Source organism: Canis lupus, chromosome 23, assembly GCF_048164855.1.
Source record: "Canis lupus baileyi chromosome 23, mCanLup2.hap1, whole genome shotgun sequence".
Lineage (NCBI taxonomy): Eukaryota > Metazoa > Chordata > Mammalia > Carnivora > Canidae > Canis > Canis lupus.
Window position 1 is genome coordinate 30,808,830 of NC_132860.1, and position 144,179 is coordinate 30,953,008.

Genomic DNA, 144,179 nt, shown 5'->3' on the forward strand with positions numbered 1-144,179 from the left:
GCTGAGGATACGACACGGATGTTCTTACCGCGCAGGTACTCCAGAGTAGTTGAAAGAAATGGACATGAGAACATACAGTGATGGTAATGACTTGGCAAACTGGCACCAATCTACCTAGAGACCTGTTTTGTCTCAGAGTAATTTTAACATTTATCATTTATTTTTTAATTAGGGTTTTTTTTTTTTACATGAAAATGCAGATTTCTGGCTCCTCTGGAAGAACTGGATCTCTTACCACCAGGCCCATACTTAGAAACCACTGAGCAGAGCTGAATAGCAACTACATTCTGACAGAGGATATGTTCTCTGATTGAAAAGAATGAAAGTCTCTATTACTTTTCCTCCAGGCTGCTTGACTCCCTTTTTCCCGCCTACCTTTTTAGAGGCTTCCATTTGTGAACCTGCAAAAAATACCTAAATAAATATGCTTTAAGAACATACAGGAGGCTGTTGGAACACAGAAGCAATGCACCAAGCCCACAGGAGACACAAGATACATTCCAGAATGAGGCTCAGTCCTGGAGAATGAGGAGGAGCCATAGGAGACAATCTGAAGAACATATTCCAGGCTCAGTAGGTCCAAAGGTCTGAGACAAGACAGCATGGTGAGCGTTGGGTACAACTACAGGAATTGTTACCAGAGAATTACACAGCATGTGTGGCACTGGCAGGATGAGGCTGGAGATGACCCAGGCAGGAAGAGCCTTCAAGAATAGGCCTTTAAACTTTCCTGGGATCAGCAGTAGGCTCCTTCAAAGGGATGTAAGCAGGGGAATGGCATTATTAGCAGGTCTGGATTTTACAAAGATCACTCTGCTGGCTGTGTGAAGAATGGACTGAAGGTAGCAAGGTTTGAGGCAGTATCTTTAGGAAGCTAATGTCACATTTCAGGAGAGATGATGATGGCCTGCACTAGGATAGAAACTGAGTATAAGAGGACTGGAATCAAGAAACATCTAAGGAAGCAGAATCTAAAGGACCTGACAGCTATGTTTATGTGACAGGTGCAAAAGGAGTCCAGTGTGACACACAGGTTTCTGGCTTTGACTGCTGGGTGCACGGGAGACCGCTTACAAAGAACAATAGATCTATTATGGAAACCATGTTGGACTAAGAATCAGGAGGCCTGGGTTCCAGCCTTGGCTTTACCATGAATTCAGTCTCATATTTCATAGAATCTAACAATTCAGGGTCAAAGGAATTTAGAAGGTTGAGCCCAATCTCTCATACAATACTTGAATTTCTTTGCAAGAAATGTGTCAAGAGCTTGTTCAACCTCTGCTTGAACACATCCAATGTGGAAAATTTATCTCCTAATGCAGCCCACTCAATTCTTACATAGCTTTTTTTTTTTTTAAGATTTTATTTATTTATTCATGAGAGAGGTAGAGACACAGGCAGAGGGAGAAGTAGTCTCCCTGCAAGGAGCCCGATGTGGGTCTTGATCCCAGGACCCCGGGATCACGCCCTGAGCTAAAGGCAGACGCTCAACCATTGAGCCACCCAGGCATCCCTCTTACATAGCTTTTAAAAACTTGATCTTAAAGCCAAAATCTGCCCCTTAGTGTATCCCCACCTGTGGTGGAAAAAAATACTATATTTGGGACGTTGAAACCTAGAATAAAGTCCTGACTTTTCCCCTTAGGAGAAAAACATTACCTCAAAACCTGTTTCCCCACCAGTAAAATGGGGAATAACTGAGAAGAATTTTGATAGCAGGATACTGGATCTGAAAAGGATACACCATAGCCTTCACCTAGAAGGCTTTCTATGGCTAGAACATGAGGGACTCAGTGGACAGCCATGGGTCTCAATGTTTTCAGCCTAGATCCCAGATTCATTTTATCACCATGGCACGCACTTTTGTCAGGGTTATCTTTTGACATATGAGAGTCCACTGATGTCACATTCCTGAGATACACAAAACAAGCAAGCACACTAGAAAAGCAAGCTAGCTCCCTGAAGATCTTTCTTCCTTTATCCCATTCTAGCAGGGATGGCCTTCTGGAGCCAGACTGCCTGGGTTCAAATCCCAGCTCTATCATTTACTAGTTGTATAAGTAAGGCCAAATTACTTCATTCTCTCAACTCTAACTACCCTGCTTATGAAACAATGACAATAGTATCCACTTCATAGGGTAGCTGTGAGGATTAAATGAGTTACTTCATGGAAAAGGCTTATATCACTGCTGGGCACAAATCAAGTACATTAAACCAAAAGCCAAACATGCTTGACTTCAAATTCCAGTGCCACCTGAGTAATTCTGTACTCTTGCTATTATTTTTATAAGCTTCCCAAGTACCACACATGATCGAGACTGGCTAGATTCAGATTCTACCAAGCATTATTAGATTAAACCCATTCAGGAACACTTAAGGTATCTCTCTTTTATAGTTGAGGATGTCCAGGCATAGAGAACCGAAGCTCTGAAGGCTTTTTCCAGATACTTTTCCTAGAGGTAGTAGAGCGCAGGCCTCAGGAACCATCTTGGATTTGAATGAAAACAGGCTGTACTACTTAATGTACAGGATTCCTCCCAGACTCCTCACTCTGAAGTCTCTGGAAGACTCAGTTGGCTGTAGCAAGGATTAAATGGCAGGTAAAGTAGCATGATTCCTCAGAGAGTTAATGTCTCTTGAGCATTTACCATTTTTACACCCCAACTATACCTTTAACTCACATGCAGCTCCAACATTGAAGTCATCGAAGATGTAATGGGAAATGCTTTTATTTCTTACACTGGATCTCTCTTTTCCATAATCCTTGTTTCTCCTAAAATATGGCCTTTGTGTATTATTTTGGTTCTAAAGGTAATGACAGGCAAGATCAAGAATCTCCCTCAGGGATGAAAATGATTCATTCTCCAGCTATTCATCCAGTCCTTGATGCAGCTACTGCCGGAATTAGGGAAAGAGCTTCTCAGCAAGACGGCAATGTCTAAGGCCACTCAGAAACTGTCAGTGGTGAGAAAGTACAGCTATGAAAGGAGTGGGCCCTGGCAAACAGACTATTGATTTAAGAAACAAGATTATGCTCCAATAAACCATTCTTTAGAGGTGGCTAGAAAACTGGATCTTTGTTTCCCACCTGAGGAATGTAACCATATGATATAAATGTTGAACCTATAGCCACATAATTTTTTTAAGGACCAGGAACTAGAACAGCTAGTTGTTTTCTCAACTTTATTGAGGTGGTGGGGGGAGTCAGGGAAGGAAGAGGTGTAGACTTGAAGGTTTTTGTTTTTTTAATGCAAAATAATTTATTTTGTGTTTGATACCAGATGAGACTATAAGGGTGATGGTGCTCATGCCCATACGCCGGCTCCAGGTGAAGTGCTCTAGGCTTCGGGCTCACTCTGCTACCTAAGAAGGTCCTTCTCAGCATCAGCTCTACACAATGCTTGTGACTCAGCGCCTTGCGGGTTTGGGCATTATGTAAACTTTCACAGACTTGCTGAAGGGGATGGTGCCCTCGATGCTGGTTTCCACCTGGGGTGACACTTCGCCACCTTCAATCCAGGGGGATTTTGGAATGCGGGAATTGGAGTTGTAGGCCAGTAGCAGCCTCACTTCCACCTGGCATGGTTCTGGAAAAAAAGACAAAAGATATCCTCTAGCAACCGCTAGGAATTGGGATGAAATAGCAAATAAAAGCAACATTAAAGATGGAAGCAGAAGGGTTTTTAAACATTTCTTCATCTGTCTTCCTCCCTTCCCCCTCACCAAACAAAGACACTGTCCCAGCCTGAACACTGTAAGGCCAAGCCTGAGCCAGCAGATGTGCTGCTTCTCTGCTACCTCCTCCTCAGGTCTTGTGTGGGCTCCCTGCAGCTCAGATCCATGGCTGATCAGACAAGAGCTAACACGTCTGCTACAGAGGCCTTCTGGCCTCGAGAGTGGGCCACATGGGCCTGCATATGGCTGTTTCTCATACCCAGATAACCATGCTCTTCCTGTGTGGCTGAGCTCAGGCATCAGGGCTGCGCACTCCATCTTAGTGGAGAAGCAGCCTTGATTAGGAAACAGTTCTGACAAAAAGTTCCTACTAGTGAACAGGAACACATTTCAGGGACCTAAAGTCATATTGCTATCTTTCATTCTTTCATGCACATGGGCAGGCCCTAGTCAGCAAAGGAGCCCTCTCTCAAGTTGCTGACCATTTGTTGGAGACAAACACAGTAACAAATGGAGCACAACACTCTAATCAAATCTGGAAGAGTGAGGAGGGAGTCCAAGAAGGCTTTGGAATAGAATATCTGCTCCATGGCAAGCACAGAACCCCAAGATTTCTTACCCTGCCACACCATGAGACTGTCACAACCCCCCAAAAGTCCCAAGGCTCTGAGAGGTTCTAAGTGCACAAATTCACACTGGTGACAATTTAAACCCACTTCATAAACAGAAGCAATTAATCTCTTAACCATGTGGCTTCTACAAAGGAGGGGGAGAGAATTTCAGAAAAGCCCAATGGTAAGCGCAAAGGGCCAGGAACAGAGTAAGCTTGGGATATCCTCTTTAATTTCATGTGACTGGAGCAAAATATGCAAGTGTTAAAGATTAGCCCAAAGCTAAGAAGTACTGAGGACAAGAATGAGAGCTGGATGGATCGAAATGAACAAGGACAGAGGTCCCAGGATCTCTCAATGCCTCCACAGACCTCTTCATAGTAACTTCCAGTACTCTCTCTAGGGAGGAACGCAGAGACTGAATTGCTGCCTCCGAGGAAGGGAAAGGCACCCAGGCAGCCAGAGGAACCTAACTAACCTAACTGGCCCCAGAGAGCAGCCTTGGCGTCACCATCTACCAGCCACGTGGCAAGAACACAACCACGTAATATGGGGCCTGACAGCTGACCAAGTAGATCTGTAATGAAACCAGTGCTGTTCTCTGGCATCAGCTCCAGTATCAACTCTCCACTATGCTCCCTTTTTTGTCCCAGATGGCTCTTGCCAACCCCCAACCACAACCCAGCCCCAGCTCTCACAGCACTTTCAGCCAAACCTGGTGAGGTCAGAGGACTCAACCCCATCTGTTCCTATGCCCTCCCTCACCTGCATGTGTTAAGAATGGCAGGTCCAAACACTGCCATCAGAGGAAAGGACGGGAGAGAGCAAACAAGAAGAGACAGCAGGAGAAAACACAAAAGATTATGTGGGACAAATCATGTGACCTATTCATCATGCCTGTAAGAATAGCTCTCTTATGAGATATATATTCTTGCTTCCACCTTACAGACAAAGAAAATAAGACAGAAGTAAAATCACTTTTTCAGGATGACACAGCAAGGGAAGCAGAATCTGGAACCTGGTCGATGGGACTCAAAGCTTCTGACACGGCAGCATCCTGCCTCCCAGGGGAGAGGCGCCTGGTAAGGAGCTACTGAAGGACTGCAAGGAAGAATGACCCCCAGCACCAGGCCCCATCTCCTGGATTAGGAGAAGGCAGAGGTACATCTGGAATGAGAACACGTTTCACTTCAGTGTCCCAGGTAAAAAGGGGGTGTGGTATCATGAACATAAGGGATTTGGGAGTCAGGAAATCGGAGTGCCAGCCTTAGCACCACGCATGATCAGCTATGTGGGCCTTCATTTATGCATCTGTAAAATGAAAAACAGAACACTAATTCCTACCACCAATTTGGTCTAAGGATTAAACAAATTCTTTTTTTTAAGATTTTATTTATTCATGAGAGACACACACAGAGGTGGGGGGGCAGAGACACAGGCAGAGGGAGAAGCAGGCTCCCTGCAGGGAGCCTGATGTGGGACTCAATCCTGGAACTCCAGGATCACACCCTGGGGCTGAAGGCAGTGCTAAACCGCTAAGCCACCCAGGGATCCCCGGATTAAATGAATTTTAATTGCACATTTAAAATCCTGTAGTTAACTGTCATTATTTGTTGAGCACTTCCTATATTTCAGGCTCTAAGACACAAGAAACAAGGCCCTGGAGATACAGAGGTAAAGCTGATAACCAAGTTCCCTGCTCTTGTGGAGACTTCACTCTCATGGGAAAGTCAGTAAATAGTTAAATGAGAAAACTTCTGATACTAAAAAGTGCTATGCTGAGATTAAGAGAGATTTGTAGTAGCAATCTCTCAGAGGAAGTGATCTTGAATGAATCAGAATTCTTCAGGCTCACAGCCTAGGCAGTAGCCCTTCCTCAGGCAATGAGCTGCTGTATGACCAGGGCAAAATGAGAGACCCTTCTAAGACCTTTGAGGCTCTTCTGAGATCTAATATGCTGTGATCTGCCTCTAGAGGCTTGGGCCTTCCACAACAATGCTGTCCCACAGCATATCTTTCTGAAAGTATTTCATGTCCATGTCTAGGATCCCTTTATCAGAGCAGATTAGAACAAGAAATTCTACCTTCCTGTGATAGTGGAGAACATCCCAGGCAGCAAAGATATGAAATGAGGGATGCTCATGGAGGAAAATCCTGGGTAAAAGCATTGCTGGATGCTCCCTCAATTGTGCCAGGCCCAGGGTCACTGACTAGACCCCCAAAGGGGCTGCCTCTTGTGAAAACTATGTCATTTATACCCACCTAAAACCTTGTTAGAGGGAAACCATTAATAATGGCATTAGTTACTCATGTATTTAAAAATTCAGTGAAAGAAAATTCCAGAAGGCATCCACCTATTTCTAAAATAAGCCAAATTTGGTGGCATGAAACAGTCTCTAGTAACAATCATGCTTCTGGGTCATCTTCAATGATTTAGGAAATACCAGTGAGGCTAGTTCTCCCCCACATTTTAGGTTCTGTAGACTAAGTCTCTTTCTCAAGTTTCTAAAGCCTTACATGCTTGAAATGTAATGTCTTACACACTGTATCCTCCCATTTTATTGTTAAGAATTTTTAGAAATACTTATGTAACCTCCCTCTCTTTTCACAAATTATTAAATTATCATTAAATCAGCCCATGTGGGAGGGCAGGGCAGTAATAGTTGTCATTTTACTTGTTTGGGAGGAATGAACTGAATGGTTCATATACAATATACAATTGTTCAGAACAATTTTAATTTGGAGTAAGAAATATAAAACTGCTTCATTTCCAGACAAAGCAAGCCTTAGAACTAACTCCTAGGTTGAGAGCTATCATCTTCATTTTGAAGGTGAGGAAACAAACAGTTTCAGAAAGGAAAGTGGCTTGTCCAAGGCTATGGAGCAAGTCAATGGCAGAGTTAGGACAAGAAGATAGTGTGGCTGGCATCCAGCCGAGGGCTCTTTCCATGAGATTCCATTCTATTATAATCTCCTGTATATCTCACGACAAAATCTTGCCTTTAGCAATCAAAGCAATGCAGCAAATGAGTCTAAATGCAGCCAGTTTGGGCTTTTAAACTTCTTAAGAAATCAAGTACAGTGGTCAGCAGACCTGACTGAACTTTATTTTTCAAAGTGCAAAAAAACCAAATGCCTACAGGTAAGTGTGATACCCAGGAACACGTTTTCCTGTCGACCCTGGTCCGCTGACCCCTTACCTGTCCAGGCAGTATGGGAGAGGTACACCTGAGTGATAAGCCGGTGGCGCCCTGGGCCAGGATTCCGGAAGTCTGCCGGCTTAGGATGAATCATCTGAGCCTGGCCATCTGGATATAAGACCTAAGAAGTGAGAGAAATGAGAAAAAGGGACAGAAGAGCCATGAGTTTTCAATAAAGCTGCGCTGTCTGTTCTGAACCTCAAAACAGAAGGAAAAGAAGACACTAGCCTTCATTAAACCCTGTTCCTGGAGTGGGGACTAACACTGTTGACACCTCTGCATTCCCTGCCCCAAACAAAGTAACATTTGATCAAGGTTTCCTAAATTTTTGCTGAAGAAGTGATAGGAATAAAGTCCCTTTATTAAGTATAAGAATAGATAAAAATACTAATCCTGATGTGAAGAGCCTTCTTAGCACCCCATCAGGATGACTTTCTCTCTTCTTGGCTCTCCATCATACATCATGGACTAGCACCCACCACCCAGTATTAAGAATAATTTTGTGACTTCATTCTTTCCATTAGATTATAAGTAGCTAAGAAGCTCTTTCTACTGCTCTGTCAATGAGGGGTCTACTCTGTTAAAAAACAGAATTCCAACCAAGTAAATTTGAAGATCTAATTGGCTTTAATAAGTATCTAGCAAGTAAATGCACCAAGGAGCTGTACAAAATGGGAAGGATACATTCCTGGAATAGGTTGAAACTGTAATTAAGTCTTGGTTTCCTGTCATAGGGAAAAATGACTCCAATTTGGACTTGTTTGTTTGTTTGTTTGAACAGCTGGCAGTTCTCATATCTCACGCACTGCCAAAGTACTTTCCTCACCATCCTAGGGAAGCCTCACTGCTATTTGTGCAGACAGCCTCTTGCACTATACAGTATAGAAATGAACTAAACCAACAAATGCAGCTTATCCGAGAACCACATGGCCTTGACAAGAGAAATATACCGCTAAGGACAAAGTTGGGAACTACACAGGCCTTTCAACTTTGAAACTATGGAGAGGCCTGTCTCAGCCCACCTGCCCCATAATGAGAGAGAACTTCTATTGCCTCCATGTTGATCTCAAACTTCCTAAATGATTATATTTTTCTTTCCAGTTTATCTCTTAACTCAGGCAAAAGACCCAGAAGGCAAAACATCTCCTGATGGTACCAAAACTATCCCCTCAAGCAATAACAATGCCCTGAGCTGGCAAGATCCCTTGTAGTTGACTCCAAGACAATGAGTGACTTGATTTTACTGCCCGCCTGCAAGTACCCACCGACTTTTGTACCATGTTTTCCTCATATAAACCTGGAAGTATTTTCAGAACTTTGGAAACCATCTTGGAGACACTAGTCTACTGTCTTCCCAGGGCTGGCCTCACTAAAAGGAATTCTTGTCTTGCTCACCACAGCTCCTTTCTGTCTTTGGATTTTGTCAGTGGCAAGTGGTCAAATCTGGTCTATTTGGGACCCTCGGGGCCAGATGCTCTTGAACTCCTGCATCCTGGCTACAATAATCACCTTTCATTTGCCCAGAACAGAAGAAGTGCTGGACTAGACAGCACTTTCCTACCATTAAAGCTGTCCCACAAGGGGCAGTGAGTTTCCCACCTCCCTACCTCCCCACCTGTAGGGGCATCAGAACAGTTTAGCCATGCACTGAACCGCCTTGGGAGATTTTTCAGTAGAATCTAATAATCTGCCTGCAATTTCATTTATGCTCAGTTGGTCACTGAGCTTTTTCTCAGGGATGAATGTGAACCAGTAGTTCTCCCCGCTACCTGCACATTAGAATCACATAAGAGTTCTCAAAAAAAAAAAAAAAGTACTGATACATATGGGCCCTACTCTCAGAATTCCAACTTAATTGGTGTAAGCTGAGGCCCGTGCATCATTACTTTTTAATGCTTTCCTCATGAGTATTCTAAAGTGCAGGTAGGGTAGAGAACCATTAACGTATAAAAAAGAAAACTATAGTACAACTTCACAGCCAACTCAGAATTAGTTCTTTGTGGGTCTTCTGATTTGTAATAAAGAATTCCTTTTTACAAAAAAAGGAATTCCTGCTGGGAAGTCAGAGGTTTTCTTTCCCTCTACTGTCACCATAGGCAAACCTTCAGATCCTGACTCATTCTTACCTCTTCCAGAAAGCCTTCCCTTCCTGTTCCTGGCTATTCTGTCCTCAGATTGTACTTACTATCTGTGCTTGCATCCCTACTTTTATTGGCAGTCCTTCTGCCTAAAATACCTCCCCTAGCTCCTATCCTTCGCTCTTACTCATCCTCTTAGACCTCTCCATGCATCAATGTCTCCATAAAGCCTTTCTTTTCCTCAGCCTCCAACCACACTCTCTAAATTAAATTCTCTCCATTGCATGTATGTGTATTTTAACCATATTACAGAATTTTTTTTATGGTAGCCAAAAAATGGAAATACACCTGTAGGGGAAGAAAATTAATTTTCTCTCTACTCTTCTAGATTCTTAGCTAAGATCACTCTTATAATGAAAGACAGATAAACAGGAAAAAAAACAAACACAAGTTTAATAACATGTATACACTGTATACATGGGAAATACCCGGGAAAACTGATTAACTCCCTGAAATGGCTCAAGCCATCACCTTAAATACCATCTTCCACTAAAGACAAAAGAAAAGCATTGTGGAGGGAGGGGGCCAGTTTTGGCTCAATGAACAAGCATAGTAAGCAAGGGTAAGACTATTATATTAAAAAAAAATTTTTTTAAAGGTAATCTCTACACCCAATCTGGGGCTCATACTCACGACCCCCAAGATCAAGAGTTGCATTCTCTACCAACCGAGCCAGCAAGGTATCCCTGTTATGCACATTTAAACTGGTGTCTGCCCCAGTGTTAAGAGTTTCTAGAGATTTAGTCATCCTTCTCTTCCTAGTACAGAGCAAGACACCTTTACAAATGGTGATCTTCCTTATAAATGAAAATTTACCTCACAAAAGGGCAATTTCTCTGTTTTCAGAGATTCCCCAGTGTCTTCAGCCTCTCAAAAATAATTATCCCAAAATAATCCTTAGCCGGAGGCATATTTAGGGTGGCATATTGTGCTCCCTTTCATTCCTGTCTTTGAAACTTCCAAAGTAGTTTCACACTCCGGAAGCTGAGTCAGTACAATGCTCCATTATTTCACTGCACCAGTCAGTCTCTTACTCTTTAGAGTAAGTCAGCTCCATTTAAACAGCTGTGTCTTATTTCAGAAGGCAGTGTTGCAGATGGGTTCCCAAAGTTTGGCCTATATAGTATGAGAGCAATCAGGTATTTAGAAAGAGGCCACAGGATCCTTATCCTGTGCACATCTGAATGATGAGTAAACTTCCGTTTTATAAGTGCATGCCCATTCATCTTTCACTGAAAATGCAAATCCCGAGGGCAGGAATTCTGACACCTTTGCAACCCTAGCACTTATCATGTGCAACAGAGTAAGTACTGCTACGTGGATGGATGGATGAGTGGGTGGATGGGTGAGTTGGCAGTACTCTTGGTGGGGCTTAACTGCAGGCTGGTCCAAATTGATTAGTGTCTCCAGTGCATGTGGCATGTGTCTCTAATATATCTAACTTAGGAAAAAATACTCCCTAGTGATTGCTTTCTTCAACCCTTAAATTTTGCTCACCAAGCTGACCCACCCACAGCCTGAAAAGGACTTATTATAGTTTGCTTGTAGCCCTGAAAATACCAAGTCTTAACCTCACATTACAAAACTAGAAAGGCCCCTGTCATGTAGTAAAACCTTACTGAGTATCAGGGGCTTTATATACTTCATCTCCTTTCAATGTCAATTGTTCCTATTTGTTAGTTGTAGAATGTGAGGTACAGAGTTTAAAGTAACTTGCTCCAAACCACAATCAGCAAAAGAGATGGGATTCACACCCAGATTCTTTCTCAAAAGACTCATCTCTTCTTCCGCATTTTCTGTCCTCAGGTAGAAATTACAGGGCTGCTGAAGTTAAATCTTTCAACAGTCAGTGTGGAAGCTCCAAGGGAACCAAAACCTGACAGACCTGGACCTTCACAGTGCTCTGAGGGTCCTGCACATGTTCCAGGGTCGCATCGACATCCAGGGCCACAACCAATCCAGATGTAAACCGCAAAGGGTTGTCTGACTCGCCTGCTGGCTCAATGATGGTGGCTGAAGCTTTGTGGATCTGTAAGCAAGAAGAATACACAATGATTCTAAAGCCAGGTCATCCCCGGGCAACAAAACATGACCCGCGCACCCTTCTGTCTCCTTATCAGCAGGCGGACATGTGTGAGCCAATCAGAAGAAAGGCCCCAGACCAGATGCTCAATTGGTTAAAGAAGATTACCAAGGTGAACACTTTTGACTGACTGAACAGATGTGGCCTGACCTGCTCTGGAAGGGGGAGGTGCAAGAAGGTACTCTGCCTCAGCATGGTCTGTAGAATTTTGACCACTTCCACAGGTTTGGATGTCATGAGTCGGGGCATAAGGTCAAGAAGTTTGTCCACAAAGCTGTCCTGTAGGTGGGGCAAATCAGCAATAAAACACCTGGAGAACAAACAGAAGCAAATGACTAGGCATTCATTTATACAGGCTGAACTCCATATATATGCCAAACACTGATGTAGAAGACGAGATGAACTGAAGAAGCCCTTGGCTCCTGACTGAGAGAGCCAGGCACCTAGATAACTAAGTCTGGTGATACGATTATCCCAATAGCCTTGTTTATTGAACACCGATATGTGCCAGACATACTCTGTGTTTTATTTTTATTTAGTTAGTTGTTGTTTTTTTTTTTAATTTTTTATTTATTTATGATAGTCACAGAGAGAGAGAGAGAGAAAGGGAGGCAGAGACACAGGCGGAGGGAGAAGCAGGCTCCATGCACCGGGAGCCCAATGTGGGATTTGATCCCGGGTCTCCAGGATCACGCCCTGGGCCAAAGGCAGGCGCTAAACCGCTGCGCCACCCAGAGATCCCTATTTAGTTAGTTTTTAAAGATTTTATTTATTTGACAAAGAGACAGAACAAAAGAGTGCAAACAAGCACCGCACACAAACGAGGGAAGGGGCAGGGAGAGGGAGAAACAGACTCCCTGCAGAGCAGGGAGCCCGATAAGGGCCTTAATTTCAGGACCCTGGGACCATGACTCAAGCTGAAGGCAGACACTTCATCGACTGAGCCACCCAGGAGCCCCTGTGTTTTATATGATCTTATTTAATCCTCCCAGAAAGCCTGTGCATTGGTGGAATTATTATTTTCATATTATAGATTCATTGATTTAACAAATATGCCTTTAAGACTTAGCAAGTGCCAAGTACCATCACAGGCACCAGGAACGTAACAGTGAGCAAAAGAGAAGAAAATGCCTATCATAATGAGGCTTTTTTTTTTTAAGATTTTCTTAAGAAAAAAAAAATATTTTTATTTATTATTCACGAGACAGAGAAAGAGAGAGAGAGAGAGAGAGGCAGAGACATAAACAGAGGGAGAAGCAGGCTCCTCGCAGGGAGCCGGATACGGGACTCAATCTTGGGACCAGAATCCCGCCCTGAGCCAAAAGCAGACTCTCAACTGCTGAGCTACCCAGGCATCCCATTGAGGCTTGTATTTATTGATGGGAACACTGAGATTCAGAGAAAATGATGTTGCAATGAGGCTTTAAATATTTAAGTAACTCATTCCCAGCTCTGGTTCCACAGTACTTCTGCCTTGTCGAAGGAGACAGTCAAAAAATATTTCACTGAGGAGGTGATTATCAGTGCAAGGACTCAGGGACTGAATGAAAAAAGAATGTCCAACTTTAAACAACAATTGTGGAACTCTGGCATACCACAGCTATCTCCTTCCCAAGTCTCCTCAACCCAACTGTGCAACAACAGACTCTCCACCTTAAAGAACCTACAACCAAAAGTAAAACATGAACACAGTTGAGATCTGAAGCCAGGATCTTAAAGGGCCGAGCTGAATGTCTCATTTGCTCTCATTGGTGAAGCATGGTGTTGCTCTCATTGGTGAAGCATGGTGTTGCAACTCAGCCCTACAGGAAGCTGTAGCACCCAGATGAAGACTGACAAGTGCAGAGTCATGTAAACTTCAGGTCTGGTAAAGTTCGGCGGGGCAAAGATAAGGAATGGAAGAATGAAATATTACACTTAATAAATGTTAGACTATAAAATCCTATAAGTGCCTTCCTCTTAGTATTATATTGCCAGTACACACCATATATGGTCGGTCACTAACTACCATTTTTTTGCCAAGCCTTCCACTCATCTAGTGCAACTTCTTTAACCAATTTACTCTATAGAGAATTTTGAGAAAACAGAGCTGTACTGCAGAATAAAAGTTATAGAATTATGGAACAATTTCTTATAGATTATAGAAAAATATGGAAATTTAAGAACAGTGGTGAAAAGAACATGCAAGTTGAGATTTTTCAACAAAAAAGCTTATGTTTCACCATGTAATACTTGCTGCTTTTTGTGGCTCAGCTGAATGCTGAATCCAAATGATTTCTGATGTTTTCACTATACCATTTACATTTACATTACCATGTACATTTAGGTCGGTTTTTTTTTTTAAGATTTTTTATTTATTTATTCATAGAGACACAGAGAGAGAATGAGAGTCAGAGACACAGGCAGAGGTAGAAGCAGGCTCCATGCAGAGAGCCCAACGTGGGACTCGATCCAGGGTCTCCAGGATCACACCCTGGGCTGCAGGCGGCACTAAACCGCTGCACCACCGGGGCTGCCCCTTTAGGTCAGTTTAAAGAAGTTTATATGCCACTAAAGAAAATACACAATTAGGGCACACTGCCACAGATAACAGGTTGGCTGAATGGGTTAAACCAAGGGTTCTGGCTTTGATTGCTCTTGTTGCCCTGTACGTGCTATTCTGTACATAACCAAGGTTTAATAAGCTAGAAGGTAATGAAATACTTACCTCTGAAAAAAGTCCACTTCCTGTAAAAATTTTTCACACATCCCAAATAAGGGGTCAACTCTGTAGAAAGAAAAGAGAAACAAACAATACACATACTTTGTTTATGTAGTCTTCCAATTGAGGACTAAATTCCCAGAAACCTGAGTCTACCTAAAAGGAGAATGAGAGTACATTATCAAAATTATCTCTAAGAGAAAAGAGCAGACTCCTAGTGGACCTGGGGGTGAAATATCTGCCAGTACCCAGACCCGATTCAAACACTGCAATGACTGTTAGGCTCAAAATCAAGGACTGTCACAGGCCACGCCTGACATCAGACTGACGTAAGGATACAGGACAGAAGCACAGCTTGTGGGCAATGCAGCATCATACTCCTCCTTTGCGGAAGTCCTCAAAGGTGTCCAGTCAGCAGTCCACAGAGCTTTCTGGGAGCTCTGATCTTGCCGTGGACAGCTGAGGTACAAGGAGATAACCTCTACATCTGGTGAGCTTGGAGACCATCCTGGGTTAGAAGTCTCATGCTTCACAGGTGCTAACATCTCTTGAAACAAATCCATAGGCATACCTTCCAGTTAGAAGAATCATTGCACTCAATGGAGGCCAAAGCTATGGTATCTGTACCAGGTAATTACAGTTCATTGATGGTTCCTTCTGTTCTACATGCAATTTTCTCAGTCATCATTTCTACTATGGCAGCGTTACCTAGTAATATAGCTAATGCTACCAGGTTTCTAAGGAACAGACTAAAAAATTAACCAAAGGTCAGATTCTCATGCAGAAGGGGAAAAGGTTTTGTTACTATTCTGCCCAAAGACAATGTTCTTTCTTTACTAACTTGACTCTTTATTTCTTGTAATTTCTGAATAAAACTTTTCATTTATTTTCATTAATGTATTATTCATTACAGGAATAAAGTGCCAGTGAAGAAAAACACTATTTCCTTATATAAAAACATGGGGAAAAAATGAGGTTTTTTTTTGAAGATTTAATATTTATTTATTTGAAAGAGAGTGCCCAAGAGCAGGGAAGTGGCGGTGGAGGTGGGGGTGGCAGGGAAGGGCAAAGGGAGAGAATCCTGAAGCAGACTTCCCACTGAGTGCAGAGCCCTGCGTTGGGCTCAATCCCATGACCCATGAGATCATGACCTGAGCCAAAACCAAGAGTCAGTTGCTTAACCAACTGAGCCACCTAGGCACCCTACTGGTGTTAAGGCTCTTAATAACCTAGTTTAGTCTTTCTTCTGAAATGTAAGCTCCATGAGAATAGGGATTTTGTATTAATCATCCTGATATATATTTCCTGACACAAGCAGTTATTCAATAAATATCTGCTGAATGAACAAGTAAACGAGAAATGACAAATGGAAACTTACTCTACAAGCAACACACATTTGAATTCTTTTCCTAAAAAACAGGTAGCACTTGAAACTTTCTTAACTCTGATAAACTACCAGAAATGGAACTGAAATTTGATAGTGAGGTTCACCTACTGAAGATCTCCAGGAGAGGGCTGGAAAGGACACCTCCAGCTAAGCAGAGGGTGAAAGGAAAGCAATTCGGCCAAGCAGCATCAATTTGGGGCCTACTTATATAGAGTCATCTTGGAGAGCTTCCAAAATAAAGATTTGGGAACCCTCTCTTAAGCCCCAAGCAGAGCAGAAAGCCTCAACTACATGCTATGTGAAGTAGGTCTTTACCATTAAGAACATCCACTTTTTTCTTGACATGAAGAAGGAAAGCAGGAGAAAAGTGAAGTCCACTGGGCAAACACTGACTTGCAGGTGACTTGTAATTGTAAGTATGCAAAGACAATGGGAAATTACTAGACATTATAAAGATAATCAGAGATCAAGCAGACCTCAATGAGATAAAGTCAAGGCAAGAAAGTACAGAAAACTTTAAACATTCTAATAAATAATGTCAGTGAGATTAAAGAGGAGTTGTGAAAGGATACTGCACTGATAAATCAAGAGAAACTGCTACAGAAAGGGCACACAGAAGAAAGCACACTTGGAAATGAACAGCAATAATGAAATCAACTCAATAATAAAGGAATAGTACAATGAAAAGTGAGGAAAACTGAAGCAGTAACCTAAAAGGAGCATATTAAGGAATTTATGCAGAAGAGTAGAAAAACTAAGAAATTGAAATTATGAAAAAAAAGATAAGAGATAAGGAAAACATCCAGAAGACACAACATCCAGTATGACAGACTGGAGTGGATGCAAGCAGTAGTGATTAGAGAAACAATGGAGGGGAAAAGGTCCCTGAGTGGAAATTATACTTCTGAGTCCCATTGAAGGTCAGTGAAAACACTGAAAAGGAACATAAACCTACACATATCTTGGTAGAATTTCTGAATTCTTAAAAAAAAAAAGTTGGTAGCTCTGAACCAAGAAAAATAAGCTCCCTATAAAGGAAAGATAACCAGACAGACATCAGACATTCTAACTGTAACATTAAATACTAAACAGTAACACAGCAAGATTTACAGAGTTCTGAAAGAATTCCAATTATGTATAAGAGCAAAAGAAAGGCAGTTTCAGACATGCAGGGTCTCATATACTTATTCAGAAAAACAAGAACTACAGGAACTAGACCGTGTTCTAGTCAAATAGTGAATTAGAACAAGGAATTTCAAAAAGCAACTGTGGTACCAAAAAAAAAAAAAAAGTGGTGAGCAATTTGGAACTAATTCTGAAAAAGTACCTAAAAGATTAATGCATACTTTAAGAGAAGATTTTTAAAATAAGAGATACATAATAAAAACATAATAAGCTGAAACTAAATTCCAAATTATTTAACAGTATGAGACAAATAAAAACACAACTTTCATCTTGATCTGATAGGATCTTGCTGGAAGTAACCATAAAGTCTATTTAACTTTTCACACTGATAAATATAAGTTGAATGTATTTAAAATATAAGTAAAAATACTATTTATATACTAATGTCAGCTAACATTTATCAAGTATTTCTTGAATGAGTCAGGCAGTATTTTAAGAGCTTTACATATAATAATTTGGTAATCCTTACAATGATCCTGTGAGGGCAAAGCAGATATTAGTATTATCCCAGTTTAACTCGTGGTTAACAAATTGAGGCACAGAAGCATTAAGTAACCTGTCTGAGGTCACTAAGTTTGCAAATGGTGGGAGTCAAGATCTGAGTCTAAGCAACAGGAACCACAACCCTCTTAAGCTTCTACTGCCTCTCTTTTGAAAAGGTTAGAAGTAGGGTCAGAACTTTCAAACCCCTGGAAGAAACAAAGAAAACCACCAATCTAACAAAAGTCAAGAAAGAAAAAAAAGGAAGGAAGGAAGGAAGGAAGGAAGGAAGGAAGGAAGGAAGGAAGGAAGGAAGGAAGGAAGGAAGGAAGAGAAAGAAAGAAAGAAAGAAAGAAAGAAAGAAAGAAAGAAAGAAAGAAAGAAAGAAAGAAAGAAAGAAAGAGTGCATACAAATGGAAAGTGTAAAATACTACAGTACTAGTAAAGATCAAATATATTACAGTCTTTGTATAATGATGTGGAAACATAGAATATCGCTGGATGAAGTGAAAAGGAAGCAGAGCACAAAGTATAGTACGATTCCATTTTATATTAATACATACACATTTATAATCCATATGTATTTAACTAGCTTGGGAAGAGTCTGTTGACAGTTGTTTTAGAAGGGGTAGATTGCCAGAGAACCTTCACTTACTCTGCAATATTTACATTTTTTTACAATAATCATACACACTCTGAAGAATATATCTATCGTCTTTTTTTTTTTTTAATCTATCATCTTTAAATAAAAAAGTGTAGATGCCAAACTAGCACCTATCTTTGCTCAGCTATGACTGGCAAATAGTAGGGATTAAACATTTGTTAAATGAATGTATGGCTGTCTGTAAGATTAAATCACTACCTGATTTTATCACTGTCAAGATAAGTGAAAAAATAAAATAACATTCAGAATGTTCTTTCTGACCTGGTATTTTTCAGTGCTTACTTAAATACATTTCTTTCTCTATGCTACTTTTAGACTGACATAACCAGTAGACTGAGTATCAGATGTGTCTTCCACCTGGGAATGAGCTACTACAATGTATCAAATCTATGATCCCACCATCCTTTATTTTGTGAAACATCAAGAAACAAAAAACCCCGCTTTCAATCAAAGTATGGCACATCATCAAAATATCTTATTTCAGACAAGTTAAAATTTAAATTGTGCATTTCAGAATCGATTAAATATGGCAATTCTTTTTTTTTAAAGATTTTATTTATTTATTCATGAGCGACAGAGAGAGAGAGAGAGAGGCAGAGACACAGGCAGAGGGAGAAGCAGGCCCCATTCAGGGAGCCTGATGTGGGACTCGATCCTGGGTCTCCAGGATCACGCCCAGGGCTGCAGGCGGCGCTATACCGCTGCGCCACCTGGGCTGCCCTAAATATAGCAATTCTATTAGAAAGTCTAACAGTGAGCTCTTACTATGTACCACGTACCATGTTAAGTGCTTCTCCATGTATTATCCTATTTATTCTTCATAAAAATGCCGTAAGACAGATGCTGTCATCATTCTCTTTTTACAGACAGGGAAACAAGGCACAGGGAAGCTTAAAAAAATATCATGCAAAATCTAACAACCAATAAGTGGAGAGGTATGGGTTTGAACAAGGTAGTCTCACTACACAATACATTCAATCTTTTCTTTTGTGTTTAATGCCTGGGAGAGCTTATGAGTCCCTTAAGAAGAGAAAAAATGGCTCCTGGCACTAAATTCTTAAAGAGATCCAGACAACAAGAATGTCCTTGTTGCTTATGAAGTCCTATGTTGTGCTGTAGGCTACAGAGAGCCAGTAGAGGGGTTTTCCAGAGACCTAGTTTGACCCAAAGATAGAACCCGGAATATCTGGAAAAAAACGAAGAATTGGCCCCTTAGCAAATTTTTCCCAATATCTTTTCACTTCTCATTAACCGTGGTGAGATCTCTCAATGTATCCGTAAGTGTCTTTGAAAGGACTGTGCCACCCTTTTGGCTGGCCACACATCTTACCCTCGAGTAGTCCGTGCTGTTACTATAAGTTGCAAGGCTTTGGCCTGCAGCCTCATGTGATGTATAATCACCACCTGTTTATTCTCCACACCACTGTACATGAATTCCATTTTATAAGTCTCTTCCATGATCTATAAGAAAGGTAATTAATGATCAGTAAAAATATCATAACAGTCTTGAGAGGAGCACAGAATTCTAGGCGAAAATTCTGAACTAAATTATTTTTTAATGCTTATGCTTTAACACTGAACTGAGATTATTTAAGTGCCTATGGTGAGAGAAATCAGGACAATCTGAGAGATTAATATGTATTGAGAGAAATTAACATAGTGTATCTTATGAAATAAAATTGTAAAGCACTGCTTATTGCCCTAAACCAAAACTACTGTGCTGTGGGAACAAATGAGTAAACACTGTATGGAAGCCCAACCCTAGGAAAAGTCCTCAAGAATTTGGCATCAGGAACCATTAACCATGTATTAATCATCCAGGCAATTGTTCTATGTGCCTGGTCTACTGAAGGGAGTTTGAACAGAGAACAAGTGCAGAAAACAATGTCTATGACCCAGTGCATTAAGTTCTTGCTCTATTCTACCCAAATCAGCTACTCCCATCCAAATGACACTTCTCTCGCCATTCTGTGCCTCCCTTCCTGAGGGTTTTGAGGTCAGAGAAAGGACTCCAGGCTCTCCGACAACTGGCAGAAAAATAAGTTAACTAATTACACAGTGCCTCAGTTTTCCTATCTGTAAAGAGGGAAGAAATAGCCCCCAAGTCATAAAATTTAAAGAATAAAATGGAGCATGGAAAGCGTTTAGCACAGTATCTGTCACCCAGCAATGATAATTCCTTTGCCCTCTTTCTTCTAGGCTACTACTCTCTGGTCCCATCACTCCCATTCAGGGGCTCTAGTCATTAGGTTCTACTCCCCTACAATAAGCTACACAGCAGATCTTCAAGGAAGTCTGGATCATAGGAGAGATTAAATAGAGAAATGGGAAGAAAACACAATGGGTATCAGAAGATCTGGGCTGAATTTCCTAATTCTACTACCTATACCTCTATAAATTTAACCTTGCTAGGCCTTAACTATTTAATCTATAAAATGACTTAATATTTATTCTTCCTAATGAGACTACTGTGTTAATTAAAATAGATTTGAAATCATTTAGTAACTATAATGTAACAGTGATTAGCTTGCTACTGGGTCATAATCACTGCGTCATATATAGACTCACTACCTGGAAGACAGGTCCCAGAAGAGTTCACCAAATCCCAATGCTTATGAATGAAGGGAAACTGATCAAAGCTAGAAAGAAATAAACTCAAGGTACATATAATTAAATGCTATTTAATGAACTGAGGAGTACATAAGGACATTTTAATATTCAAGAGATGGTGCAGGCTAAAAATAAAAACTTCAAAATGAGTTCAGATACATTTTCAGATGAAAGATTCATGACCGTATTGATTGGATTTTAGTATATCTGAAATACAAACTGATAATATTTTAGAACACTAAAGCTACTTAGAAATCATCCAGTTAAGTTGCCATATTTTACAGAGAAGGAAAAATCCAGGAAGTTAAGCAACTTCAGTTATCACCCAACAAATTAGAGGTCAACCTGAGACTAGAACCGAGATCCCCGTCTCCAAAGTGACTGCTGTGTGGGCTAATTATGCTGCTTCTCCTATTACTAACTTCTGTCATGGGCTGGAACTGAGGAGGGCACAGCAGAAGCGTGGAACCACGTGAAAGCCTCTGGTTCCAACTTAGACAATTCTGGACAGAGATCCATTTGAGAAGGTCCCAATATGCTTACCTGTTTTGCTGCTGCGGAGGCCAAGTCACTCTGCTTCAAATATAATGGGGCAGCCACATTCCATAACTTTTCTTGCAAGGCCTACATAGACAAATCAGGAGAGAAAAGAACACAGAGGTCACCAAGATTGGCATATATCATTTGAACCTTCTGTGTTTGTTTTGCTTTGGAAATCTACTGGATTAGGACTTCCTCTCAATCTTATTCTTTTAAGCTAGTAAGCCCTGTTATAAAGAAAGAGGAAACCAAAGGTCTGAATTCCTCCTCATTCAATCGAATTCCTGGTTCTAAGGCCCTATATTCAGATCAGACCAGTGCTTGTAAGCAGAGGGCAGGAACCATGTAGGTCTCACCAAAATGTGCAAGCAAGCGAGCTTCCAGGGCTCTCTCCCTTCTTGTTCCTACTGCCACTAGGCTACCTTGGCTGCCTAAACCCTTCTTCCCTGACTGTGGTTCTTTTATTTTGCCCCATGTTCACTCCTTTGAAGAGCCCCATCACCTTATTGACATATCCACATTAGAAATCTAGAAGCTTTTGTAGGTTCCTCCCTCTCCCTCAATCTCTCTATGTTCAAAACTATCACTAAGAGCCACAATTATACCTTTCATATCTCTCCTCTCAGCTGTATAGCCCCATTTCTGATCTCTTCTGTAGTCCCTTATTTTCAGTCCTTCTTAATTGTAGACATAGCCTAATACCTTTACAGAAAACCTAGACTAACAATGTCCAGTGGAAATATAACACAAGGGGCTCCTGGGTGGCTAAGTCAGTTAAGCGTCCAACTCTTGGTTTCAGCTCAGGTCATGATTTCAGGGTTCTGGGATCAAGCCTTGCATTGGGCTCCCTGCTCAAGAGAAGTCTGCTTCTCCCTCTGCTTCTACACCCCCACTCCATTAATAAAATCTTTTTTAAAAAAATTGTAAAACAAACCTTACATATAATTTTACATTTTCTAGTAGCCACATTTTTAAAAGTTGAAAGGTGAAATTAATTATGAAAGTAGTTTACTTAACCTAGTATATTTAAGATATAATTCCACTATAAAATCAGTATTCTTTTTAGATTAGTATTTTTTAAAGTTAATAGTTTATATTCTTTTTTCATACTAAGTCTCAGAAATCGCGTGTATTTTGCATTTATAGCACATCTCTTTTTTTTAAAGTTTTTTTTTTAGATTTTATTTATTTATTCATGAGAGACACAAACACAGAGAGAGAAAGAGAGAGGCAGAGACACAGGCAGAGGGAGAAGCAGGCTCCATGCGGGGAGCCCAAGTGGGACCCGATCCCGGGTCTCCAGAATCACGCCCTGGGCTGAAGGCCGCGCTAAACCGCTGAGCCACCCGGGCTGCCCTTATGGTACATCTCAATTTGAACTAACATTTCAAGTACTCAACAGTCACATGAACCTGGTGACTATCCAGGTAGAAAGTAGCTGGTCTAAACTATACATACAAAAAATTTTAAAGCACCCAAATCATACTACCCTTCACAGAGTAGTTGTTTTTGAAAATTCACTTCTAATCATTTCTTATATATATGCTTTTTATATAGTTGTACTGTAAAAGCAGAATTGTGTATGCTTTTTTTTAATACATAACATTATACTATATTTTGTCATGATGCATAATTCTTCATAAAGATCATTACTGGCTACAGAATATACTGTCAGTAGATATGCCAAAATTTACTTAGCTTTTACCCTATAATCCATACCTACCTGCCTGCCTGCCTTTGGTTCTAAGTCTTTATCCCTTACCTACCCTGCCACTCCATGACACTGAATGAACAACATAGTTCTGTATTCTTTGTAGGAATAATTTCTTTTCTTTTCCTACTATAGAAAAGTAGATTCTTTTTAAAGACCTGCTTGTATTCCTATGGAGAAGATAGCAAGCCAAAAAAGAACCAACACTGACATGGCACTCACTATTTATCAGATACTAGGCAAAGGGCTCTCACACACTCTGCTTGTTACCAACCCTTACCTAAGTAGAATTATCAGCCCTGTTTCATGGAAACTTGGAAAGGCGAAACAACTCTGCAAAGACCGCGGAAGAGTTTTTTGGGATAATGAAAATGTTCTGTATCTTGACTGTGGTGGTAGTTCCACAGGTATATATACATTTGAAAGAATCTATCTTGCCAAACAAGAGCTGTCTAAATCCCAACCCACTTCAGTGTACACACCTCCTTCCACATATATACACATACCTGCAAAACCCTAAGCTCACACATCTTAAGTAAGAAATAATTTCTAATGACTCCATTTATTCTGGCTTTGGTCAAATATCATAATCACTTTATTCTTTTTTAAGATTTTATTTATTCATTCATGAGAAACACACAGAGAGAGGCAGAGACATAGGCAGAGGGAGAACCAGGCTCCCTGCAGGGAGCCTGATGAGGGACTTGATCCCAGAACCCCAGGATCATGACCTGAGCCAAAGGCTCAACCATTGAGCCAGCCACCCAGGTGCCCCTTACAATCACTTTAAAGACTAACGATGGGGGAAAAGAAAAAGACTAACAATGCTTGGAACTAAACCCAAGATAAAGGCTTATCAAGTGAGAAGGGGTCTCCTAAGTCCTAAGCCTAAATTTAGAACAGACCTCTGCTGCAGAAGGTGAAAGCTAACTGAAAGCTTCCTTTCCTGGCTACCAATTGTGTGTGTGTGTGTGTGTGTGTGTGTGTGTGTATATACAATCTGACTACCTAATACGGAATGTCAGTAAGGTGGCTATTTTAAGAACAGTGAAATCAACCTTTAATTAGTAAGATTTGGGCAAAGTGAAATCGGCATTTTAAGAAAATAATATAAAAGTTCTCTGCTAATCAAATTATTTAAAAAAATGAAAAATCTTGGATTCTAAAGAAAATGATTATCCAATCTGCTCTAATTATATAATGATAAATGAAACCTCCCAAATTAAAAAATGTAAATTCCCACACAAGTTAACAATTATTTAATTAGAGACTAATATAATTACACTGCAGAGTACATAATGTTTCCACTGCTAAGCAGCTGCATAAGACTGTACATATTTACACTTACAGCCTCAAGAACTGCCAAATCCATTAAAGTGCTTTCTTATGTATTTTATGCACATAATAATCACAATCACAAACATAATGGATCCAAACTAACCTTGATGAGAAGAAGCTGACACCGAAGATAGGTAGCCGAGAAGTCAGCAACTCCTGCTAGTTCAGACTGAAGTTCTCCAAGTCTTTGCAGATCCCTGGAGTCAAGAAAACCCCAAGCCCAACATTGGATTGGGAGAATGACAGTCACATAAAGATCACATCAAAAGCATTTTACCACTTTATACCTAGTAAATTGGTCATAAATTTTTAAATGATGGCACCCAAGGCTGGAGTGGTTATAATGAAATTGGTTCACTCACATTTTGATAGCAGTTTAAGCTGATACAAATTTTTTTAAGAAAATTTTATTTATTTATTCATGAGAGACAGAGAGAGAAGGAGGCAGAGACACAGGCAGAGGGAGAAGCAGGCTCCCTACAGGGAGCCCAATGCAGGACTTGATCCCGGGACTCCAGGATCATGCCCCGGGCCGAAGGCAGATGCCCAACCACTGAGCCACCCAGGCATCCCTAGGCTGATACAATTCTTTTGGAAAGTAAAACTGTACTGCTGTAAGTCATACATATGGCCAAATATTTTGATCAGTAGCTTTATGCTGAGACATAATACTAAGAGAAATATCGAACAGAAATGAAATGCTTTATGCCCCACAATATTCCACTCTTATACTGGAACACTCTACAGATGTTAAAATATAAAATGGTAATAAAGTATATGACCTTAACTACGTGAAAACTCTATGTAGGAGAAAAATACAGCAAAGTGGTTTTCTGGACAGAGGTATGAAGGTACTTTTTACCCCCTTCTCCCAATTGGGCTTTATTTTCCAAGTGTTTTATATTATAGACAAGTATTTTTTGTATCATCAGGAAAAAAAATTTTTTTAAGATATTGTAGTAGATTTTGTTAGCTCCCTACCCAGTTAGCCATTCTCTACATTCTTCCTAACTGAACCTTGATTTTGTTCAGGGAAAGGTGTCCTCAAACCCATTTCCAGGTAGACTCCGACCAAACTAAGCCAATTTGTATATGTCATCTCCTTGGCTATGTGACCTAAGTTGGCCTTCTTAGTCCTAATTGAAGGACTTCTATTCCACACTTGGAGCAGTTTGGATATTGTCTCTCTGTGGGTCTGCCTCCATCTCTATCACACCCTAGACTGAACAAGAGTAGTTCAGATTAGTCCTGATTGCCACTGGCAGCCATACAGTAACTCTAAAAGAACAAAGCCTTGGGATAAAGCAAATGTTGAGGACAAGTAAAATCCAAACAGACAGAGAACTGGGTCTATAAAGATATAAATGAACTACTTGACCATACCATACTTAGAACTGCCTCAGATTTCTATTCATATGAGAAAATAAAAAGCCACTGTAAGCTAGTTTGAGATGAGGTTCCCGGATATCTGAAACTAAAAGCATCCTAGCTGGATACCAGTATAGAAAAAGTGAATGCAAAAATATAAAACCCAACTGCCTGTGGGCAAGAAAATACAAAGTGGTACACACAGATAAAATAGTTATGTGGGGGTTGGAATTACTGATTTAAATTTTTTAATTTTTTGAATAGATAATACGTACCTAGTTATAGGATTAAACCAATAAGGTACAGATTTCAAAAGATACTACAGGATATGCAATTAAATTAGTCCACCTTCCTATCCCAAGGTGCTGCTAACCAGTACAGCTTTTCCAGGGGCAACTACCATTCGCAGTTTCTTTTAAAATCTTCTAAGGATACACTATACATCTACAAAACCCCCACGGTTTTTCTGTCTTCTTCTTTGGGGAGAGGTGTGTGTGTACGTATGTGTGTGCATGAGTGTGTGTGCCCATGCATGTGTGTATGTGTGTGAACTAATTATCCATTTCAGAAAGCATTCATGCAAAGCTATCTTGTTTTTTAATGACAACATCCAAATTTTAAGTAGAAATGACAGCTGTAGAGAACCTGAAGATTTGGGTCACAAGGGAAGCGGAGCTGCAGGGTTGGCATAACATAAAATTTCACAATAGCTTATACAAAACTGTCCATTTGACTAAGCCCCTCCCTCTAATCTCATGCAACTCTAAGAGCGAATGCTGTGTCCTATGGACCTTGGTATTAGAAGGAGATACCCTAGAAAGGAACACCAAATGAATTATTTCCAAAGTGACTGAAGAAATTGGGGCCTGTGGGTTATATATCATCTGAGAGTTTTGGTGGCTTGAGGGGTTCCTGGAGAGCTAGCTCATGTGTTGGAATCCAGCACAATAAAAGGCAAGACCCTATACTAGCTAACCATACCTGCGAAATGCTACAAGATGCCAGCTGGTCTCTCTTTCACATCTCTGATATCTCCCATACAAAGACAGCCTCAAATCACTTTATTTCTAAACCGCTTCCTCTCCAGAAGATTCCGCCTCCTGTTATAATTACAGAGGCCATGACCAGCTGACTATACATTAGCTGATGGCTGCCAGGTGTTAAGCTATTCTACAGACCCTGCACTGAAGCAATTGTTCTCAATTGTACAGAACAAGATGTAACCCAACCAGCCATGGGAAATCCGAACTACTATCCTAGGAGCAAAAAAAGAAACATGCTAGCCCTAGACAAAATGCTGTCATCCTACTGTCTCCTCTCTGTGCCTCTTTATGCCTACAATCCTCAGGAAGCCTAAGCTTAAACATCCCTCAGGAAACTATGAACTCTTTAATGAGAAAGGTACAAATAGCACTTCTATGTGCACTATACTAGGTGTGCTAGGTGTTTCTTTACTTGAGCCCATTCAATCCTAAGAATGTGAACTGCAATTAATCCTACTTCACTAAGAATGAAAGAGAAGATCAGAGATTAAGCGGTTTGTCCAAGGTCACAGGATTAATAAATGGCAAAAACAGGCCTTGAACTCAAGTCTGGCTGAACTTCAAAAGCCCTTAAAAATAATAATAATAATCCTATCACATTATATTTCATTGATTTGGTATTAAACTCTTTTCATTTATTTATCAACTACATCAAATACAGATGACAACAAAACTGATTTACAACCAGCTGCAAATTAAGCCATATTTATACAAATATGATTTGGGAGGGCAAAAGTGCCCCTCCCAGGAATACAAACTTTAGCAATCCTTTGTCCACATGATGGAAATAAGCATTTATAAAGTTTGGACAGAATTTATTTGCAAAATATCAAGAACATGCCTACTATGTCAAATGAGTCACAATTTAAATTTTATTATTTAAAAAAATAAAAATAAATTTTATTATTTTTAATTTTTTCCATGATTTAAATTTTAAAATAAAATTTCATAAATGACCAACTATACACTATGCAACTGCTATTCTCAAAATACTTTCCACATGTCATGATAATGATCTTCACAATGATCCTATGACCAGCTACACAGTACCCTCAAATTACAGATGATGGAGTTGAGGCCCAAGATCACGTACCTAGGAAATGATGAAAACTAAGGCTCAAACCAACTCCTTTGGATTTTATATCTCATTATACTAGACACTTTGTGTTAACCAGAAACAGCAGTGTGACCAGACGGAAAAGCCGAGTTAGACCTGTGTTCTAGTCCAGGACTTTGCTATTCTGTCCTGGACAGTTTCCTCCCTTCTTCACTTGATGAACTTTATTCATTCTTCAGGTAACTGCTTAGCCATCTAAGGAAGGGGTAGGTGCTGCCCTTCTGTTTTCCTAGGGAACTCTGTACTTCCCATACTGCAGCATGTAAAACACAATAATACATTTCTTATTTACCTAGCTACTTCCCCAATGAGGCTGTCAGATCCTTAGCAGCAAAGACTATTTTATTTACTATTGTGCCCCTTCTGCCTAGCATCTGATGGATATTTAAAAACCATAACAAATGAATGAACCCCAGCTCCCTCACTCATTTTAAAAATGGAATACTTTTCATAAGATTGTTTCCAAACTCAACTCATTAAGCACTTAGAAGAGTGGGTTCATAGGGGGCACTTAAAAGACAGCAGCTCTTATTATGATCAAGAACAGGAGAGCCTTACAAAACATCAAATCTATATACATCTGGAGGTGAGATATGGCCAGAAGAAAATGCCATCTATAAAATTCTTAAGGGGCACCTAGGTGGCTCAGTCAATTGCCTGCCTTCAGCCTGGGTCATGATCCTGGGGTTCTGAGATCAAGTCCCACATCAGGCTCTCTGCTCTGTGGGGAGCCTGCTTCTCCCTCTCCTTGCAACTCCCCCTGCTCGTGCTCTCTCTGTGTCAAATAAATGAATAAAAAATATTTAAAAAAAAATCTTAAAAGTCTTCATTCTTGGGTAAGCCATCACAATGACAGTTCTTCAATAAATATTTACTGAGCTCCTATATGGTACCCAAGGTACAATGGTGAAGACAAAGCAGTTAAGTCCAATTCTAGAAACAAATCATCTCCCAGAACCCTAAGTGAAACACACTTTCTATAGGTGAGATCTCGTTAGATTAAATGACTGCTTGGATTACAAACAAACGGGATGGCTTGCGTATGATGGTGAAGTTTGTTTTAAACTAGTACCAACAAGGGCGCCTTGGTGGCTCAGTTGGTTAAAGCATCCAACTCTTGGTTTCAGCTCAGGTCATGATCCCAGGGTCCTGGGATCGAGTCCTATGTTGGGCTCCCTGCTCAGCAAGGAGACTGCTTCTCCCTGTGCCCCTCCCCCTTGTCCCTGATCTCTCTCTCTCTCTCAAATAAAATCTTTTTAAAATAAATAAACCAACAAACAAACTAGTACCAACAAGTAAGTGATCAGAGTCCTAATCAGAGAAACTTCTGTATGAAACTCTAACATTTCACTTTTCCACAACTACTGAAAAGTTAAATTCTGTAGAATCCCAGGGGTCACCTGATCAAATAGGAATCGCCTTCATTTCAACAAGTCACAAAGTATAAATTTTAGAGTCAAAACCAGATTCAAAGTCTGGTTTGCTACTTCTTAGCAAATTGCTTCACCTCCCCAAAGTTTCATTTCTTCTCTGTGAAACGGTAACATCTAACTACAATAACTTTGTAAAACAGAGTAGGTCATCAATAACTATTTCACCATCTGCTTTTCTTTCCAGATCTTTCACCACCTTGGCCACCCTCTTCAGAATGCACTGAAGTTAGAAACAGTGCCCACGACTGACCACAGAACTGGTCTCACCAGCCTGAAGCCCAGCAGGACTATTACCAGAACATGCAGGCAAATCAGACCAAAAGGTGTTTACTGAGCACCTACTAATAGCCAGCACTGCAGCTGATGACCAAATTGGCTTGCTTTTATTGCATTTTGTACTTGCTTTAGTGCCAATAGGATAAAAACAGTCAAGAACAAAACTTCAATGTTTACTTAGGTGAGGATGAGTCAGAAAGTGGAGCTTATTTTCCTGGGCTCAGGGCCAACAACTTCAGATAGTGGCCTCTAAAACTAATGGCTTTAAGGGAGCAGGGGGAAAAATCATGATTGAGGCATCACTTCAGGGTCAACCAACTATTTCTGTAAAGAGTCAGGGTGCTGCTTAACTCTGCCACAAACCTTATTTACAAAAGCAGAAAAATACTGCTTTTGTTAAAGGCAAATGGATTTCAATTTGTTTCACATAATTCAGGACATCTTAACAAAGTCTGACAGTCTGCTGGTCCCCAATATCCTCTCCTCCTTTCTGAGTATCAGAGTCACCAAATGTTAACTAAGAACTGGTCACCCAGAAAAAAGACTGCATTTCTTAGCTCCTAGCAGCTCAATATGGCCATGTAACTTAAGTTCTAGTCAATGGGATACAAGTAAAATCAAAGCATGCAACTTGGGGAAGTGCCTTTAAAAGGGAGTGGGGGAAGAAATGATGCCCTTCTCCTGCTCTTTCCTTTCTCCTGCAGCCTGGAATACAGAGGGGACAGAGTTTGAATATTTAGGCAGAGAACACTTGATGCAGAAGACGGAGGAAGAAATGCGCCTAGGATCCTGATAACCATCTCAGCTCTGCCCTCCCCACGAGAAAGAATGAACCTTTCCTCCTATATAAGTCACTGTTATTCTACGTTTTCTGTCACTCATCCTAACTAATACACAAGAAAAGAAAAGCTAAAAACAGCCTCTTTGTAACTCTTCAGTTTTGTTCTAATCATCAATCCAGTCATGAACACAAAGAGCTTTTCTTTGTAATATGCTCAAACTCCAATCTAATGCTAATATAAACAGGTCATAAAACCATGTGTGAGTGCAGGCAAACAAGACTCAGAAACACTAGCAACTGCCAACACTAGAAATCAAAACAGCTATGCTGAATGTTAACAAGTGTTAATAATTCTGTCAAAAGAAAGGGATGGTCATCTCACCGGATGGTGAACTCCAGCAGCTCCTGGGTTCCCTGAGGGTCCAGGTGCTGAAGACTGTACACCCTTTCAAGGCTCTGCTGCAGGAATTGATGGGACGGGTCCTCATGGGGTGCAATACTGGGAGAAACAGCCGATGACACTAGTTTTCTACCTGGTAACTAAGCAAACATAGTAGGGTTATAGTACCATCAAATTCTGTGGCTCAGCTTCTGGTAACACAAAGAAACAAACAAACAAAAAAATGCAAGTTTTTTTTGGAAAGGGAAAACAGGTGAGGTGATTCTGTAAATAACCTTCTTCTCATTCCCTAGCTTCAGTGGAAGAAAGGGAAAGAGAGAGAGAGAGAGAGAGAGAGAGAATGAATACAGTCTACACAACATAACCACAAGCTGCAAGGAGAAAAAGAGAACAGAGAATATCACATTCTATTGCTAACTGAAATTAATGAGCTAACCACACAAAAGGGAATAAAGTTCAATCTGTTGCCACGCTTATTTTTAAACTTTATTTGACCTTTCACTTCATAGGGAAATGACAGTTTATTCCCAAATAAATTTATGTAGCATGCTATCAAAATGTTTTATAGGATAATTATAATATCTTGTTCATATTGCTAAAAGTACTTACCTTTCAAGAAAGCGATGGAGGAGAACAAAGACAATTTCACTTTCAATTTTGTAACTTACACAGTTTAGATTTTCTAACCATGTACATATGTTATTCTAAATAAAGTCATTTAGGGACTCCTGGGTGTCTCAGTGGTTGAGTGTCTGCCTTTGGCTCGGGGCGTGATCCTGGGGTCCTGGGATCGAGTGCTGTATCGGGCTCCCTACAAGGAGCCTGTTTCTCCCTCTGCCTATGTCTCTGCCTCTCTGTCTCTCATGAATAAATAAATAAAATCTTTAAATAAATAAAGTCATTTAGAATCTCCTAAACAGAGATGAGTTAACACAAATGAAGGGCTTAGAAAAGTGCCTGTACAGTTAGCATTCAGTAAGTGATTACCAGTATCATCACGGCTCATTAAATTTTTTTTCTTTTTGTATCTCTAAGATTTTAAAAATAACAAAGGTTTTACTACTAAAAAATAAACTCATTGAGAAATTATGGCTTTATGTAATCATTAAAATGTTGCACAATCTAATCTTTGGTCTAGGGTATATTGTTCCAGACTCCTTTTTCTTGCCTAATATAACATAATCAGTAACACAGGGACATTCAAAATATGAATCTTCTTAAAAAGTAATGGATACAAAAGCAAAAGTACGAAACAGTGCAAGAGAGCCCAACAGAGAAAGAGAATGAATGAATGTGTTTTCAAAGAAAATACAGCCTGCTTTCTGCTCTTTAACAACCACAAAGGAGCCAAAATCAAAACACCAAAAATAATGACAAAAGCTGTTTTCAACATACCCTTAAGGCAGGAACAAGATGAGAAAGACTGTCTCGGAGGTAGGCATAGTGCCTGAAGGTATGATCTGAGAACAGTGCTGGCATTGTTGGACAGGTTTTAGCAGCATTAAAAATAAGAACCAAAACTGCAATGTCTGAGGGATGAGTGGGTTAAGTAAACCTCGAGGTTTAAAAAGTTGAGTTTGGCCAGAATCTGGTGCCCCCAATTCCCACCCTCAAGTCTCATTAAATGACAATTTTCTAACAAAGAGATGCAAATTTAAATAAAGAGATACATTACCTCACTCCAAATTACACCAATTATCAAAGGTTTTTTAGAAAATGCCTGATGCTGCAGAGAATAACAAATCGAAACTTCCGGTACATGGCCAACTAAAGTTCATTTGGGCACAGTATCTCTTGGTCATAATTTGACACTAGACAGTAAAAGTCTTTTGAATGTTGAGTAATTCTACATCTCAAATTTTATTCTAAGAAAATAAGCATACAGTACAGAATCATTTATAATAGCAAATAATCAGAAACAACCTAAATGTCCCAAACCAGGAGAATAACCATACTATTTGATGGAGTATTATGCAATTGTTAAAAATTCTATTTATGAAGAATTTATAGTATCTTATCACATTTTCTCATAAGTGAAAAAGCAGACTCTAACATGTATAGTATATTATACGTAATTATAAAGTATTTGTAACTATAAAGTAATAGCTATAAAGTATTTGATGATGAGATGAATCATTTTAAAAAATACAGTTACAGGGCAGCCCCGGTGGCTCAGCAGTTTAGCGCCGCTTTCAGCCACGGCCGTGACCCTGGAGACCCGGGATGGAGTCCCACGTTGGGCTCCCTCCATGGAGCCCGCTTCTCTCTCTGCCTGTGTCCCTGCCTCTCTCTCTCTCTCTCTCCCTTCTGTCTCTCATGAATAAATAAAATCTTTAAAAAAAATTGAAGATCTTCCAACTTTAAAAATATATATATAGTAACAGCAAAATCTCAATACCAAGCCTTAAAAAAGAAGGAAATACACCAAAATGCTAACGGTTGATTACTTTGACTAGTAGGGCTTTGGATGTTAAGTACAAAGTTTCTTCTTTCAACTTTTTTTTTTTTTAAGATTTATTTATTTATTCATTCAGAGAGAGCGAGAGAGAGGCAGAGACACAGGCAGAGGGAGAAGCAAGCTCCATGCAGGAAGCCCGACTCGATCCCGGGTCTCCAGGATCACACCCCGGGCCGCAGGCGGCGCTAAACTGCTGCGCCACCAGGGCTACCCTTCTTTCAACTTTTTGGACTTTCTTTGTATATTAATTTTATAACTGAGGGGAAAAATTAACAGAGGGAAAAACAGAAATTAAAAAATAAACACAGTTTCCAATCTTCTGTATGTATCCCTATAGAAGAGTCTGCTATTTGCCTACCCAATATCCATTCCAATTTTTTAAAAGATTTTATTTATTTATTCATGAGAGACACAGAGAGAGAAAGAGGCAGAGACATAGGCAGATGGAGAAGCAGGCTCCCCGCAGGGAGCCCGATGCAGGACTCAATCCTGGATCCCAGGATCATGCCCTGAGCCAAAGGCAGATGCTCAACTGCTGAGCCACCCAGGCATCCCAGTTCATAGGTTTTAAAACCAAAGATGTCTGGCTCTGAATCCCACATGTACTGCTTAAAGAGTTATATAGCAGATCAGTGGTAAATGTATAAAGCATGAAACAGTGTATAATATAACAGGTGCTCAAGAAATGATAAAAAATACTACTAATAATATTGGTATTATATAACAAATGTGAATTACTGTGAAAACAAGAATAAAAGCTAAAAATAACTACTAGGCTCCCTCAGGATATATTCTTACTTAAAAAAAATGAAAAAAATTAAACTCAGGACCACCCCCCCTCCCCCGCCAAGCTATACTACAGAAGAAGATGACAAGCAACCCATCACATCAGCCCAGTCTGTCCTAAAATCAGAGGATACAAGCTGGATCATCCATGTCTGGTTCAGCTGTGTCAAAAAATGGATGGGTGCTCAGGAGCTCTGGCACCAAGGGAAGCACCAGGGTTGGATGCCGACTTCCCAGAAACTTCAAGCACCTGAAATAAACAAAATGAGAGCCCATCTTAGTAACTTAATAATAAAAGCTTTAAATGTACTGGGGATTAGAATCAGAAAACCTGATTCAGAATTACAAATTCCCAACCACCCATTTTTGCTACACCTATGACCTCAAATAAGTGATTTAATTATTCTGGAACTCAGTTAGTTCATCTAAAAAACTGCTATCATGAAAATTAAAGAGCTGGTATGGCATAAATTACTGCTGGTTATTTAAACAACAGCCATATTCTCCAACTTCCTTGCCAAGAGAACCCTGATTTTATTCAGGTATCAGGTAGGTGCTCAGAGAAGATAGGCTCAGCTCAAGGGCTCAACTACAACTGGCCTAAATCCATCATGATAATCCCATTCCCATTTTCCAGTGACTGCTTTGCAGGTAATAAAGTAACCCATTTCTGGTCAAAGAAGCAAGAAGGGAAGTCTGGTGAGGAGCTACTCAGGAGTGTTCTCCTAGCCAAAAAGAGAAATGTATGAGAGGGAATGCCCTTTCCTTTCTGCCTTAACATATTGTCTTATGAGGCAGCCATCCTGCAAATATGAGAAGAAAGCCAGGAACTGCAGAGAAATCAACCAGAGTTCTAACCCTGTTAAGCTGCTGAATGACCAATTCTAAAACTGACTTCCTGATTTGTTATGCCAAAATTAGAACTTACTGTTTAAACAACCTTTAATGAGATTTTCTATTACTTGTAGGCAAAAGCATTCTAACTGATATCCTGGGGAAGGTTCTGAAATCAGAAGTGACCTGATTTGAAACATGAAAATTAGTAACTGTATAGCCTTGGCCAGGTATGTTTCTAACCTACAAAAAGGGATTAAAAATCATTACCTCATAGAGTTGCTGTAAGGATTAAATGAGATTATGAATAAAAAGTACTCAGCAAAGTGTCACATAGAATTCAACTAGCTATTATTAAATAACTATTAGTTAGCTACTATGACAACATGAAAACCTTTTACAAGCTATAAAGAACTACATGTGCACTGGTAACTATGCATTTCTATTATCTTTTGTTAAGTTCTGGTTTAGAAGGTGTGCTGAATCGAAAAGAAATCCTTCTTTCTCTCTCTCTCTCTCTTTTTTTATTTTTATTTTTTTAAGATTTTATTTATTTATTCATGAGAGACACAGAGAGAGGCAAAGACACAGGCAGAGGGAGCCACAGGCTTCCTGCAAGGAGCTCTGGGACTCGATCCTGGATCCTGGGATCAAGCCCTGATGCGTGAAGGCAGAGGCTCAACTGCTCAACTGCTGAGCCACCCAAGCGTCCCATAAATCCTTATTTCTGGGGCTGTAACAACAAACACTACAAAGTAATGAATTATCAAATAAATAATACTCTGCTTTCCACCTGGCAAAGAGAGAGGAGATTACCATGATCAGAGATTTCACAAAGGAGATGAGACTTCCCCAGGGACAGAAAAACAAATAGACTGGCAATGGAGAGGAAACAAGCATCATGAAATTCATGCAAATATGGAATACAATAAGTATCCTATTTAAAACAGTATTGTTAGGAAAGTTTACCTTTCCCCATTCTGCTTTTCCTTCTACGTGGAAAGAATTTAATGCACCAATTTTCTGAACTCTCTCAGCTCCTTTAGTCTTGTATTTCAGGGGACGCTATAAATGTAGTTTGGCCTCCGGGTACCACTCCTTTATTTTATATCTCCTATTCTATTCGGGTCACCCAAGCATCTGGGCCTCTCTGAAACTGGACTTCAATTCTGACTTGTAATATTTTTTCTACTTACCTACATATTTCCTACTTCTCTCCTTTCCTGATATTAGAAGCCAAGGCCTCTGAATTGAATCCATTTTTAACTCTCCACAGTTTCTAACACAGTGATCGGGTTATACAGCCAAGTGCTCCATAAGCATGTTGAATGAACTAAAGATACATAAACAGGACAAACTACCTCCTTCAAAGCTTTCATTAATGTATCTATCTTTCAAAATGTCTTAAAAATATGTCACTGTGACTATTCCTTCATTCTTTTACACATCCTTTTTTGGTATTCCTAAGTAAAGCCACCATTGAGGGAAAGAAATGAAAACTCAAATGACAATTAGAATAGGTTACTTTCAAATCTTTTGGAGCACCAGAAGGTAAAAATGCTTTCTGTCTACAATTACCCAATAAAGGCAGTCTCAAATAAATATGCAGGGTGAACCAAATAACTACATATCTAATTTTAAGGCAAAAAGAATGTTCTGTGAAATATTCCATAACAATCCCTTTCATCAAATGGAATTAATTATTCCTTCTGTGTCACTGCAGAACTACACATACCAATACAGGTGTTTTTCCCCATTACAACCCCCACACCCCAAATGACTGAGTGCTCCCTGAAGACTCCTCCCCTGGTATTTTCTGTTTTTAATAGATTCTGCAAGTACTTGATCTGACACACCGTTTTCTATTTTTAGTAACAAATTTTTCTGAAAATCAATGAACTATACTGCTGGAGTGATCTTATCTCATAAGCTCACTTAAATATTCGGAGCACAACTATATACATTTTATAATAAACATATGCAAGCAGTTCTTCAAACAGTAATTCATGAACAATGTTAAGTCTGACTCTAGTCAGTAAAGATAGAGGTAATCAAGGGGAAAATACGATAGTGATTTTCCATCTGTAGACAAAGTGCCAGTCCTGCCTCTAATCTCTACAATGATAGCTGTGATCTGTACAAAATGCAAAACAGACAAAGAAGTGATTATTATTATTATATAAGAGAAAAAGGAATCTAATCAACTCATCTCTGTACCTCTGGCACTTACCACAGGGCTTGGCACATACTAAGTGTACAGTAACAGGCACATATTATCTGCTAGGAGGATGGATGGACAAATAAGTAATCTAAAAATGTGATATTCAATTTAGGAATCAGACTCCTGAGTGCTCAGTTAAGTTGAATCAGGTTTCTAAATTGAAGGCAAAATTGAGGGCCATACCCTCAGATCCACTGAATATGCCAATAACATACATTTACCACATTATTGGACTCAGTGAGCAAATGAGCAAAAAATCCTTACTTCCATATAGAGTCTCTATCAGTAGGGTACTTGGTTAAATTTTTCAGCAGCTCCACCAGTGCAAGATGAATCCCTTCTTTAGTCGAAACATTAGTACAGCATAAAAGTTCGTGAAGAGCCTCTCGAATATCTCTGGACGAATCCTTTTAAAAAAGATAATAGTAATAGCAATAATAATAATAACAGCAGTCACTATGGATTAGCTATTACAGTAGAGGGTACAAGTTACCATGGGACCACAGGGTAAAGAGTCCCAATTTTCTGGGAGGGGAGGGGCTAGGAGTTGAGAAGACCTCACAGAAGAGGTAACACTTGAAAAAGGCTTGAAGAATTCATTCATTGGCTCATTCATTCATATAAATTCAACATTTACTGAATATTTATGTATGTATGTATGTATGTATGTAATTCTTCTTTTTTTTAAAGATTGTATTCATCCATTCATGAGGGACACAGAGAGAGAGAGAGAGAGAGGCAGAGGGAGAAACAGGCTCCACGCAGGGAGCCCGACGCGGGACTCTATCCCGGTTCTCCAGGATCCCAGCAAGGGCCGAAGGCAGCGCTAAACTGCTGAGCCACCCAGGCTGCCCTAATGAACATTTATCAAGCACCTACCTATGGTACTTATGTACCAAGTGCTAGTGACATAGCACCAAATAAAATCAAATCTCTGCTTTTAGGATCTTCATTCCAGTGAAAAGACAAAAATAAGTAACTATATAGGTCAGATAGTAATAAGTATGAGGGAGAAACTAAAGCAGCTTAAAGGTAAGGATACTAGGATAGGTGGGGTATTTTACACAGGATAATGAAAGGGAGTAGCAAATATACAGGCCATGAAGAGGAAGCATGTTTGAAAAATAGTATGGAAGTCTTATGTGGCTAGAGCAGAGTAAATAAAAAGAGAGTGTTACAAGATAATGTTGGAGAAAATGGCTTCTTTCCTTCCCAACACTTGCTCCGCCTCACTAATATGATTGGAAAAGGTCACCAACAACTTAATGCTAAAAGATATGGATGCATATCAGTTCTATTCTTCTTGGCTATCTCTCCACAACATTTGCTGTCAGTTCTTCAAAACGTTTTAGTACATACATTTTGAAACATACATAAAAGTAGAGATTATAAATCCTTCAGTTTCAACAGTTAACTCAGAGCCAATCATGTTCCATCTAGACTTTTTTTTTTTTTGGCAGATAAAGGTTTGTTTTATTGAATAACTGATCTGATTCATGCTGAGGCCATTATGTACAGACAAGAGAGAGGGAGTTTTATTTCTTGGTCTCTTCCTCCTTGGACAGAGTCTTGATGATTTCCTCCTTCTTGGCCTGGAGCCGCGCTCTTCACGGCGCTTGCGGGCCTCCTTGGTCTTAGATCTGCAGGCCTCAGCCTGGTCAGCCAGAAGCTTCTTGCGAGCCTTGTCTGCCTTCAGCTTGTGGATGTGTTCCATGAGAATCCGCTTGTTCTTGAACACGTTACCCTTCACTTTCAGGTACAGGCTATGATACATGTGGCGGTCAATCTTCTTAGATTCACGGTATCTTCTGAGCAGCCTGCGTAGAATTCTCATCCTCCTCATCCACGTTACCTTCTCAGGCATTCGAGCATTGGCAGTACCTTTTCTCTTACCAATGCCCATATGCCTGCCCTTCCGGCGGGCCAGAGCGTTTTTCCGGCACCGAGCTCGGGAATGGATAGTCACAGGCTTCCGGATTATCAGCCCATCTTTGATCAGTTTTCGTATCTGCTGACGGGAGTTTGCATTGGCGATTTCATTGGTCTCATTGGGGTCCAACCAGACCTTCTTTTTGCCACAACGGAGGACACTGGAGGCAAGCCTCTTCTGAAGCCTGAGCCGCAGCGCCGAAAGGTCATCTAGACTTTTACCCACTCCTCCCAGTTAGATTTTTCTGAAGCCAGCCAGAGAAACCATAGCATTTCATTGGGAAATATTTCAATTAATCAATAAGATTTTGTTTATTTATTTGAGAGAGAGAGAGAGAGAGAGAGAGACAGAGATAGCAAGAGAGAGCAAGGGTGGGGAGAAGAAGGAGAAGCAGGCTCCCTGTTAAACAGGGAGCCTGATGTGGGGCTCAATCCCAGGACCTTGGGATCATGACCTGAGCTGAAGACAGGTGCTTAACAGACTGAGCCACACAGGTGCCATCCCCATAACTATATTTTTAAAGAGGATTCCTTATTTTTAAAAAAACCCACAAAACCAATATCATGCCTAAAAATTAGTAATTGCTTAATACCAAATATCCTGTATGTACTCATATTTCTCTGACTCAAAAAGTTTGTTTTGCAGCAATATGTTCCTTAAGTATCTCTTAATATTGGAGCCCCTGGGTGACTCAGTCGGTTAAACATCTACCTTCAGCTCAGGTCATGATCCTGCAGTCCTGGGATCAAGCCCTGCATCAGGCTCCCTGCTCTCTACTCAGTCTGTTTCTCCTCCTCCCTCTGTTCACGCTCTCTCTCTTGCTCACTCTCTCTCAAATAAATAAAATCCTTAAAAAAGGATATCTTCTAATATGTAAAAATCACTGTATATCTCATATTTCTCTCCATACAATTTCTTCCCTATACATCCTATAATGGTAGTTAGATTTAGAGGTTTGATCAGATTCATGTTCACATCTTTTTCATTTTTTTAATGATTTTATTTATTAATGAGAAACAGAGAAAGAGAGACAGAGAGAGAGAGAGACAGACAGACAGACTGGCAGAGACACAGGCAGAGGGAGAAGCAGGCACCACGCAGGGAGCCTGATGTGGGACTCGATCCCGGGACTCCAGAATCACGCCCTGGGCTGAAGGCAGGTGCTAAACCACTGAGCCACCCAGGGATCCCCTCAAATCTTTTTTTAACTTTTCTTTAAGATTTTATTTATTTATTTATTTATTCAGAGACACAGAGATTGAAAGAGAGGCAGAGACACAGGCAGAAGGAGAAGCAGGCTCCACACAAGGAGCCCGATGTGGGACTCGATCCCGGGTCTCCAGGATCACACCCTGGGCCGAATGGCGACACCAAACCTCCGAGCCACCAGGGCTGCCCCAAATCTTTTTTTTTTAACAAGACCACTTCAAGTGGTATGATGTACTTCCCTTAGGAACTATATGTCTGTTTCTCTTTGGTTGAGGTTCATAACCACTGGTGATCACTGCCTAGATCTACTAATTCACTAAAGTTGTAAAACAATGATACACAAACCTACCATTCTTCTTTATTAACTGGAATACTTTCATAAAAAGAAACTTCTCCTTATCAACTAGCTGGTTATCATGAAGTTCAGTTTGTATAGGAAAAGAAAGGATTAATGCTTGATTCCTTAATTTACCAGTTTCCAAAATAAGAAGTTGATTACCAAGCATCTTCCAAAGACAACTAATGCAGTGTTTTAAGTATCATTACAAAATCATGAATTTAAACATATTTGCAGTTATAGTCCTTAATGATGTGTCTATAATAATGTATTATAACCCTTAATGATGTGTCTCCTGGGTCTTCCTGATATGATCCTAGAGGTCTTTGATAGCTAATAATTGCTTTCTATATGACAAGGTGGTATAAGCTCACTTTGTTAAATTTCCTGCACTAGAACTGGAATCAGCCATTTCTCTTAGGTATTTTGGTACCTTTTAGTGGAAATGAGATCTCCAAAGCATTGTTTTAAGTCAGGTTTACTGACGTATAGTTTTCATTCTGTAAAACTCATCCTTCTCAGTGAACAACTTCCATAAGCTTAACAAAGCCATTTGGTTACATAACCATCATTTCAATCAAGATATAAAACACTCCCATCACCAAACTCTTCCCTAGGGTCCCTCTGTAGTCTAACCCTTGCCCACAGTCCCTGGCAACTAGATATATTTTCTGCTACAATTTTACCTTTCCCATGGCAGTCCGGGTGGCTCAGCAGTTTAGCGCTGCCTTCAGTCCAGGGCATGATCCTGGAGACCCGGGATCGAGTCCCACATCGGGCTCCCTGCATGGGGCCTGCTTCTCCCTCTGCCTGTGTCTCTGTCTCTCTCTCTGTGTGTCTCTTATGAATAAATAAATAAATAAAATCTTTAAAAAGAATTTTTTTATCTTTCCCAAAAGGTCATATAAAGGGAATCATGGCTGGCTACTTTTACCTAGCATAATGCATGTGAGGCTCACCCAAGTTGTTACATGTTATCAGCAACTCATTCCTTTTTATTATTCAGTAGTACTGCATTGTATACATTACCGTTTACTTACCCATCCCCCAACTCAAAGATTTGTGCTGTTTTCAGTTTGGGACTATTTTAAGTAAAGCCACAATAAACATTGGCATACGGGCCTTTGCGTGGACATAAATTTTCAGTTCTCCTTCGGAAATGCTTCAGAGTGGCAATACAGTATCAAATGGTAAATTTATGCTTAACTTCATAAAAAACTTCCAAAGTGACGGTATCATTTTGCATTCCCATCAGCAGTGGACGAGGGTGCCAGATGCTTTCATAATTGGGTGATTTGCTTTTTTATTACTGAATTTTGAGAATTCTTTCTATATTCTTTATCAGATATGTGTTTTGCAAATATCTTCTCCCAGTCTGTGGTATGTCCTCACATCACCTTTCCTCTATGCATGTTTCTGTATCCAAGTCCATCTGCCCCTTTAGCGCACAGTTTATACATTAAAGGCATTATATATGTTTGATTTGATCCTATCATCTCTATTGTGGTAAAATACACACAACATAAAATTTACCATTTTAAGTCAATGTACATCTTAAGTATACAGTTCGATGGCATTAAATACATTTACATTGTGCTGTTTTTATAATTACTTTAAATCATATTTTTGGAGATACTTTAAGAGCATCTTGAAGTATCTTGAAGAGCTTTTAAATTTTGATAAAGTCCAATTTATCTAGTTATTTCTCTTATGGGTTAAGTTTTGGTGTCATGTCTAAGAAATCTTTGTCTAATCCAAGGTCACAAATATTTTCTCCTAAAAGTTTTATAGTATTAAGTTTACTTAATACATGAAGCAAATCAAACTAAAAATTTTAAAGGAATGCATCTGTATCCACACAGCAAAATCTAAGAATCAGAGATTCTTCTCCAAAGCTAGGTTGGAGATTATGACTTCTTTATTCTCCAGGAACCCTCTTTCAGCCTGCAAGTCTCTCAATTCTTCTCTGTATAATTACCCAGGCCAACTCCTTAAATAAATACATCTGACTCCGTTTTTGCTGTTTAGGAACCTCATTTGGCTTCCCCACACCTCTTGGACAAAACTCAGGCTCCCCAGCACAGCACACGAGGTCCTTCATAATCAGTTCTTTGCTCATTTCTCCCTCAGAGCCATGGGAACTTCTCAACATCTCTGTCTATGCTGTGCCATTTCTGCCCTCCCAGCCTTCATCTGTGGCTACATGATAGCACTCTAGCCAGAATGTCATTCCTTAGCTTACTTACTTTTGATACGATCTTGTAATTACTGGTTTATACTGCTGCCTTCTCTAAAAATTGTGAGCAAATCAGAGGTAACAACTAGTTGTCCTTAGAACCTAGTGCAGAAGCTGGCTCTGCAAAAAAGTCAGTAATGTTTCTTGAATGACTGTATACATATTATGAACTACTATCATGCTAAGCATTTTACATGAATCTCTTTCAATTCTTAAAAGAAACATATGAATATGTAGAATTATCCTCACTTTATACATGAGAAAACCAAGGACCGGTGGGAATTAATAATATGTTTGAAGTCACAAAGCTGGTGGACACCCTAAGTAACATGCAGGTGCTCTTCCCTTAATAGGATTTTCAAAGCTCTACATGAGAGCTCCAGCCTAATCTCATGCTACACACTAGCTCTTTGTTACCACTAGGCTCTCTTTGGTCCCTCTATTGTGCCATGCTTCCTTCCACCTACCACAGTTTCTACACTTGCTGCTGCCCTGCCTGGAATATTCTTATACTCCATATTCCCAACTCTTCTCTGCCAAGTTAGGGTCTAATTTCTTCCTCAGAGATCAGGTTCAGAAACACTCCCTGATTTGCTACACCCCGTTAGCCTCCAAAGACTAAGTGCTTCCATAACATATGCCCACTGGACCTCACTCCTTTCTGTCCTGTGCTCCTTACTCGGATGATTATACCTCTATTTGTGTCATATTTGTCTATCTCCCTCATATCTAAATTATAAGGTCCACAAGAGCAGCAGCGCCAAGGTTTTTGCTCACTATTGTATCCTCCTTGGCACAGTGCCTGGCAAATAATAGGTGGTCCATAAATACTAACAAACACACACACAAACAAAAAATCCAGGTAAAAAGGTCAGGGACCAAAGACTGGGACTGACAACCATTAGATACGTTTCCCATATAGCAAATCGCCACCACTGATAGAAGGCAGCTCTATTAATGTATTGGAAAAACAAATTCAAAGTAGTAAGAAAACAATTTTGACTATGCTAAGAAATTCCTAGTTATACAGTTGACCTGTGCAGATTTATTTTAGAACATGTTACTAAGCATCCAATACGCATTAGTTACCACATCAAAGGAGTATGATAAAGGGTATAACATGGTCACTCTCTTTAGGTAGCTCATAATCACATCAAGGAGAAGGAGTTAGATAAAATCTGCCAATAGCAATAAAATGTGAAAACTATAGTCATAGATACTTAAGCATGCTTGTGGCCCTGTGAACAATTCTGTACATCAAAACATACCTCAGAACAGAGCTCAGATATTTAGCAAACATTTCCTGAGCATCTACCTGTATCAGACACTACAAGGCACAAGAAATTTAAAAAAAAAAATGAAAGAAGCCAGGATCCTGTAAAGCTCTTAGTCTTGTGAAATAAAGAATTCAAAAATCAACAACCATCTTGATATATGCTAGACACAGGGTGACACATGAAGACAGAGGAGTTCTACTTAACCCACCTAGGATGGAGTTACTTAGGAAATATGCTGCCTCATATAGATCTGAGGATAAGCAAAGTCTATGAGGTAAAAAGTGGCAGTTTTTGCAGGCTGAAGGGAAAAACAGTGAAAGAAAAATGGTGAGGAAAAGCATGATGATTAAGGGAGTGACTCTGATATCAAGTTCAAGAGGAGGAATGGTGGGAAAGAATGCAAAAAGGAAAGGCAGGGCTAGGCAGCAAGCCCACCCACAGAGAACAATGCACAGAATGCAAACTTGTCTTCCTAGGAAAAAAATAAATGAAAAATTATAAATACAGACTTATAATTCAGGAAAAATTCTACCAGCAGTGCTAAGATAAGCAGCTGAGGAAATTGATAGGGAACTTCAAAATCAAAGCACCCAATCTGTTTTTTGAAGTATGGAGCAGAAATCTGTAATAAGTGCTAATGACTAAACACCCAATAGCTATCCTTTTCACAATATCTGACAAAACAAAACCAACAGAAACAAGAAAGAAACCCAGAGGCCAAATCTCATTTATTAATATTCTGAAAAATGTCGGGACTCACAAATAAATTCCAAATACTTTAGAAAAATAATTCAAGAACCACAAAGAGTTGTACAGCCTGGGAGGCAAATTTGTGTTCATATCCTGGCACAGCCACTTACCAGCAATGTGACCACAAACAAATTACTTTGTTCTTTGTAAAACTCTAGGGTTGAATGAGTTGATTCCCTAAGATCTATTCCTGCTGTAACATCCTACGATTCACTAGAAGCAGTAAATCAAATCAAAGGCTGAAAATAATTCTTCATTATTTAGTCCCCTGCCTTATCTATAACCACTTCTCTTCACATCACTTCAGCTCTATGCTGCTATTACAATGAATTTCTTTTAATTCCTTAAATGCATCATACTCACTCTTACCTCTGGATCCACAGACACTGCTCCCTCTGGTGCCCTTCTACCCTACCATCAGTGCCATTCCTTCCTAAGAAAAGGAACTCCCCAAGTTTTCCTCCTCCAAGTGTTCACTATAGCATTCCTTCCTCCCTTCCCATCTCCCAACCTTACCTCAGGCAACCCTGTCCTTTCCTGATCACAACAATACTGAGCTTTGAGTTTCCTGTTTAACAGTAAGTCTCCTCCACCTTGGTGGAGTTGTGCGATCGTGCTGCTCATACACTATTGCATCACTAGTACCTAGCACAATGCTTGGTTTAAATATTTACTTACTTATTTATTTGAGAGAGAAAGAGAGAGAGAGAGAGAGAGAGAGAGAGAGAGAGAACTTGTGCATGGGCATGCAGTGAAAGGGGGCAGAAGGAGAGACAGTCTGCATGTTGAGCACAGAGCCTGACGCAGGGCTCATAACCCTGAGATCACTACCTGAGCTAAAATCAAGAATTAGATGTCCAACCGACTGCCACCATGGCACCCCATAATGCCTGGTTTAAAAATAAAGTGGCTCTCAGGAAGTACTGATGAAGAAATGAGTAACAAACTATGAAGACTCACCTCTAACACAGCCAGGACAGTATCAAGCTGATCCTCTCGGAGAGTGATATTATTAGAAATTTTTCTCATGGTGTGTATGGACTGCAGACGTACTTCCTCAATTTCATCATTAAACATGTCAACCAGGAAATCAAGGCACTTCTCCGCAAAAGAAGGTGAAGATTGGGCCAGCATGCAGAGAGCCTCCACAGCAGCAATGCGGACCTCTAAACACAGGGAACAAATAACACTGCATATCAGGTTAAGAGCCATAGGACAAATCCAAAAATTCCTTTTCATTCAGGTTTGTCTTTTGCTCTCTACTCCTCTTAGTTAACAAAGTCTTTCTGGGAGATCTCCTCCATGCCCACATATTCACCTATCATCTTCACACTGACCTAAGAACAAAGACTTTGGTGTCACAGGGACTAAGATTTACAACCTGAGTCGCAGACATGTGATCAAGTCACACATCTATCTCTATTATCTGAATTTCTTGATAACTAAGTTCTTATATACCCCAGTCCTCCAACCACTGTACTCCATTCAGTTCTTTTTTAAAAAGCAGATTTTAAATAATTAAGATTAAAACAGACTAGATATTATTTTCTCATCTTAGAAATAAGATTCAGCAAAGTGAATTAAGTGGCCTTAAGGTGAGTGAGAGCGGAGATAAGACTAGTATCTAGGTCTGCTCATTCTAGACTATCATTATATAGTGGTTAAGGATACAAGCTTTAGAATGATAAAGGTCTCACAGTAAGTTGTGAAGAGTAATTCCTCCACTAACTTGAAGGGTGATCTTGATTAAGTAACTTAACTTCCTAGCACCTCAATTTTTTCACCTTGAACAGGGATAATACTCATTTCCTTACAGAGTAGTTAGGAGGACTAAATGACATAATGTAGGTAAAGCATGTAGTACAGTGCCTGGCATATGTTAAAAACCCAGTAGATGTTAGGTACAGCATAGGTATCCATCTCACAAGCACCTTGAAAACAGAGGCATGTCTTCTACCTCTTTATGGCCTGAACATATATAACAGTAAAGTCACTGATCCAGAAAGCCCTTCATTTGTTCACTAGTAATGTTTCCTGAATGTGTACTACAAGCCAGGCCCTGTGCTAAGTGCCTTGATACAAAGATGAGAGGTGAGTAAACTACAGACAATGCTCACAAGACTTCCATATGTGCTTGTTTTGTTCCCGTGGTTCCCACATGGTTCTGTAACAAAATGTATAGTTTCAAAAAAGAAAGAAAACCCACTCAAACTGTGGTTAAAACTCACGAATATAATTTGTTTTTTGTATAAGAAAGGTTTTATAGATACTTTAAAAGCAGAGTTACTACATTATAGGGTGATGACTCAGAATTTTCTTGGTTGTGATGAATTCTTCCTTTCATCAGAAGGAAAGGATTTGCTACATTTCATAATCATGTAATTTAAACATGAAATTGCTAATAATTACAAAGAAAGCCAGAGATGGACCGAAATGTGTTAAATGTTGGCTCTTCTGCCTAGGGCTTCCGCCCATTATACCACACTAACTCATACGTAACTCTTGCAAGTCCACAAAGCAAATCACAGGGACACTTCTGATCAGCATGAGATGATCAGTACGGACGTGAGCTGATGCAATTCCAAGCGGAAGCAAAGAAACTTGGTGTTTCACTTTGTATGTGTAGTCTGGTAAATTAACTATTTCTACTGGACTCTTGGGAATGTTGAAAATGTATTACGGTCTCCTTAAAGGGTCCAGGGCAGAGAAAAGGAATCAGCTATGCCAGAGGGGAGGAAAAGGATCCTCTGGTGCCTTATCATATGTAATCAGATCCTGGCTTTGCAATTTGCTAAGTATGTGTTTAGTACTGAAGACATAAAGATGAGCAAGAAAGAGACGGTCTCCCAGTGCCTACAGAAAAGAATAGTTAATTGTATTACAAAGCGATGAGTGGTACAATGAAAAACACAGGGAGTATAAGAATATGCAGAAGAGGTATGCAGCCCACTAAACAGGTTCAGAGGCAGCTTTCTGGAACAAGTGACCTCTAAAACAATACCTAGAGGAGTTGCTAAGCCAAAAGAAAGGAAAAAGGTCTTTCTAAGTAGAGAAATCGTATATACAAAGAGAGGGAGAACATGGAACAACTACAGAACTATAAGTATGTGTGATACTAAAGTCCACAGCTAATGAAATAAGGCTCCATTTCATTCCCAGCAATGTGTCCCAGAATTTTAGAAATATGATAAAATTAGAAAGCTGCCATACCTGATCCTGGTTATGATCTATTTGCTTTCCAAAGTTAAGTTCCTTTGACTAATGCTTAGTGACAAACTGGGGCACCTGGATGGAGAGTCTGACTCTTGGTTTCGACTCAGGTCACAGTCTCAGGGTCGTGAAATGGAGCACCAAGTTGAGTTCCATGCAGTGTCCGCTTGGGATTCTCTCCCTCTCCTTCCTCCTCTGCCCCACCCTCCACTCATGTTCTCTCTCTCAAGTAAATAAAATAAAATCTTAAAACCATTAGTGACAAACATATGTAGAACTAAATGAAATAAACATTAATGGTGACAAAATTCAACTGTAAAACTAAACAAAGCAAAAATGCTAGTAGAAACTAAATAAAACAGTTTCATTAGTCGTCTTAGGATAAAATGGCTATTAAAACTGGACTTCCTTATTACGAAATCCATTTAAAGTATAATTCATGTATCAAGTTCACAAAGAACAAAAAAGCACAGGTTGCTTTAACTAATTTCTACATTCAAGTTTCATCCATTATCCAAAGTACACTGAAAGATGAAACCTTTCATAAACTGAAATGATGTAAAGCAGAGTATAAACAATGTAAAGCAGAGTATCCTCCACTTTGTAGAAGTTCACGTTGCGTCACCTTTTACAAAAGATTTACATGGTCATAGTGACAACTTTTTTCCATAAAAACGAAAGTACTCCTTGGATTTCTTTTGGTTAACAAAAACAGGTACTAATATAGGTCTTTCATAAAACCAAAGTGGCATAATGCAAACTTTAAGAAAGTGGGGAAGATACCCACTCATGAAAACCATATGCAAACTAGATAAGGTAACCCAATTCTTGTATCTTTTAACAGAAAACTGTCTTTCAAAAGTAATTTTCTTGCCCTTCTAAGAAGTTATATTCTGAGGTAATTTTTTATAGGCATTTTAAAGACCTGAGTTCTAATCCTCTGATACAAATCTACTTTAAAATCTGGACAATCAACATTAACTCTCCTGGTCTGTTACAATTAGTGAAAATTTCACTAAAATTAGTGAAGAGACGGTTATAGTCAACCATCTCAAAGCAATGACATTCTTTTTTTTTTTTCTTTTGCAATGACATTCTTTATGTGAGAGAGATAGCATCATATTATGGAAATTACAAGGGCTTTGCAGAACTTCTATTTTGTTTACGATGGCCATTAACAAGGACTAGACTTATCTTTTTATATGAAACAACTAGAAACAGAAATAAAAATCAGAAACAACAGTATTCAACACACTAGACATCAATAAAGGGTAGTGATCCCTGAGAGACAGGAAATAAATGAAGTGGGCTCTAGAATTATACCAGTTTATCATCTGGAAAGAATTTCCAGATTCTAGATATCCCTGAGTTGAGAAGATAGAGCTGGGAGTCTGGAAAGGCCAATGTGGATAGAGTTCATAAGGCAAAGTACCAGAAAGGACAGAACTACAGAGAGAAAGAACACTTTGGAGATCTGCAGAGCATCTTCCTCAAGTTATCAGCTGAGTTCTGATTTACAAAGAAATTGCAGTCTGAGAAAGAACCACTAAGAACTAGAGGGAACAATCTCCAAAGCTCACAAATGGTCTACCATTGTTTCTTCAGAAGAGTTTGTTTGATCAGCCACTAGAAAGGATGAATAACCACCATTTGCTTTGACGCGGGTATTATGGAGGGTATTATGTTGACTGAAGTAAGTGAATCGGAGAAGGACAATCATTATATGATTTCACTCATATGGGGAATAAAAGAAATAGTAAAAGAGATTATAGGGGAAAGGAGGGAAAATGAGTAGGAAAAATTAGAGAGGGTGACAAAACATGAGAGACTCCTAACTCTGGGAAGCAGACAAGGGGTAGTAGAAGGGGAGGCGGGCAGGGGGATGGGGTGACTAGGTGATGGGTACTGAGGAGGACACTTGACAGGATGAGCCCTGGGCATTATACTATATGTTGGCAAATCAAACTTCAATAAAACAAAAATATAGGGCAGCCCGGGTAGTTCAGCGGTTTAGTGCCGCCTTCACCCCAGGGCCTGATCCTGGAGACCTGGAATCGAGTCCCACATCAGGCTCCCTGCATGGAGCCTGCTTCTCCCTCTGCCTGTTTCTCTCTCTCTCTCTCTGTGTCTTTCATGAATAAATAAATAAAATCTTTCAAACAAAACAAACCAAAAAATATATATATATATAAAGAGAGATGGGTACTAAAAATAAAAAGAAGAGCTTGAGGTGGGAGAAAAATAAGCCCTAGATGAAGTGCTGCTTCAATTCCCTTTAACAAAGCTTAAAACTAAGACCCAAAATAAATGCAACCCAGAACAAAGCTCAAGAATATTTATAGGGGGCAGCCCCGGTGGCGCAGTGGTTTAGCGCCGCCTGCAGCCCAGGGCGTGGTCCTGGAGACCCTGGATCAAGTCCCATGTCAGGCTCTCTGCATGGAGCCTGCTTCTCCCTCTGCCTGTGTCTCTGCCTCTCTCTCTCTCTCTCTCTGTGTGTCTCTATGAATAAATAAATAAAACCTTTTAAAAAAAAGAATATTTATAGGAATATAAGAATATTCATTACCCAACACAGTAAAATTCACAATGGCTGGCATCCAACTGAAAATTACTAGGCATGCATTTCTGAAGTAGGAAAATATCCGTAACAAGGAGAAAAATCAATCAATCAAAACCAACACAGAAATCACACAAACAATAGATCTAGTAGACAAAAACAACAGACCTAGTAAACAAAAATATTAGCATAGTTATTATAAATGCATTCTCTGTTGACAAAGTTAAAGAAAAGATCAAGCAGATTAAGCAGATACATGGGAGATACTAAACAAACTCAAATTCTAGTTGAATTTATATGAATGAAAAATATTATGTCTAAGATGAAAAATATACTAGATGGGATTAAAATCAGATTACACATGGCAGAAGAAAAGATAAGTGAACTCCAAGACAAAGCAATAAATATCCCAAATGAAACAAGAAAGAAAAGACAAGATAAAAATAGGGATGGAGGGGTGCCTGGAGGGCTCAGTCAATTAGGTGTCTGACTCCTGGTTTCCGCTCAGGTCATGATCTCAGGATTGTAATATTGAGCCCTGCATTGGGATCCATGCTGGACACAAAGCCTGCTTAAAACTCTCTCTCTCCTCCTGCCCCTCCTCCCACTACTTCTCTTCAAAGGGGGCCAGGGTGTGGGGCACCAATGAGCTACAGGACAACCTGTAGTAGTCCACTGTATGTGTGACTGGAGTCACCAAAGGAATATGGGACAGAAAAATATATGAAGAAATAATAGCAAAAGATTTTCTAATCTGATAGAAAATTATAAACCCACAGATCTAAGAAGCAACAAACTTCAAGCATAAGAAGCATGAAGCAATGACACCAAAACACACCACAATTAAACTATTTAAAACCAGTGACAAAGAGAAAATTCTAAAAGCAACTAGAGATAGATAAAGAACATGTAGTGTATGTATACAATAGAATATTACTCAACCATCAAAAAGAATGAAATCCTGTCATTTGCTACAATATAGATGGAACTAGAGTGTATTACACTAAGTGAAAGGAGTCAGTCAGGGAAAAACATATACCGTATTATTTATATAAGGAATTTAAAAAACAAAACTCAAAAAAAAAAAAAACTCATGGAACATAGAGGAAGGGAAGGAAAAATAAAAATAAAAACAGGGAGGCAAACCATAAGAGACTCTTGACTATAGGGAACAAACTGAGCATTGCAAGAGGGGAGGTGAGTGAAGGGTAATTGGGTAATAGTCATTAAGGAGGGCACTTGATGTAATGAGCAGTGGGTGTTATATACGACTGATGAATCACTAAATTCTACCCCTGAAATAATAATAAACTGTATGTTAACTAATTTGAATTTAAAACTTTTTTAAAAAGCAACTATAGGGGGCAGCCCTGATGGCTCAGTGGTTTAACGCTGCCTTTAGTCCAGGGCGTGATCCTGGAGACCCAGGATGGAGTCCCAGGTCAGGCTTCCTGCGGGGAACCTGCTTCTCCCTCTGCTGTGTCTCTGCCTCTGTGTGTGTGTGTGTGTCTCTCATGAATAAATAAATAAAATCTTTAAAAAAAAAAAAAAGGCAACTATAGGGGATGCATGGGTGGCTTAGCAGTCAAGCATCTGCCTTTGTTTGGCTCAGGGCGTGATCCTGGAGTCCTAGGATCGAGTTCCACATCGTGCTCCCTGCGTGGAGCCTGCTTCTCCCTCTGCCTGTGTCTCTGCCTCTCTGTGTCTCTCATGAATAAATAAATAAAATCTTGAAAAAAAAAAAAAGCAGCTATACAAAGACATATACAGAAGAACAAAAAAATGGCAGCAGACTTGTCAACAATGCAAATTGGAAAATTGTGGAACACCTAGTAAGACTGGAAAAAACAAAAACAAAAACAAAAACCCACCCTATTAAACTAGAATTCAATTTCCAGTGAAATTATCTTTCAAAAATGAAGGTGAGAGGCTCCTGAGTGGCTCAGTGGGTTGACTGTCAGATTCTTGGTTTTGTCTCAGGTTCATAATCTCAGGGTTGTGAGACAGCCCCGCATCCCCTCTGTTCACACTTTTTCTCATAAATAAATAAATAGATAGATAGATAGATAGATAGATAAAATACATACTTTCTTTAAAAAAAAAATGAAGGTGAAAGAAAGTCATTAGTCATAATATAAAGGCTTTGAGGTCAAACATATCTGAGCTCAAATCTTGCGGCTGTCTCGTACCAGCTAGGTGACCAATAACAAGTTATTATTATTGGTATAAATAATATCAATTTGTACTGCCAATTATTAAGTGCTTACTATAAGTGGGTCATGTATTATGCCAAGTATTTTGTGTCTATATAATCTCATTTAATTCTTGCAATTCAGAAACATTTATTATTAATCTTGTTTTATGTAAATGCTGGAACCTAGATGGACTGAACCCAAAGTCCATGCTCTTAACCACTGTATTATACCACCTGGGCCTCAATCTTCTGTTCTTGAAATTAAGTAACAGTAGGTATTTCATAGAATGACCGTGAAAACTAAAAGAGACACTACACGTATATTAACCAGTGTAACGCCTGATACACGGCAGGCACTCAGTAAATGGGCACTGCTATTAGTATGCAGTCATACTTACCATACATCTCATCTTCCAATCCATGAACAAAGGCTCCACAAGCTCCTGACTCAATCAAGTTCACAGCTCCTGTATCTATTTCTTCTTTGGGTGCATCATCTCCCCATTTTCTGCCACTGGAAAACTCTCCTGAGCTGTAAAGTTCCTTGGCACGTTCATGTGCAGTGCGTTTTCTCTGTAGAGGACAATGACAATTACCATTTGCAAGGGGTTCATGAGGGAACACAAAAACGTATTCTGAGAACACAGGAAAGTAGGAAATAAGACTGCTCTCTGAGAATTACATTTTCAAAAAAAGTATTCAACTGATCAGAGCAGAGAAATGCAAATTCAGTGTAAAGTAAGACCAAAGGTTCACAGGTCTGTCAGAGCTGATATTAATCTTATTAAAGATAATAAAAGAATGCACCGATCAGACAGGTAGTTTATGTTTGCCGTTGCAACACAGGAAAGGGAGAACCAGAGAGGTAAAGAATAGCAGTGTCCCTCTAGCACTATCCTGGCAGATAATTAACTAGCCCTAGAAAAGAATTTTTTTAGTCCCAGTAGAAGTAAGTCTGAATTTGGTAATACTTGTGCTCTATTTGAGTAACACTGCACTCACTATGCAAGATGATATTCTTTATATGATTTATAATGGTGGAAAAATGGGAGAATCTAAATATAGAAGACAGGGCTAAGAAATTGTCACATCTACTTAAGGTATTACACAATCAGTAAAAATACTAAGTATTAAAGTTGACTATATGAAAAAAGGCATACAATACAGTGATAAATGTAAAAACTAGACTGCACACTTATCTAAATACAATGATTTATTTATGTTTAAAACATGCATAAGAGCATGACAAAAGTCAATGTGTAGAGTAGTGGGAATATAAGTAAAATGTTTTCCTTTTCCTTCTATTTATCAAAGATTCTGTAATTCTTTATTATCACTTTTGTAATTTAAAAATTAAGATAGGGGCAGCCCTGGTGGCTCAGCAGTTTAGCGCCACCTTCAGCCTAGTGTGATCCTGGAGACCAGGGATCGAGTCCCGCGTCAGGCTCCCTGCGTGGAACCTGCTTCTCCCTCTGCTTGTGTCTCTGCCTCTCTCTCTCTCTGTGTCTCTCATGAATAAATAAAAAATCTAGGGGCGCCTGGGTGGCTCAGCGGTTTGGTGCCTGCCTTTGGCGCAGAGCATGATCCTGGAGTCTCAGGATCGAGTCCCACGTCGAGCTCCCTGCATGGAGGCTGCTTCTCCGTCTGCCTATGTCTCTGCCTCTCTCTGTGTCTCTCATGAATAAATAAATAAAATCTTTAAAAAAATAAAATAAATAAAATAAATAAATAAAAATAAAAAATCTAAAAATTTAATAAATAAATAAATAAATAATAAAAATTAAGACAATGACATACTAACTCATATTTAGTCCTACAATTATATTAGAGAACATGGTCAAGGCTTAAAGGCATTCTATAAGAGGCACTTTGTTACTTTTCAGAAAAAGAATTTACTGATTCCTCCATGGAAATTGCTATAGAAATGGAATCCTAACATGTCATAAAATCTCACCTGGTCATAAATTCAGACCAGATCTTTGTAGTTTTTAGCAAACAGAAAGTTAATCTTGCCTCTGCTTTGTAAAATACACCTGTACAAAGTATTTCACTAAAATAATTTTAAATAAAATAATTTGAATTTAAATGACGTAATTTGTAATTTGGTTTAAGTTACTAAGATTTTTTTTTTAAGATTTTATTTATTTATTCATGATAGACACACACAGAGAGAGGCAGAGACACAGGCAGGGGGAGAAGCAGGCTTCACACAGGGAGCCCGATGTGGGACACGACCCCGGGACTCCAGGATCACGACCTGGGCCGAAGGCGGCGCCAAACTGCTGAGCCATGCAGGGATCCCCCAAGTTAATAAGATTTTAAACTAAAATGTAATTTAGTCACCGAACATTTACTTAACAAATATATGGGCTGCAAAATTAAATCCACACAACTTCGAAGACAGCTATACTGACTGATACTGGTTACAGAAACCCAGTTTAAGCAACAAAGAATCCAAGTTACCCTGAGATCTGACATGAGCTTCTTGTCGAGTGTCTGCTCCAAGAAATGCGAACTGACTTGTTCCATTGAGCCCTGTAAAGACAAAGAATCCAGAGCAAATTTACCAACTTTTAAGACCTGAACATTATCTTAAAATTCAAAGTCTGAGGTCAGCTTACATGGATAAAGATAACATTATTCTTGGCAGTAAAGATGCTGACTGGTTCTCAATCACCAGCAAAATAATAAAAACATTAGTAGCAGCAGCTAGCAACTAAATAGAGCTTACTATGTGTCATACACTGTTTATACATATATTAACTAATTTAGTTCCGCTATGAAGTCAATACTATTAGTCCCATTTTATATATTGGGGGGGAGGAGAAAGTTAAAAAAAGAAGGCACAAAGAGGGTTAAGTAATTCATTCAAAGTCACAAAGAGTATAATTTACAGAGCTAGGCTATAGACCCAGGTTCCAGAATCCTTTGACTCAACTGCTACTTTCCACTGTCTCTCCATTCCTTTTTATTCTAGTCTTCCCATTCATTTGTTCATTCACTTATTCAATGAACAGATATTTATTTAGCAATCATTCAACTATATGCCTACAGTTACTAGGAACAGTAATACAAAAGAGAAGACGTCAATTCCACGAATCAATGACCTCACAGACTAGTGAGGAAAACTGACAAGTAAACAGATAATTGTATTATGGTATAAAATGGTATAATACAATTATATTATTCCCAACAAGTTTTCTATGGGAAACTCAGAGAACAAACTACAGTGTGGAGACAGGGGAATTGTCACAAGTGCAAATGCATAAAGAGAGAATGCCATGTGGGAAACATCCAGCAGTTCTGTTGATTGGATGCAGGATAGGGGTACCAAAAATGAAGCAGGATGGTTAGGGATGAGATCATAAAGGGCCTTTTTCATAACCCTTTATCGTATTTGTTATAGAACAAGTTTGCCATAATTTTGAATAACCAGATAATCTTTTCCCAAAAAGAGCTCAACACTGCATAAAGTATTTTAATTCTATTTTATTTTTATTTCTAACAATCCAATGAAGAATGGATCCTTATTATTATCCTTATTATTATCTCTTTTTTTTTTAGGTAATGTCTCCACCCAACATGGGGCTCAAACTCACAACGTCATGATCAAGAGTCATATGCTCTACCAACAGGCACTCAAAATTATCCTTTTTTAGATGAGAAACAGGCTGAGAGATTTGGTATCTTGCTTATTTCAAATAGGGAGAAGCAAAGACTTACATCTTATAAACATCATCTTAGTGGCAATGTGGCTAATGGACCAGAAGGAATCAAAATGAAGCAGAGAGACAGGTTAGCAGGCTATTAGAGCAGGTCCAAGACATTCTTAAAGAATATACTGGCAACCTTCTCAAATTCCTAAGTTAGTGAATATGGAAATGCTTATAGAGGCTCAGACTTCTCCAATCACATTTTCCATAGAAAGTTACATGTTCTTTGGGCATATCCTTATTCAAGTTAATGCCTCTCCCACAACTCCAGGAGAGCAACTGTTGTGCTATTTTCATTTAAGTAGTTTCAAACCTACTTTTTCCTATTTCTACATGGTACAGTTGATGGCCTTCTTTGTTACATAGATCTGAACCATATCAAATCTAACATTCATGTTCTTAATCTAAATATCAGTTTTATGAATAAGAACTCTAAATTTTTAAGACCTCCTCAACTTTCTCTTTAGTTTGATCACCAGCATTAACAGCTGACCTTTTTAGGGGGCACTTTTTTTCTAATAAAGAATTAAGTTTTTGCTTCGTCTTTTAAGTAAACTCTATGCCCACCGTGGGGCTTGAATTCACAACCCTGAGATTAAGAGCCACAAGCTCTCTGAGCCAGCCAGGTATTCCAAGAATGAAGTTTTAATGACTTCACAGTGAACTACTCCAATCCCTAATCTCAATGGCCTCCACCAGTGCCTTTAGCTGAGTTCTCTCCCAATGCAGTAACAAAGATGGGGTACTATCCAAATTCTGGCTTCAAAAAATTACATATTATCATTTACAAAAATTTCCTTTGTTATCTGAGAATATGTGAAGCTTTCCATTTTAGTCCACAAATACCAAGAGCCCTATAACATCATAATCCCCTTGAAAAATGTTGAGACCTAAACTAGTACACATCCAGTGGAAACAGAGAAGGGAGAGATTCAGGAGATGTCAAGAAAAGAGTTGATGACTCACTGGTTATGGGACACAGAAAAAATTCCCAAATGCCTCTGGGTTTATAACTGGGTAAATGATGGCATCATTCATGAAAATACTGGAGGAGTAGACATGACCAAGAAGATGAATTTGTCATAAAGGACACCTCAAAAATCAGAAAAACATCTATATTTTTGTCTACTTTAACCAAGATAAATACATTCAGATAAATTCCCTTCAAATGTACTACTACTACTACTACTACTACTACTACTACTACTACTATTTCTTCTTAACAATTGTATTTATAACACTAAAAAAAAAAATGATATTTAACAAACTAGGGTTGTCAAACCTACTTTCAAAGCAAAAATTGCTCACTACAGGCTCCTTAATAATAACATAGTCTACGCACTAGCCTAGCCTCTAGCTTCTACCTAATTTGGTGACAGAGAAAAGTACCACCCCAATACCAAAAAAAGAACTACCATGTGAGAGAGAAAACTGCCACTAAGACATCTGCATTTGCCCTGGGAAAGTAGCCCTATGGCTATGGACATAACAACCTATGATCTGTCTGAAAATATTATCATTTTTTAAGGTCAGACACTTCTGGAGTCTTATAAAAAGGTTTAACCCTTACTTGAATAGGAGAAATTAAACAAGAAGAAATCACTGAACTAAGGACTACATTCTAGATAGAACACCAATTACCATGATTAATTTCACAGTAATGTTATATTATGAATTGTTCCATGGAGCTGCATACTTGGCAATCAAATTTTTTTTGTAAGATTTTATTTATTTATTCATGAGAGAACGCACAGAGAGAGGCAGAAACATAGGGAGAGGGAGAAGCAGACTCCCTGCAGGGAGCCTGATGCAGGACTTGATCCCAGGATTCTGGGATCATGCCCCGAGCCAAAAGCAGATGCTCACCACTGAGCCACCCAGGTGTCCCGGCAATCAACTTTCTTTGCCTCAGTAGGAGTAATGGATAACTGAAAACCAACCTTTCACATGGTTTTGAATTTTCTGAAACAGTCTACATCTGAAAGTTTTCATCCTGCTAGAAGCCAAGGAAAATGGATACTATTTTTTGTGCAAGATGGACTTAAACCTAAACCCTTATCATTTCATTTCAGTTCTTTTTTTAATATTTTATTTACTTATTTTAGTGAGAGAAAGTGACAGAGTGTGTGTGTGCACAAGCAGGGGGAAAGGCAGAGGGAGAGGGAGAAGTAGGTTCCCCAAAGAGCACGGAGCCTGATGTGGGGCTCGATCCCAGGACCCTGAGATCATGACCTCAAAGGCAGATGCTTAACCAACTGAGCTACCCAACACCCCTTCATTTAAGTTCTTAAAGAATCTGGCTTCTGCTTTCCTCCCGAGCTTTATCTTGTTGCACATCCCCCACATTTAATATTATCCACCTCCCCAAACCAAGAAGTATTAAACTGCTTGTACTTTAGTATGATATTGTAGTTAGTGTAATATTAGTATGCAATGTAAGTGTACTCCATCTGTACCTCTACTTATATTTTCTCCTTCCCTACTTATTTACCTAGCTATTTACCTAGTTAACTCATATTTATCCTTCAAAACTCAGTTCAGAATTCACCTCCTCCATGAAGCCTTTTATCATATGTTAAGAGCTCTTTCCTAGGAATAACAGGTGTTCCAGCTGACTGCTTATGTCAACCTACCAGACCTATCAACTCTTTTGAAGACAGAGATTATGCTCAATGTTGTTGACTTGATGAACATGTGGTTTGAAAACTATACCTGATGACAGTTTTGTCTACTCAAGTGTTGGAGTGGAGTAGTTTACCTCTTTGCTTACATAGTAGGACATTAACTGTACAACCACAGTTCTCAATGTGTAACTGGGTCATCACAAGGAAGAGATTCAACATGGATTTCAGATCATAAAGTGTCATTTACTATCTACGTAGTCTTTGATAAGTTACATCACTTTTCTAAACCTTATTTTGTTACTTAGAAAACAAACAGAATACCTACCTCCAAGAGTTTGAAAGAATTCAAAATTATCCACAAAAACTAAGTGTTTATAAGAGTATATATGTATATATATATGTGCATATTACTAAAAATGCCTAGCTTAGTAGGCTAGGGACTATCAATAATAACAATGATTATTATCAGTAAGACTAGACTGTTAATTACTTTTGAAGTACAGACCTAATTACTTATATAGTTTGGATCTGAAATCATTGAAATTAAAACATAAAGCACCTGACTCAAGTCAGAGTCATCTAAGTGGAAACCCTTTTAATTCATGTAATTCATTATTCATACAGCTTCACATAGATAAATCTCAGATCCTGTGGGATTCAAAAATGAAACATGAATGACCCTGCCTTAAGGATTACTCTTCTAAACTGCCTACTCAGAGGAAGAGGTATCACTGAACTATCTCTCTAAAACATCCCCCTCACACATAGACACACATTACAGATGCTTGATAAATGTTGAATGAAAGAATTTGATAATGACTGATTTATTCTGAATTTTAAAATATTCACCAACCAAAACAAAGCTTTAAAATGTGAATTCAAAACTAAAATCAGTAACAACTGGCTTAACTCTGTATTTTATCATGGACAAACAACATGATCTATAAGCAGGAAATACTGAAACCAACCAAATTCCTTATTATTATTCTATGAAAATGCTCCACACAAGTTTCAGCAGTTACCCCATAAATACTGGTCTTAAGAATAGGGTTATCACTGGATCTGAGTCCACACAATTGGGTCCAAAGTATTTAGCCAACAATCTACCAAGATTGTAGACTGGTAGAGATGAGGGCCATCAAAAGGGAAGTAAGTATCCAAAAAAGAATTTCAGATTTTCTCACTCTGACATTTACATGCATTTTTATAATATATATACATACTATAACCACTCCCAAAACCCCATGCTCAGTATAGTATTTTACAATTTATAAATATTTCCATAGAAAGTATCACATTTGGGAATCATGACAAGTCTATGAGGTAAACATGAGAGAATATTAACAGATGAGGAAACTTAACAGATGAAGAAACAGACTAAGATCAACTAACAGATGAGGAAACAGACTAAGATCAACTAACATCTCCAAGATAACACAGTTAAAGAATAAGGTGAGTAATAATACACCAGCACTTCTTCTTCCGTAAGATAGTTCTATCTCTGAAAAGTTTGTTTTGGCTTGTTTTTTTACAAAGGTACCATGAGTCACCAAAGGTAAAATAGTAGGACAGTATCAGGCTAAAAGTCAGGAGATTAGGACCTGAAATGCATTCTACAACTTTGTATCTGTATAGGTTGGGTAATTTACTTAACATCTCAGAGCCTCAGTTTTCTCACCCAGAAAATAGGAGTAACATCAATTATCTTGCTGGTTACTATGAAGAGTAAATGAGATAATGAAAATGGCCTGAGAGCAAACGATCTAGGCCATAAAAGATGCTTAGTAAAGCAACTATTTTTATTATATTCTCCATTTTCTTTAGGCCTTGGCTGTCTCATATGCTAACAAGGTTAAGTAGGATTATCTTTAAAATTCTAATTCAAAAGACTACTTCATAGGAAAATGAACCATTTCTTTTACTTTTAGAAATACTAGGGTTTCTAAAAGTGGGTTATACCTGTCCCTATCTGTAGTTTCTCAAAATATTTGTACAAGTGTAACAGGCAACATGTTCATGAAAGAAAGTATAACTTACCAATAGTTTTGCAGCCTGAACTCGAACCACCCAGGAGCCATCACTGACCATGTGACAAATTTTTCCAAATGCATCATCAACTAAGCGAATTTCTTCATTAGAAGAAGGAATGGGGACAATGCTAAATTAAAAGAAAAAAACCACAAATAACAAACATGAGCCTAAAGCTGCAAGTTCAATAAACTGAGAATAGCCAATGAAAATTTGCACACACACACACACACACACACACACACACACAATGACAATTGAGTAATTCAAATGTTAGAGTGATTGGATACATTTCAGAGTAAAGAAATCACCCTAGGAGTATGAAATAACACTTTTCGTTACACTGCAAATTTTCAATGTCTTGAACAAGTGTTTAACCCACCAAAGGTTCAAAGATTTACAAAGATACCAAAAACTAGCTACCACAGAATATTTTATATCTTTAAGTTTATTTTCTCCTAAAATTGCATTGCTGTCAGTAACAGTAAACCATAAAATAAATCAATATAAAACAAATTTTTAAATCTGGTCCTAGAAGAAGCAATTTCCAATTAGTCTTTTTTTTTCTTTTTTGGGGGAGAATTTATAGGTTACTAACTCATTCTGGTTTTCCAATTTTAGCAGGCAGTTTAATGAAGAGAAAAAACACTTTCTTATAGAAGGAACTCTTCTATAAAACAGAATAATAATATTTGTCTCTACTTCGAAGAATCATTGTGAGAATCATTTAATTACTATGAAAACATTTTTAATGAGGCAAGCACTACATAAGGATCATTATTCTCAAACTCACCTAGTGTCTTTATCTGGCATTTGTATTCACTAAAATAGGCCCCAATCTTAAAGATTAAAAAAAGGGTGAGGACAGTGCTAGATAGTACTTGAGAAAGACAGTCCAATCTCTTCATTTATAGATGAGGAGGCTGGGACCCAGAGGGGAAGTATCTTTCTCAGAGTACACTGAAAGTTCACAGCAGATGTGAAAAACAAAGACCAAGCATCCTGATTATCAGGATCTGTATTTTCCCCCATTCCACAATGCTTTCTAAAAATCTAACCAACATTCCTTTTCTGGAGGAGGGTTTTTTACATGATGGAAGAAGAATGGCTTAGCAATGAACAAAAGCTGGCTTACACCCACACTGACCTTTCAGGATAGAGCTGACTGACAACCCAGATAAGTTGGACTGCAGCACTGCGCACTTGTTCATAGTCATCAGACAACAATTTACAGGCCTGCAAACAAGAATTCCAAAAGGCTGTTAGTTCTGTGTCCTCCCAGGTGATGTTCAAACTATTTTCAAAATGAAGACAGGGTGGCTGGATAAGGATGCCAATCAAAATACTTGTGGGTAGTTTTAATTTCTTGAACCCTTGCCAACAAAGAATTCTTGGCCTCTGTCAGCCATTCTGGCTATGTTCTGTGTTCTGACTCCCACCCCAAGTCTGAAGGCAGAACCACAGATTGAAAGACAGCACAAAAGCCATCTAAAATAGCATCAATCCCAGTAAAGTCTGCTGGGAGCCCACAATGCTTCTCTCACAGTCTCAAACACCAAATATGGGTATTTTTTCCCTTTTCGTAAAATCAAAGCATAAATTTCTGACTGACAAACTGAAAACTCAAGCATCTAAATAAATGTATAATTTTAATGTTAAGCTGCCAGAAGAGGCCAGATTTTTCTGCTCTACTTTGGTCTGAAATGGAATATCCCTACTCCACCAACACGGCAACACCCTGGACTTCAACAACAACACCTAGAACTACGTCATTTCTTGAATTTAACAATTCTATATTCTATGCTCTAATCATAACATGTTACTCTATCAACTCTTCCATTTCAACGAATTAATCCATCACATTTGTTCTTCAGTCCCACTTATCCTACCTATCCGTTTAACGAGGGTTCTCAACCTCAGTAGTACTGACGTTTTGGACTGCACAATTCTTTGTTGTGAGAGGCTGTCCTCTACATCGTTAACATGTTTAGCAGCATCCTTGGCCTCTACCCTCTCCTTCTCTCCAGCAAAAGCCCAAAATATCTCTCCACTGCCAAATATGCCCTAGAGAGTAAAACCATCCTGGTTGAGAACCACTGCTTTAATCCCATGGTTTTTCTCCAAATGAACCCTCTTCTCCTTGCTCCATACCCTTCCATTACTTCAGTCCCAACAGCATTGTCAGCGTTCACCATTTACAACCCCCTCAAGACTTCTGCTACAGCTGCGCTACAAACCCAACACCTCTACTGCTCACAAGGGCAGCAAAGCACTGGCAAAGACTATCCTCTCTAAGGGACTGGTGGCTCATCAGCTCGAACTTTATTGGCCCTACTGATATCTTTTACACCCCTCTTTCTGCTTCCATTTCCCAAGGGAGCTTGTCTTAACCCCCTCCACCAGTCCTCTACCCCACTTCCCACCATAAGGCTACGTGTTTATCTGAGAAAAATCAAAGTTCTCAGGCACAAACTGTCCCAACTATTCCATAACAGTTATAAATTCATTTACACCTGTATTCTTCCATACATTATTCAATGTCTGAGAAAAAAGTATTTTAATTCCTAATCCCTGTACTTTTGCTATGGACCCCATCACCTCAAACAGACCCTTCCTTACCATCCTCCAAAATAAGTCCTATTTCTGATTTTCTATTATAGTATCCTATTTATTTACCGCACTATTCACACGCTATAATTATGGTGTTTATTTGTTAATTGCCTGTCTCACGGGAGAGAATGTGATGGTCATAGATCTTATCCAACAGGCTCAGTGTTGTACAACAAGCATTAATAATTGTTGGATGAATCGGCTCATGAATCTGATTTTCTGCCTCAAGGAACTTACTCCACCATTTATCTCCATTTGTCTCTTCTATCATCAATTTCTCCCCAAACACTGGTTCTCTCCTCAACACATAGACATAGGTAGCAGCTATCTTTAAAATACAAAAAGCTCTCCCTTAAGCCTGACCCTTTCTACAGTCTTCCATCCTGCCAACCTATTATAGCCAAGGTTTTTTTTTTTTTTTAATTTTTTATTTATTTATGATAGTCACACACACACACAGAGAGAGAGAGAGAGGCAGAGACACAGGCAGAGGAATAAGCAGGCTCCATGCACCAGGAGCCCGACGTGGGACTCGATCCCGGGTCTCCAGGATCGCGCCCTGGGCCAAAGGCAGGCGCTAAACTGCTGCGCCACCCAGGGATCCCTTTTTTTTTTTTTTTTTTTAAGTTTACTTATTTATTTAATCTCTACACCTAATGTGGGGCTCAAACCCACAACCCCAAGGTCAAGATTCACATGCTCCTCTGACTGAGCTAGCCAGGTGCCCCTAGCCAAGTTTCTTTAAAGTATAGTCAGTAATCACTATTGAACTGCCTCACCTCAATTGACCCTAATAGACTCTTACTAATATTGCTCTCTTCAAACTCACTAATAGCTGCCTTGTTGCTAAGTCCAATGGGTAGATTTCAGTACTACTCCAGCTGACTTTTTAGCATACTTGACATTGTCAACTATGAGAACTCTCTCCTGCCTTTTCTTGAATATATTTTTCCTCCTCCATCTGGCTGCTCCTCAGCAACTCTCTTCTGTCTACCTCTTAAACATTGGACATTACCCATGGCTTCCATGCTTGGTCTCTTTCAAATCTTCTTACTCTTCCTAGGTACCTACATGCCCCCTAGATGGTGATGGCTTCAATTACCCACCTCCAGCTCTGAATTCTTCTGAGCTCCAGACCGTCACAACTACCTACAGCCTGGAATTTTCCTCACAGGTGTCCTATCAGCTCTTCAAAGTCACATAACCCAAACTGGTATACTATGTAATTCAACTTTATATCTCAAATACTCCAATAGTCAATCCTCACTCCCTTGAGGCCCTTGTCATTGTTTGCCTAGTTAACTGGCATGGTCTTATGCCATTAAATATCTAAATCATCTAACTTAGGAGTCCTTTTTTTTTTTTTAAGATTTTATTTATTTATTCATGAGAGACACAGAGAGAGAGAGAGAGAGAGAGAGAGAGAAAGGCAGAGACACAGGCTGAGGGAGAAGCAGGCTCCACGCAGGAAGTCCAATGTGGGACTCAATCCCGGGACTCCAGGATCACGCCCTGGGCCAAAGGCAAGTGCTAAACCGCTGAGCCACCCAGGGATCCCCCTAACTTCTGAGTCCTTACTCTCTAAGTTTCCGTTAATTATTTGGCTTCCCACAGAGTCTTCCTATAGGGAGAGAAGGTGCTGGTCACACCAACATAACCATTCTATTTCATTTTGTAAAAGAATAAACTTGGTTTACACACCCGTCACAGGGGTTTAACTGCTATCTTCCTCTGAAAGATAAAACCATTATTGGTGGAAAATCTGGTTTCTGGGCAGCCCGGGTGGCTCAGAGGTTTAGCACTGCCTTTGGCCTAGGGTGTGATCCTGGAGACCCGGGATCAAGTCCCATGTCGGGTTCCCTGCATGGAGCCTGCTTCTCCCTCTGCCTGTGTCTCTGCCTCTCTCATGAATAAATAAATAAAATCTTAAAAAAAAAAAAAAAAGAGGTTTCTGACATAGATTTAGACTCCTTGTCCCTAGAGGCATTCAATTATTCTACAAGAGAAATACCGCCTTGTAACGCCTTTTCTTTAGGCAGCCAATCAATTTCTCCTAGGGATACTACAACTTCTTTGTCCCTTTCTTTACCAACTATTATAAATATTTTTTCATATGATCCCATGGTCTTGTTATTCTCCTCCAGAAATACTCTAGTATGTCAAGCATGGAGCCCAGAACTGACTTCATGTTTGGCTCAACCAGAGAGCAGTGAGACCACCACTTTCCTTATTCTGAACACTATATTCCTCTTTGTGTATTCATACTGAGCTACCTAAATCCTTTTAAAAGTTCTTTTTACATATATTAGTGTTATTCAATTATATATCCTCTACCCTCTTATTAAAACGTACATATTGGACACAACTTCACATTCATCCCAATTAATGCTGCCAGTTGCTGCTCTGTGTGTTCAAATTCTGACAACTAGTACACTACTCTCCCAGTTTCATTATCACTCCTCCCCTTCCAGATCGTACTCATTTAAAGTACCTGATTATAAATTGCTTGGTGTAATTTCAGTCCTCTTTCATGAAGCTGCAACTAGATAATAAAAATATAGTTTAAGTATTTGGAGAAAAAAAGATCAACATTTCCAGTATCTCCCCCCTCAATCTCATATATTCTCCCTCATTATATCAAATTACCAGTTCCCATTACCCAAAATTAGTGCTATATAAATAAGAAATCTGGTCAAAGATTTCTTAATAGAAACACTAGGAGATTTAATAAATCTAATCCAACTATCCCAGGAGATACTAGAAAAATATTCAATAATGATAAGAAGGCTGAAGAAGAAATGGTTAACACCACCTCCTCCTAAAAAGCACCTCCCCTTCCAGGGACTTGGAGGAGGGATGTGACTTGGTATTAAAACAGGTGTAAAATAATAATAATAATAATAATAAATAAATAAATAAATAAAACAGGTGTAAGTTGTACCCTCCATGTTTCAGAAATATGGGTAAAAGCAACCACAGAGGCCTAAAGAAAAGCACACCTGCTATACAAAGAATGTGTGCCTTTGAGTTCTGTGATGCCATTAATCACATTCCTCAAAACATGCATAAGGTATATCCGGGAGTGGTTTAGAAAGCATCCAAGCTAACACTGGCCATGGACTTAAAATAATGAATGAAACAAATAAAACCTGTCACCATTTAGTTTCCATTATCATGCTTACCATGGCTTTTATAGCTGCTGTTCTGACACGTGGGTCTTGGTCACTGAAGTAATCCCCTATAATCTTCTGGACATCTCTGACAGCTAGGCCTTCTCCATCTTTTGTGACACTTTTCTCCAAAGAGCCAAGATTGCCAAGTAATTGCAGGCACTTATTTCTTACACCATGAGAGGTATCTGTGAGGTGCTATAAAAAGGAAGGAGAGAACAAAAAGACATGATTAAGATAGCTTAAATTAAATTAAAAACCAGAAGCAAAAGCATTGTATCAATTTAGGAATGACTTCAAACACCACATTCTTACCATAGTCTCTCTAGGATCATGTTACTTGACCATGTGTCTTCCAAAACAAGAATCCTTAAAAAAAATAAGATCCCCACTTGTTTATCACCACATTCCCAACAGCTAGCCCTTTGCCTTATTAAGAGAAGGTACTTTAAAAATGACCCTCCCCTTTTTTAAAAAGATTTTTATTCATCCATTCATGAGAGACACAGAGAGAGAGGCAGAGACATAGGCAGAGGGAGAAGTAGGCTCCCTCTGGAGAGCCTGATATGGGACTCGATCCAGGGACTCTGAGATCATGCTCTGAGTCAAAGGCAGACGCTCAACCACTGAGCCACCCAGGTATCCCAAAATGGCCCTTAAATTGAATTTTATAATCTAGCAAATCTAAAAACAAAAAATTTATAAAGTTTTAAACCTTTTTAAAAAAGATTTTATTTATTTACGTGACAGAGAGAATGAGAGAGAGCACAAGCAGGGTGAGGGGCAGGTAGAGGGAGAAGGAGAACGAAGATCTCCACAGAGCAGGGAGCCTGATATGGGGCTGGATCGCAGGACTCCAGGCCTGAGCTAAGGCAGATGCTTAATTGGCAGAACCACCCAGGTGCCCTCAATTTTTAAAACATTTAATATTCATATAGAAAAATGCAAAAACCTTAAGTGTACAGCTCAATGAATTTTCACAAAAGGAATACAAACATAAAACAAGCACCCAGATAAAGAAATAGAATATGACCAGCACCCCAACAAACCCTCCTGGTCCCCCTTCCCACTAACTATTCCACCACCATCAAAAATAGCCACTATCTTGACTTATAACACATAGATTTTGCCTGTTTCTATACTTGGTAAAATCAAATAATATCTGGCCTCTCTTGCTTAATATTTTATTTGTAAGATCCATCCATATAGCAATGGTTCATTCACTTCCATTACTATATCCTATTCCATTTGTGAATATACCACAATCCACTGTTGGTAGATATTTGTTTTTGTTTTTGTTTTTTAAGATTTTATTTATTTATTCATAGACACACACAGAGAGAGAGGCAGAGACACAGGTAGAGAAAGAAGTAGGCTCCATGCAGGGAGCCCAATGTGGGACTTGATCCCAGGTCTCCAGGATCACACGCCAGTCTGCAGGCGGCGCCAAACCACTGCTCCACCGGGGCTGCCCAGATATTTGTTGTTGTTTTTTTTTTTCCAGTTTTTGGTTATTCTTAATAATGCCACCATGACTGTGGTAGCTTGAATGTGCTTTCTGTTGGATATAAACTTAGGGGTGGAATTACTGAGTCACAGGATTTGTATATATGTTCAGCTTAAGAAGGCATTCCAAATAGCAAACAGTTTTCCAAACCAGTTGTACTAATTTAACTAATCTACACTTCCACCAGTGATGCACAGTGTTCTAGTTGTGCCATATCCTTGTCAACACTTAAGTACTGTCAATCTTTTCATGTTAGCTCTTCTCACCAGTATTTTAAACTAAAATATCAGTTATCTTTTGCTATACCTAGTCCAATGCTACTGAAATAAGCTATTTGCATAATACAGTAATAGGAACTAAAAATACTTTGAGAAATGAAGTTGTACAGTACATGATAATATGGCATGGAACTCTGATTTTTAAACTTTCTAGACCCACTGTAAGAAATATCCATTATATTGCAGCATAATATTCACATACAAATATATACACAGAAAGTTTAACAAAACATTGTTTACCCTTATACCTTATGATATACTCTGGTATTTTAATTCTATTTTGATTTTCAAAAAATACTAATTATGATGGTTCAATCAGTAAAGCAGGCAACTCTTGATCTCAGGATTGTTAAGTTCAAGCCCCACATTGCACATAAAGATTACTTAAAAATAAAATCCTTAAAAAAATACTAACCATGGCCCATAAAACTGATAGCATTACCCACCAGTGGACTACAATGCTGTTTCAAAAACAATGACATAGAGAAAAGTGAATGGGACTTGAAGTTTATTTTTTAAAAGGATTTATTTATTTATTTATTTATTTATTTATTTATTTATTTATTTATTTGACAGAGAGAGAGAGAGAGAGAGAGAGAGAGAGAGAGAGACAGCAAGTAGAGTGGCAGAGGGAGAGAAGCAGACTCCCCACTGAGCAGGGAGCCTAATGCTAGGCTAGATCCCAGGACTGTGGGATCATGACCCGAGCTGAAGGCAGCCGCTTAATGACTGAGCCACCCAGGCGCCCCAGGACTTGAAATTTTAAAACCTGGGTTCACAGATCTCTTTAGAGAAATGGCTAGTTTCAGGACTAGGGCAAGAAATATGTAAGAGCCTGGGACACCTTGCACCAGAAAGCAAGGAGGCTATCAAGAACTAATGGAGTCCAGATCAAAAGAACAAAAAAGAAACAGTAAGTAGGACATTTCCCCACTGTCAACACTGACATTACACCAAAAGAAAGCAATCAAAGAAGTCCAGAATGTAGAACATTCTATAAACCAATGACCCGGTTTCTTCAATAAATTTATGGCATTTAAAGAAAAAACAGGGACGCCTGGTGGCTTAATGGTTGAGCATCTGTCTTCAGCTTGGGTCATGATCTCAGGGTCTTTCTCTCTCTGCCTATGTCTCTGTCTCTCTCTCTGTGTCTCTCACAAGTAAATAGATAAATAATAAAATTTTAAAAAAGAAAAAACAGAAACAAGAAGGAGCACTATTACTGACTAAAAGAAATTTAAGAGACCATACAGAGGATCCCTGGGTGGCTCAGCGGTTTGGCGCCTGCCTTTGGCCCAGGGTGCGATCCTGGAGTCCCGGGATCGAGTCCCGCGTCCAGCTCCCGGCATGGAGCCTGCTTCTCCCTCCTCCTGTGTCTCTGCCTCTCTCTCTCTTTCTCTCTATGTCTATCATAAATAAATAAATCTTTAAAAAAAAAAGAGAGACCATACAAATGCAATATACAGGTCTTTTTGGATGCTAATCCAAAAGAAACCAATTATAAAAAGTTATGACTAGTGATGCAACTAAGGAAATTTTAATAGGAACAGATATGAGCTGATAAAGAGTAATTGTTAATAACTCCATTATGGCTATATTTTTTAAATGATCAGTTATAGATATATACTGAAGTATTTATGATTTAAATAGCATGATGTCAGCAAATTGCTTTAAAATACTAGAGCAAAATAAAAAAAATACTGGAGTAGACAACAACAAAAAGAGGAGTAAATGTATGAAAAAGACTGCAAAGAAAAGACTGCAAAGTATAAAATATTATCAAATGTACACTCAAAACTGGAAATAATAGCAAATCTGCAATGTTCCATAATATAGTGTGACATATATATGTATATACATATATATATGTATATGTTATCACATGTATACACACACACACACACACACACACACACACACACATCCAGCTTCAAATTTCAACTCTGACTCATGATATGTGTAAATTAGTCAAGAGTCAAGTCACCGGGGCACCTGGGGGACTCAGTCAGTTAAGCATCTGCCTTTGACTTGACTCATGATCTCAGGTGCCCTGCTCAGTGGGGGGTCTGCTTCTCCCTCTCCCTCTGCCTTTCTTCCCCACTCATGTGCACGCTCTCTCACTAATAAATAAACTAAATTTTTTTAAAAAAATGCGTCAAGTCACCTCTCAGAGACTCAGTTCCTCATCTCTAAAGAAGAAATAATAATAGCCACTTCAGCTAACTTATCCAGTTATCTTAAGGCTCAAATAGGGATACAAATGTAAAAAAAAAAAAACAAACCAACAACTTGGTACACTACAAGCATACTATAACTATTAGCTATTTTTACCATAATCTAAAATAGTAAGAAAAGTAAGAAAAGTAGATGGTCACAGATAAAGTATACATATGATTTCATTACAAGATAACTGCATATACAAATGTCAATACAAAACAAGTGTCTTTAATATTCCCTTCAAGTTCAAAATTTCCAGGCTTTTCTATTTATAAATGAAATCACGGATTTGAAATCACAAGTCTCTGGTAGTACCCTGAATAATCACCCATTTCTCTCCCCTATCTTACAGAACAATAAAGATTAAATGATATGTCTAAAAATACACAGATAATTTAGTGGAAGAGCTGATACTAAACATTCCTGACACCCACTGAGTCCAGAGCTCATTTCCCTACTCAGCTGCATAAATAAATAACTTCATGATTTTGAAAACTTTGCTCACTATGTTCAGAGTTGGACATTTGCACCTTACTTAAAAAGCTCCATAATACTTGTTTTCCTCAAATATATTTATATTGATACTCCCAAATATCACTAGTCTCCCAGTATGAAGAATCACTCTGGTTTCTAATTACTGCATGATAAACAAACTGACACTAAATTAATAACCAATTCTTGTGATGAGCTAACTAGGCTAACCAAGACTATATGAATAATACACACACACACACACACACACACACAACTGAACAAACAGGAAGATGTATCAAATAAATAAATATAGGGACGCCTGGGTGGCTCAGCGGTTGAGTGCCTGCCTTTGGCCCAGGGCGTGATCCTAGAGTCCCGGGATCAAGTCCCACGTCAAGCTCCTGCATGGAGCCTGCCTCTCTCTGCCTGTGTCTCTGCCGCTCGCTCTCTCTCTCTCCCTGCCTCTCATAAATAAATAAAAAAAAATTTTAAAAGATAAGTAAATATATTATAGCTGGTTCTAGAGCTGGAGTAGAGAAAGTACAAGATGAGCCTGGATTATTTTGCTGTGCTAGAAAAGAAGGAAGTATTCCAAAAATAATAGAGAGAAATGAAAAGAACACAGAAGTCAGCTTAAAGGGGCTCGTATTTGGCCAATTCAGGAAATTTGTGGGGGCTTTTGTTATTTTTCGAATCCGGAAGTTGGAACATCAGGGTAAATAATTACAGAAACAGGGCGGCCTGGGAGGCTCAGCAGTTTAACACCGCCCTCAGCCCAGGGTGTGATCCTGGAGACCCGGGATCGAGTCCCACAACGGGCTCCTTGCATGGAGCCTGCTTCTCCCTCTGCCTCTCTCCCTGTGTGTCTCTCATGAATAAATAAATCTTAAAAAAATATATATTACAGAAACAGACTATGATCTACTGAATAAACAAGGAATCTGTAACTGATATAAACAAATTGAAAGTTTGATGACAGAATATTTACATGGTCTCAAAGAGCTACCCCGCAAAACACTTATTGGTTTCAAAAGGAAAGAGTAACTTTACAGTGAAGAAATGTAACAGACACTATCTTAACCAAATGATCTACATGAACATCATTAGTAATGCGACAAATCAAAATGGTGTGGCGCCTAACAGGATGCAAAAAGAGCATCCCATCTATGATATGTTTTTTTTAAGATTTTATTTATTTGAGAGAGAGCATAAGCACAGGGGCAGGTGTAGGGGCAGAGGGAGGAGTAGACTCCCTGCTGAGCAGGGAGCCTAAGGGACTCAATCCCAGCACCCTAGGATCATGACATAAGCCGAAGATAGATGTTTAACCAACTGAGCCACCCAGGCACCCACATCTGTAATACTCTTGCCAAAGTGGTAACTTAAATCTAATTATGAGAAAATATCAGACAAATCCAAATTCAGAAAGGGTTCTATAAAACACCTATCCTATAATTTTTGAAAATGTCAATGTCATAGAATCAAGTAATGACTGAGGAATTACTCCAGATTCAAGACTAATGAGACATGACTAAAATGCAGTATGTGGTTCTGAACCAGATCCTTTACCAATAACAGACATGACTGGCACAAATAGTGAAATCTGAGTGAGGTCTGAGGATCAAATGGTAGTATATGCTGTCCTGATTTTGATGGTCATATTGAAGTTATGTTAGAAAATATCTTTGTTTATAGAAAACAGGGATACGGGATCTCTGGGTGGCGCAGGGGATCCCTGGGTGGCGCAGCGGTTTGGCGCCTGCCTTTGGCCCAGGGCGCGATCCTCGAGATCCGGGATCAAATCCCACATCGGGCTCCCGGTGCATGGAGCCTGCTTCTCCCTCTACCTATGTCTCTGCCTCTCTCTCTCTCTGTATGACTATCATAAGTAAATAAAATTAAAAAAAAAAAAAAAAAAGAAAAAAGAAAAAAAAAAAGAGAAAACAGGGATACCTGGGTGGCTCAGTCAAGCATATATATGCCTTCAGCTCATGTCATGCTTCTGGAGCACAAGGATTGTGCCCCACATTGGGCTCCCTGCTCAGCAGGGAGTCTGCTTCTCCCTCTCTCTCTCTGCCCCTCCCCTTGGTTCCTGCTCCTTCTCTCTCTCTCCCTCTCTCTCTCTCAAATAAGTAATTTTTTTTTAAAAAAAAAAGAAAATACACAATGAAGTATTCAAGAGTTATGGGGTACTATGTTAGCAACTTATTCTAAAATAATTCACAAGAAAAGAAAGTTCTCTATTACCGTACTTGCAACCTTTCTGAAAGTTTGAGACTTAAAAAAAATTTAACAGTTTAAATATTCTCAAGAAAAAAATAAAATAACCATACTGTTTCATAAACATTAGAAAAATATGGGTACCTGGCTGGCTCAGTTGGTAGAGCATATGACTCTTGAACTTGGGGTTGTAAGTTCAAGCCCCACAAAATCTTGGGGTACCTGAGTGGCTCAGGTAGTTAAACATCCAACTCTTGGTATGGGCTCAGGTCACAATCTCATGGTGGTGGGATCCAGCCCCAAATCGGGCTCCCCTATCAGCAGAGAGTCTACTTAAAGATTCTCTCCCTCTGCCCTGCCCCCCCATGTGCCTGCACATGTGCACTCTCTCTCTCAAATAAATAAATCTTTAAAAAAATAAATGGAATCTTTAAAAAAAATTATATTATCTATAAGTGTATTTTTAGGAACATATAAAGAAAGAGGCAGAAATAACAGAACCACACCTAAACAGGTTCAGAGAATGCCTCCAGAAAGTGTGGGAAACTTTTCAGACAAAGAGGATTCCACAAATTGTTTCATCTCTTGTCTGAGAGGCAAAGTAGCATAGCTGAATGAGCAGGGACTGAAGTCAGACAGATCTAGGTTTAATTGTTGGCCCTGCCACATAGTATCTAGGTGATCTGCACCAAACCCCACAAGTTTTCAGAAATCCTTACTTTGTAAAAAATAGGAATAATATCCTCTACCATGAAGTTCTGTGGTGAGTATACTAAATGAACTCATTTAAAAATCATTGTATTGGGGTGGGGGCACTTGGGTGGTTCAGTTGGTTAAGTCACCACTCAGGTCATGATTCCAGGGACCTAGGATCGAGTCCTGCATAGGAGCCCTTGCTAGGAGGAGAGCCTGCTTCTCCCTCTCCCTGCCGCTCTCCCTGCTTATGCGCGCTCTCTCTCTGTCAAATAAACTTTAAAATCTTAAAAAGAAAAAAAAAAGAATTACTATATTGGGTTGCCTGGGTGGCTTAGTTGGTTAAGAATACAAATCTTGATTTCAGCTCAGGTCATGATCTCAGGGTTGTGGGATCTAGGGGATCTAGCCTATGTGGAGCCTGCTGGCTCCTGCACTCTTGCTCTATCTCCAACCCCCCCCCCAAAAAAAAGAAGCTATGTAAGCTATGTAAAATTAGCTGATGTCTGGGACATAACAGACATTCCATAAGTGTAAGTGCCTAGCATAATGCCTAGCACTTAGCAGGTACTTAAAAAAGAAAAAAAAAAAAAAGCTACTTAAGAGAAGGAGAACAGGTAAGGAAAAGAAGAGCAAGTGATGGCAAAAAAAGAGAAAATGGAGAAGAGTCAGAGGTAAGAGTGGGCACCTGGATGAAAAAGGTCTGCTATCTAGAACACAGAAGCATGAACTTCTAAGTGATGGCTGTCTAACAACAGGGCAATCCGTCATGAAAGGTAGTAAGCATCTGTCAATGGCTCATAGTAGAATGCTCCAAGAGAAGATTGCTAAATTAAGCAGGAACATAAACTTGGTGAGAAGCGACAGCCTATGTGGATATGGGGTGGGCAGGCAGGCTTACTTGGAGAAGAGAACAAAGGAAACCTTGGGAGAAAGCCACTGTGCTGAGGGTGGGACACTCAGAAACAGAACCTCTGACTGTAAAAATGGTTCACTCAAACATTTTAGATCAGAGTTAATTTTTGCCTCCAAGTTATTTAGGCTGCAAAAATGTGAAACATATACTCATGTCCTCACAATGCCTCATATAGAGTTAAAGCTCAAAATTATCAATCAAACTAAGACAGTGAAACTGAGAAATTATGAGAAACTTTCAAATATGAATCTGACAATGACTGTCAGTTAATAGAGCAGGATTTTTTTAACGAACTATTTTAGTATAAAAACATTATTTCTCCTAACTAAACTGTTGACTGAACCACCAGCCCCCGAAGATTGCTTCCACTGTTACAAATACTTTGATTTTCAAACAACAAACTGAAACCTTCCAGCTCCTAATACGGTAACCAGGCAACACTGCTATATAGCCAGCCTATTACTGCACACTGAATGTTAGCCCAAAAGACGGCGGAAGTCTAAATCACACCCTCAGGACAGCAATTACAGTTCTATGATGTCCCTCCCATACAGGTCACTTCTTGCATCATGCCATCATCACTAATAGCTGCCTAGTGCGTCTGCTCTGCAGATGATGCTATTTCGGTGTTACACCCAGGCCATTAAAATGACATCATTTTTATATTAGTGGAGTGAGTAAGCAAACCACATCGCCAATAATAAGAGCAATCCATGTCAAAAATAAGCTAAACCAACCAGTTTAAAACTATTGCTATAGGGAAAAAAAGTCAGTGGTTAAGTATATCAAGAAAATCTGAGAATGAAGTTCCTTAAGACAAAAATAACATAATGACTCATTCAGTTTCAATATGGATTGTTTTTAGGCACAAAAATTCAGTGTACTTTGTATGCAAATGATTTTAAGATACACTCTCCTAACAAACCATACATAATATCTGAGTACAATTTTATAAATGTAAAAATGCTATATTGTTCTATCTTCTGCCTTTTAAGAGTTTTACTATACTTATGCCACAGAACTAAAGGAACAGAAAAAAAGCAGAGACTGGACTAAAAGGTAGAAACAGACAAAGAAGGATTAAAACTAGGCTCTAAGAAAGCATTACGCAAAAAATGACAAGAATATTTGTTCTCCCAGAAAAATCTTCATAGAAAGGAAGGAAAACAGAAGATCTCTGGCTTCAGTTGTATAGATGCTATATATGAAAAGAATATTAATTTCCTAGCCAAATCTGTGAACCAAATCTTTTCATCTCTCAAATGAGATTAACTGTACAGTGTATCTCAAAGGACTGCTGACAGGATAAAATGAGACAAACCTTGAAGAGTTAAGAGTACTTGAAGGCATGACTTTCTTCCTACTGTGAAACTAAAAATATGGCAGATTCATACCCTGTATTTGAAAGACATTTAAAGGAACAATTTGAACTTCAAAAAAGAATAATGATAGGAATAGATTATAATATATTGAATAAAATGATAGAGACAGATGGAAAAGAATGGAGAGAGAACTTTATTTACAGTAGGATGTCAGCTAATATGGAATAAGAGTTTAAAAATTATGATATTGCAAAGACCAGAGTAACAACTGATCCAGTAAAGTTAATTAATAGTTGCTAAAATAGTGAGTAAAAATTTGATGGGGAAGAGGATATCTATATAATCTCAAAGTATCTCCCACAAATCACTTATTAATCATAGGAAAAATTTTAACTTTACAACAAAACTGGTAATCGTCACCTTAACCAAGTATCAAAGCTAACAACATCAATGAGTCACACCTCAACTATGCCTCATAGTATGATAAACTGAGAAGGACAAATATTATTTATGTGGTATTCCTGCCAAAATACATAATCTAAATCTAAACAGGAAATACAGATTATACAGATTGAACAGATAAATACAGATTAAAAGACATTCTATAACAAATGGTCTAGGGCAGCCCACGTGGCTCAGCGGTTTAGCACTGCCTTCAGCGCAGGGCCTGATCCTGGAGACCCGGATGGAGTCCCGCATCGGGCTCCCTGCATGGAGCCTGCTTCTCCCTCTGCCTGTGTCTGTGCCTCTCTCTCTCTCTCTCTCTCTCTCTCTATGTGTGTGTGTCTCTCATGAATAAATAAATAAAATCTTAAAAAAAAATAAATGGTCTATATTCTTAAAAAATGTCAAGGTCATGAAAGACAAAGATAAGCTGAGAGATCTTTCCAAATTAAAGAAGACAAGAGGGATGAAAACTAAATGCATTCTGTGATCCTGAACCAGAAAAGTTTATATAAACAATAATACTAGCACAATCAGTAGAATTTGCATAAAGCCTGAGATTAGTACTAGTATTGTATCAAGGTAAATTTCCTGATTTTCAGGATTGCATTGTGTTTATAGAAATGATATCTTTTTTTTAAAATGTATTTATTTATTTAAGAAAGAATTTGTGTGAGTGCAGGGGCAGGAGGAATGGGGCAGGTGCAAAGGAAGAGAGAGAATCTTTTTTTTTTTTTTTTTTTTTTTTAAGAGAGAGAATCTTAAGCGGGTTCCACACCCAGCACGGAGTCGCACATGGGCCCCAATTTCACAACCCTAAGATCATGACCTGAACTGAAATCAAGAGTTGGATGCTTAACTGAGCCACCCAAGTACCCCAAAATTGTATCCTTCTTCAGAAATACACTGTAGTATTTAAGTATTACTTTAGTGGAAAAGGGCATTATGACTGCAATGTACTGTTACATGGTTCAGAAAAAATAATACGTGTGTACAGAGCGATAATGATAAAGCAAATGTGGGAAAATGTTTACTATTAGTCAAACAGGAAGAAATTTGGAAATTCTTTTTTTTTCTTTTTTTTTTTCTTTAAGTAGGCTTCACGCCCAGCATGGAGCTCAATTCAGCGCCTGAACTCTCAACCTGATATCAAGACCTCAACTGAAATCAAGAGCCAGTCACTCAACCCACTAAAGCACCCAGTTGACCCTACATTGTTTTTATAATTTGAGGGGTAAGTTTAAAATTGCTGGAGTGGGGATCCCTGGGTGGCGCAGCGGTTTGGCGCCTGCCTTTGGCCCAGGGCGTGATCCTGGAGACCCGGGATCGAATCCCACATCGGGCTCCTGGTGCATGGAGCCTGCTTCTCTCTCTGCCTGTGTCTCTGCCTCTCTCTCTCTCTGTGACTATCATAAATAAATAAAAATTTAAAAAAAAATTGCTGGAGTGTTTGGATTTTGTCCCAACCCAATGCTTTCCCACAATTCTCTTTCTCACTGAAAGGTACCAGCATCTAATCTTGCTAGGGACTGCAGGTGAGGGGAGAATGGGAAGTTACTGTTTAACTCATAAAGTTTCAGTTTTGCAAAGTGAAGAGATAGGTGAATGAATGATGGTGATGGTAGTGTAAGAGAATATGCTTAATGCCACTGAACTGTACCTTTAATGACTACAATGGTAAATTTTATGTTATGCTTATTTTTTAAATTTAAAAAAAATTTATTCAAATTTAAACCCCAAAAAGGTTCATGTGTATTTTACAATTTTTTTTAATTTAAGAAAAAGTTAATATAGGCTTACATGGCCCTAAAATTTTATTCCTAGGATAAATACCCAAGAGAACTGAAAACATACTTCCAACCAAAACATGTAAACAATTATTCACAGCAGCATTATTCTCAACAGCCAAAGAAACAATACAAATGTTGAAAGAGTCACCACAATTCAAATTTAGGGGGTGGGGATCCCTGGGTGGCGCAGCGGTTTGGCACCTGCCTTTGGCCCAGGGCGCGATCCTGGAGACCCGGGATCGAATCCCACATCAGGCTCCCGGTGCATGGGGCCTGCTTCTCCCTCTGCCTGTGTCTCTGCCTCTTTCTCTCTCTCTCTCTGTGACTATCATAAATAAATAAATAAATAAATAAATAAATAAATAAATAAATAAATAAATAATTTAGGGGGTGAATTCTTTATAATAACAGTTTTACTGAAATATAACTCACATACCATGCAATTCAACCAGTTAATGTATACAATCCAAATGGTCTTTGGCATATTTATGTATGTGGCACAATCACCACAGTTAATTTTCCAACATATTCATCATTTCAAAGAGATGCCCTCTTGCTACCAACCACGTATCCCTCTATCTATACTGTCCCTAAATACCTATTAATCAATTTTCTGTTAGATTTATCTGTTACAGAAATTTCATATAGACAGAATCATATATGTACATTTTTTGTAACTAGCTTTTTGTAACTCAACATGTTTTTGAGATTCATCCAGGTGTAGTGTTTATCAGTATTTTGTTCCTTTTTATGGTCAAAGAATATTCCATTGTATTTTGTTTATCCACTCATCAGTTGTTGAGAAAGTCATTTGGGCTGTTTCCACCTTTTGAGTATTATGAATATTGCTGCTATAAACATTTATGTACGAATTTTGTGTAAGTATGCTTCAGTTTTCTTGATAGATACCTATGAGTGGAATTGCTGGGCCATATAGTAAGCCTATCTTTATTTTTTTAAACTGTTTTCCAAAGCAGCTGAGGCATTTTACATTTCTACCAGAAATGGAAGAGAGCTCTAATAATACCACATCTCACCAAAACTTGATATGGTTAAACATCCAATCTTTCACTAAGCCTTTTTTATTTTTATTTTTTTAAGATTTATATATTTATTCATGAGAGACACAGAGAGAGAGAAGCAGAGACACAGGAAGAGAGAGAAGCAGGCCCCATTACAGGGAGCCTGATGTGGGACTCAATCCTGGGGCTCCGGGATCACACCCTGGGCCAAAGGCAGATGCTCTACCACTGAGCCACCCAGGCGTCCCTAGTTAAGCCTTTTTTAGTATAACCATCTGAAAGGTGTGAAATCGCATCTCACTGTGGTTTTGATTTGTATTTCCCTAATGACTGAAGATGTTGAGCGTTATTTTGTGTTTACAGGCTACTTGTATATCTTCTTTGAAGAAATGTCTATTAAGATCTTTTGCCCATTTTTTGGTATTATTTTTTATTGTTAGGTTGTACGAGGTCTTTATACAGTCTAGACATTAGACATATGATTTGCAAATATTTCTTCTCATTCTGTGGACTCTCTTTACTTTCTTGATAATGTCCTTCTCATCACAACTCTTCAATTTTGATGAAACCCAATTTATTTTTTTTGTTACTTGTGCTTTTGTCCTATTTAAATTCCATTGCCAAATTCGTGGTCATGAAAATCGATAACTACATTTTCTTCTAAGAGGTTTATAGTTTTAGCTGACATATTTAGGTCTTTGATACATTTTGAGTTAATTTTTACATATGGTATTAGTTAAGTTTCCAAATTTATTCTTTTGCAGATGGATATCCAGTTGTCCAAGCACCACATGTTGAACAGTCTATCCTTTCTCCATTGAATGGTATTGATACCCTTTCAAAAATCAGTTGACCAGAGACACATGGGATTAATTTTGGGTTCTCAATTTATTTCATTGATCTTTACATCTATCTATTGGTGCTTAGGAGTAAGTTCTGAAATCTGCTAGTGGACCTGTTACTGTGTTGTTCTTTTTCCAAGGCGATTATGGCTCTTTTGGTTCCCTTTAAAAATCCATATAATTTTCAAGTACAAGTTTTATACTTCCTTTTTTTTTTTTATGATAGTTGCACAGAGAGAGAGAGAGAGAGAGAGAGGCAGAGGGAGAAGCAGGCTCTATGAACCGGGAACCTGACGTGGGACTCGATCCCGGGTCTCCAGGACCGCGCCCTGGGCCAAAGGCAGACGCTAAACCGCTGCGCCACTCAGGGATCCCAAGTTTTATACTTCTTTTGTTAAATTTCTTAGTATTTTATTAGGGTTTGGGTTTTTTTGTATTTTATTAGTTTTGATGCTATTATAAAGGGATTGTTTTCTTAATTTCATTTTCATATGGCTCACTGCAAATATACAAAAATACAACTAGGGACGCCCGGGTGGCTCAGCGGTTGAGCGCCGGCCTTCGGCCCAGGGTGTGATCCTGGAGACCCGGGATCGAGACCCACGTCGGGCTCCCTGCATGGAGCCTGCTTCTCCCTCTACCTGTGCCTCTGCTTCTCTGTGTGTCTCTAATAAATAAATAAATAAATAAATAAATAAATAAATAAATAAATAAAAAAAAATACAACTAATTTTTTGAACACTGATATTGTATCCTGCAACCTTGCCAAACTTTATTACTTCTAATAGTTTTTTAACAGATTCCTTAGGATTTTTTATATATAAGGTCAAGCAAACAGGGATAGTTTTACTTCTTCCTTTCCAGGATGGATGCCTTTTATGTCTTTTTCTTGCCTAAGTGCCCTGGCTAGAACCTCTAGTACAATGTAGAATAGACACATGACACAAGAACATAGCTGGTTTGTTCCTGATCTTCCGTGAGGAAAACATCCAATCTTTCACTATTAGTATGTTGGCTGCCAGTTTTTCATAGACGCCCTTTATCAGGCTCAAGTTCTGTTCTACTCCCAGGTTTAAGTTTGTTTGTTTTTTAAGATTTTATTTATTTACTCATGAAATACAGAGAGAGGCAGAGACACAGCCAGAGGGAAAAGCAAGCCCCATGCAGGGAGTCCGATGTGGGACGGGACTCCAGGATCATGCCCTGGGGCTGAGGGCAGGAGCTAAACCGCTGAGCCACCCAAGGATCCCCTTAAGTGGTTTTTTGAAAAAAGATTTTGTTTATTTGAAAGAGTGAGCAAATGAGAGAGAGTGCCTGAGCAGGGGGAGGAGCAGATGGAGAGGGAAAAGCAGATTCCTCATGGAGCAGGGAGGCCGATGCAGGGTCAAACCTGGGACTCTGGGCTCATAACCTAAGCCAAAGACAGATGCTTAACTGACTGAGCCACCTAGGCACCCCTTAAACTGTTTTTCTAAAGATTTCATTTATTTATTTGACAAAGAGAAAAAAAGCAAGCACAAGCAGGGAGCAGCAGAGGCAGAGGGAGAAGCAGGCTCCTCACTGAGCAGGAGCCTGATGTGGTGCTGGATCCCAGGACTTGGGATCATGACCTGAGCTAAAGACAGATGCTCAACCCACTGAGCCACCCAGCACCCCTAAAGTGTTTTGTTTTGTTTTTTAAAGATTTTATTTATATATTCATGAGAGACACAGAGAGAGAGAGAGAGAGAGAGAGAGAGGGAGGCAGAGACACAGGCAGAAGCAGGGAGCCATACGTGTGACTCGATCCCGGGTCTCCAGGATCACACCCTGGGCTGCAGGCGGCACTAAACCACTGTACCACCGGGGCTGCCCTTAAAATGAAATTAATTGGATCTGTCAAATGCTTTTTCTAAATCTATTTTGTGATGGTCATGGAGTTTGTCCTTTATTCTTTTTTTAATTTATTTTCAGATGTTGAACCAACTTGCATTCCTGGAATAAATCCCACTTGGTCATGGTGTATAATTCTATTTACAAATAGCTGAATTTGATTTGCTAGCATTTGGGGTTTTTTTGTTTGTTTGTTTGTTTGCTTGTTTTGTATCTTTTTTTAAAGATTTTATTTATTCATGAGAGACACAGAGAGAGAAGCAGAGACACAGGCAGAGGGAGAAGCAAGCTCCATGCAGAGAGCCTGATGCAGGACTCGATCCTGGAACTCCGGGATCATGCCCTGACCCAAAGGCAGATGCTCAACCGCTGAGCCACCCAGGTGTCTCGCTTTTGCTAGCATTTTGTTAAGGATTTTTACATCTATATTCACAAAACACATTGGTCTAGAGTTTCCTTCTTTTTTTTTTTTTTTAAAGATTTTATTTATTTATTCATAGAGATGCAGAGAGAGAGAGAGAGAGAGAGAGGCAGAGACACAGGCAGAGGGAGAAGCAGGCTCCATGCAGAGAGCCCGACGTGGGACTCGATCCAGGGTCTCCAGATCATGCCCTGGGCTGCAGGCGGTGCTAAACTGCTGCGCCACCGGGGCTGCCCTAGAGTTTCCTTCTCATGTGAGGTCTTTGTTTGGTTTTGGTATTACACTCATACTAACCTCATAGAATGAGTTGGGAAGTGTTCACTCTTCAATTTTGGGGGGAAATGAAAAACTGGAGTTTCTATTTAAATGTTTGATATGAAGCCATCTGAGTGTGAACTTTGTCAGTAGGTTTCTGTTTTTTCATTACTAATTTAATTTATTTATAATAGGTCTACTCAGACTGTCTACTTCTTACTGAGTTAGTTTTGGTAGTCTGTCTCTTTGTAGAAATTTGTCCATTTCACCCATCTAGAATTCTATTAACCTACGATTATTCATAGTATAATAATCTTTTTTATTCTACCACATTGCTATTAACATACTCTCTCTCTTCTAATTCTAGCAATTTGAATCTTCTCTTTCTTTCCTGATCTTATGTAACTAAAGGTTTGTCGATTTGATCTTTTCAAAGAACAAGCTTTTAGTTTCACTGATTTTTTTCTATTGTTTTTCTATTCCTCTCTCATTAATTTCCACTCTAATATTTCTCATTTCCCTCTATCTGCATGCTTTATATTTAGTGTACTCTTCTTTTCCCAGTGTCTTAAGAAGGAAGGTTAGGTTACTGATTTGGGATCTTTTGACTTTTACCATAGGCACTTAGAGCCACAAATTTCCCTCAAAGCATGCATTAGCTACAAGCCATCAGTTTTCTATATTGTATTTTCATTCATCTCCAAGTATGTTCTAATTTCTCTTTTGATTTATTCTTTGACCTGGTGGTGATATGGGAGTATACTGTTTAATTTCCACATATTTAGAGGTTTACAAAATTTTTTTCTGTTACTGAATTCTAATTTAATTCCATTGTGGTTGGAGAACATACTTTGTATTATTTCTATCAAAAAGGTGAATGTGGGGCATGTGGTTGACTCAGTGGTTGACCATCTGTCTTGTTTCAGGTCATGATCCCAGGGGTCCTAGGATGGAGTTCCACATCAGGCACCCCTGCAGGGAGCCTGCTTCTCCCTCGCCCTATGTCTCTACCTCTCTCTGTGTCTCTAATGAATTAAAAAAAAAAAAGTGAATGCTACTCTGTGAATCTTATTTTAAAGCACATTCATGACAAAAATCACAGACAAAATGCCATTAGGCAATATAAATACTAACCATAGCTATGTATCATACTCTTTATTTACTTGAGTCTGCAAAATTTTTGATAGATTTACCATTTTCAAATGGTTCAAATTTTTACTCCATTTTGAGCCTCTACAAATGGTGAAGAAAACATACTAAAACCCCACTTAAAAAATAGCAAAGAACATGAGAAGTTTATTCTGAAGAGAGGAAACAGAAATGAAAAACAAGTATGAAGCCTCACTAGTAATCTTTAAAAATGGAAATTTTTAAAATAATTATTAAAGAATGAAAAAGAAATTTAAAGAAAAACATTTTCCTCCTACCAGATTAACAGGTTTATCTTCTGCTTTAAAATATTAATATTCATGCCTCCTTTGTCATGCCATATATAATTGTGGGTTTATTTCTGGGCTTCTAATTTTTTTTTTTTTTAAGATTTTATTTATTTGAGAGACACGGAGAGAGAAAAGCAGAGACATAGGCAAAGGGAGAAGCAGGTTCCATGCAGGGAGCCTGATGTGGGACTTGATCCCGGATCTGGTATCACGCCCTGAGCCAAAGGCAGATGCTCAACTGCTAAGCCACTCAGGTATCCCTGGACTTTCTAATCTATTCCATTGATCTAAGTGTCTATTTTTGTGCCAGTACCACAATTTTGATTATTACAGCTTTGCAGTATATCTTGAAATCTGAAATTGTGATACCTCCAGCATTGTTTTTTCTTTCCTAAGATTCTTTTCGCTATTCAGGTTTTTTTGTGGTTCCAAACAAATGTTAGTATTATTTGTTCTGTGTAAAATGCTGTTTGTATTCTGACAGGGATGGCATCAAATCTGTAGATCACTTTGGGTAATATGGATATATTGTAGAATACATTACAGGAAAAAGACAGTAATGAATGACGTTGGGAAGACTGGACAGCTACATGCAAGAGAATGAAACTGGACCAGTTTCTGACACCATACATAAAAATAAACTCAAAATGAATTAAAGACCTAAATGAGACCTGAAACAACAAAAATTCTAAAAGAGAACATAGGCAACAATTTCTCTGACATGGGCCATATCAACAATTTTTCAGAAATGTCTCTTAAAGTAAGGGAAACAAAAGCAAAAAATAAACTAGTAGGATTACATCAAAATAAAAAGCTTTCGAACAGCAAAAGAAACCATCAAACAAAATGGCAACCTACTAAATGGGAGAAGATATTTGAAAATGATATATCAAAAAGGAGTTAATATCCAAAATATATTAAGAGCTTCTACATTTCAACACCAAAAAACAATCCAGTTAAAAAATGGCAGAGGACATGAACAGACATTTTTTCCAAAAGAGACATACAGATGCCCAAAAAATGCATGAAAAAGAAGCTCAACATCACTAGTCATCAGGGAAATGCACATGAAAGCCACAATGAGATATCACTTACACCTGCTGGAATGGTTAAAACCCAAAATACAAGAAACTAAGTGTTGACATGGATGTGGATCATACATTGTGGATGGAAATTTAAATTGATAGAATCACTGTAAAAATAGTATGGAGGTTCCTTAAAAAATTAAATAATAGAAATACCATATAATCTAGTAATTCTACTACTGGATATTACCCAAAGGAAATGAAAACACTAATTTGAAAAGATATATGCTTCACTATGTTTATTGCAGCAATGTTTTCAATAGCCAAGATATGGAAGCAACCTACGTGTCTGTCGACAGATGAGTGGATAGGGGAGATACAGTGTGTTTGTGTGTGTGTGTGTGTGTGTGTGTGTGTGTGTATACAAGTGCAGCCATGTACATACACACATATATGCAGCCACATGCACACACACACACACACACACACAATATCTGCAAGGATATTATGCAGCCACAAAAAAGAATGAGACATGCCATTTGCCACAACATGGATGGACCTAGAGGGTATTATCCTAAGTGAAATAAGTCAGAGTGAGAAAGAAATAAATACCAACTGATTTCACTTACACGTGGAATCTAAAATAAACCTAAAATAAATAAGTAAACAAACAAGCAAAAAAGCAGAATCAGACCTATACCTCGTTTGTTCTGTCTGGGGAAGCATTGGTGGGATGGGCAAAATGGGTGAAGGGGAATGGGAACCAAAAAACCAGTAATATCCAATGCTAGAAGGATACAGTGAAATTAGGCATTCTCATACACTACTGGTGGTCCTATAAACTGGAACACTTTGGGAACCAATTTGGCAAGAAGTATGAACAGCCTTAAAAAAAATTAAATGCGGGATCCCTGGGTGGCGCAGCGGTTTGGCGCCTGCCTTTGGCCCAGGGCGCAATCCTGGAGACCCGGGATCGAATCCCACGTCGGGCTCCCGGTGCATGGAGCCTGCTTCTCTCTCTGCCTGTGTCTCTGCCTCTCTCTCTCTCTGTGTGACTATCATAAATAAATAAAAAATAATAATAATAAAAAATAAAAAAAAATTAAAAAAATTAAAAAAAAAATTAAATGCTTTCAACTAGTAATTCTACCATATATAGGAAGTAAACCTAAATACAGAAAATATTTTAGACTAACAATAATCACTGCAGCATTATTTACAATTTAAAAAGTGGTTACAATATAAATATCCAATAATAGGAGAATGGTTAGGCAAACTGTGGCTTAATTATTGAACAAAATATCATGCATCCATTGAAAACGTCTACAAAATATTTACAGTATAAAATACTTCTGTTATAATGTCAGTGAAAAAGCAAAATGCAAAATTGTATATAAATTATTAGAGCTATATTTGTTTTAAAATAGCAAACAATCTATGTACAGAAAAAAATTAGAAAGCAATATACCAAAAGGTTAATAATGGTCACTTCTGGAGAGTAAATTAGAAGTGTAGTTCTTTCTTTAATCTTGAATATAATCTTGAATAATAATTTTTATAATAAAATGTTTATTTAAAGCAAACTGAAGAAACTGCTACCTCAGGCACAACAATCCACTTCGAACACTTTTCTCACAAGCATAACCTCACAGATATGTTACTCTCTCCAGTGGAGATATACTTACTCTCTCAAACACATAATCCCTATTTTTTTCCCGTTAGGCTTTTAATATTGTACTTGCCCAAGTCTTTTTGGTTTGTTTGTTGTTGTTGCTGTTTATTAAGATAAATGAAACATTCTTTTTCCTGGGGCTTAGAAATAGTTTTCTAATTCCATAAATACAATACTCTTCCACAATTCAAACACATTTGTCTTCTTATATTCTCAAAAAAAATTTATCAGAAAGATTAAAAGTAAAACAAATTCTACATTGTTTAGAAGCTGCTGTTATATACACAAGGAGGCTAATTAAAAGCTGCAAATTAAATCAGAAGGCTAAGTAATATACACAGATTTATTTTATAGTTAGGGGGGGGAAAAACTAAAAAAATCTTCCCAAACACTTGTTTCTTTGTAGTTGGTCTGTTTATTGAGGCTATAAAGCATAATAAAAAGATGGGTTTTGGAATCAGAGACACTAGAGTTTATACCCTGGTTCTGCAACTTCCTAGCTCTGTGAAAGCTTGGGCAAGTTAAACTCCCTAAACCTCAATGCCCACTTTTGTACAACAGGGATAACAGTACTCACCTAAAGGACTACAGAAAATACATGAAAAGCTGGATACAAAATACCCTAGTAAACAGAGTACATGTATTAAGCACAATTTACATGGCAGCTACAATAGTAATTTTCATTTCTTTTGGGAGGATGAGGAAGTTCATTTTATAACAAGTTCCTCAGCTTTAAAACTATTCCAACATCAAGAAACAGAAGATAAGGCAGCTCTTAAAACCAGTAAGCGTCCTTGCCAATTCTCAGTTACAGATTTGGATTGGAGCTAAGCAGAATTTACAGCTCATATTACCTCTTCAGGCAATGCAAACTAGTAAGAAAGATGCAACCCTGTATCTAACCAACATGCTCTTACCTTGCAGGCTACATCAACTAATCGTATCTGGATAGCTTGATTCTCTGGGAGTTTAGTGCCAATTGCAAGCAAGGTGTCCAAGAGTTGAGCAAGGACTTGATGAGACTCTAGAAAGGAAGATGAAAAGTTGGATTGCAGAATTTCAAAAGGAGATCACCAGAGAAACTAAATTTACTTGGGTAAAAAATGTAAATTTTGGTTAGCTAAGTTCCTCTCCTTGATCCTTGATTCCCCTCAACCAAAAGCTAAGTTCCTAAAGAGATCATGTCTAAAACTTTGAATCCGGGGCACCTAGGTAGCTCAGTCAGTTAAGCAGCTGACTTTGGCTCAGGTCATGATGTCAGGGTCCTGGGATGAAGCTCCACATCAGGCTCCCTGCTCAGTGGGGAGTCTGTTTCTCCCTCTCTCTCCTCCTTCTCTCCTCTTCTGCATCTCTCTCCTTCTGCCTCTCTCCCTGCTTGTGTTCTCTGTCACATAAATAAATAAAATCTTTAAAAAATAATAAAAATTAAAAAAATAGAACTCTGAATCCTCCATAGGATTGGTCACAGTACTCCAGAATTGTTTAGTGCCAGATTAACTAACTCAAGGGCTTTTCATGGTCTTCCAGATAAAATCCAAATTCCTTAGCAAGGCGTACACATACATACATACATACCAGTCCCTCCAGAGGTCTAGCTCTGTCTGCATTTCTAGTCTCATCTCTTAAGTCTCCTCTAGCACCCTTTTCTCTAATTACTTATGATTTCATGCCCTACCTTTGCTCAGGGTAACTTCCCCCGAGAAGGCCTCCACCCACACCCAAGTCCATTCTCAACCCCACTCCCCAAGAAGCACCTACAAATCATGAAGTGTTACCTGCCATACAAAACTTATGTGTCTATTTTAACTTACATAATAAAATGTGTAGTTACTATCTATTCATAGGACACTAATTTCCTTTTACCATTATTAAGACAGTCTCTTTAAATTAACTAAAACAAAAAAACAAAAAAATCTGTCCATTTAAGAAAAATATTAAGTAAACCACAGTACACAGGCGAAACAAGTATGTAAAAAATGGTGTGTATAACATATAAAAAGACTAAAGCTCAGAAAACATTGGCAGGGCACCTGGCTGGCTCAGTCAGTACAGCATGCAACCCTTGATCTCAGGATTGTGAGTTCAAACCCCATGTTGGTTGTAGAGATAACTTAAAAATAAGATCTTAAAAAACAAAAACAAAAAACAAAAAACTGGTTACATAACCTCTTAGTAAAACTTCTAGTTAAATATAACAGATTGAACACATCTTTTATTACTTTTTCCTAAAACTTCATTAATATAAGAGTAAAGAAATTAGAAAGGTATAAACCTACAAAGACCAAAAAAAACCCCACCAAAAAAAAAAAAAAAAAAAAAAAAAACTCTGGAGAATAAAGGTCAAATTTTTCAGAGATGGAAAGCATCATAGATGAAAAAAATCTTTGGCAAAATGGAGAACTCTAATTAAAAGCCTACTGAGAAGGATAACCTTAAAAAGCAAAAAAAAAAATATTTTAGCCATAACCCCCTAGAAGGATTCAGGAACTGGGAGATTTAAAGGAACACCAATAAAAAGCAAAAAATTGGGGATAAGGTAGGGATTTATCTAAGGTCTCTGTAAGAAGCCAGTTGGATCTCTGCCTCTCTCTCCCTATACTATACATTCAAGTTGCCACTAAAACAAAGGTTTATTATAGAAATAGACCAGAAAGGACCCAATTTGGGGGATACCAGATAAGGAATGGGAAGAAGACATAGTCAAGGAAAGGAAATTGAGAGTAACATACTGATAAATGAAATACTTTCTCCCCTCGCTAGCCCCCCTTCAAGAGATTTGACTCCAAAAACTTGGCAGCCAGGCATCTGTCTTCCTAGCAGAAGATTCATGAATTCCAAAATGGAAAAACTGATGGGCCCCACAGGAAAACATGAAAGACTATAAAATTTAAAAGTCCTCCTAAAGAGGGTCATCCTACAACAGAGGTAAAGCCCTGTCCCTTAACACAGAACTACCAATCAGCTTTTTAGTGTCGCATCTTAAATTTAAATGCAAAACCAAAGATCCTCAATAACTTTCAATACAAAAGAGGCCACAAGGAGTAAAGGTACTTCAAGAAGATAGAAGAGACATGAAGAAATTTCCAATGCTACCACAACACCCTTTAATTTATTTGTACAAAATGATTCTACATAACATCCATGAAAAGTTACCTTTTTAAGCTTAACTCTTGCTCCTGATAAATCACAAATCTAACCTAAATTTTAAGTCCCAGTCTCTTTCCTGAGTTCCAAACCTACATTACAACTGCAAGTTGGATGGACATCTCCACAGTGATAATAAATAAATCCTCAACCTCTCTTCTCTAAATGACCTAGTTCATCAAACCAAATTCCTCAGAGCCATAAAATTATCTTTTTTTTTTTTTAAGATTTATTTATTCGGGATCCCTGGGTGGCGCAGTGGTTTAGTGCCTGCCTTTGGCCCAGGGCGCGATCCTGGAGACCCGGGATCGAATCCCACGTGAGGCTCCCGGTGCATGGAGCCTGCTTCTCCATCTGCCTATGTCTCTGCCTCTCTCTCTCTCTCTGTGACTATCATAAGTAAATAAAAATAAAAATAAAAAGATTTATTTATTCATGAGAGATATGGAGAGAGGCAGAGACACAGGAAGAGGAGAAGCAGGCTCCTCACAAGGAACACAATGTGGCACTCGAATCCAGACTCCAGGATCACGCCCTGAGCTCAACCACTGAGCCACCCAGGTGTCCCTAAAATTATCTTGCTAAAACTAGACTTGATCATTCCATGCCTTTGCTCAAAAAAACTACATAGCTCCCAATGCCTACAAAGTTACATTCAAAATCCTCAGTACTCCAGACTACCTATCCTTTGGCTTTAAAACATTTTACCAGTTTTTCCTCCTAAAGCCCCTCACTCCCTGATCTCTCATGAAACAATTCAGTTTTTCAAATATCTCTTATACTTTCCCAGTTCTCTACTTTTTATCATAATGTTCCTACTTCTTGGCAGTACTCTTGCCCATGTCTGCCTTTCCAAATTTAATTCTTCACTAAGCCTTTCTAGACCCCCCTTTCCCCGTCAGCACTCATTTCATCCTCTCTTCTGTTCCCACAGTATTCTGATTATACCTCCTATACAACAAACTTTGTGTCTTCATTGCTGGTGTGATATGTACTAGAGAAGCAGATACACCCAACACCCTCAAAGTGACTAAGCTCAGTTCTTGCCAAGGAGTTGCAGAACTCATATACTGATAAACTGAAATGAAAGACTTCTGGTCCAGAGGGTGGCCCATACTGTTGGATTTGAAAGTGCACACTAAACTGATAAATCAAAGACTCCTAGCCTGTGCCTTATTATAAGCCACAGGGAGACTTTAGTAGTCACTTTATCTCCCTGGAGTTCATGTTGCTCAACAACAAAATAAAGGGCATGAACTAGATGATCTTTATGGTCCCTTCCAGTTCTATCTTCTAACTCTGAATCTAGGTAGGCCAGGAACTAAAAACCAGGAGGAGACTTAGATTAAATCTCTCAGACACATTAGGATAGGGGTGCCTGGATGGTTCAGTCAGTTGAGCATCTGACTAGTGGTTTTAGCTCAGGTCATGATCTCAGGGTCATGAGATCGAGGGATTGTCTCTGAGCTCCATGACCATTTATTCATTCCACTCAGCGTGGAGTCTGCTCAAGATTCTTTCCCTCTCCCTCTGCCCCTCCACTCACTCTCGCACACACTCGCATGCATGCACGCGTGCTCACTCTCTAAAATAAATAAATTCTTTTTAAAAAAAGAAATCTTAGAAAGTTTAACAAAAAGCAAAACAGCTATTTCCATGTATACTGCATAATTTGAGTCTCCTTCTTTTTTAAGGTTAGGATGAGATTTGCATCTGAATTAACTCTCTTATCATGTTTCTATTTTAGAGGTAAAGTGTTTCAGTTAAACCATGGTCTATAAGAAAAAGCACTGCACTAAGTTCTCAGTTCCGCTACTCTTTAGCTAAATGAACTCACTTCAACTCGCTTCATCTCTCTAGGACTTAATTTCTATCATCTGCAAAATGAAGGCATTAGACAAGATGATCTCTGTAAGGCCATTTATAGCTGAATAAGTCTATAGTTCTATGAAATCCCCATTCTTAGAGTGTGAAATTCTTACAGGTACACAGCTAGTAGCTTCTATAAGAACTTTCCATGGGAAAAATGGATGCTTTTTTTTTTGTACTGAGGCAATGTAATTGTTTTGGTACTTTTAAAACAAATGGATCTTTTCTTTTTATCACCATCTAAAAGAGAAAAAAATTAGAAACATGCTACTGTATCTATTGGTATTTAACATATTATCAACACCTCAAATATTATGAAGATGATATAGAAACATGGAAAAAATTGTATATAATGTTGAGTATAGTAAAACAAAAAACAGTACATTCCCTATAAATGTATATAAGTTAAAATATGAAGACACTGTTTTGGGCAGCCCAGTTGGCTCAGTGATTTAGCGTCGCCTTCAGCCCAGGGCATGATTCTGGAGACCCAGGACTGAGTCCCACGTCAGGCTCCCTGCATGGAGCCTGCTTCTCCCTCTGCCTATGTCTCTGTCTCTCTTTGTGCATCTCTCATGAATAAATAAATAAAATATTTTTTTAAAAAAAGAAAACACTGTTTTAAGGTAGTAGCAGAAGTATTTTTAAAATTTTTTCTTTATTGTCATTATAGTAGTGTTTCATTAAAATAGACTTCCCCTCTGGAAAAAAATTTTAAAGGCATAGTCTTTGTTTCCTGTGAACTAAAAGTCTTGGGTCAAAATTCAGTATAAGTTAAATTTTAATATGAAGTTATTTCTAACAAAGTTTTTAAAATTCTCAACTTCAGCCAATGGGCCACATATGTAAGATATTTGTAATCATTAAACATTGTACAATAAATGAACTTGGATTGTCTGAGTTCCCTGGCCCTTTATTACTCTTATAACCTCTTACATTCATAAATTAAATATTGTCCAATATTTAAAGCCATATTTATCTAACTATGTATACCCCAAATGAAATAAAACTGTTCTTTGAAATTATAACCAATTCAAACAAAATTATACTTTTAGAAAACAGCAACAAAGGGTTTCTTTTTATTTAATCTTAAAATAAATATTAAAGTAAGGCACCAACTCTGTAACAGAATCTTGTGCATAAATTAAACCAGATAAATAATCAAAAGAATTTTAAAAATGAAATAGTTCTCCATTTTACCTAAAAGCCGAGAGCAATTTTAGTGGGCATCCATGAGGAACAAATTGGACAACAATGACATGTGAGAGCTAGATGTCACTTTTAAACAGGAACTAAATTCTGAAAGACCACATCATCAAGACAGCACCTCTCATGGTTTGAATTAGTATGGTACAGTCAACAAAATATCACATACATATAGAACATCACTCTGTTACATACGATGTAACCTTGAACAAGTTAGTTAGCTCCTCTGAGCTTCATTTTCCCCACCGAAAATACAGGGACAACAATATGTATCTTCCATTATATGTATATGGCATTTAGTAAAAGTCAATAAATGATAGCTATTAAGAGACAAATCTGCATTTTATCTCTAATGTGAATATATGTACATGTTTTATTGAATCATCCTCAAATGCCTTTTCAAAAACCAACGTAAGAAAGTTTCATCCTAAATTCTATATAGACGGAACTAAAGATTTCTGCTCTGATTATATAGCTTTTAAATTGCAACTTACTTTCATTCTGCAGGATGTTAATGGCATCATCCATAATGCAGTCTGGTGAAAATCCTGCAGTCTTTGATAATAAACCCAACAATGATGCAATTTTCAGTCTCACAGATGGATCATTCTCCTGGAAAAAAAGAAGCTGTTGTTACCTTGATGCTCTAGGCTCAGTTAAACAACTGAGTAAATTAACATCTCAAAAGTGATTCAATGATCCAAGTATTCTACAACTTTATTTCTGAAAAATTAACCTTATAAACTTCAGAGGAAAGACCTTTTCTCAATCAGTGTTATACCTAAACACTGCCAAGTGAATGGGAATTTTTCTATGCCTTCCTGATACCATTACCTTCTAACCAGAAACATGCTTTTAGGAACACCCTTCCTCCACTGTGCCGCTGTATCAGACATGAAGTGCAGCAAGTTGCACCACCAACACTGCTAGCAAAGGGCACCCAACACTGCTGACAGCACCACCAGTCCTGGAGCCCCGGAGCCCCGGGTAACTGGTGCTGCAGCTAACCGCTGCTATCACCAAAACAATCTCTTATCCTCCCTACTTTTTTGGATCACCACATCCTGATTAGAAGTCTGAGGCAGGTGAATCTAATTGGCTGGGTCTAGGGCTCATACATGGGCCCCAGGTGGAAGGGAGACTAAGAAATGAGTCAGTCCTCTGTGGGATGCCTGGGTGACTCAGGGGTTGAGCCTTCGGCTCAGGGCTCAGGGTGTGATCCCAGGATCCGGCACATCAGGATCCCCGCAGGGGGCCTGCTTCTGGCTCTGCTTGTGTCTCTGCCTCTCTCTCTCTCTCTCTCTGTGTCTCTCATGAATAAATAAAACCTTAAAAAAAAAAAAAAAAAAAGGAGTGTCTGGCCCTTTTGGCCACATTATTGGGAGGTGGTCTCTAATTTGCACCAAGATTCCTATAGTGAGAAATTTCCCCCAAAGTAAAAAAGGAACGCATCCTTTTGTTCATCACTATATCTCAGGTACATAGCACCATATGTGGCACTATGCAGATATACATATTGAAAAATACACACACACACTAGAAATAGGAAAAATAAAAAGTACCTCACCAATGCTAGGATTAGGTCAGCACAATTCTCTACCAAAGAAAAATTACTTAAATATATGCTCAAAAGATGAAGTGCCTTCTATTTTTTTTGAAAAAAAATTTTATTTATTCATGAGAGACACAGAGAGAGGCAGAGACATGGGCAGAAGGAGAAGCAGGTTCCTCAAAAGGAGCCCAACATGGAACTCGATCCCCAGAACCCTGGGATCATGATCTGAGCCGAAGGCTGATGCTCAACCACTGAGCCACCCAGGAGTCCCAATGAAGTGCCTTCTAGATATGACCAACTCTCCAACCTCCCACCTACAGTTTCTAAGGAAGTGACAAAGCACATCAAGGAGGCCTGAAGCAGGAGAAGAAGTAACAGATTCTAGAATTCTGGCACGCCACTTACCATGTATATAACCTTGAAAAAGTCATTTTCTTGGGAACTTAACTGCAGGGAAGAGAAAGGGCTTTGAAATTAGCTAAATCTAGGTATAAAGCCTGGACCATGTCTTTACCTAAGCTCTATGTCTTGAACAGGCTAATTAATGTGTATAAGCCTCGTCTGTGACATGGAACTAATCACCTCAGGGGACACTGAGAGGAAAATGACCAGCACAGGAATGGCCCACAGGAAGCATCAGAGATTAGTGCTCTCCTTCCTTCCTCTCTCTGATCATCAGTCCTTTCATGCAAAGACTAAGAAAACCTGAACTGCAGGCACCACTATGAATATGGAACTCAAGAGGGGTATCATAAAGAGCAAATGAAAAACACATAAAAGGTAGGTCTAGAATATGGGAAATTCCACAAGGTACATGCCCTGGTTTTTAAACAAAAAATAAAAATAAAAATAAAAATGACATGGGAATGAAAATAAAAAGGTGGAGGGTGAAAATGCTACAGATTTTTAAAAGAAACTTAGAGATTGATAAATTAACCAAATGCAACATGTGAATTTTGCTTTGAACAAACGAACTGTACAAAGTCTTCTTTAAAACAATCACTGAGGATTGCCTGAGTGCCCCCTTCCTTTCCCCCATGCTCATGTGCATGTATACACACACACACACACACACACGTGTGCATTCTCTAAAATAAAGAAATCTTAAAAAAAAGACAATCATGGGCTAGGTATACACTATTAAGGATTTTTGTGGGTATTTTTTATAAAGTCCTAAAAAAAATCCTTATTTGTTAAACATAGATAATTAAATATTTACAAGTAAAATAATATGCTGCTTCAGATTTACCCTACCCCAAAAAAGTGGGGCGGGGGGGGGGAAATGCATCAAAACAAGAATGGCAAAATACTGATAAATGTTGAAGATGGATGAAGATGACCTGAAGACTTATATTATCTTCCCTCCTTTTGTGTATGTTTGTAAAGTTACCAAACAAAAGTTAACCCTTTGAAAAAATCACATGAAAGTCCTGTACTCTATCTAAAACGGTAATTAATGTATTCATTTAGTCATCCATACAAGAAGCACCTACTATGTGCCAAGCATCATTCTAGCTAGTGGGGATACAATAGTGAATAACGCAGAAGCAATTCTTGCTCTAACAGATCTTATATTCAAATGGAAAGACTGGTAAAATATATATAATTTCACATGGTAAACATTCTGAAGAAAAATGAAGTGTACAATGGGTTAAAGAATAATGTAGGGATCCCTGGGTGGCGCAGCGGTTTAGCGCCTGCCTTTGGCCCAGGGCACGATCCTGGAGACCCGGGATCAAATCCCACGTCGGGCTCCCTGCATGGAGCCTGCTTCTCCCTCTGCCTATGTCTCTGCCTCTCTCTCTGTGTGTGACTATCATAAATAAATAAAAATTAAAAAAAAAAAAAAGAATAATGTAGGGAGGCTAGTCTAAACACCACAGTGAGGAAAGTCCACTCTGAGGATCCAGTTTTTGAAAGGATACTTAAATGAGTCAGATACAGAGTCAGAGATAGATTTAAGGAAGCAGTGTTCCAGGCAGAAGAAAGGCACAAACTGGGCAGCCTGGGTGGCTCAGCGGTTTGGCGCCTGCCTTTGGCCCTGGGCGTGATCCTAGAAACCCTGGATCGAGTCCCACGTCAGGCTCCCTGCATGGAGCCTGCTTCTCCCTCTGTCTGTGTCTCTGCCTCTCTCTCTCTGTGTGTGTGTGTCTCTCATGAATAAATAAAAAAATTTAAAAAAAAAAGATTTATAAAAATAAAATCTTTAAAAAAAAAAAAAAGAAAGGCGCAAACTCAGAATACGGGAAATTCTAAAATGCTGTATATAAAACTCTAGAAAAATGCATACAGAACTGTTAGTGGTGATTCTCTCCAAAGTACTGTCTAGAAAGCTCATTTTTTAAACTTTTTTCATTTAAGATTTACTCATTTATTTAGAGAGAAAGAACACAAGCAAGCGAAGGGAAAAGTACAGAGGGAGAGAATCTTTCAAGCAGACTCCCCCGAGTGCCTGAAAGCCCAAATGCGCCACAATCACACAACCCATGAGATCATGACCTGAGCCAAAACCAAGAGTCTTAACACTCAACCGAGTCACCCAAACACCCCATTTTAACATTTTTTATCTGTAGAAGCAAATCTCATTCTCATACACTTCTGTAGTGCTTCAATTTGTTACAATGAATATTACTGTTATAATTTTTTAAAGATTTTATTTATTTATTTATTTATTTATTTGAGAGAGAAGGGGCAGGGTGGGTGGGAGAGCAAAAGGATAGGGAGAAGCAGACTCCCCACTGAGCAAAAGCCTGATGTGGGGCTCCATCCCAGGACCCCAGGATCATGACATGAGCTGAAAGCAGAGGCTTAACCAACTAAGCCACCAGGCACCTCCAGACATGACTTTAAAATAATGGCATTATCACGGTCAGAGATCCTGATCTAACTTGAGGCAGAGGAAAAAGAATGAATCAATGCTCTGAGTCATGAAAAACACCATAACTTCCAGAACTTAAAGGGCAATATGGCTAAAATGTACATTGACACAAGACGAGGCTTTAAAAAAAAAAAAAAAAAAAGATTTTATCTATTTATTTATTTGAGAGCAAGAGAGAGAGACCAAGATAGTGACAGAGAGGGCAAGAGGGGAGGAGAGGGAGAAGCAGGCTCCCCACTGAGCAGGGAGGCCAACAGAAGGCTGGATCCCAGGACCCCGACAGATCATGACCCCCAACCCAATCATGACCTAAGCTGAAGGCAGATGCCCAAATGACTGAGCCACCCAGGCACCCTTAGATGAGGTGGAAGAGACTAACAGGCACCACATCATTTTGAGAATAATGGCAAGTATCTTTCTAATAATGCCCTCCATGCAGCAGGAATTCAACACATATTTGTTCACTGTTGAATAAACAAATGAATAATTTTTGTCATAAGAGCAATGAAAAAGCTTTGATGAACCATAAACAGGAGAGTGACATTAACAGATTTGAGTTTTTGAAATATCAATCCAGACTCAACAGAATGACTGGATTGGAAGGCACAAAACTAGGCAGAGACAAATTAAGAGTATATTGCAATAGTGCGGCAAAAGACATTATTAGCAAGACTCCCATTTCTGTTAAGGGCAAGGCTAGATAATTCAGATCAATTTTTCTGCTGAGGAAAACTAGAAAAATACTATGGATGGCAAAAAAAAAAGTGTGTGTGTGCACACGTATACATACAAACACATATGCGTATATGCATATAAACATACATGTATGTATATGCAGACATATGTATATGTGTATATACATTTGTGTATTTGAAAGTATTAGAAAAGTAAAAGATAAATAAAGATTTAAAGAACTAGGATCCTAGGCCCAGGAAGGTTCACCTAAAGTGTGAGGCTGCTTTTACTTCAGGCTTCTGCCAACAAGGGGAATAGGGAATAGAGAAATGAGGGGCAAAGTAAACAGTGCTTCTGACAGTAGGTAAGGTCAGAGGGACAACGGCTAGGGTGTAAGTCTAAGGGTTTGAGGGTGAGAAAGGGCAGCCTAATAAACCCCATCACTTTGGATTAGGACTCCAAAAAGCTACAACAATATGAGTAAGAATGAAATAAAAATAGATTTTGGTAGGGACTGCAGGTCAGCTTTGAATCATCTTAATTCCTGAAATGAGAATTCTTCCTGGATTTCTGGACCGAAACGAATACTCTCTGGATTAAACTAAGTCATCCTAAACCTCAAATTATTTTTACAATTTTGGAAATATATTGCCTAATACAGTAAGAAATAAAGCATGCTAGCAGATCAGATAATTGAACAGATATTATAAGACACAGCTAGAGGGATCCATTTATTGGAGTTACCAGACACAGATTTTTTTTTAAGGTTTTATTTATTTATTCATGACAGAGAGAGAAAGAGGCAGACACACAGGCAGAGGGAGAAAGAAGCAGGCTCCATGGAGGGAGCCTGATATGAGACTCGATCCCGGGTCTCCAGGATCACACCCCAGGCTGAAGGCTGTGCTAAATCACTGGGCCACCGGGGTTGCCCCAGACACAGATTTTAAAATAATTGTTTATTATGTTGAAAGCAATAAAGACAAAATGAGATTTTTAACAGAGAACCAGAATTTTTTTTAAAAGATTTATTTATTCGTTTGAGATGGAAAGAGAGAGAGAGAGAAAGGCAGAGACACAGACAGAGGGACAAGCAGGCTCCATGCAGGGAGCCTGACGTGGGACTCGATCCCGGGTCTCCAGGATCAGGCCCTGGGCTGAAGGCGGCACCAAACCACTGAGCCACCCAGGCTGCCCAAGAACCAGAATTTTAAAAAACAAAGGAAATTATAGAAATAACCACAAAGCAATCAATGAAATTAAGAACAAATGGATAGGTATAACAGGAGACTAGACAAGGTGAAGAGAGGAGTGAACCAGAAGATAGGTCCAGAATGAAGCCCAAGGAGACAAAAGAACGAAAGATTGGAAAAGAAGAGAATAGGACACAAAGAGATGCCCTAACACGCATGTAACTGAAGCCCCAAAAGGAGAGGAGGAAGAGAGCAGGATATCCGGCTCACGAATGGGCTTCTTCGTTTCGTACGCGACAGAAAAGTGATTCAAAAATGGGTGATGTTGAGAAGGGCAAGAAGATTTTTGTTCATAAGTGTGCCCAGTGCCATACTGTAGAAAAGGGAGGCAAGCACAAGACTGAGCCAAACCTCCATGGTTTCTTTGGGCGAAAGACTGGTCAGGCCTCTGGATTTTCTTACACGGATGCCAACAAGAACAAAGGCATCACCTGAGGAGAGGAGACGCTGATGGAGTATTCGGGGAATCCCAAGAAGTACATCCCTGGAACAAAAATGATCTTTGCTGGCATTAAGAAGACAGGGGAAAGAGTAGACATAATAGCTTATCTCAAAAAAGCTACTAAGGAGTAATAATTGGCCATCGCCTTATTTATTTATTTGTTTGTTTTAAAGATTTATTTATTTATTTATTCATGATAGACATAGAGAGAGAGAGAGAGAGAGAGGCAGAGACACAGGAGGAGGGAGAAGCAGGCTCCATGCCGGGAGCCTGACGTGGGACTCGATCCTGGGACTCCAGGATCATGCCCTGGGCCAAAGGCAGGCATTAAACCACTGAGCTACCCAGGGATCCCCATCGCCTTATTTATTACACAACAAAAATTTCTCATGACTTTTTTTTTTATGTGTACCATATTTAAATTGATCTCATTGACCAGAATTCAGATCATGAGTGGCTAATAGAATGTTTCTCTTGGACAGTTGGACAGTCCTGATTTAAATAAGATTGGCTTGTGGTTAAAAAAAAAAAAAAAAAAAGAAAAGGAGAGGAGGAGGCATCAGGTTACCTGCTCAGTGGGGAGTCTGCTTGTCTCCCTCTCCTTCTGCCCTTCCCCATGCTTTCTCTAATAAAAATAAATCTTTAAAAAAAAAAACAACTAACTACGTTCTTTACAAAGGTCTTATCTAAAACAAAAAGATACAAAAAAAGATTAAAGTAAAAGGCAGAGATAGGTATATAATCAAAAGATAACTGGCATCATTATATTAAAGCTATTTGCTGATAATTATTTGTAAAATATTCAAGATAATCTACATGTAATTTATTAAAATTGTTAGGTGAGCTTAATTAGTAAGGTTGTAAGATATATGAGTTAATAAATGTCAACTGCATTCCTGAGTATCAGCTATGTAGGGTTAGAAAATGAAATTTTATAAAAATACTGTCATTTACAATAACAAAATATTAAATATCTAGGAATAACTAGCAGAAAATGTACAAAATCTCTATGCAGAAAACTATACAACAGTATTAAAATAATAGGGCTGTACCACGTTTATGGACTTGAACACTCAATACTGTAAAATGTCAAATGTAAAGTGTCATCAGAACTATACCATTAGGGCAGCCCAGGTGGCTCAGCGGTTTAGCGCCACCTTCATCCCAGGGCGAGATCCTGGAGATCCAGGATCGAGTCCCATGTCAGGCTCCTTGCATGGGGCCTGCTTCTCTCTCTGCCTGTGTCTCTGCCTCTCTCTCTCTCTCTCTCTGTGTCTCTCATAAATAAATAAATAAAATCTTAAAAAAAAAAAAAGAACTATAGGATTAATGTAAATCTAATCAAAATCCTAACAGAAATTTTGTTTGGGGGCAAAATTTCACAAACTGATTTCAAAATTCATAAAGAAATGAAAAGATCAAGAATGACTAAGATATTCTTTTTTTATGATTTTTATTTATTTATTCATGAGAGACACAAAGAGATAGGCAGAGGGAGAAGCAGACTTCCTGCAGGGAGTCCGATGCAAAATTCGATCCCAGGACCCCGGGATCATAACCTGAGTCAAAGGCAGACACCCAACCACTGAGCCACCCAGGCATCCCTAAGATATTCTTACAGAAAAGCAAAGTAAGTGAACTTGTCCTACCAGATGTCAAGATTTAATATAATGCTATGCTAAGACAGCATGGTACTGGCATAAGAATAGCCAAATAGACTACTGGAATAGAATAGAAAGACCTGAAATACCTATATACAGACGCTTCATTTACCACAAAGGTGGTACTACAGAACAATGGAGAAAGGATATTCTTTTTTTTTTTTTTTTAAAGCTTTCAGCTTTTTTTTTTCTTTTTAAGATTTTATTTATTTATTTGAGACACACAGAGAGAGAGATAGAGAGAGGCAGAGACACAGGCAGAGGGAGAAGCAGGCTCCATGCAGGGAGCCTGATGTGGGACTCGATCCCGGGACTCCAGGATCACACCCTGGGCTGCAGGCGAAGCTAAACCGCTGTGCTACCCGGGCTGCCCGAGAAAGGATATTCTTTTCAATAAATGGTGCTGGACATTTGAATTTCCATTTACACAAGCAACATACACACAAATTAATCCCATGTGTGAAAAGCAAGTAAGCTTCTAGTAACAATGCAGCAAAATGTCTTCATGAGTTCAGGGTTGGGAAACCCTTCTTATGTCAGATAAGAAAAGTCCAAAATCAAATGAAAAGGTTGTCAAATTGGACTACGTTAAGAACTTCTTTTCATCAAAATACAACAGGAACTGTCAAATGAAAAAGATCAACAATTCCAATGTGGCAAATATGTGGAATTGGAATTCTCACAGTGCCAACAGCAGTGTAAATTGGTACTACCACTTTGAAAAAGTTGGCTCAGTAATTACACTCCAGGGTATACAGAATACAGAAATGTAAGAAATGCATACCAAGAGACTTATACAAAATGTTCATGGCACTAGCCTGTAATAGCTAAAAAGTGGAGACAGTCTAAATGTCCCTCAATAATGGAATGAATAAATTAGGGTATATTCATTCAATGAAATATTATGCTCTGGTAAAAATGAACTATAGCGGGATCCCTGGGTGGCTCAGCAGTTTGGCGCCTGCCATTGGCCCAGGGTGTGATCCTGGAGACTCGGGATCAAGTCCCACATCGGGCTCCGTATGGAGCCTGCTTCTCCCTCTACCTGTGTCTCTGCCTCTCTATCTGTGTGTCTCTCATAAATAAATAAATAAGGCCTTTTAAATAAATAAATAGATAGATAAATACATAGATAGATAGATAATGAACTATAGCTACTGTCAACAATATGAATGAATACCAATATAGGTAGAATTCTGAGCAAAAGCCACACATAAAAAGATATACACTATATTCTCATATAATTTTCTAATTATATGAGGTTTTTTAAAAAAAAGACAAAAATAAACTGTATTTAGAAGTGCAGGCTTAATGGTAAGAAATAAAAGAAAGACAGTTATTACCCTGAAAGTCAGAACATTGGAGGTTATCTTTTAGGAAAGATCTAAATCATTAGAGGGGAATTTGAAGAAGCTTACAAGAAGCTGATAATATTCCATTTCTTGACCTGGATGGTGGTTACACACAGTGTTCATAGTGTGTGACAGAGCAACAGGCTGAATGAGGTTTTTCTACATATTCTTCTTTATGTGTTATATTTCACAAAAAAAAGCTTGAAAAGTGTGGGTCCCCTGGTGGCTTGGTTAATTAAGTGTCGAACTCCTGATTTTGGCTCAGGTCATGATCTCAGGGTTCTGAGATCAAGCCCTGCATCAGGCTCCACGGTATGCATGGAGCCTGCTTAAGATTCTTTCTCTCTGGGATCCCTGGGTGGCTCAGCGGTTTAGCGCCACCTTCAGCCCAGGGCATGATCCTGGAGACCCGGGATCGAGTCCCATGTTGGGCTCCCTGAGTGGAGCCTGCTTCTCCCTCTGCCTGTGTCTCTGCCTCTCTCTCTCTCTGTGTCTCTCATGAATAAATAAATAAAATATTTTTTTAAAAAAAGAAGACGAGGGATCCCTGGTGGCGCAGCGGTTTGGCGCCTGCCTTTGGCCCAGGGCGTGATCCTGGAGACCCGGGATCGAATCCCACGTCGGGCTCCCGGTGCATGGAGCCTGCTTCTCCCTCTGTCTGTGTCTCTGCCTCTCTCTCTCTCTCTCTGTAACTATCATAAATAAATAAAAAAAAAAAATTAAAAAAAAAAAAATAAATAAAAAAAAATAAAATAAAATAAAAAAAAAAAAAGAAGACGACTCATCTCAAGCATCACTACTACTTTAGTCCCCTAATCCCAAATCAAACTGATTACCTTCTTCTTTGAGGTAACATCATAACCTGTCCCAGATTTCACAGCACCTATAACACTATGTTATTATCCATTTATTGTATATCTATCCAACTAGACTCAGGTTGGGGATCACATAATCATCTCTTATCTCCAACATCTCCACAAAGCCTGGCACTGAGTTAGAATTCATGACATTTCAAGAAAATTAAAAAAAAAAAAAAAAAAATGGGGCAGCCCGGGTGGCTCAGCGGTTTAGCACCACCCTTGGTCCAGGACATGATCCTGGAGACCCGGGATCGAGTCCCATGTCGGGCCCCCTGAGTGGAGCCTGCTTCTCCCTCTGCCTGTCTCTGCCTCTCTCTCTCTCTCTCTCTGTGTGTCTCTATTAATAAATAAATAAATAAATCTTTTTAAAAATCTCTTAAAAAAATGAACAGATGAATAACTTTAGCTCTTGTTATCTATTTACTACATATATATGCATATATAATACATATATATTTTTTAAGATTTTATTTTTTTATTCATGAGAGACACAGAGAGAGGCAGAGACATAAGCAGAGGGAGAAGCAGGCTCCTCACAGGGACCCCGATGTGGGACCCAATCCCGGGACTCCAGGATCATGCCCTGAGCCAAAGGCAGACACTCAACCACTGAGCCACCCAGGCATCCCTATTTACTACATGTATTATTTGGTATATCAACTATACTGCTAGCCCCAAAAGGACAAGAAACATATCTCACAGTTCTACATCCTTCACAGCAACCAGCACAGTAATATAAATGAACCCCTCATGTAAAAGAAGTTCAGATACTGCTGCCTGACCACAAAAAAATTTGGAGGACAGAAGCGGAAGCCCAAGCAGTCTATCTAAAATATGAGAGATCACATTGATGGATATAAGATGAAAGGATAAAAAATTGTACAGTTATCAATCTAGACCTGGATACATGGCATCTCTCCTCATTCCCTTTGGGGCTAGGATCTGCTAGACTAATGTAAGCTGCATGGCCTGGTTAAAGAGTGTAGGATATGACATCGGAATGCTAGAGTTCAATTTTTCTTTTAGACATGATAATGATATTGATTATGTCTTTTAAAATAGTATTGTTTAGAGATATAAATTGAAATCTATGAACAAAATGATATGGTCTCAGGGAGAATTTGGCAGAGAGGGTAAGAGTGGAGGAAATGGAAACAGACTGCTGGGTGGGAGGCATGAGAATAAAACAAGTTTGGCCATAAAGTGGTAACTGCTGAAAACTGGGTACTGGGTACACCAGAATTAATTAAACCATTCTCTCTACTTGTATATATATTTGAAATGTTACATGACAAAAAGTTAACCCCCCACCATTCAAATCCAGACCCTCCATTTACTTAGCTGGGTCACCTTGGAAACTAAACTGCTCCAAGCTTAGTTTCTTACCTGGATTACATAAATAACAATGGTGTTGTCATCAGGATTAAAAAATATCACACATGGAAAGAGCTTTATAAATTCCAACAAGTTTGGGCAGCCCGGTGGCTCAGCAGTTTAGCACCGCCTTCAGCCTAGGGCGTGATCCTGGAGACCCGGGATTGAGTCCCACTTCAGGCACCCTGCATGGAGCCTGCTTCTCCCTCTGCCTGTGTCTCTGCCTCTCTCTCCCTGTCTCTCCTGAATAAATAAGTAAAATCAAAAAAAAAAAAAAAAGATAAGTAGATATTGCCAAGAGGTAACTAAAAATAGATCACTAAGTGTCTAAAAACCTGAAAACAGAAACCCTGATGACATTCATGTAAAACATGAGAGATGCATTTATTAACCCCCTACAATGTTCCAGGAACCAAGCCACACACTGGGACACAGACTAAACAGATTTGTAGTCTCTGAACTTAAGGGCTTCAAGTCTAAAGGAGAGAGACATACGGCAAACACTAGCAATACTAAGAGCTAACAGGACTGCCCAGCGCCCAGAAAAATTCCTGATATATAATAAGCATTTGTTAACGGAGTAATAAGTCTCATAAAAGCATACACTCACTCATTCAACAAATATTAATTTTACCACACACTGTTCTTGGTGCTGCTGATTCATCAATTTATTGTATTTATTTTTAAAGATTTTATTTATTTTTCAAAGATTTTATTTATTTGACAGAGATAGAACAAGTGCACAAGCAGCAGGAGTAGCACAGGGAGAGGGAGGAAAGGCTCCCCGCTGAGCAGGGAGCCCAACTCAGGATTTGATCCCAGGGACCATGATTTGAGCCGAAGGTAGATGCTTAACCAACTGAGCTACCCAGCTGCCCCCGGACTCACCAATTCAAAAAAACAAAACAAAACAAAAAAATCCCTGTTCAAGAGGCGCTTACATTATTGTATGGGGAAACAGACAAGGAACCAAATAAATGAGAAAATCATATAGAATATGAGAAGATGGGGACAGTGCCAAGGTGGCTCAGTTGGACTCTTGATTTTAACTCAGGTCATGATTTCAGGGTTGTGAGATCAAGCCCCATATTGGGCTACATGCTCAGCAGAGTCTGCTTGAGGATTTTTCTCCCTCTCTCTCCCCCCCCTCCTCCCACACACATGCTTGCTCTCTCAATTTAAAAAATATATATGAGAAGATAGTAAGTGCTATGGAGAAGACCAAATCAAGGAAGGGGGCTAGGAGGTTTTAGGGTAGAATAGGCAGTTTCAATTTTAAATATAGGGTTTAAAAAAAGGCCTTAATGATAAAGTGACATTTGAGCTGTGACTTGAACAAAGTGTAAAAAGTAGACATATGAACATCTGAGGGAAGTGTTCTAGGCAGAAGGAAACCTAAGTGGAAAGACTGAAAGAATATGCTTGACGGAAAAAGGTGGCAAACCAGATCACAGGGCAGTGGGAAGAAGAAAGAGGGGTTCTAGCCTAGGGGAAAAGAATTTCTGAAAAATCCACGACATCTTTGGGAAACTACAAGCATTTCTGATTAAGCTAGAACATTTTATATGTAAAGGAAAAGACCCTTTATGTCACACATAAACGATTTAAATAAACGATTTAAATAGTTTACAGAAATAAAAGATACTGAAGAGAAAACCTGATGGGAACACTTGAAGACATTACATGCACCCTAACAGATACATTATGAAATACAAATCATCATCTATAACATACTATTTAAAATTTCAAAAATATGCTTAACCTGAATCTAACAAAGCCTATACTGTATATCTAATTTTCCATTCCTTGTAAATAAAAGGGATAGAGGATCAAATTAACCCCCAAGTAAACGCATTCAGAAAACAAGACATTTTATCAACAACTGACTTTGAGTTTCTTTATACAGTCACCAAAATAATAAAAATTGTTCTAGATTTAAAAAAGACGAAATGTCATGTGTGAATAGTGTTTGCATTTTGATTTGAACAAATCAACTATAAAAAGATATTTGGGGAATAAGAGAAATCTGAATATGGACTAGTTGTTAGAGGACATTAAGGAATTTTTAGTTTTATTTGATGTGGTTAAAGTGTTTTATTTTTTGTTTCTTATTGAACTATTTAGGGAAATATATGATACTTTTAAAAACTTAAGGAAAGCAAACAGAGGGAGAAAATTTGGCAAAATATTTGTTAAGTGTTGAATCCCAGAGATGGGTTATTTGGCTGTTCATTATAGTACTGTCTCAACTCTTTTATAGGCTTGAAAATTTTCATATTAAGTTTAAAACTTTGATTCATCTGTGATTCATACATTTGGAAATCATGTCTTCCCTTTTACTTCAGATTTTACTTACATAAACTGAAAAATAACACAACTCATGAATTTCATTTCTGCTTAAAGTATTTCCTGAAGTTTAGTACATCACAAATTGATGTTTTTTCTAACTCAGTAAAATACATGGAGAAATGCTACTAAGGAAGGAAAAATAAGGTTAAAAAGAAGTAGGCTATCAAATTAGACACGAGGGCCTTGAATTAGGGCAATAACACAGGATGACATTTCAGAGACAAATCTGGTTACAGAGGGTCAAGGCTGAAGTCTTTTGTATTCCCACTGCACTCTACATAACACAGGCAACACTACCCCCAGAAGTATGTTCACATCTGTCTCTGTATATGCTATATGGATACTCTCTACATCCACACAGAGACGCTGCAAGTTTCTGCAAACAGGATTTGGATCATTTTTTATCTCTATATCTGTATCTATAGTGCCCCACAGATGGAAGGCCCTCAATAAAAGAGTGCTGAATTAACACCTTCTTATTTATCTTGCAATACTAACCCATTTGGTAGACATGATACAATTCTTATACTCCCATCAGGTCCTCAAGACGTTCTTACCTTGTAATAATGTTCCAAGAGAATCCTGACTACTCCTTCCACACTTTCTGCTTCAACAGGCTTTCTGGCAAACTGGAGTAGATACTGCAAAGCATCTGCTGGGGAGGTAGCTTTACACAGATCTATGTGGAGTGCTGCAGATTTACTTGGTTTTGTCAATCGCAGTTTCTTGGTTGCAATTTCCTCCTGTTGTTGCTGCAAAGGAATAGGAAAGATAACACATGAAAATAGAGGCTCTGCCAATTTCACTTTGCCTCATTTCCTTATTCCAGATAATATATTTAACTGGTAGACTTAACTTTAGGAAAAAGCAGTGTTATGAACTGGAAAAGGGGCACTGGAGTGGAGGCAAGACTATGAGTCCCCATTTTGCTTTTCACTAGCTCCCACCACTTTGGACTAGTCATTTCATTTCTACAAGTCTCAATTTCTTTTTCTGTAAAATAGATCCACTAACATTTTGTTCTACCAATCTCTCAGGACTGTTGTAGCTTTTGGGTTAAAAGGACACATGAAATATCTGCTCCATTCTTTACTTAAAAAGAAATCTCGGGGCACCTGGGTGGCTCAATCAGTTAAGAATCTGCCTTCGGTTCAGATCGTGATCTCAGGGTCCTAGGATTGAGCACCAAATCAGGCTCTCTGCTCAGCAGGGCGTCTGCTTCTCCTTTTCCCTCTGCTCCTCTCCCCTGCTCAAGCTCTTCTCTCTCTCTCTCTCCCTCTCTCTCTCTCCCTCTCTTTCAAATAAATAAAATCTTTAAAATAATACATAAAAAGAAATCTTGATTCTATAAATATGTTCAGACTGTGCTGAGACACCTACCTGGCTCAGCTTTCCTTGTGAGAAAACTGGAACTGATGGGAACTATCTGTAGCTTACATTGAGTAAAAAGTCTTCTCCTTACTCCAAATGACTACCCAAACCATCCTGCCTTTATTAAAAGGATGATTGATTAGTATAAAAAATTTTTTTAAAATAGTCAATTTCCTTGCAAACTGTAGCCACTTAACAAATGTTTCCTGAATGATTATTCAGCATTAGGACTGGTCTCTGAGTTCCAATTCTGCTGCTCTAAGTAAGTCATAATTCTTACTGTCATCATTTATAAAATGGGAATTATGACACTACTATCAGTCTTTCTCAACTAGGGATCCTCATCTGAACCACAGGACACACAAAATTATGTAACTATTTTCTCAATTCTCTCAAGGATGGCTTATAACTAGAAACTTTCTAGATATATTCATTATTATAAGGAGTCCAAAAAGTTGACATAAAAGGGAAACTGTCACTCCAAGGCTTAAGTCAGGCTCTGCTGGGTAGGTATTGAGCTCATCATAAAGACAACAAATGTTAAAATCAATAATTTTCCTTAACATTTGATGCGTTGTTTTGATATTCTGAGCAATCACCTCTCATCAAATTTACAATACTACAAAAAAAAAATTTACAATACTACAGAGAAAAGATTAGAATTATTCTAGTCAGGAATAAAGTAGAGCATGATATAAAGAGACCAAAGAAAAAAATAAAATAAAATAAATTAATTAAAAAAAATAAAGAGACCAAAGATTTTGAAGTCAGAACTTGGGTTCAGTAACCACTTACTAGTGAGAGGAGGCCTATCCTTCTTCTATAAAAGGGAATACAATTCCTGTATGATACAGATATTTGAGAAGACTAAAGTATAATGTCTTTATGCGTACAAACACAATAAGCACTAAATATAGTTCTCTCTCCCTCCCCTTCTTCATAGCAGAGGAAAAGATCAGATGCACTAAGATCCCATTTCATCACTCTATGGTAATGATTATGCAGAATGAAATGAAAAAATGAGCTCTTTTCTTAAAATCCTTACCCATTCCCATCCTTTTCTACACAAATTCAGTCTTCAGTGTTACTTGGGCTCCAATCAGGTCAAAATCTGAGGAAGATTTTCCATAAGAGTATGTGAGGGGAAAGACAAACTAATATCTGCTTAGTCAACCATCAATAACATTTTAGTGAGCCAAGACCTATGGTCATCCAGGGGGGACAGAGTCGTTTGGCAAGAGCTGGGGGCAAAGGTGGTGATAAATAGGTGACACATTAGAAGCCTGAGGACACGACATCCTGACTTTGTGTTTCTTAACATCCTGGCAAGGCTTCCAACACCCTGGAGCTGACAGACCAAGAGCCACAAGTATAGAACATGCAGCTTCCTCTTCAACCTCTGCCCCAGGGTAACCTAGCCAACACAATATGACCCCTCTAGCTCCAATACAATAGCCACCTCTGGGCCTGCCCACTCTCCCTTTTTGAAAGGGTACTGTCCTTAGTAAACTGCTTTGTGCTTGCTACACTCTTTCTGTCTTTATTCAAGCTTGGATCCTCATATAAATCTTTGTGGGGAATCCAAGAACCAAGACCTCCATTTATACCACTCAGACTCTCCCACCCATAACAAAGGACACGGAGATGAACGAGGTATTATCTCTGTCCTTAAGGAGCCCAGACTGGTAAGGAGATATGTACACCGTGTGAAATTAATAGAGAAAACTCACTAAAATCGAGTAAGGAGGATATAAGGGTGGGGGGCCTAGAAGGGAGAACAGTGCCACTCAATAATCAATTAGGGAAAGAACTGTGGTTTATAGATCACAAGAGAAAAATCATCCACAGGAAAAAAATCATCAATTACAGGCCCCAAGGAGAAAGATGTACATTGCATCTCCTACAAGAAATCTACCACCTTTGCAAGTCAGCCAATAAGAAACTCTTATCACCCTAGACTTTCCCTTCAAAATAACCCCTCCCAGCTTCCTCCTCCTTCTCCATATAATAAAGGCCCTCTTTTTTGTTTGCTGCACTTGCTTGTGGTTTTGCCATGGCATGCATGCCCTGAATTGCACATTCTCTATTATTCCCAAATAATTGCATTTTTGTTTCTAAAATAACTATTTTTAAGGTTAACAACTGGTAATTATAGTAACACTAAGTGATAAGTACAAATCGATGAGTATAAACAGAATACTTGCCACAGAAGCAGTGGAGGAAGAGACGAAACTCTTGCTAATAAGGTTTTAGTTGGGTCTTGAAACAAAAATGCAAAAGTAAAAATAATGGAAAAAAATGACATGCATTCCATGTAAAAGAGACAACAGGTACAAGAGTTTGGAGAAGTGTAAACACATGACATGCTCAAAGAAAAGTGAGTACTCTTGAGAAGTGGGAACAAAAGAACTATAGTTAGAAAGGAAATCACACTGCACGACAATGTGAATGAATGTCCATAATGCCAGTGAACTGTACACTTAAAAATGTTTAAAATGGGGGAGCCTGGGGAGTCTGCTGGTTAAGCTTCCAGCTCTTGATTTTGGCTCATGTCATAATCTCAAAGTGGTGAGATCAAGCTCTGCATCAGGCTCTACACTGAGCGTGGAGCCTCCTAAAGATTCTCTCTTCCCCTCTTCCTCTGCCACTCTGCCTCTTATTCATTCTTGAGCTTTAAAAAGAAAAAAAAAATTGTTTAAATGGCAAAATATGTATTTTACCATAATTACAAAGGAAAAAAAAAAGTGGGCAGGGGAAACAGCCCCAGAAAATTCCAGAAAGCAAATCACAGAAGAAGCTCTGTGAAACTAGAAAAACAGTCCTAAGGGGGCCCTGGATGGTTCATTTGGTGCAACATGCAACTCTTGAATTCCAGGTTGAGCTTGAGCCGGTGGGTGTAGAGATTGCTTAAAAATAAAAAGAAAAAAGAAAAGCCTTCCTGAACCTCGACTCATTCTAAAAGTTCAAGAAAACTAATTTCACATAAAATGGAGCAATTAGAAAATGTCAAGTCTAAATCTCAGTCACTTTTTAAGAAAAATAAAAAAAAAAAATTGGGCAGCCCAGGTGGCTCCTTGGTTTAGCAGCGCCTTCAGCCTAGAGCCTGATCCTGGAGACCTGGGATCGAGTCCCACATGGGGCTCCCTGCATGGAACCTGCTTCTCCCTCTGCCTGGGACTCTGCCTCTCTCTCTCTCTCTCTCTCTCTCTCTCTGTCTCTCATGAATAAATAAATAAGATCTAAAAAAAAGAAAAAATAAGCAAAAAAATAATAAATAAGCAGACTAACTTCCCTACAGTCAGTGGGAATATGTACAAAAATGTGTCCACAAAACAGAAATGATAAGTGAAAAGAGACAGAAAAACTTGATCTGTCAATACACTCATCTCTGTATTACAATCACATATACGCTTTTCTGTCTCTCCCATTAGTCTGCAAGCTCCTAAAGGACAGGGACCTTAATGTGTACCGGACTTTGTAGCAACACCTTTAGCTATACCTGATACACAGTAACCACTCACTCAACACTCTCGTTAAAGGAATGAATGAAATGTTTAAGGAATTTCCTGCTGGATGGTCTAACTCCTGCTACACTAGAAGTCTAAGGATTTAGGGGCCAGTCTATGGATCTAAGTAAGAATGCTTTTGATCTACTACTAGCATCAATTGGGGGCTCGTCAGAAATGCAGATTATTGCCTACCTTCCCCCATCTCACTGAGTGGGGTAATCTACATTTTAACAAGATCACCAGACGATTTGCATAAAAAAGTCCGAGAAGCAGGACACACGAGATAACCTGGAATCAACCTCTACTTTAGCAACATCTATGAGGCGACACATGGACAGTCACAGGTGTCAGGAGATCGAATCACCTGTCCTTAACTCCAACGGAGGAAAGTACAGCCCTGCTTCCTAAGTAAGCTGTTCCACAAATGGAAACCTCTGCCCCGAAGCAGCCTGTGACAGCCCCCCCCCACCCCCGCTTTGGCTGGGTCTTGAGGAAGTCTAGACTCCTCTTCCAACCCCTTAGGGTTCTACATAACCAACTTGTCCCTAGGCGCCTTTTTTTTTGCAACAGGAGTTGGGAAGGGCTCCACCAGAAATGGGCTCTGGATCCTCGCATCCCTCCAGAAGCTTTTGAGCCACCATCTGTAGAACGAAGGTGCTAATGTAACCCGAGTAAGCCGAAATAACGGAGAGGACATCCTCGTAAATTGCACAGTGCTATCTGTTCTCTCTAATCGTTTTATTTTTTTAAGTGTCGGACCGCACAGACTAATAATGACAACAGCAGCTGCAAACGAACACGCCCCCTTAAGTGTACTTTCGGAAAGCCCATCAAAGTAGTCCGCACTCAACCCAGCTTTCACGGTCTGTTCTGGCGGAGTGTCTGGGGCGTGGATAACCTTCCCCGCCCCAGACCGGCCCAGAGACCTTCCCTTCCGTAATTTACCTGGACCACCTTAGTGAATTCCTCGTACACTCGTTTCTTTAGGTGAGCCGCCATGGCTGCCCGCGGGCCCTCTCAGCTTCCGTACTCCACGAGGGAGGCGGGGGGGGCGGGGGGGCGGGTAGCGGAACCCGGAAAACCCGCCTCGGCCGGAGGAACTCGCCGCAATCCCACAAGGCAGTGGGGCTCCGAGAAAGAGAGGCCTCTTCCTGCTGCTCCACCGCCCTAGTCCGCGGTGCGGCCGAATTTGTGCGCCTACGCCTCGTGCGCCGGCGGAACGCAAAGGAGGGCGCAGAGCGAGGAGGCGGGGCCTCTGGAGGGAGGAGAGACTGAAAGCGTACACGAGCCAATGGGAGCCTCCGGAGGCTCGCCGCTGCTCTCGGAGGGGGCGGGAGCGGAAGGGCGGGAGGAAGTACAGGGCAAAGGGCAGAGGCGGGACGGTCCGGGGCTGGAGGCAAAACCTGGGGCGGCGGGAGGCGTTTCCCTGGAGAGATCGGGGAGCGCGGCTGCGGCGTCCCCGGGTGCTGCTTGTAGCCTTTTTCAGCTTTCTTTTCTTTTCCCTTCCCTTTCAGTTGCTTGAAATCTACCTACCTGTGTGGAATCAACCCTTCCTCAGATAGGTAGGAAAGAGGGAAAAGAATCCTGAGGTCAAGGGTCAAGCACCAAAGTTGAAGACCAAGATTAGCGCTTAATGAACGGACTCTGGGGGCACCTGGGTGGCTCAGCGGATGGGCGCCTGCCTTCGGCCCAGGGCGTGATCCTGGGCACCCGGGATCGAGTCCCACATCCGGCTCTCCACAGGGAGCCTGCTTCTCCCTCTACCTGTGTTGTGTCTCTGTCTCTGCTCCTTTCTGTGTCTCTAATGAATAAATAAATAAAATCTAAAAAAAAAAAAAAAGGAACTAAGAATCTCACCTACAAATGTGCTCACACCCAACCGGACCAAGATGCAGTGACAGTGTAGTGAAACAATGCAGAAGCATTTGGCAGACTAAAGTGTGTTTCCCGTGTTAGTGAAACCTGAGGTTGAGTTTCACCTCCGTCATTAAGCTTTAGCCCTTCATTGTTCACTTCTTGCAAAAGCATGATGCTGTGGTAGGTACAGAAGACCCCAAAACACATAATTTGCTTTAGTCTCAAGGTCCTACAGTATAACTGGGCAGAGACACCCAAACGGAACCAAGAGGTCAAGTATCCTAAGACAACAGGAATGTGATCAAACAGACCTATGAGCTTCCTCCGGATGGGGCAGGGGTAGAATAACGATCCCAAAATATGCCATTTGGTATGTGGATCATTTCTAGCTGAAGATAATCAAGGCGTAATAGATTCAGGAAGAGCTGTTTACCTTCCCCTTAACTTGCTAAAAGAATTTAGAGGACCTGTACCAGGAGAACACTAGCACCAAAGGTAATGTATTCTCAGATTTAATCTGCATAGTACAGCAAACATTTGTTCACCAAACATTTGCTCTTCTCATCTTTCTATGAATTGTCTTTCTCAGCTTTGGGAAGCCGCAGGCCTCTTCTTTTCCCAAGCTCAGGATGACATAAACCTCAACTGCCTGTCTTTGGGCCTCATGTCTTTCGGGCTCCTGTACACATGAAACTTGTTTTTCTCCTGTTGATCAGTCTTATATCAATTTAATTATTAAACCAGCCAAAGAAACTAGAAGGGAAGAAAAGTTTTCCATTTCTACAATGCCTCATGGAAGTACAGAGGAAACGATTTTTGCTCTGGCTTTAAAAATAGTGTGTTTTGGGGGATCCCTGGGTGGCTTAGTGGTTTAGTGCCTGCCTTCAGCCCAGAGCATGATCCTGGAGACCCGGGATCGAGTCCCACATCAGGCTCCCTGCATGGAGCCTGCTTCTCCCTCTGCCTGTGTCTCTGCCTCTCTCTGTATGTCTATCACAAATAAATAAATAAATCTTAAAAAAAAGAGTGTGTTTTTGTTTGTCTGTTTGTTTTGAGAGAGAGTTAGAGTGCCAGCAGGTGAGGGGGTAGGAGCATGGGAGGGAGGGACAGAAGGAGAGGGAGAAAGAATCCCAAGCAAGCTCCATGCCCAGTGCAGTCAGACATGTGGCTTGATCTCAAGACCCTGAGATCATGACCTGAACAGAAATCAAGAGTTGGGCACTTCACCAGCAGAGCCACCTAGGTGCCCTCAAAATAGTGAATTTTCAGGAAAGACACTTTCCAGATCACAGAGACTACGACATAAACAAATGTGTCAAACCAAATGAAAAGCACTTACAAACAGTACCTTCAGTAAATGTTAGCAGCTAATACTATCATTACCATATTCTACCAAATCTAAACTGCCAGCAATTGTAAAACAAATCATCATTTTATGTAACACTTAAAAAATTACAAAAACATTTAAAAAATTAGGAGAATTGAAAAAATAAGATTTAAGAAAAAATACTAAAATTAAAACCAGTGGTTTATTATTGCTTCGATTTGTTATGCATGTTTACTGGAAGAGTTCTTTTAAACTTACTTACAGGGATGCCTGGGTGGCTCAGCGGTTAAGCGCCTGCCTTCAGCCCAGGGCATGATCCTGGAGTTCTGGAATCAAGTCCCACATCTGGCTTCCTGCATGGAGCCTGCTTCTCCCTCTGCTTCTCTGTGTGTGTGTGTCTCTCATGAATAAATAAATAAAATCTTTAAAAATAAATAAATAAACAAACTTACACATAGATTTGTATCTTGTGTCATACTACTGTGTTTCCATGCCTTTCTGTGCCTATTAAAACTTTTCATTTCAATGCAAATTATAAGGTAATCTCTTTGAAGATTCATTAAATGGCAATCAAAGATAAGAGATATAGAGCTCAAGGGAAGCGATGGCAACATGAACTGCTATGATCCAATCTACACATGAACAATTGGACAACAACAATCTTAAAATGTGTGCTTATTTCAAAGACGTTAAAAGTGCATCAATTTTAAAACGTACTAATATCATTATTACATATGGCGCAAGAAGTTTGGTACACTTAGAAAATGAAAGAAAATTCATTGGGCGCCTGGATTGCTCAGTTGGTCAAGCATTTCCCTTTGGCTCAGGTCATGATCTCAGGGTCCTGGGATCAAGCCCTCCCCCCCTCCCTCACCAGTTGGGCTTCCTGCTCTCCCTCTCCCTCTGCCTCTTCCCTGGTCTGTGCTCTCTCTCAAATAAATTTTCAAAAACAAAAGAAAATTCAGTTTATATTGAGAGTAAACTGCATACAGGGAGAAACTGGGGCTGGACTGGTATAGGAACAAGAACATTCCACATTCTTTAATGTTGAAGTGAAAAACTGCTTTATTGAATTGGTGATATTTTCATTTGACCTTCATCATTGCACATAGGAATAGAATGGGGCACCCTAGTGAATCCCTTGAGCTTCAGAGTCTTCCCTGTCCCTATTGCATAACAGCAACCCAATTTCCAAGGTTTGCTCACTCAGAATGGTATAGTAACCCCTTCTCTGCCTGTTGGCTCAAAAAGAGCTCCAAATGACCAGGGGCAGTCTCATTACATGTTATAATGTAATGAACAATGACAGTGTTCTTTAGTGGAGCTGTTCTTCCCTTGGGAACCAAATACTCCAAACTCTCTGAGCACATAAATGATTTATTAGGTATACAGATTATAAGAATCACTCCTACCTCCTGACCCTAGTCCCCATACCTATATATTCTAACTGTGAGAGAGACAGCAGTATATTTTAGCTATTGGTCTAAAGTATATAGCACAAATCTGTAAGACAGCACCCAAAACTCACAATGTGTTGTCTCTTGGCCAGCCCTATAAGTGAGTCCGCAAAAGGTCATACACTGTTTTTATCATAGCAGCTACCTTGGAGTGATGGGGTACCTAGCAAGACCAAGAGTTTCTTTGCTATAATTCTTTCATCATAAAATAAGCTCTTTAGGAAGTGCCTGGGTGACTCAGTCAGTTAAGCATCCGACTCTTGGTTTTGGTTCAGGTCATGATCTCAGGGTCATGAGACTGAACCCCATGTGGGACTCGATGCGCAGCACAGAGTCTGCTTGAAGATTCTTTCCCTCTACCCCTTCCCCTACTTGCACGCATGCGTGCACACTCTCTCTCTAAAAATAAATAAATATTAAAAAAATAAATTCCTTAATCCAAAGCAATGTATGAAATACTCTGAAAATGCATAAGGGCATAAGGTATCCATGCATAGCAGGGCTGAGAAAAACACTGCAGTTAGGTGTATTAGTCAGGACTTTTCAGGGCAACAGAACCATAAGAGATAGATGATAGATAGATAGATAGATAGATAGATAGATAGATAGATAGATAGATGATACATATTAAGCTACTATAACGGAATACTATAGACCAAGCAGCTTATAAACAACAGAAATTTATTTTTCACAGTTCTGGAGGCTGGGAAGTCCAAGATCAAGGGGCAGAGAGATTTACTGTCAAGCAACAGTGCATTTCCTAGTTCATAGACAGCTGCCTTCTCACTATCCTCATGTGGCAGAAGAGGCAAGGGAGCTTTCTAGGTTCTCTTAATCTCACTCATTAGGATACTACCTTATGGTCTAGTTACCTCTCAAAGACCCCACCTTTGTATTAACCATGATTTTGAGGGTTAGGACCTCACATGAATTTGGGGTGGGGACACACAAATCCAGTCTATAGCATTATGAAAGCCAAATATGAATCTGGAATATGTATCTATTCCTATGAGTTAAGTCACCTCTCCCTCCCTGATGGAAAGGATCTTGTGTGTGGTAGAAAGATTACAAAAAAGGTCCCGATACTCCCCCCTCTCTGGACATATGCCCCTTGAAATGCAGCTTTGAAGCTGCTACCGTTAAGAGATGGAATTATGTCTCTCTCCTTTAAATTGGGCTGGCTTTGGGGAGATCCCCGGGTGGCTCAGTAGTTTAGCGCCTACCATCGGCCCAGGGCATGATCCTGGAGTCCCAGGATTGAGTCCCGCATCAGGCTCCCTCCATGGAGTCTGCTTCTCTCTCTCTCTCTCTCTCTCCATCTGTCATGAATAAATAAATTTTTAAAAAATCTTTAAAAAAATTGGGCTGTCCTTATGACTGGCCCATAGAAAGTAGCGGAAGTGACAGTGCAACAGTTTTTGTCCAGACCTTTTGTTTGCTTGTGGAACCCTACCATTGCTATGAGAATAATTCCAACCTAGTCTACAGCTATTGGGTGACCAGATGGAATAAGCCAAGTTGACCCAGCTGAGGCCATCTTAGACCAATCCACCCCAGCTGTTCCACCATCTGACCACAGATGCATGAGGGAGCCCAACCAAGACCACAAGAATTGCCCTATCTGTAATTTTGTGAAAAATAATTAATGATTATAGCCTTAAGGCGTTCAATTTGGGGGTCAAGAAGTTGTCATATGGTCAGACATTCCCTAATATGGTGATTTGGGATACTTCCATAGATTCAGCTAGTAAGGAAACAAGCACAAATGGATTTAGATAGTTTATTGTTCAAAGCATAGCAGGTGGCATGAACCTCATGTTTTCATTGGTTCCCTTTGTCCCCCAAGCACCATGGAGGTGATGCAGGTAAATGCTATGCACAAAATAGATCTGTAACACAGATGAAGAACACTGAGTATAGGAAACCCTCAATCTTAAAAGAGGAATGCTAGCAAACTTGCCTTGTGGAGAATTCATTATACTGGTCAGGATATAAATCTGCCTTCCAACACAGTGGGAGACATTCTTTTTAAAAATATTTAATTTATTTATTTGAAAGAGAAAGAGACAGGGCTTGATCAGGGGGAGAAGGAGAAACAGACTCCTCACTGAGCAGAGAGTCTGAAGCGGGGCTCCATCCCAGGACCTTGGGATTATGACCTGAGCAGAAGACAGATGCTTAACCGACTGGTCACCTAGGCACCCCAGTGGGAGACATTGTTTAAGGCATCCTGAAATATCTCCAGGATTGGAGGGTGATGCCAGCTTTATTATCTTTATTATTAATATTTATTTAAATTTTTGGAGATAAGGAAATCTCCCTATCCCAAAACAGTTTTCCAAACATTCTCAAACAAAGCTGTCAATGCCATTTGCTTAGAAATGTCAGCACTTCTGTTTGTTACAGAGTAGTATAGCTAGTTAATTTGCAATGCAATCAACCTATCATCAAGCAGTGTGTAGTCCCCTTACCCCCAACTCTGCAGGAAACATACCGGGGCTCACTGTTGGTTTCTGCTGTTGGACATCCATCAGGAGCTAGACCAGCTCTGGTGAAAGGAAATCTATACTGTAGAGCCCATGCATAACCATCATGGCCACTTTTTTCATGATTCCACTGAGCAAGCACTGAGAAGCTAGAAAAAGAGGCTGACATCCACAGGTTCTATCATTGTGTCCATTTATTTTTTGAGCCTCTTCTAGGATGGATGCCCTCTGGTGGGCATTTATATGAAACACGAATATTTTCACCATTCCAAGAGGTCCATCCGCAAACAAACCAACTCCCCAGGTCTTGTCACTGATCTTCCACTCTAGTACCTTCCAGTCTTTGGATAACCAGGAAGGGGCTTGGGCATGCAGCACTTAGGAACCAGCTTCCAGAACACTGAGTATAGCCGAAATGGATGGGGGAGGGGTGTGGGAAATGATGGGAAATAGAGAATTAAAAAAAAAAAAAAAGTCCTCTAGAACAAAGGAGACCTGAAGACCTGGCATAGTGCTATGAAGTAGGGTGCCTTAATGAAGGCAATCTCACAGGTTTCAATCTTTGTGTTTTCCTTTGGATAATAATGACATTTTTAAGTTTTTAAAGTTTTCATTTTTAAGTTTTTCTCTCCTGACTCTGTCTCTTTAGTTAATTCCAATAGATCAGAAAAATACCACGTACCCCTACAAATATCCAGAGATAGTTTTTTTGAACATAATTAATATGCTTTACTATTTTGCTTTTTCTGTTAAGAAACAGGAAGGGAGGAGATGGTATTATTGGGTAGGCAACCAGGAATGTCCCCTTCATTTATGTATTTCTAATTTGTATCATTTTGGATGTTTCTTTCTTTTTTTTTTTTTCATAGCCCTGTAAGCCCCACCACCTTAAATCCTTTTTTGGAGGATGGATTAAATTAAATCACATTGAATTAAATGAGTATTCTCCTCCCCAATAATTTTAAGCCTCTACAAATGTAATTTTAATCGCTGTATAACATTGCATTATATAGATATAATATAATACACTTGACTTATTTCCCATTGTTTTGCTTTTAGAATTTAAGTGGGATGAAAATAGTATGTTATCTTAACTGTGTTATGGATTGGGAATGGAGAGGGAATATTGAAATTGCCCTTGTTTAATAAAATAATTTGGAAAATTGCTAAGGAAGAAAGTCAGATACAAAATGCATGCATGAAAAAAAAAAAAATGCATGCATGCAGGCAAAAGCCAAAGCAATAAAAAAGGTAACTAAACTGGAACGTGGTCTTCTCCTGGCAAATGACAAGAACACAAGAGGGCTGATGGAAACTTGGCATGCATCTATAGCCTGAGTTTAGGACTGGCACAATCACTTTGCTGCATATTCCATTGGCCAGATTAAGTTATGAAGCCAACCACGAAGTCAATGGGGTGGGAAGATTACTCCCACCTACAGAGAAGCATGTCAAGAACAGGGAGGGAAGAAAGAATAGGAAACAAATACAATCTGCTAGTAAAAAGCCCCTAGTGTTAGGGGTGACTGAGACTTTAAGAATAGATGCATCCAATACTCAATCTGAAGTTATCTGCATACACTGTCTTGTAAACTTCCTCCCCTTTATTTGCCTGTATGTGCCACAGTCTGCTATGTGCACAAGCAGCTCATGGGAGTAGCATTTGTAAAAATTAAGAAAAAGATATGAGTGTTCAACCTGGGTGAGCATTGTATAGAACAGCAATAACAAGCTCAAGACATCTAGATGATCCATGAATCCAGCAGGAGCAAAGAACCAGAATTAATATAAGATAACAAGCTCTCTGGGAATGTACAGAAATATTGAGGAGGACATTGACCTTTACATAATTAACAAAATTGAGATTTTAAGCAATCTTATTTAGATCTTATAGAACAGAGTGTCTCCTAGGAATCTAATCTCATAAATGTAATTACTGATCAGAGTATAAACTTTTTTCAGGCTCTTGATAAATAATGTTGAATTGGTTCATGATAAAAAAAAAAAGTTCAAATAGTCAGGATTTTTTTCACTTAAAATTGTCAGTCATATTATATACCAAAAAGGAAAACATGGCAGAACTTTTGAAAATAAGAAAAAATGTACATGCAGATGTGGTTATTGAATCATAACCCTCATTGAAAATGACTATTCTGAGCAATTTTATGTTTAAATCTGAAACTCTCTGACAGTGGTAATTCCTTAGACCTTGGAAATTAACCTTGATCTTTAGCCCCAGGGAACTGAGGACAGCTGGTCACCCTACTAGTCAGGAAGGTGAAAAGGGCCATCTATGCCAGACCTGAATTTAGAGAAGGAGGATATCTACCTGTCTTCCTTGGCATTGCATTACTGTCTTTGGTTGAGAAGCAGAACCTGAAACAGAGACTTTTGCCAGTGGTTTATTAAGGATGTGCTTTCAGGGATCCCTGGGTGGCGCAGCGGTTTGGCGCCTGCCTTTGGCCCAGGGCGCGATCCTGGAGACCCGGGATCGAATCCCACGTTGGGTTCCCGGTGCATGGAGCCTGCTTCTCCCTCTGCCTGTGTCTCTGCCTCTCTCTCTCTCTCTGTGACTATCATAAATAAATAAAAATTTAAAAAAAAAAAAAAGGATGTGCTTTCAGAGGATGGAGAGTGAGAGAAGTAGACGATAGCAGAGGAAGAATGCTGAACAAGAATGTGGTGTCAGGGGATCCCTGGGTGGCTCAGCGGTTTAGCGCCTGCCTTTGGCCCAGGGCGTGGTCCTGGAGTCCTTGGATGAAGTCCCACATCGGGCTCCCTGCATGGAGCCTGCTTCTCCCTCTGCCTGTGTCTCTGCCTCTCTCTCTCTCTCTCTCTCTCTGTTTTTCATGAATGAATAAATAAAATCTTAAAAAAAAAAAAAAAAAAAAGAATGTGGTGGCAGATGAAGATTGCCTCCAGCCAGATCCCACAAGGAGCACCAGAACAGGAACTGCACTAGAGCTGATTCCTCCTTGAGGTAAGGGCTCAGTCTTCCATACCTCCACACAAGCAAGATAGCAATTCTAGAGCAGGTCTCAAAATTAGGGTACATCAGAATCATCTGGAGAGCTTATTAAAACAGATTGTGGGGTTAACTCTCAGAGTTTCTGATTCAGTAGGTCTGAGGTGGGGGCCAGAGAATTTGTATTTCTAAGAAGTTCCAGGGTATTGCCAATGCTGCTGGTCCAGGGACCATCCTCTGAGAACCACTGTCCCTGAGAAAAAGACAGATGTGAGGCTTTAGCAGTCAGCACTCACAGTACCTGGAAAACGATATCTGAGTGGCATCTACTACAGGTATGAAATTGGCATCTTCCTCATGAAGGCACGTAACAGGGCTAGAGGATTGGACCACAAGCTGAGGCTGCTGGGTAGACTACATTTTCAGATCATTTTATCTAGCTTCATGGTATCTGTTGTCTTCCAGCTATCATCCCGCATCTCCAGCCAAAGTATTGTTGAAACATTCCAACTTACCTCCACCTTGCTATTTGGACTTATAAGGAAGCATCTGGCAGGTAGGTGAGGCTTTAAGGAGGAAGCTGCTGCAACTCACTAGGCAAGCACAGTGGAGTCAGTTGCAATGAGTGGAAAATCCTCAACAGGGAAATAATTAATGGGGGTTGGGGGCAAGCCTCCTAGACCACCTTGGAAGTTGCTTGGTTTGGGGGTTTTGTGTTGTTGAAATTAAAGAATGATGGCCTTTATTTTTTAAGATTTTATTTATTTATTCATGAAAGACACACAGAGAGAGGCAGAGAGACACAGGCAGAGAGAAGAAATGGGCTCCATGCAGGGACCCCGATGCGGGACTCCATCCTGGGACTCCTGGGTCACGCCCTGGGCAGAAGGGAGGCACTCAACCGCTGGGCCACCCAGGGATCCCAAGACGGCCTTAAAAAAATTTTTTTTTAAGATTTTTTTATTTATTCATGAGAGATACACAGTGAGGCAGAGACACAGGCAGAGGGAGAAGCAGGCTCCCTGTGGGGAGCCTGATGCAGGACTCGATCTGAGGACCCAGGGATCACAGCCTGAGCCAATAGCAGCGGCTCAACCACTGAGCCACCTAGGCGGCTTTTGAAGGCGACTTTTAATTTCATAAGTCCCCCCAGAACCCTTAACAAACTGTCCCCGCCCCCTAGGGATCACCACCAGCTGAAGATGAATGTATAAAAGTAATTTAAATACTTGGCCCGCAATGTCCTCTCGGAGTACTGTTCATAGTATACCTGGTACCCCCGGGCCTCAATGTCCATCTTCACGCAGTCGAGGAGGTCCTTGACCTGCGGGGCCGCCTTCCAGGGCCCGAATTTGACCACAGACCTCTTTTCGCCCTCCAGGATGCGCAAGGCGTCTGCGCACAGCGCGGCATCCTCTTCGGAGCGCATGGCGCACACCAGCACCGCGGAGCTGCGTGCAGCCACCGCCTCGGCGCGGGCCAGGTGCACCATGAGCTCCAGGTTCTCGCTGTAGCCTGGCACCCGCAGCAGGAACTGCTTCCGAGCCACCTGCTCCCCAAAGATCTGTGGCATATCCTCCAGAAGCTTGACCAGAGGCTTGATTTCGTAAAACTGAGCCTCACGGTACACCTCCAGGATGTGGTGCGTGGGCAGCCGCTCGCTGCGCAGGTAGTCCAGGATGGGTCCGAAATAGGTGCCCGGGCGATCGATGAAGAGCCGGCCCTCTGCATCCGTGCAGGCCTTAGGTGAGCTGGAGAACATCTCTGCTAGCTTTGAACCCGGGAGTTTTCTCAGGGTGCCCACGGTGGTGGTGTACAACTCTCCTCCTACATTAAGCTCCACGACAGGAGATGCCTGAGGGCACAAGAGGCAGAGTGAAATAGCGGTGTCCCCTTAGGGAGCTCATGGCTTATTTTCATCCATAGGATATTACAGAATATTAGTCCAGGAGGCTGCTATGGAAGCAAGTCCCAGTGACAACGCTTGCAAAGCCTGTGGCCTTTGGGAAAGCTTTTTCCCTCCCTCTGCCTCAGTTTCCTCATTTATAAAATGTGGATATGGAACTGTTGTGAAGTCAGAAATTCCCAAGGTAGGATGCTCAGATCTAAGATATAGTAAAAAAAAAAAAAGGGGGGGGGGATGGTTTCAGAGAGGCTGAGAAGCCATACACGTGTTCATTCAGGAAGCATTTGGGTACTTACTGTGTGTCCACATCCTGTGGTGGGAGTTGGGAGTACAAATTCTTTTTTTTATTTTATTTTATTTATTTATTCATGAGACACACACACACACACAGAGGCAGAGACACAGGCAGAGGGAGAAGCAGACTCCATGCAGGGAGCCTGACGTGGGACTCGATCCCGGGTCTCCAGGATCATGCCCTGGGCTGAAGGCAGACACTAACCGCTGAGCCACCCAGGCTGCCCATGAGAGTACAAATTCTTATTTAATATAGGTCAGAAGTTCTGATTAGCAGCTGGCATGACTTTGATTCTTTAAGGGAATTTGTTTGAAAGATATTTTTCAAAATATGGGCCAGTAGATAGTAAATAACAGGAATATCCTTGGTTCTGAAAAGGTCACTAACACCAGATAATAATGGTGTATAAAATGGGCCTCATAAACTTTAAAGTGTGATGCCAATGGAAGTTGGTCTACAGAATTTGTAGAGGCCTCTTCTCTATGCCAAACCTTGAGCTGAGCACTAAGGATGTGGGTAAGACCCACGTGGTACCTGCCTGGAGATGCCCACAGGCCAGTTCGAGGGGGACGTGGAAACAAACTGCATTTGGGGAATACTGAGGGCTGCCAACAGACCTAATAAAGATACCATAAGATTATTACGTGTGCGGTGATACACTAGTTGTTATCCTTACAAACCAGCTTCCTGAATAACTTTGGCTGTTTAAAATGGACTCACGCAGTCAATAAAATACGTATGTGCCAGGTGCCTGGTACACACTGAGGAACAAGCAGGACAGTTTCTCCACTCATAGTCTAATAACTATGCAAAGTGCTTTACATTCAATCTTTAATTCAATCCTCACAACAGTCTGATGAAGGATGAATTAAATCCCCATTTTATCGATGAAGAACCTAAGGGTTAAGGAGCTGAAATAAATTGCCTAAAATCAAACCAGCTATTAAGTGTTGACTCAGAACTTGAACTGGGGGCCAAATTACCCTGAAGCACTTGCTCTTTGTCCTGACATCAGCTAGGTTTCAACTTTAAATACCTCCACTCCTCATTCCCTTAGTTAAAAGCCTATTACATCCAGGCCTCCTCCTGAGCAGATGAAGAGGGCACAGTCCCTGCCCTCAAGGAGCTCGAAGAGGAGAGAGGGAAACAGAGGGCTTCACCGCGCAGGCGCAGGCGCTGAGAGGGGAGACTCAGAGGCTCTTCACGTGGATGTGTGTTGGAGGCTGTCAGGGAAGGTTTCCTGGGTGGGTGATGGCTGCAGCCACAGAAAAGACGGAGGCAGCATCGGAGGGGAAGGCTTATATTTCCAACCTGAAGACTCTGCCACAGGTCACCTGAGAGTCAGGAGGAGTGACAGGGTTCAGGAATGTCCTGGATGCTCATTTAGGTGTGACTTCATTCTCAACTTGTCTGTGGGCTCTACCTCTAAGATTAAAGTACTGGAATAAAGAGAGCCAGAGGCAGCCAAACTGCTGGGGAAGGAAAAAAAAAAAAAAAAAAAAAAAAAGAACTGAGTTGCCATGGAAACAGCTCCTACCGGGAACAGTTCTGCTGGCTGGAGCGGAGAAGGGAGACCAAGAGGATGCATTCTGACAGCAGCAGAACAATACAGCCGGGAGAAAAATAAATGGAGAAACTGTGACTTCCTCTTTCTCCCCTAAACCTCAAAGCTCCTGGGCAAGACTGTTGGGTTAACCCTGAAGTGGCTCTATAAAGCAGACAGGTGCAAAGTTACAGTCTTTAACCCTTGAATGGATTCATGTGCTCTCATCACTCCTGTGCCACTGAAAGGTCACAGGTGCTCTTGAGGTCCCTTTGTTACAGGCGAGGAAAGCTCAGAAAGATGGGTCATACAGCTAGGAAGTGAAGTCAGAGCTGCAATCAAACCCTGTCAGTGTGACTCTGGTAGAGGATGGGGGTACCCCTCCCGACATCCAGTCCCACTGCTGCCGGTAGTTAGCAGTGTGTCAGAGTAAGCTCGCTTTCTTCTGTGGGCTTAAGCCTCATCATCTATGAGATAGGGAGGCAAAATGGACAAAGAGAGCTCTAAGTCTCTTTGGCTCTGAAAGTCTAATGAATCCAATCACTTCAAATGTTGTTTCTGAAGCTCATTTCCAGATGCTTCACCAAACATCTTCCCACTCTGATATTCTCACGCCCATTTCTTTGTTTGCCAAATAAGACCTCTGTCTTGTTCCCAAACTTCTTAATTCTGTCTCTCTTTTCCCTTCTCTCACTTTCTCTTTTTTAGGATTTTATTTATTCACGAGAGACACAGAGAGAGAGGTAGAGACATAAGCAGAGGGAGAAGCAGGTTCCCTGAATGGAGCCTGATGCGGGACTCGATCCCAGGACCCCAGGATCACACCCTCAGCTAAAGGCAGACGCTCAATCACTGAGCTACCCAGGGCCCCTCTTTTCCCTTCTTTTGTCCCCAAATCTTCCAATTTCTTCGGAAACCTTAGACCTCCTAACTCATTCACAAATACTATAGTTATGTTTCTAGCAGATAAAGACTTCTTTTCCACCCCTCTCTGGACCACCTGTTCATTTTCGTGGCTCCTCTTCCCTACCTTTTCTACCTACCAGTCACCCTGCTGAAGGATTCCTGGGTAAGAAAGCCTATCTCAGGCCCTGTGTGCATGGGCTAGGGAAACATGATCTTTAGGAGCCCTTGCTGGGTATCAGGCCAGCACTGGCCGTGAGGGGACAGAGATGAATCAGACAGACCTAGCTCTTACCCAGTTGTAGTCTAAAGGGTCACTACACACATACAAACGCCCTGTCAAGCATTCATACATGTCCTTAGGTTCCTTAGTAGAGTCAATGGAGGGACATCTCCACTCAGGTTTCCCAAGCCCCTCTAGATCTCTCCCCACCCCAATCCTGACCTTTTCCATTGTTCCCTATTTCGGTCATCTAGCCAGAAATCCAGATTATAATCTTGTAATCTGCTCCTATCCTCAACCTCCTCCCACATAGGTCGTCAGTAACCAAGTCCTGGTGATTCTAAATTCTGGCCAATTCCATGGCTCCCTGCTCCCTGGAGTGCCTTTCCCCAGTCCAGCCTCTGAAACCAGAGTAGTTTTTCTGAAATGCAAATCTGATCTGGTCACACCTTGCATTAAACACTTCTGTCACTTTGCATTTCTTTCCAGATAAACTCAAGATACTTTAATAAGGTTAATAAGCCCCCTTGCAGCCCTGACAATCAACTACCAGAACCACTCTCCCCCACCCACCCAGAGCAGACTGGTCCCCCTGGCCTCCAGGACTTGGTGCATTTGCTGCCCACACTCCCTTCACTTAGACTACTCATCCTTCAAGTTAATTCCTCCAGAAATCTTTCTAGATGGATTGTCTCCTTGTAATCCTACAGGTCTGTGTACTTCCACTGTCATGGTAGTTATCTCTTATAGTTCCATTTGTTCATCTGTATCCCCCACTAGGCTGTGAGGTTCCTAAGGGATGACTATTCCAGATTCATCTTTATGTCACCAGTACCTACTACAGGGGCTGACACCAGGATGATCAATAAATGTTCAATTGAGTGGAGCTTACCTGCTGCACTGATTTACAGGAGCAACTGGTATTCTGATAAAAACCAGTCTTTCCCTATCTGGCATCCTGCACTATGCTGGCTCCTCTCTTGCTCAGTAATTCATTGAGACATTTATTGAGCACTTAGGGCAGCCCTGACACTAAGCAGGTGACTTTGTCAGCCAACCACAATGACATTGCCCTATGGGAAAGAGCCACAGTCTCCTCCTGCTGGATCTGCTTTCCCTTCCTACAAGTCTTCAGAATGGCACCTAGCCCAGGAGAGATTGGAATGTTCTTCTCCTGGAGTGCCCCGGGCCTTTTCCTGATCCACCCGGCAAACTCCCCTCAACCAAGCCCCGGATCAAGGCAGGCAAGCAGGCAGACTCCAGATCCTGCCAGAGGGCAGGGGCAGGCTGGAGAGGATGGGGATGTGGTGGGGGCGGGAATGATAGTCCCGCAGCCTTTCCTTGGGTCTTTTGCTCCCAGGAAGAGGAGGGACAGTGGAAGAGCCGTGGACTAGGGCAAGCCAGGGGACTGAGGGAAGACACAGAAAACAGCTAAAACAAAGACTCAACAGTGAGGAAGGAGACAAACAAAGGCGGCCACACAGGAAGGAGGGCAAAGAGGAGAGCTGGACCCAGGCAGATGGGGAACGGGCAGCGGTGGCCGAAGGCGAGCAGAGCCAGCACCAGCTAGAGGGGGCCAGCGTCCAGCCAGAGGCGCGCCCAGGGGCTGGCGGACTCGGCCCGAGGGAGGGACGCACGGAGGACCCTGAAGGGAGCGAAGGCAGGCCGAAGCGCGGACAGGGCGCCGGGCCGGCCGCGCACTCACCGCCGGCGGCCCCGGGGCGGGGCAGGCCTGGCTGGGCCGCAGGGAGCGGGGCGCCGAGCTCAGACTCATTCTGGTCCCGCAGGTGGCTGGGCGCCCGGCCCAGCCACGTGCGAGGTTACCTGCCGCTGGTGGCGGAAGTGCACCCTGGCTCCCCGCCCCCGGGTGGGGCAACCTGGGCCCAGGGTGTGGTTAGAGCCCGGGGTTGACTTTGGCTCAGCCAAGCAGGCGGTGGACCCTTGGGCCCAGTCACTGACCCTCCCTCCCAGGGGATTCCCAGAGGCAGAGGGAATTGACCTTGACAGCGGGAAACTTTCTACTCTCCACAGTCTCAGGGGGTGAAGCATCAACAGCCCCCGTTTTACAAATGAGGAACGTGAGGCTCCAAGAGATCGGGTGGCCAGTGTAGAATATTTACCCACTTCAGATCAGCTGCTAAAAGTGCAAAACCTGACCAACGACGGAAAGAACTAAGATACCCTTTGTGTGGATTATTTGGCTTGTTAAAACATAACCCTAAGGAGGGGAAGCATAACTCCTCACTCCTAAAATATGGTCTGTGCGGAGTGACTTTTTTTCCAAAGGACAATATGGAAAGTAAGAAAAATAAAAGTGACAAACCCTACTGTGGCCAGGTAACCGAGGTCAACCTCAAGATGATAGTAAGTACCCTTAGTATGATGGGGTGAATATGGCACTTTAGCTCTGTGATCTTCCACCCCAAACTCATAAGCCCAATCTAATCATGAGAAAATCCTCTAACAAATTCCAGTAGAGGGGCATTCCACAATATACATGACCAATAATCCTCAAAACTGTTAGAGTCATTAAAATAAGGAAAATCTGAGAAACTGTTGTAAGTAAGAAGCCTAAGGATGGGACACCTGGGTGGCTCAGTGGTTGAGTGTCTGCCTTTGGCTCAGGTTGTGATCCTGGGGTCCTAGGATCAAGTCCAAGTCTGCATCAAGCTCCCCACAGAGAGCCTGCTTCTCCTTCTGCCTGTCTCTATCGCTATCTCTGAGTCTTTCATGGATAAATAAATAAAATCTAAAAAAAAGAAGAAGCCTAAGGAGACATGGCAACTAAATACAATGTAATGTGGAATTCTGGATGGGATCCTGGAACAGAAAATAGACATTAGGTAAAAACTAAGGAAATATGAATAAGCTGTGGGCTTTATTTAATAATAGTGTATCAATGTTGGTTCATTAACAGTAACAAATGTACCATACTAATGAAATATGTTAACAATAGGGGAAACTGAGTGTGGGGTATATGAGGACTCTCTGTACTATCTTCTCAATTTCCCTATACATCTAAAACTGTTCTAAAAAATAAAGTAAAACATTTTTGACTGGGATCCCTGGGTGGCGCAGCGGTTTAGCGCCTGCCTTTGGCCCAGGGCGCGATCCTGGAGACCCGGGATCGAATCCCATGTCGGGCTCCCGGTGCATGGAGCCTGCTTCTCCCTCTGCCTATGTCTCTGCCTCTCTCTCTCTCTCTCTCTCTGTGACTATCATAAATAAATAAAAATTAAAAAAAAAAACTTAAAAAAACTTTTTTTGACTCAATAACAATACAACCACTAGGGAAAACAGTACGAAGCTCATAATCGGTATGCTGGTGGAGGGTCTTGCCACAGTTTTGATGGCTGCTGACTCATCAGGGTGGTGGTTGCTGAAGGTTGGGGTGGCTGTGAAAATTCCTCAAAATTAAGACAACAATGAAGTGTGACAAATCGATAGACTCTTTCATGAATTATTTCTCTAGCATGCAATGCTGTTTGATAGCATTTTATCCTCAGTAGAACTTCTTTCAAAATTGGAGTCAATCCTCCCAAAACTTGCTGCTCCTTTATCAACTAACTTTATGAAATATTCTAAATCCTTTTTTGTCATATCAACCATCTTCACAAGATCTTCACCAGGAGTAGATTCCATCTCAAGAAACCACTTTCTTTGCTCATCCATGAGAAGCCACTTTTCATCTGCTCAAGTTTTATCATGAGATTTCAGCAATTCAGTCTATATCTTCAGGCTCTGCTTGTAATTCTAGTTCACTTGCTATTTCTACCACGCCTGCAGTTATTCCTCCACTGAGTCTTGAACCCCTCAAAGTCACCCATAATGGCTGAAATCATCTTCTAAACTCTAGTTCATGTTGATATTTTGATCTCTTCCCATGAATTACAAATTTCTTCATGGTATCTAGAATGGTGAATCCTTTTTTTTTTTTAAGATTTTATTTATTTATTCATGAGAGACATATAGAGAGAGGCAGAGACATAGGCAGAGGGAGAACCAGGCTCCCTCTGGGGAGCCTGCTACAGAACTAGAGCCCAGAACCCCAGGATCATGACCTGAGCCAAAGGCAACCGCTCAACCACTGAGCCACCCAGGTGCCCCTAGAATGGTGAATCCTTTCCAGAAGGTTTTCAGTTGACTTTGCCCAGATCTATCAGAAGAATCACTCTCTATGACAGCAAGAGCCTTATGAAATGTATTTCTTGGGCAGCCTGGGTGGCTCAGTGGTTTAGCGCTGCCTTCAACCCAGGGCATGATCCTGGAGACCCCGGATCGAGTCCCACGTCAGACTCCCTGCATGGAGTCTGCTTCTCCCTTTGCCTGTGTCTCTGTCTGTGTCTCTCATGAATAAATAAAAAAAAATATTTTTTAAGTATTTCTTTTTTTTAAGATTTTATTTTTTAGTAATCTCCACACCAAATATGGGGCTCAAACTTAAAATCCCAAGATCAAGAGTCACATTCTTTACTGACTGAACCAGCCAAGCACTCCATGAAATGTAGTTCTTAAATAACAAAGTTTGAAAGTAAAAATGACTCCTTGATCCATGGACTACAGAATGGATATTGTATTAGCAAGCACGAAAACAACATTCATCTTGTTGTATATCTCTATCAGAGCTCTTGGGTGACCAGGTGCATTGTCAATGACCAGTAATATTTTTGAAAGGAATATTTTTTTCTGGAGCAACTTGTCTCCATAGTGGGTTTAAAATATTTGGGAAACCATGTTTTAAACAGATGGGCTGTCATCCAGGCTTTGTAGAGCACAGAGTAGATTTACCATAATTTTCGAGAGCCCTAGGATTCTCAGAATGGTAAATAAGCATTCAAATGTTCATTTCATTTCAAATTAAATGGCTTCAACTTCAAGTTACCAGTTGCATTAGCCCCTAACAGAGTCATCCTGTTGTTTTAAAGCTTTGAAAACAGGCACTGACTTCTCTTCTCTAGCTATGAAAGTCCTAGAGGCAACTTCTTTAAATAAAAGGCTGTTCCATCTGCATTGAAAATCTTTTGTTGAGTATAGCCACCATCATGAATTATCTTGGCTGGATCTTCTCCATAACTTGCTGTAGCTTCTACTTCAGCACTTGTTGCTCCACCTTGCACTTTGATGCTATAGAGACAGCTTCTTTCCTTAAGTCTCATGGACTAAACTCTGCTAGCTTCAGACTTTTCTTCTGCAGCTTCCTCACCCTCTCTCAGCCTTCATAGAGAGGAAGAGAGTTAGGACCTTGCTCTGGGGGATTAGGCTTTGGTTTAAGATAATATTGTGGCTGGTTAGATCTCATACCCAGACCACTCAGACTTTCTCCATATGAGCAATAAAGCTGTTTTGTCTTCTTTTTTTTTTTTTCCTTATCATTTGTGTGCTCACTGGAGTAGCACGTCTAATTTCCTTCAAGAATTTTTTTTTAATTTTTTTATTTATTTATGATAGTCACACAGAGAGAGAGAGAGGCAGAGACACAGGCAGAGGGAGAAGCAGGCTCCATGCACCGGGAGCCCGACGTGGGATTCGATCCCGGGTCTCCAGGATCGCACCCTGGGCCAAAGGCAGGCGCCAAACCGCTGTGCCACCCAGGGATCCCAAGAATTTTTCTTTTTAAAAATTTGTATTTATGTATTTATTTTTGAGAGAGAGAGAAGAGGAGAGGGTGAGGGAGAGAAAGAATCCCAAGCAGACTCCCCACTGGGCACAGAAGTTGACATGAGGCTGGATCTCACAAATCTGGACCCGAGCTGAAACCAAGAGTCAGGTGCTTAACCAATAGAGCCACCCAGGCACACCATCCTTCAAGAACTTATTTTTTGCTATCCACACTTTGGCTAACTGGTGTCAAAGGCCTGGCTTTGGGCTATCTCAGTTTTCAGTAAGCCTTCCTCATCCTCACTAAGCTTAATCCTCTCTAGCTTTTGGTTTAAAAGTCAAACCTATGAGTCTCTTCACTTGAACACTTAGAGGCCAGGGTTATTCATTGGCCTAATTTCAATACTGTTGTGTCTCAGGGACTAGAGAGGCCCAAGGAGTGGGAGAGAAATGGGGGGAATGGCCAGTTAGTGGAGGAGTCAGACATTTACTGATTAAATTTGCCATATTGGGTCACCTGTAGTACCAGGATCGAGTCCCACATCGGGCTCCCTGCATGGAGCCTGCTTCTCCCTCTGCCCTTGTCTCTGCCTGTCTCTCTCTGTGTGTCTCTCATGAATAAATAAATAAAAATCTTTAAAAAAATAAATTTGCCATATCATATAGGCATGGTTCACGACACCCAAAACAATCACAGTAGTAACATCAAAGATCACTGATCATAGATCACTATAGCAAATATAGTCATAGTGTAAAAGTCTGAAATATTGCAAGAATATGGCACAGAGACACAAAGTAAGCAAATACTGTTGGGAAAAATGGCAGTGATAGACTTGCTTGATATGTAGGGTTGCCACAAGTTTCAGTTTGTAAAAAACACAATATCTGCAAAGTATAATAATGAGAAGCATAATAAAAAAAAGGTATGTGTGCATTTTAAGAAGAGAGAGAAAGTAGGAGACAGAGTCTGGGCCACTCACAAAGTGGGATGTTGGGTCAGAGACTACAAAAAGTTCAATTATAAAACAATCCTCCACTCAAATGGGAATGCTGTACTTGTCTTATTCCTTGGTTCTGGGTGCAGAAAAGTCTTCCTGAAAAGGTGTGACTATAGGCTAGAGCTCAAATGGATCTAGGACCCAAATATTCACTTTCTTAGTGAACAACAGCTAGGAATTTAATTTAAATGGACCTAGGTTGGTAGTACTCTCAGATGCCTGACAAAAGAAAATGAAAATCCTTCCTGGAAGAACGTCCAAATTACACCAAACTTGAAAGAACACACACAGTCCAATAAGTGCAAGCTCACAATCTAAAGTCTTAAAATATAAAAGGAAACAAGATACAATGAGCTCAGAGTCAGCAGATCCACAAGCACCTCAGATATTGAGTTTATTGGATATAGAATATAAAATAAGTGTTTAATGTGCTTAAATAAATATATGGATTATTTAAAACATGAGCAAAGAGCAAGAAGATATGATAAAAAAAATTACCAGACAGACTTGAAAAAAGCCAAATAGAACTTCTAGAAATGAAAAATAAAACAACTGAACTGAAGTTACCGAAATTGAGTAAGGGTTGAGAAAATGTAATCAAAGGAGCAATGCTGGCTGGCTCACTTACTTAAGCATCTGCTTTTGGCTCAGGTCATGATCCCAGAGTCCCAGATCAAGCACCACATCAGGCTCTTTGCTCAGCAGGGAGTCTCCTTCTCCCTCTGCCCCTCACCCTGCTCATGCTCTCTCTCACTCACCCTTTCTCTCTCTCAAGTAAATAAATAAAAACTTTATTTAAAAAAGGAACAATGCTGTGCTGCTTTTAATCCATCATTTTGGCAAATATTGAGGAGAATAGCAATATGTCAGAGGTGGCAAGGATGGAGGGAAACAGCTCCTCCAACTTTGCTGATTGGAATGTGAACTGCTGTGATCTTTTAAGAAAAAATGATGAGCACCTGGGTTGAGCGTCTACCTTTGGCTCAGGTTGTGATACCAAGGTCTTGGGATCATCGAGTCCCACATCAGGTTCCCTGCAGGGAGCCTCTTCTCCCTCTGCCTATGTCTCTGTGTCTCTCATAATTACATAAATAAAATCTTAAAAAGGGATGCCTGGGTGTCTCAGTGGTTGAGCATCTGCCTTTGGCTCAGGGCATGATCCTGGAGTTCCGGGATGGAGTTCCATATCGGGCTCCCTGCATGGAGCCTACTTTTCCCTCTGCCTCTCTCTCTGTGTCTCTCATGGATAAATAAATAAATAAAATATTTTAAAATAAATAAAATCTTTTAAAAAAGAAAAGAAATAACATGGTAATATCTACAAAAATTTTAAAAAGCAGATACCATTTGACCCAACAGTTCCACTTTGAGAATCTATCCAATTGAAATAAAAGCACTGCTAAAAAAAGAAATAAAAAAAGAAATAAAAGCACATCTCTGAAAGGATATGAACAAACATGTTTATCACTGTTTTGTTTGTGGTGGAAAAAATTAGAAACTTGGAGGTACCGTTAAATAAAACATGATTTTTGATTTGTTGATGCCTTGGAATACTATGTAACTACTAAAAAGAATGAGGCAGATCTTGGAAGAAAATAGAAAGCCCAGAAATAAACCTACAATTATATGGTCAATTAATCTTCAGCAAAAGAGGAAAGAACATGCAATGGGAAACAGAGTCTCTTCAACGAATGGTGTTGGGAAAATGGAACAGCCACATGCAAAAGAGTGAAATTGGACCACTTTCATACACCACACACAAAAATAAACTCAAAATGGATTAAGGACCTATTTGTGAGACCTGAAACCACGAACATCTTTGAAGAGAGCACAGGCAGCAATTTCTCTAATAGCAGCTGTAGCAACATTTTTCTAGATACGTCTCTTGGGGCAAGGGATATAAAAGCAAAAATGAACTATTGGGCCTATATCAAAATTAAAAGCTCAACAGCAAAGGAAACAATAAACAAAATAAAAGACTACTTACTGAATGGGAGAAGATATGGCATATCCAATAAAGGGTTAGTTTCCAAAATACATTAAAAATGGATACAACTCAACACCCAAAAAACAAATAACAAATAATTAAATTTAATAAACAATTAAAAAGTGGGCAGAGGACATGAACGGACATTTCTCCAAAGAAAACATACAGTTGGCCAAAAGACACATGATAAGATGTTCATTATCACTTATCATCTGGGAAATGCACATCAAATCCACAATGAGCTATCACTTCACACCTGTTGAAATGGCTAAAATCAACAACAGAAGAAACAACAAGTATTGGGAAGGATGTGGAGAAAAAGGAACCCTCATGTACTGTTGGCAGAAACGCAAATTGGTGCAGCCACTCTGGGAAACAGTATGGAGGTTCCTTAAAAAGTTACAAATAGGTGGCTCTTGGCTGACTTAGTACAGCATGACTCTTGATTGTGAGTTCGAGCCCCATCTTGGGTATGGAGATTAGTTAAAAATAAAATCTTTTTTAAAAAGATGTTATTTATTTATTCATGAGAGACAAAGAGAGGCAGAAACATAGGCAGAGGGAGAAGCAGGCTCCATGCAGGGAGCCTGATGAGGGACTTGATCCTGGGACTCCAAGATCATGCCCTGGGCCAAAGGCAGGTGCTTAACCGATGAGCCACCCAGGGTCCCAAAATAAAATCTTATTAAGAAGGGGTTTAAAATAGAACTACCCTATGATCCAGTAATCACACTACTGGGTATTTACCCTCAAAATGAAACACTAATTCAAAAGGATACACCCACCCTTATGTTTACTGCAGTATTATTTACAATAGCCAAATTATGGAACAGCCCAAGTGTCCATCAATGAATGAGTGGATAAAGAAGATGTAGTATACACACACACACACACACACACACACACACACACACAATGGAATATTGTTCAACCATAAAAATGAATGAAATCTTGCCATTTGCAATGATATGGATAGAACTAGAGTATAATGCTAAGTGAAATCAGTCAAAGGGGGCAGCCCAGGTGGCTCAGCGGTTTAGCGCCGCCTTCAGCCTAGGGCGTGATCCTGGGGTCCCGGAATCGAGTCCCATGTCAGGCTCCCGACATGGAGCCTGCTTCTCCCACTGCCTGTGTCTCTGCCTCTGTGTGTGTGTGTGTGTGTGTGTGTGTGTGTGTGTGTGTCTCATGGGGAAATAAATAAAATCTTAAAAAAAAAATCAGTCAAAGAACATATACCATATGATCTCACTTGTATGTGGAATTTAAGAAACAAAACAAATGAGTAAAGGGAAAAAAAAGAGACAAACCAGAAAGTTAAGAGAAACAGACTCTTAACTACAGAGAACAAAGGATGGTTACCAGAGGGGAGGTAGGTGAGGGACTGGGTGACGTAGGTGATGGGAATTAAAAAGTACACTTACTGGGATCCCTGGGTGGCGCAGCGGTTTGGCGCCTGCCTTTGGCCCAGGGCGCGATCCTGGAGACCCGGGATCGAATCCCACATCGGGCTCCCGGTGCATGGAGCCTGCTTCTCCCTCTGCCTATGTCTCTGCCTCTCTCTCTTTCTCTCTCTGTGACTATAAAAAAAAAAAAAAAGTACACTTACTATGATAAGCAATGAGGAATGTATAGAATTGTTGAATCACTATGTTGTACACTTGGAACTAATATAACACTGTATGTTAACTATATTGGAATTAAAATTAAAAAACTAAAAGTTCCAAAACAAAAAAGATCTTTAGTTATTTGATAGAATCTATATGGTGGAAATTATATCTGGATACAAAGGGTTTTTTAAAGGTTGATAGAGAGTGTGTGTGCACGTTCACGTGAATAGAGGGAGAGGCAGAGGGAGAGAATCCTCAATCAGACTCTCTGCTGAGTGCAAAGCCTGACATGGGGCTATCCCACAACCCATGAGATCATGACCTGAGCTGAAACCAAGAGTTGGTCAGTCAACTGATTGAGCCACCCTGGCACCCCCTGGATACAAAGGGTTTTATTCGCTACAAATAAAAACAAAAACAAAACAAATGAGGAAAATCTATATTCATTCATCCATGATGCATTAAGTGATTAAAAATAAACATCAGAGGGGTGTATACAGTGGGAATCTATTTGCATAAAAACATAAACATAACAAACCCCTTCTTACATAAATTTATATCTAATTATGTCAGCATAATCACAAAGGTGTAGAATAATACTCATTGGATGTTGCCATTGGTTATTCAGTAAGATAGTGGGAGAAACAGACAGGGGAGGGGCCTCTGAGTGGCTCGGTCAGTTAATTGTCCCACTCTTGATTTTGGTTCAGGTCATGATTTTATTGTCCTGGGATCAAGCCCTGCATTGGGCTCTGTGCTCAGAGGGGAGTCTGCTTGAGATTCTCTCTCCCTTGCCCTTTGCCCTTCCTCCCTTTCATGCTCTCTCTCTCTCTCTCTCAAGTAAATAAATAAATCTTTTAAAAAAATGGACAGGGAGATTATTGATTTTTTTCTTAATCCTTGCATTATGGCATTAGTTGCAGTGAACATGAAAAGGTATAAAAGAGAAAAATAAAAAAGAAAAGGCAACACCGTAAGACAAGCACAAGGCATAACAGGAAGAAGTCAGCTTTTCAATTTGGGAAATCTGGGAAGGCTTCATGGAAGAGGTGGCATGTAAGCCGGGTTTTGAAGGAGGGAGAGGATTGTTGAGAGAGGACTGTGTGACATTCCTCCCAGCAGAGGGGTCAGCTGTGCCAAGTGAAGGAGGGAAGTGGAAAGAAAATAATCATGTGCTGAGTACCTATACTGAACATAGTCACTTGTATCAATCCATCCAAGCAATTAGACCTATTCTACAGATGAGGGAATTAAGGCTCAGAGATGTTAAGTGAACAGCTAAAAGGACACACAGCTGGTCTTTGGCTGAGCCACACCGACCCCATGTCTTGCTCAACCAAAATTCTCTTTCTATAATTATGAAGAATTATTTTGTGTCTGGGTGATATGGTTTGAATGTTCATGCTCCCCCAAAATTCTTATGTTGAAACCTATTGCCCAATGTAATGGTATGAGGAAGTGGGACCCTTGGGAAGTGAATAGGTCATGAGGCTGGATCTCTCATTCTCTCATGAATGGGATTAGTGCTTTTATAAAAGAAAAAAAAAAAAAAAAGACTCCCAGAGAGCTCGCTAGCTCCTTTCTTCTAACATATGATCACATAGTGAGAAGAGAGCCATCTATGAACCAGGAAGTGGGGTCCCACCAGACATCAAATCTACCAGCACCATGATCTTGCACATCCCAACCTCCAGAGATGTGAAAAAGAAATATTTGTTGTCTACAAGCCACACAGTTTATGGTATTTTGGGTATAACAGCCTAAATGGGCTAAGACACTGGGCACAGTGTGTACTTCGAACACTATGACTCTGCAGATGGGATCGAGCATGGGGAGGCTGCTGTGATCTCCAGGCAGGCTTCCCCGCCCACCATACCTGGGTGGAGAGTCTCCTGCAGGCTCTGTACAGCTCCTGTGCCCACTTACTTTCACATAGTGCAACTCATCCCAGCAGGCTGATCAGCCGCATGAACCGGGATGATTCTACAGGGAGACTGAGTTCTGAGGGATCATTACCCCAGAAAAGAGGCCCGGACACTTAGGGGGGACACTGGGAACTTGTGACATGATCAAGCAGCCTGGGCTTTTGGCTTCATTTCCTGTTTCTTCCCCAGCCCCAGCTGCACTGAAACACAGCCTTCCTGCCTTTGTTTATGCTGTTCAGAATACCTTTCGCCATAGGTCATTCTCTTTGGAAAACAGTTCTCAAGGCCCAACTCAAATGGACGTCATCTTCCTTTTATATCCATGAGGACATTTGACCCTCATCATTTAAAATAGGAATCAGCCCCTCCACTTTACATATGAGGCCCCCACTTTGTGTATGAGGGCTCTGAGTCTCCCAGAGATGAAGTGGCTCTTTCAGAGTCCGTCAGCCGTGGGAGACAGGAGACCAGAGTTCTAATTCTGGCTCAGCCATTCGTGTGTCACCTTAGGCAAGTCTCTGCCCCACTCTGGGCCTTAATTCTCCAGTCTAACACGGTGGGGTTGGGATGCCGCCAGAGATACTCTTTGCAATCCTGTCTTGTTTGATGCTATGGCAACAAGGGAATTCAAACAGCCCCTTGGTGTTGCCTATGACTGGATCTTGTTTCCCTTTGGCCTGACTCCAAGAGCAAGCGCTGCTTCCCTCTGCCCTCCTCCCACTCTTTGTTCTTCCTGAGACAAAGCTGCCAGCCCTCTCCTCTCCAGGCGGCTGGGCTTTGAGCCAGCCAGCCAAGTGGCAGCTGGGACTCAGATGAAAGGGTCCTTAGAGGGTTGCCTGTGGCCTAGTGCCCAGCCCAGCACAGCCCAGGCCTGGCAGCCCCAGTCCCAGCTGTCCCACAAGGCATCCTGCCACTGGTCTCACACAAGGCTCCCTTTGTGGGCTCCAAAGCAAGGGAGACCCCTGCCAACCCACAAGGACCTTCTTCCCTTCCTTTTGCTCCACACCGGTTTGAGACATATGCAGGTCCTTAGAGAATGGTCCAGGGCCGGGCCAGGCTGGCCTGGCTTTGGGCCAGGCACCTTGGAGAGCTTTGTCCCATTTAATTTTGAGAACAACACTCATAGCAGGTAGTGCTATTCCCTTTTAGAGAGGAGGGACACAGATACCTGAGGGCCTACCCTGTGTCAATCATGGTGCCAAGCCCTGGGACAAGAGCCAACTGCAGGGAACTGTCAGCAGGGACACAGACTGATAAATAACCATGCAAATAAATATTTGGTTATACGCAGTGATCAATGCTCTGTAGGTAAAGACCAAAGAATTGTGAGAGCACACAGATCATGGCGAGCTTATTAGTGGGGAACAGGGCAGTGAAGCCTTCCAGGGGTGAGGTCTGAAGGGGAAGGGGAAGGGGGTGCATAGGTAGGGGTACACGGGCTCTGAGGCCCTGAGGCAGGAGGGAGGTGCTGAGTTAGGGGAGAGGCTGAAAGGAGGTCTGGCAGGGGTGAAGAAGGGTGCCCCTTTTCCATCACCTTTGGCGAGACAACTTCTTGATGGAAAGGCCACATTATAAACCCCCAATGCAGTGGCTCAATAAATCAACTTAATAATCCATCAGCATGTGCTCCTTCCTGTCCCTCTAGAAAGCCCCCCAGCTCTGCCCTGGGGAATTCTTTATTTAGAAGCAAGTCTCAAAAAAAAAAAAGAAAATAGAAGCAAGTCTCCTTAACTCTGGGAGCCTCACATTATTCAAAAATGAGAGTTATGATGCCCCAGCAGGGTTTCTGGGAGGAGTCCAGGAGGTAATGTACCAGCAATGCCAGGCACAGGGCAGGCACAGGTGCCTATCCTGGAGACCTGCATAGGGAGGAAGCTTAGCTGGGCTTCCATCTGAAGCCCTCCCCCTGACCGGCTCCAGACCCTTCCTCTCTAGAGGGAGGAGGCAGCCAGAGCTTCCAAGAAGAGTTAGAATTTACTTGACTTGGCCTTGACTGCAGAGACACAGATCATGGCTGGAGGCCAAGTGTGCCCTGAGTTCTCCAACTCACGGGCCTATTAACTCCTGAGATGCCCCTTGCAAGGAACAGGAACCAAGATGCCAGGAGTGGGGAATAGTAATAAAAGGCAACTTCTACTTGTCTCCTTTATCTTCACTGCAACTCTGTGAAGTGTAAAGGAAGATCCAAATCATCCCCATTTTCCAAGGGAGGATATCAAAATTTAGAAAGGCTATTTTTCTAAGTCAGGATGAAATCCAGAAGTCCTGCTCCAGAGCCTGTTGTGTCAACACTCCCTGCCCTGCAGGCCAGGGCACAAAGCCAGCACTGCCCAACTCCCAATGCCTGCCCTCCTCCCTCCACAACCTCTTTGAGAACACACAGTGGTCTAGCCCAAATCTCCCATCAGCCTCTTGTCAGACCCAGGGCCTCAGTTTCCTCACTCATGTAATATGAAGTGAACCGCTAGGCTTGATGATGGTTAAGATCCCTTCCAACAGGATCAGTCTTAGTTCCTTCTAGTGGAAGTGATGTCAGGATGAACCCTTTAAAGCCATGGGGTGCCACCTCCACTCTTAGGATCAGCCACTAGAGCACAGGTATTGAAAGATACCCGGTGTGTACAAAGATGTTCATTGCAGCATTGTTTATAAAAGCAAAAGACTAGAATAGAAACAGCCTAAATGGCCATAATTGGGACTAGTTGAATAAATTAGACTACATTCATATTCTAGAATATTCTACATCCACTACAAAAACATGAGGCAGACCTCTACGTGCTAATATAGAAAGGTCTCCAAGATAATAATAGTAACAATAATAATATATTATAAATATACAGGCACTTCTGCATTTGCATTGATAATTTCCAAAAAGGATATACAGGAGACTTGGTCATCATCACCTCTCCAGAGAGAACTAGGAGTCTGCCATGGGGGAAAATCACTTTTCATTGTATATTTTTTCATACTGTCTTAATTTCTTACTGTGTGTATGTCTGTCTTCTATCTCCTTTCCCCTTCCTTCCATCTATTCTTCCTTACTCCTTCTAAACATTCTCAAGAGGTATTTTCTGTTTTTCTTTTCTTTTTTTTTTTTTAAATTTTAAGTAGTCTCCACACCCAGCATGGATCCCAACATGGGGCTTGAACTCATGACCCTGAGATCAAGACCTGAGCTGAGGGGATCCCTGGGTGGCTCAGCGGTTTAGCACCGCCTTTGGCCCAGGGCGCGATCCTGGAGTCCCGGGATCAAGTCCCACCATCAGGCTCCCTGCATGGAGCCTGCTTCTACCTCTGCCTGTGTCTCTGCCTCTTTCTCCCTCTATGTCTATCATGAATAAATAAATAAAATCTTTAAAAAAAAAAAAAAAGACCTGAGCCAAGACCAAGACAGTTGGACAGTTAACCAACTGAGTCACTCAGGCACCTGGCACCTCTGTTGTTTCTTTTTAAAAAACAAGTCCTGTAGGGGTGCCTGGCTGGCTCAATTGGAGGAGCATGCAACTCTTGATTTTAGGGTTGTGAGTTCAGTCCTTATGTAGGGTGTAGAGATTACTCAAACAAATAAATAAAATAAAACATCTTTTAAAACCACAAAAACAAGTCCTGTAGAGGACTGGATTTAAGTCTTGAACTTGCTATTAACTACGTGGTCTTGTGAAAAGCTCTTCTCAATGGGCCTCAGTTTTGCTACCTATAAAATAAGGTCACTGAGCTAGGTAATCCTCAGGTCTCTTCAGAGTAGAGGGGAGGCTGAATGGCCCTGAGTGATCCACATTCCCCCAACTGGCCACAGGGAAGCAGAAGAAACTGCTGTGCATGGCTTCAGTAGTACCAATCCTGGTTACCTGAGTTTATGGAAGGTAAGCACACACACATGAACTGTAGCGGACATGCATAACATTTCCTCCTGCCTTCTACTGACATCCTTCCTTGTGAAGGACCAGTTTCCCTCTGGGGACCAATCCCTCCTTTACTGCCACCATCTTGCCCATTACATGTGGCTTGAGAATGCAGTTGACATATGAAGGCAAGCAGAACTGAGAGACGATGAGAAATTTGTTTCTAGCTATCATGGGAACACTGACCAAGCTATTGCTAAGGTCCCACCCTTGGAACATCCAGTTAGGTACCTCAAGTATTCCGTTGGGACTTAGGCCATTTTTACATTGGCTATATCCACCACTTACATTCTAAAGAGGCCCAGTGGGTATGGATCCTGTGCTGTGTCTCTGCCATTTGTTTCTCCAGATTCACCTCATCCTTTCCCTGCTCTGCTCTCTGGAGGTTGATCTTTAGGGAGTATTTCC

The 144,179-nt window shown here is 40.1% G+C and overlaps 3 protein-coding genes and 1 pseudogene across 5 annotated transcripts in view; 1 reads left to right on the top strand and 3 right to left on the bottom strand.

Annotated features, from left to right (window-relative positions):
* Positions 1-3,169: 3,169 nt before the first annotated feature.
* On the bottom strand, positions 3,170-113,886 carry INTS4 (integrator complex subunit 4). 2 transcript variants are annotated; one of them, XM_072794761.1, is made up of 24 exons: positions 113,738-113,796; positions 110,329-110,394; positions 108,470-108,664; positions 94,008-94,125; positions 88,212-88,318; positions 66,898-67,083; positions 66,207-66,257; positions 62,253-62,341; positions 61,115-61,235; positions 55,204-55,275; positions 53,139-53,313; positions 45,740-45,945; positions 37,305-37,447; positions 34,120-34,235; positions 32,137-32,270; positions 30,724-30,881; positions 24,427-24,520; positions 21,278-21,358; positions 19,455-19,585; positions 14,415-14,474; positions 11,858-12,017; positions 11,510-11,653; positions 7,487-7,607; positions 3,170-3,587 (listed from the first exon to the last, which is right to left on the bottom strand). In XM_072794761.1, exons 4-24 carry the CDS (start codon positions 94,039-94,041, stop codon positions 3,409-3,411), a joined length of 2,562 nt encoding a protein of 853 aa, XP_072650862.1. In that variant the 5' UTR covers positions 94,042-94,125; positions 108,470-108,664; positions 110,329-110,394; positions 113,738-113,796; the 3' UTR covers positions 3,170-3,408. The 2 variants fall into 2 exon arrangements, with proteins under 2 accessions (XP_072650862.1, XP_072650861.1); XM_072794760.1 differs by lacking the exon at positions 110,329-110,394 and having other exon boundaries at positions 113,738-113,886.
* LOC140614596 (large ribosomal subunit protein eL19-like) lies at positions 38,483-41,560 on the bottom strand. Its single transcript, XM_072793683.1, is given in 3 exon segments — positions 38,483-38,641; positions 38,644-39,197; positions 41,557-41,560. Coding segments are annotated over 3 exon segments (624 nt in total). The 3' UTR covers positions 38,483-38,575.
* Positions 100,130-100,471, top strand: LOC140615050 (cytochrome c pseudogene; annotated as a pseudogene).
* A 9,739-nt stretch (positions 113,887-123,625) lies between the features above and the next one.
* The window catches only part of KCTD14 (potassium channel tetramerization domain containing 14), a 20,771-nt gene continuing 217 nt past the window's right edge, over positions 123,626-144,179 (bottom strand). The window contains exons 1-3 of one of the 2 annotated variants that reach the window (XM_072794777.1): positions 144,060-144,179; positions 137,759-137,914; positions 123,626-124,739 (exon numbers count right to left, since the gene is read on the bottom strand). The exon at positions 144,060-144,179 is cut by the window's right edge and continues 217 nt beyond it. In XM_072794777.1, the coding sequence (XP_072650878.1) occupies positions 124,071-124,739; positions 137,759-137,857 (768 nt within the window). In that variant the 5' untranslated portion in view covers positions 137,858-137,914; positions 144,060-144,179 and the 3' untranslated portion in view covers positions 123,626-124,070. Of the gene's footprint in view, positions 124,740-129,459; positions 129,617-137,758; positions 137,915-144,059 lie in introns of those variants that run through there. The other variant, XM_072794779.1, reaches the window with a different exon arrangement.

Bases quoted from the DNA above. Each gene is read 5' to 3' on its own strand.
- INTS4 (XM_072794760.1), bottom strand. From the start codon at position 113,791: ATGGCGGCTCACCTAAAGAAACGAGTGTACGAGGAATTCACTAAGGTG. The intron at 24,521-30,723 runs GTGAGATGACCA...TCTTGACTCCAG, and splicing joins CTGCTGGAGTTCACCATCCG to GGATCTGCAAAGACTTGGAG. The intron at 12,018-14,414 runs GTAAGTATTTCA...TTTGTTCTCCAG, and splicing joins GAAGTGGACTTTTTTCAGAG to GTGTTTTATTGCTGATTTGC.